The sequence below is a fragment of the Vipera berus genome (genome assembly GCF_964194415.1).
Source record: "Vipera berus genome assembly, chromosome: 1".
Lineage (NCBI taxonomy): Eukaryota > Metazoa > Chordata > Lepidosauria > Squamata > Viperidae > Vipera > Vipera berus.
In genome coordinates this window covers 12835104-12937682 of record NC_138202.1, presented here as the reverse complement: position 1 = coordinate 12937682, position 102579 = coordinate 12835104, and the positions used below count along the sequence as shown (strand labels likewise).

General features: G+C 43.1%; 1 protein-coding gene across 1 annotated transcript; it reads right to left on the bottom strand.

Moving 5' to 3' along the window:
- Positions 1-8728: 8728 nt before the first annotated feature.
- ADAMTS10 (ADAM metallopeptidase with thrombospondin type 1 motif 10) lies at positions 8729-78544 on the bottom strand. The gene is made up of 25 exons (XM_081314438.1): positions 77704-78544; positions 72256-72574; positions 69665-70029; positions 64550-64709; positions 61400-61617; positions 60201-60284; positions 58804-58949; positions 54729-54772; positions 52706-52811; positions 52413-52559; positions 51605-51746; positions 48512-48619; positions 47357-47502; positions 47202-47265; positions 44397-44499; positions 32449-32582; positions 30720-30843; positions 29103-29183; positions 26881-27044; positions 24836-24962; positions 22871-23000; positions 19059-19263; positions 14403-14579; positions 12391-12547; positions 8729-10797 (listed from the first exon to the last, which is right to left on the bottom strand). Exons 2-25 carry the CDS (start codon positions 72341-72343, stop codon positions 10688-10690), a joined length of 3330 nt encoding a protein of 1109 aa, XP_081170564.1. The 5' UTR covers positions 72344-72574; positions 77704-78544; the 3' UTR covers positions 8729-10687.
- Between the last annotated feature and the right edge of the window lie 24035 nt (positions 78545-102579).

Genomic DNA, 102579 nt, shown 5'->3' with positions numbered 1-102579 from the left:
GGTTCAGCCCATTCCCCTCCCCCACTACCACTTCTCTAGGATAGTCGCGTACCACCTGCCAGGTGCCAGTGTACCACAGGTGGTACCCGTACCACTGGTTGAAAAGCCCTGCATGAAAGCAGTGCATAAAAGTATCTGGACATTTCAATGCAATTATTTTGTAATACAAGATTCCTCCCCCTCCACCCCCCTGAATTGCATCCATTCTCTTGCAAGATTCTGTTAATGTAGGTTTACAATAAAGTTCGAGCTGGAATTTGTTGTTTGTGCTTCTTTGCTGGACTATCTATCTATTTATTTTATTTATTTATTTATTTGATTTGTATACCGCCCTTCTCCCTAAGGACTCAGGGCGGTGAACAGTGATATAAATAATAGAATGCACAAATACAGATATTGAAAACAAATTAAACCCTAGTTTTGCCTAAATGTAGAAGATAGTTACCTTAAAACAATAATTACAACCGAACTCGTCAGACCAGACCAGATTGCTTAAACAGATGTGTTTTTAGGTCGCGTCGGAAGGAGCGAAGGTCGGGAGCCATCCGGAGCTCGACCGGTAAACGGTTCCATAGGTCAGGCGCGCCCACAGAGAACGCCCTCCCTCTGGGAGTCACCAGACGGCATTCTTCGAACGGTGGAACCCTTAGGAGGCCCTCTCTGTGGGAGCGCACTGGACGGAGGGACGTTGACGCTGGCAGCAGGTGCTTCCCAAGGTACTCCGGACCCATGCCATGTAGGGCTTTGAAAACCATTACCAGCACCTTGAATCTTACCCGGAGGACAACTGGGAGCCAATGCAGCTCACGGAGTAGAGGTGTAACATGGGAGTATCGGGAGACTCCCAACACAACTCTCGCGGCTGCATTCTGTACCAGTTGGAGCCTCCGAGTGGTCCTCAAGGGCAGCCCCATGTAAAGAGCATTGCAGTAGTCTAAACGAGAGGTCACGAGTGCATGAGTGACCGTACGTAGGGCATCTCGGTCTAGATAGGGCCGTAATTGGCGCACCAGGCGAACCTGGGCAAAGGCTCCCCTAGTCACAGCTGTTATGTGGTCTTCCAAGGAAAGCTGTGAATCTAGGAGGACTCCCAAGTTGCGAGCCCTATCTGTGGGGGGTAATAACTTACCCCCTATAGAAAGAGATGGAATGTTCTGAATATCCCGAGATGCCGGTACGTACAGCCACTCAGTCTTGTCAGGGTTGAGTTGAAGCTTGTTCTTCCCCATCCAGACCCGAACTGCTTCCAGGCAACGGGACATCACATCAAGGGCATCACTGAGGTGGTTTGGGGTCGAAATAAAAAGCTGGGTATCATCAGCATACTGGTGATACCTGACTCCAAAACCACGAATGATCTCACCTAGCGGTTTCATGTATATGTTGAATAGGAGAGGCGAGAGGACCGATCCTATAAGGGCAAGCATCAACCTTGCAAGTCTGAAAGCTCTTCTCACCCCCTTCTTTATGAGAGGGGCCCTCCCGAACTGCTTCTTACACCTCCCTTCCTAAGGTACCTTTTATATGATGGTTGTCCAGTGTCTGGTTCTGCCTCCTACCTCCCAAAGGCATTTGCACATATCACTACAGGTTCAAACTCTGTTGTCTGAAGAGAAAGAAAACATGTTGTACCAAGAGGTTAACTAACCTTCAATCATGGCTTTCATGACCTTTTCTCTAGGCCAGTGGTGGTGAACCTATGGCATGTGTGCCAGAGGCGGCACTCAGAGCCCTCTCTGTGGGCACGTCCACTGCCACTAGCAGCTCGCACAGGTCCCTTAGGGCGCCGCTGCCACTGCCCGGAGCAGCAACCCCACCCACCACAAAGCAGGCAAAATGGCCGGCTGGCAAGCTCAAGTAGAGGTGTTAGAGCATCGAGATGGCCATGCCGCCACACCCACCCAGTCTGCTGTGACCACCCTGGCCACGCCCACCCAGTGGGCCACACCCCCGCCCTCCCAGAGGGCACCACAATGCTGACGTGGCCCTGGCACTTTGCAATAAATAAGTGGGTTTTTTGTTTTTTTGTTTTAATCCCATTTATATCCCGCCCTTCTCCGAAGACTCAGGGCGGCTTGCAATCTAAAGTACAATGTGCTTAGCAATAGCCTTCATTCTATGTATATACCTGCTTATTAGGGCTTTTGCCCACCCACCCCAAGCGGCATTTTTACAAAGTCAGCTTATTGCCCCCAACAATCTGGGTCCTCATTTTACCTACCTCGGAAGGATGGAAGGCTGAGTCAACCTTGAGCCTGGTGGGATGCGAACCTGCACTAATTGCAGGCAGCTGGTGTTACTTAAGGAGGCATTAGCCCACTGCTCCACCAAGGTTTTGGGTTGCGGTTTAGGCACTCGGTCTCTAAAAGATTTGCCATCACTGCTCTAGGCTAATAATCCAACTAATTAATCTTAGCTTGCTTCCAAACTACTGTACACAATAACGATCCCTTTCTGGATGTGTTCCAAAACTGGACACTATTTAATATTCATCCAGGTAGGGTGCCTATTAGGGAATATGAGAATCTGCAAGAGGGTGGGCAATCAAAAAAACCTCCTCTTTCCAAATCAGCAAAATATTTACTGAGCCCAACATTTAGGTTGCTAAGCAAGACAGTCGTTAAGTGAGTTCTCAACGAACTTTACGACCTTTCTTGTCACAGTTTTATTTATTTATTTCATTTATTTGTTTTTATAAACCGCCCTTCTCCCGAGGGACTCGGGGCGGTGTACAGAGTAAGGTAGGCAAACATAATGAAACAGTACTGAAAAACAATAATCAAAACAAACTGGGACCCCAATTAGAGCTATCAGGCCAGGCCGGACTGCTGGAACAGGTAAGTCTTTAAGTCGCGCCGGAAGGTGCGGAGGTCGGGGGCCATCCGGATTTCAGTTGGTAAGCAGTTCCAGAGGGCTGGCGCACCCACTGAGAATGCCCTCCCCCTGGGGGCCACCAGCCGACATTCCTTGAGCGGTGGCACCCTGAGGAGGCCCTCTCTGTGGAAGCGCACAGGGCGGTGGGGTGTTGACATTGGCAGAAGGTGCTCCCGTAGGTAGTCCGGACCCATGCCATGTAGGGCTTTGTATGTCATTGTTAGTACCTTGAACTTCACTCGGAAGGCAACCGGAAGCCAGTGCAGCGCACGGAGGAGAGGTGTGATATGGGAGTATCGGGAGGCTCCCAAAAGTGTCCGTGCCGCTGCACTTTGCACCAGTTGAAGCTTCCGAGTGGATCTCAAGGGCAGCCCCATGTAGAGAGCGTTACAGTAGTCTAGGCGAGAGGTCACAAGGGCATGGGTGACTGTACGTAAGGCATCCAGGTCCAGATAAGGCCGTAGTTGGCGCACCAGTCGAACCCGGGAGAAGGCCCCCTTGGTCACAGCTCCTATGTGGTCTTCCAGGGAAAGCTGTGAGTCTAGGAGGACACCCAGGTTGCGGGCCCTATCAACAGGGGGTAGTAACTCATCCCCGATGTTAAGGGGTGGGATGCTCTGAGTATCCTGGCTTGCCGGTACGTACAGCCATTCAGTCTTGTCCGGGTTCAGTTGAAGCCTGTTCCTCCCCATCCATTCCCGGACCGCTTTCAGGCAGCGGGACATCACGTCGAGGGCATCACTGATGCTGTTTGGAGTTGAGATGAAAAGCTGGGTGTCATCAGCATACTGATGGTACCCTACTCCAAAGCTACGAATGATCTCCCCCAGCGGTTTCATGTAGATGTTGAACAGGAGAGGCGAGAGGACCGACCCCTGAGGGACTCCGCAAACGAGAGGCCTCGGGGTCGACCTCAGTCCCCCTGCCAGCACCGACTGCAAGCGACCCTGGAGAAAGGAGGAGAACCAACGCAGAACCGTGCCTCCCACTCCCAGTCCCCTGAGGCGCCACAGCAAGATACCATGGTCGATGGTATCGAAAGCCGCCGAAAGGTCTAATAAGACTAGGACAGAGGAATGGCCCCTGTCCCGGGCTCTCCAGAGATCATTCATCAGAGCGACCAATGCCGTCTCCGTGCTGTAGCCCGGCCTGAAGCCCGATTGGCACGGGCCTAGATAAATCGCTTCATCCAGGACCTGAGGAAGTTGGTGCGCCACCACGCTCTCAACAACCTTCGCAAGGAAGCGAAGATTGGAGACTGGACGAAAGTTATTCAATGAGGATGGGTCCAACGTCGGCTTCTTGAGGAGAGGTCTCACCACCGCCTCCTTCAAGGCGGTGGGGAAGTGACCCTCACTCAGAGAAGCAGAGATGACCGCCAGGAACCAGCCTCGTGTCCCCTCTCGAGCCGCATAAGCTAGCCAGGAAGGGCACGGGTCCAGTAAGCATGTGGAGGAGCTCAACTTCCTCATAATCCTGTCCACTTCCTTAGGAGTCACAGGATCAAATTCCTCCCAGATGACGTCGACAAGACTGTCCATGTCTTGTTCTTAAAACTCTGCCCAGTTGGAGTCCAGGCCGGTTCGAATCTGAGCAATTTTATCCAACAGATATTGACCGAATTCCTCGGCTCGACCCTGCAAGGGTTCCTCCCTCACCTCTTGGTTCAGTAGGGAGCGAGTCACCCTGAACAAGGCAGCTGTTAAGTGAATCATTGCATATCCCCATAGATTTTTCTTATCAGAAAGTTGCAAAAGGGGATCACATGACCCCAGGACAGTGAAACAGTTATAAATATGAGCCAGTTCACTTAACAACCGTGGTAAGAAAAGTCATAAAATGGGGCAAAACTCACTTAACAAGTGTCTCACTTAGCAACAAAAATTTGGGGCTCAATTGTGGTCCTAAGTCAAGGCTTACCTATAGTGTACTTTCTATAAGGACTCGTGGACCCACTTCATAACCAACCACCCCGAACCAACCCAGTGATGCCCTCGATGTGATGTCCCGTTGCCTGGAAGCGGTACAGATTTGGATGGGAGAAAACAGGCTTCGACTCAACCCGGCCAAGACTGAGTGGCTGTACATACCGTCATCTCGTTTAGTCCAAGAGGTTCCATCTCTGACTATAGGAGGAGAGATGTTACCTCCCATTGATAGAGCACGCAATCTGGGCGTCCTCCTAGATTCACGACTCAGTTTTGAAGATCATATTGGAGCCGTGGCTAGGGGGGCATTTGCACAGATTCGTCTTATATACCAATTGCGCCCCTTTTTGGACCGAGATGCCCTACGTACAGTCACCCACGCACTCGTTACCTCCCGTATTGACTACTGTAATGCTCTCTACATGGGGCTGCCCTTGAAGACCACCCGGAGGCTTCAGCTGGTGCAGAATGCAGCTGCACGGGTTGTGATGGGAGCTCCCCGATACTCCCATATTACACCCCTCCTGCGTGAGCTGCATTGGCTACCAGTTGCCCTCCGGGTGAGATTTAAGGTGCTGGTACTTACCTTTAAAGCCCTACATGGCTTAGGTCCGGGATACTTGCAGGACCATCTGCTGCCGGGAACAAATTCCCATCGTCCAGTACGCTCACACAGAGAAGGCCTCCTCAGGGTACCGTCAGCTAGGCAATGTCGGCTGGCGACCCCCAGGGGGAGGGCCTTCTCTGTGGGAGCGCCAGCCCTATGGAATCAGCTCCCCCCTGACCTTCGGATGGCCCAAAACCTCCAATCCTTTCGCCGCGGCCTCAAAACACTCCTGTTCCACCAGGCTGACCTAGACTGACAGGCATTTTAATTAATTTATATTTAGTATTTTTAATTTATTTTTTAAATTCTCTAATTTTAATTTATTGCACTGATGTTCTCAATTTTATTTTTATCTTGATTTCTGTACTTATTATATGTTTTGTTGTTAGCCGCCCTGAGTCCTTCGGGAGATAGGGCGGGATATAAATCCCATCAATAAATAAATAAATAAATAAATAACACCTCACCTGATAAAATACCTGGGAAACATTGAGCTTTTCTATGTACAATTGCTGTTATCAGATCAGTACAGTCATTTCTTTAAATGTAGCTACATTTTAGTATACTGCCTGCAAAATTAGGCATTTTGTCTGTCCAATGACACCAATAATTGTAATATATTGTCTTTTAAACGTTTCTTATCTGTAATAAAAATTATTATTATTACTACTACAAGAGGGTGGGTACAGTACTATAATCCAAATCCCACCCCATTTTTTGCGTGTATGAGATGTCAAAAAATGCACAAAAGAGGTGGAGCTTGGAACAATATGACTTGCCCGCCATCTTGTAGATTTTGATCTCCATCTGGATGCCACTATGTTTAACCCTATATTTCCTTTACTGTAATTTATTTGTTAGTTGCTTTGACCCTTTAACCTTAACCCTACAGCCTAATATTTATTTTAATCTTACATCTTAGTGTTAAGTGAAGTTTTCCAAATCTGCCCTTTTCTGTTTTGGAAATTGTAACGTTTGTCTTTTCCGCAGTTGAATGAAGGATTCCTAAAAGTCACTATGGATGGGCGGTTCTAGAAATCAGAATTCAGAATAAGTAAATAAACTCAAACTTGGGTTGGTAGGTAGCCCTTTATTATAAAACTCATGCTGTAATTTCTCTTGCCTTTCAAATGCTTTCGCCCTGGAAATAAGATTTTAAACAATTTTTATAATAATTATAATAATACATCTGTGTATATTTATATATGAAATTACAAAAAACTTTGTTGCAAGCATCAGAACAGAATTCCCTATTTGAGCAGACATAAAATCACAAATTTCATTTAAAACCTCTCTTGTGAATCAGGCAGAATGATTACAGGTAGTCCTCACGTACCGAGCATAACTGGGATTGGCAGCAAAATTGCTAAGTGCTGGGGTGGCTAAATGTAATTTCATGTAACTGCACCAGAGTGTGTCGTTTTTGTTTCCATCGTTAAGCAAATCACTGTGGTTGTTAAGTGAGACATCACATGACTGCGACTAGCAATTTCACTTCCACGTTTCCATTAATTCTGCTTGACTTTAGTCAGTTGTGAAGCTCGCAAATGGTGGTCACAAAGCGGGGGGGGGGGGAGGGCGCTGCAACGGATGTGATTGTGAAGATTAGTGCAAAGCTGTTTTTCCCCAGCGGTTGTAACTTTGAACAGTCACTAAACAAGGGCATCAGTAAGCGAAAACTACCTGTATATTGGGAGAATATATACTGCTCAAAAAAATAAAGGCAACACTTAAACAACACAATGTACTGTATTTAATAGTAGGATGTCTTATCTTGTGTTCCCTTTATTTTTTTTGAGTAGTATATATTTGCTTGTACAGGAATGACCTGAGAACGGGAACAATTTTCTTATATTGCAGTGCAATCCCAAACCGAACATTAAAGATTTGTCCTCAGGCAGGTTAACACTTCTGAAAAGTCGAAGAATTTTTTTTTATAACAATTGAAAATATTTTGATGTGTATGTATATGTCTTTTTACCCATTTCTAGTCAATCTAACCTTTGAACTGGATCCGGATTTTTTTTTTTTAACTTCAGGTGAAATGCTAAGGGGGAGACAAAAACAAATAGAACAAGATGGGTGAAATTTCACATAAGCCTTGCACAATAAACCGCTTTCCCAACATATCTGGAAGGTACAAACTCAGGGTGATTTGTTATGCTAATTCTTAGGGTCAGGGGAGTTTGACTTCAACACAAAGAGAAGAGACCCATTAAGGGTTGTCCTCCTTAGATCAGGAGTCTTCAAACTTGGCCCTTATATGAGTTGTGGACTTCAACTTCCAGAATTCCTCAGCCAGGCAGGCTGGCTGAGGAATTCTGGGAGTTGAAGTCCACAACTCATAAAAGGGCCAGGTTTGAAGACCCTTGCCTTAGATTATGAGCAGGTGAATGCTAGAGACTTCCATGGGTTCCTTTTCATGGATGATGCAGGTATAGGGACAAGTAAACCCCCTTTCCTTTGTTGTGCTTTCATCTGAATCCTCCTCTTTCAGGATGCTCTCTGGAAGCATTTCTAAAACAGGAGAGAAGTGGTTAAAGCAGCTTTCTGCTTTTCTATCTCTACACCTAGAATACAGGTAGGTAGTCCTTGATTTATGACCACACTTGGGACCGGAACTTCCACGCTAAGTTGAAGTTGCTTAGTGAGTTGGGCCCAATTTTAGAAGCTTCTTTGTTAAGTGAATCTGGCTTTCCTCACTGACTTTGCTTGTTGGAAGCTGGCTGGGAAAGTTTGCAAATGGCGACCACATGACCCCAGGAAATTGCAACCATCATAAATACATGCCAGTTGCCAGTTGTGACTGGGGTGACACTGCAATGGTCATAAGTGGGAGGACCTACCTATACATGATGCAAGCAGGATGGAATTCCCTGCAGCAGAATCAACGCTATAGGACTGGCTTACCATCTTTAAAATATGTGATCTAATAAATACTCATTATTATCTAAAGAGGTTTTTTTTGCCCCTAAGACCATTCAGTACAAGGTCAACAATTAAAAATGTGCAGATGTATGGATTGATAAAACGTGCACGCACACACAAACACATTTGCACACACGCGATCCGAGTCGTGATTAGGGATGGAAAAGAAGTTCAAGAGCTAATTCCCGGTTGTGAAAACTGTATTTTTTCTGAGCCATGCAGCTTGATGATCATCGAAAATACTGGAAAAATATTTCATTCAGAATGCATCTCTGGAAAGTAATATAGAAAAATGCAATAGGGGAAATTGCTTGCAAAACTTTATACTTTATACATTTGCAAACAAATGTAGATGTTCAAAGAAATTTATCAAATGTTACTGTATTTTTTTTAAAAAAACCTCAACATTGTTTGGAAGTAGTAAAGTTTACAAATAAAAATAACAGAAAAATGAAAGACAGAAAATGAGTCAAATAAAATTGACCGAATTATAAAAATAAGCATCAGAGAAACTGAAAATTACAGTCTATTTTGATTTTGTCTTATGTATCCTAGCAATATATAATTATCTGCATGTATACAGTTTTAAAAAATGAAGATTGCTGCTCTATGTATATCATGATTCTATTTGTGTAGTATTTGGAAATGCTACAATGGATTGGCAAAACACTACACAAACATAATCAATATAGCGGCACATGACATATTATTTCTTTTTTTAAAAAAGCATTTTATTTTATGTCCATATATAGTAGGAAGATTGATAATAGGGAGGAAAGGTGGATGAATGAAAGCATTTGAAACTATGGTTTATAAATGATTTTTTTTTTAAAAAATTGGAAATTAAAGTGGAATGTGACTCAGAATTCTATTTGAGCAGTATTTGCCTTGAACATTTTTCAAATAATAATAAAACATAATAAAACATACAGGGCTTTCATACATACACACTCCACGTCACATAAAGAAGCCATTCCTGCAACTAAAACAAAATTTAAAAAAAAACCCATGGATAATAGTGTTACATCTGAATCCGTGGCAGAAAAAAAATGACCACCCTATTACTTAGAATAAAAATAAGCTAAAGTGATGTTACAATGAAATCATAGCACCAATTATTGTTACTCTCAGTTGCAAAGCTAGGGATTAAAGTGAGTGATAAGGGGATGGAAAAATCACAACAAATATCATTGAGACGTGCACCTTAGAAAGAAATCTACATTTGGCATAGATTCAAGGTATTAGCAAACAAATTAAAAACCAGATGAACAATTACCGTAGGATCTTCCTTTCCCCATATATGTAATTTGGCTGCTAAAATTCACTTTGTGATATTAAAAGATGGCGACTGAACTTTTTATATTTGAAAAAAAAACAAACACTAGAATTCCTCGCGCACGTTCCAATGCACGTAAGGAAATTGGGAATACAGAATAACAAGAGTTGGAAGAGACCTCGGAGGTCATTCGTTTGTTTTTCCCCCTTCTTTTACAAAGCTAAAACAAGATCAAACTCACAAACCAAGTGGATTTTATGGGATTTCTTGTGTTATGTAGAAGAAAAAATATCAATGATTTCTGTTCTACAGGATTTTTCAACCTTGGGAATTTGAAGGCGTGCGGACTTCAACGCCCAGAATTCTCCAGCTGGCCATGCCAGCCAGCCAAGTACTGGGATTGCATGCTGGCTGGAGAATTCTGGGAATTGAAGTCCAGGCATCTTACAAGTTCCCAAGGCTGAGAAACATTTTCCCCTGCCATTTGGTTATCGGTTTGTGATTCCATCCACTTCTCTCTTCGGTTTTTTTATCTACCTTAATCTGTAACCCTGCCAAAGGCTTGCCTGTAAGGCAGCGCTACATATGAGGAAATTTCAGGCACTGCTTTTGGGGGCAAAATCTAAAACATGTAGATGAGGTGCTGGTTGACTTGAATTTCCTTCCCTGTTAGGCAGTGGGGGGTTTATAGTTACGATAGTGCAGTTGGCCAGCAATCATGGTACCCAGCTGTGTAATAAAATAAATACAAATGTTTAGCATTTCAAGTAATGCGCTTAAATGTGCTCCCCCACCCATTCTGACTCCTTCCTGCCTCTGTGTAGTACATCCTAGCCTGATTTGCCACTGTCTGCCTCAGTGCACGTTTCAGCAGTGGTTTAATAGCGGTCCTCAACCAATGGGGAAGATAGATATTTTCTTTGGCTTCTGGAAGCACCAAAGCCTACGGGGCTGGCTTTTTCACCGATGATCTTGGGGGAAAGAGCAGGTGGAGGTGGGGAAAGGGTGCAGCTGACTCCTCCCCCTCCTGGCCCTTTCCAGTTTTCCTGCAGTTCCGAATGGACACATATCCGTTTAATGGCCCTGGCAGGTTTTGCAACACATCTGTCGGAAGTATGACCGACTACAGAACTTAGCTTTCAGCACCAAAGGGCAATAGGCAACCTTGTTGACATCTTTGCATTCTGGAGAAGAAAAGGGAGAGAAGGAAAGAGAGAGACAGAGAGAAACAATGAATGAGTCATTCTGATAGAAGAGAATATTTGTAGCACGGGGTTGAACTGTGGAGTCCTGGGTGCTTTCTGTGGTTGTTTGCTTGCAGACATTTTATTACCCAACAAGATGATTTCATCAGTGTGAGTGAGAGTGGGAATTGCTGTCTCTTTATATATGTAGCTGGATAATTTTCCTCAATAAATGAGCAAATATAATGTTTCTAACGTATTTAATTGGGCTCTTTTATCTAGTTTTAGTACTTGGGTAGAAAAGAACACATTTTAATTAATATTTATGCAGGGATTTTGAAAATTCACAGAGTTTCACAAACTTTTAAGCACCACTGTAGTTACTTGCTCTGCCAGTTGTGGTGGGGTGTGGTTTCCTCCTTGGTGGTTCCTTGTTTAGAGTATTATTTTCTGCCTGATTGTTTGTCTGGTGTTCTACTCTTTTATCTTATAGAGATACACCACGTTTACACACCATTCAAAAGGGATACTAAAAAGTCTAGGAAGGAAACGAAAAGATCAGAACAGCAGTCAACGTACAGATAAGCAGGGACTAAAACCAGATAAACAATAAGCCAGAAGATGATATATTAATCAAGGATCCACCAAGGAAGAAACCACACCCTAACAAAACTGCAGGGCAAGCTGCAATATATAAAGAGGCACAAACTCCACAATCCCTCACACTGATGATGTTACCTAGATGGGTAATGAAAGGCCTGCAAGTAAACAACCAAGCTTTAACAGCATCAAGAACTCCACAAAACTAATCATTGGTGTCCATATAACATGCTAAACTTGAGTATAGTTTAATCATAGCTTGGTGACTGAACCATAAGGGCAAAGTTCAGATAGAATGCTAAACTGCACATCAAGGATGAATCACCCATGGTCCTCCAATGCCCTTTTATTACTGGCTTTTAGATGCTTCGGATGCTACTTATATGATACTACTTATATTACCTGAAACTCTGTGCCTCAGAAAATGAAAAAGGCCAAATATTCTAACTCTCCTTTGTCTGATAATATCATCATGTCACACACACACACACACACACACACACAGCGCCTCCATTCCTGCAGCCCTTAAATCCTGGGGTGGGGCCTGGGGTGGGGAGGCGAACCCAACAACTAAAGCAGGGGTATCTAACCTTGGCAGCTTATGTTGTGTAAACGTAAACTCCCAGAATCCATGCTGGCTGGGGAATTCTGGGAGCTGAAGTCCACATGTCTTAAAGTTGCCAAGGTTGGACACCTCTAAATTGAAGTGTGCTTTTGGTATGCAAAAAAAGCCTTCATCTCACTGTAATGCTCTGTGGTTAAAAAAAGATCCCCAACATGGCTGGATTTTTGGGAACTGCTTGGTAGATCTCCCACTACGCGTTCCCTTCGCCAACAGTTCCCCAGGCCAAATCCACATTTGGCGGTCTGTGGTTTCAGGCTTCTGAGCCACATTGCAGTCCAGAATCCGAACAACAGACTTGAGCCATTCAGCCATTTCAAAGGGTAAGTTCTTTGCTCCACTTGCAAATCATTCCATGACATATAGGGTACCTTCAGGGTTTTCTGTCAGTCCAGAATCACACTTGCTTTCACACTGTTGCATGGCTGAGGGCTTCAGGGCTTCCACACATTCACTGGATGGTTGTCCTGTGTAGGTCATGCACTGGACAGAACGCCTTTGCTGGCCAAAACTGCACTGCCCAGAGCACTGCAGGAAAGATAAGGTAGATGCAAGTAAGGTAAAGGTAAAGGTTCCCCCGCACATGCGTGCTAGTCGTTTCCGACTATAGGGGCCGGTGCTCATCTCCGTTTCAAAGCCGAAGAGCCAGCGCTTGTCTGAGGACGTCTCCGTGGTCATGTGGCCGGCATGACTAGACGCCAAAGGCGCACGGAACGCTGTTACCTTCCCACCGTAGTGGTCCCTATTTTTCTACTTGCATTTTTACGTGCTTTCGAACTGCAGAAATCGGGCTAAACCAAAATAACAGATCTATTAACTTGAGTTTGAAGCACAGCCTTTTGCTGTGCCTTGAGCAGTGTTTCTCAACCTTCACAACATTGCAAATGTGTGTCTGTGGAGATTCTCAGTCATCCAGGTCATGGTTGTCTCAAAGGGGCTTTCCCCCCACCCCCAAAAGGCAACTGGACTATGTTACAGTATTTCCTTGAGGAAGAAGACCTTTTGCTTCTCATCCAAGAAGCTTCATCAGTTCTGACTGGATGGTGGTGGTGGGGAATGGAAGGGTTAGTTCTGAGCTAATTCAGTTACTTTTGAGGGGGAAAAATGGATCTCAAAGGATTTCATCTTAGATTAAAATCGATCAGTATGGCAAATGAGCTTTAGATCAGCTGAGTCCTTAACACTTTCATCACCCTCCCTCTCCCTGGCCCTTCCGATTCAGACATTATTAATCTCTGGATGCATAAAAGGCTGATTTGGTGAACTTGCCTTGACTTGTTTACCTGAATACATAACTGTTCTTCAGTTACGTTTGACAAAAATGGACCTCAAAGGATATCATCTTATATTAAAACCAATCAGTGTGGCAGATCAGCTTTTGATAGCTACTTCTCCCGGCTTACTGTCTTGGATTCAGGGTCCCCAGCATGCTGTACTTATTATTATTATTATTAATTTTATTTGTATACCGCCCTTCTCCCGAAGGACTCAGGGCGGTGAACAGGGCAATACATATTAAAAAACAAGATACAAAAATTAAAAACGATTAAACAAATGCCCATGAATAAGTTAGAACACATTAAAAAATAGATTAAAACAGATTAATAAAACCCAACCCCATCCCATCAGGCCAGGCCAGCTTGTTCAAAAAGGTAGGTTTTGAGATCGCGCCGGAAGGAGCGGAGGTCAGGCGCCATCCGGAGCTCGACCGGAAGATGGTTCCATAAATCCGGCGCGCCCACAGAGAACGCCCTCCCCCTGGGGGCCACCAGTTGACATTCTTTGACCGGTGGCACCCTGAGGCCCTCTCTGTGGGAGCGCACTGGGCGGAGGGAAGTTGACGCCGGCCGCAGGTGCTCCCCAAGGTACTTATGCCTCTTGAACGTTCCAAAGGTGCTTTTCCATGAGGCAACGGGACTTTTTTCCTTTCTTTTTGAAGACGTTTCGCTTCTCATCCCAGAAGCTTCTTCAGCTCTGACTGGAATGGAAAGATTTATACTCCTTGCAGACAGCTGGTCATTTGCATTCTTTGAGAGAGTCATTGAGGCCACCGGGAGGTTTGTCTGTGTCGTTGGGGTCACCTGAGTGGTGCAATTGGGTGTGGAGCCTTCTTGGAACTGTTGAAAGGACTGTGTTGTAGACCGGAGATACAACACAGGAGTATAAATCCTTCCGTTCCCCACCATCCAGTCAGAGCTGAAGAAGCTTCTTGGATGAGAAGCAAAACAACTTCAAAGAGAAAAATAGAAAGCCCAGTTGCCTCGTGAAAAAGCACCTTTGGGACAACCATGACCTGGATGGCTGAGAATCTCCATAGACATGCCTCTTGAGCAATTATTGACTAATGCTTTAAAACTGTAGGAGAAAAATAAACTTTGTGTACCTCTCCCCATTCACCAGTGACCCACCGCGGGGGTGGACAGCGCCGAAGACTACATCTTATGGTGTTTGGGGGTCTAGAGCTTTCACGACACTGGGAGGTAGACAGTGTGGCACGATGGTCACCACTTTTGCAAAGGACAACACGATGACGGAAACCAGGTCCACAATTTGGAGTGCACTACACAAGGAAGGAAAAATGCATTTACTGGTTGTGATTTGTTGCATTTCCCATGCTGTTTTACAACCTCTGGAGTAGTGGAAAATAAATCACTTAAATTGTCTTGGGTGTGGATGTTGTGACTTTACACCAAGTTTGGCAGAAAGTGGAATCTAACACATTGTTTGTTTCCTGCTGGAGCCAGCAAAATTATTTTATAACACAAACAGGGGTAGACATGAACCTAACATCTAATACACATGGCACTTGAGGACAACTCAGAGGCTTTCCTGGAAGTTATTTATTATTTATTCATTAGATTTATAGCTTGTGTGTCTTCCAAGACCTCAAAGTAATGTACAATTTCTCCCTCCTCCTCTTCGCAACAACCCTCTGAGATAATTTGGGCTGGGAGACAGAATGGTTGGGCCAAAGTCATCTGAAGAACTGTATGGACTTGAACAAGGGTCAACACAATTTTGGTCAAATATCTTATGTCAGTGGTTCTCAACCTTTTCTTCACCATGGACCCACTTTAAATACCTTTTGTGGCCACAGACCATGCTCACTGACCCCCAAGACTTAAGATTTAAATCATAACACTTCTTCAAGACTTCATGGACCCTCTGTGATGACATTGCCCTCCCCTCCAACCGTGGACCACAGGTTGAGAACCATTGTCTTATGTACAGCATCTACTTCAATCCAAAGCACCTTAGCTATTATGGATGGTAACCACGGTGTTTGCCATTAGGCTCAAATAATTATTAGAAGACCATATAGCAAATGTGACTAGGGGGGCCTTCGCCCAGGTTCGCCTGGTGCGCCAGTTGCGGCCCTATCTAGACCGGGAGGCCTTGCGCACGGTCACTCATGCGCTCGTGACCTCTCGTTTGGACTACTGCAACGCTCTCTACATGGGGCTGCCCTTGAGGACCACTCGGAGGCTCCAACTGGTGCAGAATGCAGCCGCGCGAGTTGTGTTGGGAGTCTCCCGATACTCCCATGTTACACCTTTGCTCCGCGAGCTGCATTGGCTGCCGGTTGCCCTCCGGGTGAGATTCAAGGTGCTGGTAATGACCTACAAAGCCCTACATGGCTTGGGTCCGGATTACCTACGGCAGCACCTGTGGCCGGCGTCAACTTCCCTCCGTCCAGTGCGCTCCCACAGAGAGGGCCTCCTCAGGGTGCCTCCGATCAGAGAATGTCGACTGGTGGCCCCCAGGGGGAGGGCGTTCTCTGTGGGCGCGCCAGACCTGTGGAACCGCTTGCCAGTTGAGCTCCGGATGGCCCCCGACCTTCGCTCCTTCCGGCGGGATCTAAAAACTTATTTATTTGAGCAATCCGGCCTGGTCTGATGGGTTTGGGGTTGGGTTTTTAATATGGTTTTAACTATTGTATAGATCGGGCATAAATTATTTAATTGTTTTTTAACTTTTGTACTTTGCTTTTTAATATTTATTGCCCTGTACACCGCCCTGAGTCCTTCGGGAGAAGGGCGGTATAAAATTTTTATAAATAAATAAATAAATAAATAAATAAACAAACAAACAAATAAATAAATAAATAAATAAATAAATAAATAAATAAATAAATAAATAAATAAATAAATAAATAAATAAAATAGCTGGAAGCTATTCCTGAGATGATCAGATCTCAGTAGCCTAGCTTCTTCTCATCCTAACTAGTCTAGTGTGCAAGATAGAACTGCCCTTGAAATATGTCCAGGAACTGTTAGTGCACAAAACAAGACCAGTGTTTTTCGGTCTTAGCAGTTTTAAGTATGCTGACTGAAGGAATGAGTTGCTCTACACCTCTTAAGGGTTCTAAGGTTAAGAAACGTGGGGCAGTTAGCCACTACAAGGTACAGATATATTAGAATGCCTAGTGCAAGTAGTCCTTGACTTACAACCATTTATTTACCAACCACCTGCAGTTACAACAGCACTGAGAAAAGTGACTTATGATCAGTCTGCATTTATGACCATCGTTGCAATCCCCATGGTCACGGGATCAAAATTTGAGCACATAATTTTACAACAGTTGTGTATCCCAGGGTCACGTGATCACCATTTGCATCTTTTCCAGTCAGCTTCCGAAAAGCAAAATCAATGGGGGAAGCCAGATTCATTTAACAGCTGCAGTGATTCACTGTAGAACTTTGGCAAAAAAGGCTGTAAAATCAGGCACAACCCACTTAACAAACTGCCTTGCCTAGCACTGGAGATTCTGGTTCCAATTGTGGTTGTAAGTCGAGGACTACCTGCACTGGAATTCTCTCCTGGTTGTCAATTAGGGGGCACAACTGAAGGGAACAACAACAACAATAAAGTTGGAAGGGACCTTGGAGGTCATCTAGTCCAACCCCCTGCTCAGGCAGGAAACCTATACCATTTCAGACAAATGGTTGTCCAATCTCTTCTTAAAAACTTCCAGTGTTGGAGCATTCACAACTTCTGGAGGCAGGTTATTCCACTGGTTAATTGTTCTAACTGTCAGGAAGTTTCTCCTTAGTTCTAGGTTGCTTCTCTCCTTGACTAGTTTCCATCTGTTGCTTCTTGTCCTGCCCTCAGGTGCTTCGGAGAATAGCTTGACTCCCTCTTCTTTATGGCAACCCCTGAGATATTGGAACACTGCTATTCTGTCCCCCCTCATCCTTCTCTTCATTAAACTGGATATACCCAATTCCAGCAACCATTCCTTGTTTTAGCCTCCAGTCCCCTGATCATCTTTGTTGCTCTTCTCTGTACTCTTTCTAGAGTCTCAACATCTTTTTTACACCACTGAATTTCATTTTGTTAGATAGCGCCCAATGTTCAAGTCTGTCAAGCTCCTTCTGTATCTTAAGCCTATTTTGGTGTCGTCTGCAAATTTGATGAGTTCTCTATCTATCCCCTCATCCAGGTCACTGATGAAGATGTGGAAGAGTACTGGGCCTAGAACAGAGCTCTGGGGCACCCCACTACACATTTCCCTCCATGTAGATGCAGTTCCATTGAGGACCACATGCTGAGTACGGCCGGTCAGCCAGCTACAAATTCATCTGCGGGTGATGCTATCTAACCCACATTTTCCTATCTTATCAAGTAGTAGGTTGTGGTCTACTTTATCAAATGCCTCTGGTCTACTAATTTTGTCACCTGGTCAAAGAATACAATAAGATTTGTCTGGCATGATCTCTCGACCTTTAAAGTCCTAAAGTGCTTAGGAGTGACTATCCAAGAGACAGAATTCCCTTGTCACGAACCTGTTCAACTGAAGAGGCTTTTCTGCTCTCTAGGAACCATCTTTCTGGCCCACATGGGAGAGGATTCTGCACTGCTCCCAAACTGTGTAACATTCCCTTAGGAAAAGTCAGGTAGTCCTTGACCTCTGATAATTGAGCCCCAAATTTCTGTTGCTAAGCTATTGTGATTCAGGGTCAGCCTGTAGGTTCGGCAGTTGGGTCGGACGATTCAGAGGAGGAGGAGGGGGGTGTTGGAGAGCTTGCTGAGGATAGTATTGAGGCTCCGCAGAGCCCTCAGCCAGGCCCCTCCCATCTGGTCACGACGCAGACCCAGCTGTGTGAGCCTGACAGCGTGGATGAAGATGACCCACAGCTGGCCCTGTTCAAGGACGCCCGATGCAGGAGGCAGTCAATCAGGAGTAAACAGAGGAAGGCAATGGGGCACCTCGGAAGGAGGCAGAGAGAAGCCACGCCCTGAACTGTTTAAAAGGGGAATGTGTGGGAGGGCTGGTTTGCTGAAGGCAACCGTTTGAATAGCTCCTGTTTCATGGTTCGTGTCTTGTTTTGCTGTTTTACGTTAATAAATTTGGCAGGCTTAGTTCCAGCCTCTTGCCGTTTGTAAAGGGGTTGTCCCTGCCTTTTCTGCAGGGCCGGTAGTAGGCTGGTACAGAACATAAGCAAGACAGTTCTTAAGTGAGTTGTGCCTCCTTTTACACCCTTTTTTTTGCCATAGCTGTTAGCCGAATCACTGCAGTTGTTAAGTGAATCATTTGGTTGTTAAGCAAAACTGGCTTCCTCCATTGACTTTGCTGGTCAGAAGCCACTGGGAATGGTGATCACATGATTCCCCGGGACATTGCAATTGTCATAAATACATACCCGTCGCCAAGCAACCAAATCTTGGTCATGTGACCATGAGGATGCTGCAACCCTCATTAGTGTGAAAACTGGCCATCGGTTACTTTTTTCAGTGCTGTTGTAACTTTGAGCGGTCATAAACAAATGGTTGTAAGTCAAGGATTACCTGACAGTAACTCCCTACACTTGCTGCCTATTGGGTATTTGTGAAGATGCAGCCCTTATTCCAGGCTTTTGTTACTTCCCTTAGTATTAATAGCATTCAGTTTTTCTCTTTCGTGTTCTACTTTTTATTTCTGTAAGCTGCCATTGAGCAGAAACGTAGAGAAAAGCTAAATTGATTGACAGATGGACTGACTGATGACTGAACGAATAAAATTGGAAGATAAGAGGATGAGGAAGAGGAGGGCCATTACCTCAGACCAATCGAGGGCTACCCATTCTGGAGGACAGGTGTGATTATTACAGGGTTCCAGCACATGAGGCCGTGGCAGGTTGCAAGAGGAATCATCCAGAGTTTTCTCCTCTGTAGTGGAGATTTTGCGCTGACAGATCACGCTTCGGGTCCGCACTCCCTGATTACAGCTGCGACTGCATTCGGACCAGTTCCCGACCACCCAACTAGTTGAGAATGGGAAACAGAAAGCAAAATAAGGGCTTCGTTAAAATTAATCCCGCCTAAATTTGAAACTCATTGCACTTTTAGATAATGTAACGGGAGATGGTATGTGATGGGCACTCCAAAAAAAATGTATTAATTGACCTGACCAGCTATCTTCCACAGCCTTAAATTCAGCTTTAAATAATCTAATCTTCATTTAATTCATTTAATTTCCCTGACTATCTGATGTAATGGATTCTTCTCACTGTAAGGGTACACAACATATCCTTGTCTCCAGATTCACTTGGTACAATCTACGTATGACCGCAACAGAGCCAAAAGTTTCTGTTGCGAAGTGAGATATTTGCTAAGTGAGTTTTGCTCCATTTTATCATCTTCCTTGCCACAGTTGTTAAGTGAATCACTGTAGTTGTTAAGTTATTAACATGGTTGTTAAGTGAATCTGGCTTTCCCATTGACTGCTTGTCAGAAGGATGCAAAGGGTAATCACGTCACCCCGGGACACTGCAACTGTCATAAATACATGCCAGTTTCCAAGTGCCCGAATTTTGATCACATGACCACGGGGAAGCTGCAACTGTCCTAAGGGTGAAAAACGGCTGTAAGTCACTTTTTTCAGTGCCATTGTAAGTTTGAACAGTCACTAAATGAACTGTTGTAAGTTGAGGACTACCCGTACTTTGCAGAAATAGGTAAGAGGCAGATATGGGTCCTCTGAGTCTATATGGATTTATGTGGATATCAAATGCACACAGTGGAGTCCCCCCCCCTTAATGATCTATTCTGTAGTTCAGAAATAAGAGGAAAAGGATGTAGGGAAGGAACTGATAGTCTCTGGGTCTCCTTTTTAGGGGCTGGAGAATGAAAAAGATGGATGCCAACACACATGCACAAACACACAAACGCATGCACAAGCACACACACAAAGAGAAAGAGAGAGCGAGAGAACCATTATGTGCTTCTGTTACATAATGATGTGTTTGCTATCTGGATGGGGGGGGGCAGTGGTGAGATTCAGCCGGTTCGCATCCACACAGAGAACCGGTGGTTTGCATATTTGAATCCCACCACTGTGTGTGTGTGTGTGCGTGGGAGAATAATCCCTAAGTCCTCTATTAGCCCCTTTGAATCGATATTTTATTTCTCCCAGTTCCTCTGGCTGCTCACAAACAAGACATGGAGAAATGCTATTCTCCTGCAATTAGGCTTGGAGGCAATTTATCCCCAGTGCACAGGTAACATTGACTCCAGGGCTAACACATCTGGATGAACCTGTCCTCCTTGAATTTATCCAAGCTTCTTTTAAAACTATTCAAATTACTGGCCATCTCCACATCTTGTGCTAATGAATTCCATAGGTGACCAGTGCATTGTGTGAATAACAACTTTGGTTTGTTTATTCCAGACATGTCAAACACAAGGCCCGGGGGCCGGATCCGGCCCGCGAAGTGGTTTCATGTGGCCCGCAAAGCCATCCTGGAAACAGTGAGGGAACGGCCCCCACTGCCTTGGCCCTGGCCCAGAGACCATCAGATCTGTCCCACTCCTGCCCAGGCCCCCATAGGCACCCTTGATGCAAACGATGTAGAGCTGGCCACGCCCACCCAGTAGACCATATGCACTCTAGCCACGCCCACCCAGTAGTCCACGCCCACCCTGGCCTTGCCCACCCAGCCCCCTGAGGGCAACTGCAATGCTGATGCGGCCCTCAATGAAATTGAGTTTGACACCCCTGGTTTATTCTAAACGCCCTTCCAGTCAGCTTAGTGGAATGAATAAACCTCAGTCCTGGAGTGATAGCGAGAGAAAAACCCCTCCCTATCCACACCACACATTGTTTTATATTCCTTAATCATGCCCTCTCTTGTTTTTCTCAGCATCCCTAAAATCCACAGCATTTTAGTTTTTTCTGGCATGCTTTTCAAGCCCCTCGATCCTTTTGGATTTCTCCACGTTTTCCTTCATATCGTCTTTTTTAAAATGTAGCAATTTGAACTGTGCACAATGCTTCAGATGCAAATGCAACATAGATGTGTATGTAAAGTACTTGTAGTCCTTGACCTACAAATGTTTGTTTAGTGACCGTTCAAATTACAACAACACTGAAAAAAGTGACTTAGGACTATTGTTCACATTTGTGACTATTACGGCATCCCCCGAACAAAATTCGGGCACTTGGCAACTGGCTCATATTTATGATGGTTACAGTGCCCCGGAGTCATGCAATCCCCTTTTGCGACCTTCTAACATGCAAAAATCAATGAGGAATCCAGATTCACTTAACAGCTGCAGTGATTCACTTAACAACTGTGACAAGAAAGATCAGAAAATGGGACAGAAGTTGGTTAGCAATGGAAATTTTGGACTCCATTGTGGTCGTAAGTTGAGCACTACCTGTAATCTAAATATCCTGTTTCAAGTCTCTGCTTTGATCCCAGCCACTGTAATTTATAAACTATAGTTTAAAGCCAAATATGTGTGAATTTAGATTATTGTGGTTTATTCAATAAACCATGGTTAACAAATAATGGCTTAGTATGGTATAGATGGCCAATCAACTTGCCCTTTTCCCATTTTCTGGGTTGTTGTTTGACCCTTCCTTTTTTGTACATGCAAATTCAACATATAATAATAATAATAATAAAGTTGGAAGGGACCTTGGAAGTCATCTAGTCCAATCCCCTGCTCAGGCAGGAAATCTATATCATTTCAGACAAATGGCTGCCCAGTCTCTTCTTAAAAACTTCCAGTGTTGGAGCATTCACAGCTTCTGGAGGCAGGTTGTTCCACTGATTAATTGTTCTAACTGTCAGAAAATTTCTTCTTAGTTCTAGGTTGCTTCTCTCCTTGATTAGTTTCCATCCGTTGCTTCTTGTCCTGCCTTCAGGTGCTTTGGAAAATAGCTTGACTCCCTCTTCTTTATGGCAACCCCTGAGATACTGGAACACTGCTATCACATCACCCCCTCATCCTTCTCTTCACTAAACTGGAAATACCCAATTCCAGTCCCCTAATCATCTTTGTCGCTCTTCTCTGTGCTCTTTCTAGAATCTCAGCATCTTTTTTACATCGTGGTGACCAAAACTGGATGCAGTATTCCAAGTGTGGCCTTACCAAGGCATTGTAAAGTGGTATTAACACTTCACATGATCTTGATTCTATACCTCTGTTAATGTGTTGGCTTTTTTTTGGCAGCTACAGCACACTGCTAGCTCATATTTAAGTTTATTGTCCGCTAGGACTCCAAGATCCCTCTCACAGTTGCTATTATTGAGCAAAGTACCACCATCCTATACTATACCTGTGCATTTGGTTTTTCTTGCCTAAATGTAGAGTCTTACTTTTTTCACCATTGAATTTCATTTCGTTAGATTCTCCTCCCCTTGCTGCTTTGTCCTGTACAGCAATAATAATAATAATAATAATAATTTTATTTATATACCGCCCTTCTCCCGAAGGACTCAGGGCGGTGTCCTGAGCAGGGGTCCTCAACCTTAGGAACTTTTAAGACTTGTGGACTTCAACTCCCAGAATTCCTCAGCCAGCAAAGCCAGCACATCCCCCTTTAGATGCAGCCCTCCAAATTCGGGAAAGAATTAAACTCACGTTGGTGGGCACGGCTCAGTGTTACATGACCGCGGCCTCTCTGGTAGCTTGGTTTCAGGGTTGCAGAAATGATTAAGCACCGTGGAGCTGTCAGCTTGATTCCTGCATACAACAGGTTGAACTTGACTGCCTGTGGGATGATGGGGAAGGCTTCAACGTTAGAAAAGGGTAGTAGGCTTTTTCTTCCTTTCTTTCAATGTCCAGAAGATTTCCTAATCAAATGATATGCCTTTGAAGACCAGAAAGCACTTTGCCCAACCCCAGAATATTATTTTTAAAGGTCTGCAGACAGTGAGTACTGTGCTATAAAGGAGGCACAAATACATTCAGTTGGGTAAGATCTAAAGTTTTGGAGAAACTGATATTAATTCAAGTTTCTAGATTTCTGGAAGAAACTTAAGACTGCCCCACTTGATTTACTTTACAAGAGGGGAAAAGGATTTTTGCAAGATTATGAAGATTCTGTTATTATACCTGCTAACAATAAAGTAGAATTACTACTTTAAAGCAGTGACAAAAAGAGACTGGCCGTGGTTGAGCATGGTTTAATTGGCCTTCCTGTCCATTGCAACATTTGGATCCTTATAGTTCCTTACATATCTGATTCTGTGATTCTAAGTATTGGGTGTCTTCCAACAACTCATCAGAATATTCTTAATATAGACATAGAACTTGTAATACATGCTATAAGAAACACTGAGAATAAAACTGAAAGCTGAACTGGTTAAAATGGAAATAGGAATTATTTAGTGTACCAAGATGCAACTGACTGAGTTCATTCCATGGTTACAGTTCAACAGAAAGAGGAAAGGCTGATCATTTGCTTGGACCTCAAAGAATTAAATAAATGGAAGACACCATGATGACATTCCAAGAAAAATGTGATAGACATGAAGATATTTTCCAAGCCTGAGGCACCAGAGTTTTCGCACGTACTATTGAAACATGTTTAATACATCATATGATTAATATAGTTTGCATGCTCTTTGGGCTGCATTTTGCTTCTGGAATGTTCTATTATATTATGCAATAACTAATGGAAATACATGGAGTACATGAACATTTGCGTGGGGTATCACAGAGAAAGAACATGATCATTGATTAGCACTAGCACTTAGGCTTATATACGGCTTCACAGTGCTTTACAGCCGTCTCTAAGCGGTTACAGAGTCAGCATATTCCCCCCCCCCTCAACAATCTGGGTCCTCATTTTATTGATCTCAGAAGGATGGAAAGCTGAGTCAACCTTGAGCTGGTCAGGATTGAACTCCTGGCAGTGGGCAGAGTCAGCCTGCAACACTGCATTCTAACCACTGTGCCATCCCGGCTTTGGCATTGGAAAAGGTTACGTCCCCATGTACCAATTGAATAAAAGCAAATCTTGTTTTTAACATTAAATATATAGTATCTGGGAGAAATACTAACAAAAAAGCATTAACCAGACTTGGTTAGGGTAAAGCCCATTGTAGATATGCCAGAAAGAGGTTCAGAGAATCATATGAATGGTAAATTATGCCTTGAATTCATTCTGAGACTAGTTGCACACATCACAAAATTGAGGGCATTACTTTGTGAAGATTTGACACATTTGACTTCTGCACAGGACACAGGATATCCAGATGCTATTGGAGAAGTTATACAAAGTGTACATGTAATCAAGAAGCTGAACAGTGATGAATGTTATGTGATACTTAACATATGGTCTTTAATTGTGGTAGGTTGATTGCTTGTTTGTTGCCTGATGGCAGTTGCCATCATTAGACTACATTGTTATACAAAAAGTGTGAGCTACTACTTTGTAAAAAAAAACTGTCCTTTTTTTCAAGGTGAAAATATGAGAAGGAGGAAATTGTAAAACATTTTAAGAATTTTTTTTTGCAATCTTTAACTCTCAGTAACCACCAACTGTCAATATTCTACTTGTTATTTTTCCTTCTTACTTTCTCGGGATCATTAAACTCTTACCTCCAGCACAAATGGCAGAGCACTTTGTCCATGAGACATACTGCCATAAATATTGGGTCATGGAATTGCGAACAATGGGTGCGTTGAACTTGTATCGGATCCTCTGCAGTTCTTCTCGCACAAGAACCTATAACAACAGACAGTCAACAGTATCACAGAACTGTTGAAAGAAAAGGATCATACACATCCATTTATTGCAGGAGGAAATGAGATGGCAGAGATGTTAATTTTCATTGTTTCTTCTATTCACTGTACATCTGAGGTCTCGACAACTATGCTATTACAAATCTCTAGTGACCCCATTCAAAGAAATATTGCCGTCTGGGTGTGAAAACATACACACAGCCAAACACATTTTGCTAGATGACAGCAACTATGAGATGATATTATTAAATACAGTAATTATGTGTGTATCTAGATCAGGGATGTTCAAACTTGGCAGCTTTAAGACTTATGGACTTCAACTCCCAGGATTCCTCATGATGGCTGAGGAATTCTGGGAGTTGAAGTCCACAAGTCTTAAAGCTGCCAAGTTTGAACATCCCTGATCTAGATCAGGGCTTTTCAACCAGTGGCAGGTGGTACACGACAATCCTAGAAAAGTGGTAGCGGGGGAGGGGAATGAGCTGAACCGGTGGCAGCACCGCACAAGCCTAAGCGAGAGATGGCTGGAGCTAGGCGACTGGTGGTACTCGGATGTTGCCATATCCTAAAAGTGGTACAATGGGTGAAAAGGTTGAAAAGCCCTGATCTAGATGAACACTCATTACATTTCTGGTCTGTGAGCTGCACTGGCTACTAGTTTGCTGCCAAGTTATAGTCAAGGTGCAAGGTGATGCATGGCATATGGGCTGGGATATTTGAGGGATTGCCTCACCCCAATCACATCTGTCCCATCAGGTCTGGCATCAAGCGCATGTTGCAGGCCCCAACCGTGAAGAAATGTCATCTGAAGGGACCCAGGAGCTTTCTCTGTTGCCTCACCTGCTCTTTGAAAGATAACAGCCCTCAGGTCAGGTTGGCCCTGCCCTTATTAGCTGTAATGGTGTGTAGAAATGACCTTGGGGGACAGGGGGAAGAGTTGATGATTAGGTATGGCCAGATAAATGAGGGTATAGCCCACAGCTGCATAATGGGCAGAGAAAGGGGTTCAGAAGGGACCCTCCCCGCCCCTCAAGCTCTCAGGTTGCAAAGGAGATGGTGGGAGAATTGTACTTTTACACTTATAAGGTTCAAGTCAGCCTTCCCAGGCAGACTAGACAGAAAAAAATGACCAGATGACTTAATTCTACTTTACTGTAAGACTGCAGTATTGGAATTTTGCAAGTCTGAACATACAAATCTCCCACTCTCTCCTTTACAGCCTGTGAACTTTTTTTTGGGGGGGGGGGCTTCTGAGCTTCTTTCTGTGCCCATTATGCAATTGCAGGCAATGCCCTCTCTTGTCTGACCATTCCCCCCTCTTCCCCCCTCCTTGTAAGGTCATTCCCACATATTATTACATCGGCCTTCTGATACGAGGCTGAAGATCTGGCTTTGCCGTTCGGCCTGGGGATCCAGTGATGTTGGGGGAGAGCCTGTTAGGAAAATGAACGGCGCTCTCTCACAAGAGTTTACAGTTTTGAAAGTTTTTATTGTTTTTTTATGTTTTAATAACTTTCACACTTATAATTTTGATTTGTTTTTTTTAAATTTATAACTTTGTAAGCCACCCAAAGTCACAGAAGTAAGATAGGTGGCTCTGTGAATATAAACAAAGAAACGAATAGATTAGCAGCTACAGATGGGAAATATATTGCATACTAATCACAAGGTCATCTTATCTCCTCAGTGATCTTTATAAAAAGCTGCTCTGAAACAAATTTAGGTCCCTTGAGTAATTCTAGCCTGTGGAAAAAAAGGATCACGTCAATGAACAGCCCCTCATCTCTTTCACAATTTAAATTCATCAAGTGAGGCCCTCTTGCTCAAACTGAATAAAGCTTTCTGTCAAATTAATATTTCCTCTGCCCATCGTTTGTTTTTGGCCCAACATCATAACTAACCATAACAATCAGGGTGATGTTAGTTGGGCCCAGGGCCTCGAGCGACTCTGGTTCATCCTGAGAGCGCCCGTAGTGGAACGTGGTTCCAGCAATGTCAAAGCGCCGAGGTGGGTCGATCGAAAGTTTCCCGTTGACAAAATACTCGTCGTTTTCTCCTCTCAGAGCTGGAAGAAGAAGACGAAAAACAATGTTTCAAGCTGACGGGCTGTCTGCTAAAAATGAAGCAAGGCCATGGCATGCACTTGAAAGAAAACCAGGAAGCCTGTAATGGTGGCATCTGTCTGGCAAGAACAAAGAATGCTTATTCTGAGAGCATATACAGCTGTGGCTTTTGTATCAGTTCTAGGTGGTTAGGGGACTGACAACAGTGTCAAAGGGTTAGACATCCTGTATACGTCAGCTAGAAGTTAGGAATAGGGATGGCCTGGAGCAAATAGAATGTGTATTGGATAACTCCTGGAGGATTCATTAGCCAAGGCTTAGGCCTTAGGAATAGGCACGGCTAGAAAACAACAGGACAACTGTTAGATCATTACTAAAATGTTTATTAGATGATTTGCTTACCTTATCCCACCTCCTGCTTTAGTGAAAAATGCTTAAAGCTTTCTTAACTCTATTGTTCGAGGCTCCTTGGCATTTTCTAGCCAGGACCCCTTTTCCTGGAGCACTTCAATAAAAGGAAACAAAACCTGCACCTCATGTCTGGTGTTCGCTATCGGCTTCGGCACCAGGCTCAGATCCGAATTGGGGAGAACAAAGCCAAGCCTAAGGCCAACCAAACCAGATGGAACACCCACCTCCCTCCTTGCAATATTACTAATCAGTTCAAGTGCTTAGAGCCTACATTTGGGGAAGCAGACCTCTCCTGATGCCTAAGGCTTGTGCAGGCAAGGAATCTGCAGGGAAGAACAGCAGCAGCGGTGGTTCAGGAACTGGCAGGTTGTACTGTATCTGTGTTAGGACTCTTGAGATTTAGGGTGCAGGAATATCAATAACCACTAATGGCAGCAAAGAATTACAGTATTCTGAATATCTTTGCTACCCTCTAGTGGTTGCCTAGGTGGCATGCACTGAAGTTGGCAGCTGCCTTACTTCATAGTCTCTTCTGCTCTGTCCACCCCCATAGTGCCAACTGAAGAAAATTCTTAGGTCCTTTATGAGCATGCCTCAGTAAGCTACAGCCAGGTTTACTTTCTGAAGACCTGACCAGGGTTAGGGCTAGGGTTAGACATTAAAAATTATAATACAGTGTCAAACTGAGGATAGAAGTTCATTCTCCAAGCTTGTGGGTTGGTTTCTGAATGTTTCGTTGCCAGGCTAGTTAACATCTTCAGCAGAACGTAGGGAATGTTCTTCTGCTTATAAGGGCTTCATTTGGTCAGTGGGTCTTGTGATGGTAAGGTCATGTCAGGTGAGGGTCATATCAGGTCAGGGTCTTGTCAGGGTCAGGTGTGGGATGTCTCGAGGGTCTTGTGATGGGTCTTGTGATGGGTCAGATGTGGGTCACAAGTGAGGTGTGGTGTGAGAGACCCATACCTGACCCATTACGGGACCCATCACAAGACCCTCACATGACACGTCCCACACTTGACCCATCACAAGACCCTGACCTGACGTAACCTTGCTATCACAAGACCTACTGACCACATGAGTCCTTATAAGCAGAAGAACATCGACACTGAATTCTGCTGAAGATGTTACCTAGCCTAGTAATGAAACATTCGGAAACTAACCCTCGGATTACGAACCTCCACCATCATCCTATACCCGAGCTACAGATATTTGCCACTATTGCAAACAATGTCGATTTTCTGAAGAAGAAGAAGAAAAAAGAGGCCCTACTGTGACCCTTCAGATTGCTTCCTTCTATTTTTGACTATTTCTTACTTACTTTGAAAGACTGACAAATTAAGCTAGTGGGCAAAATAACCTTCAGAGAAGCAAAAGTTTCTCCTTAGTACATTTGGAAGTATAGCAAAGCTGGTAGAGACAGAAAAGAACCGCTGAGGAACATCTACAGCAGGGGTCTTGAAACCTGGCCCTTTTATGACTTGTGGACTTCAACTCCCAGAATTCCTCAGCTGGGCACGCTGGCTGAGGAATTCTGGGAGTTGAAGTCCACAAGACATAAAAAGGGCCAGGTTTGAAGACCCCTGATCTACAGAAAGTCATTTCAAGAACATCAGACCTAAAACATTTCCCGGATAATACAAACGTCTCACCAAGATAATTCAGAGAATGATTAAGTTCCCGGATATCAATGTGGACAGATCCTTTGGGAATCAGTATCACCTCCTCATAGCCTGAAAAACAATTTGAGAAATGGAGTGGGGAATTTATAACCAAGTACTTACTTACTGTAGTTGCATTAAGTATGCAGATTTTACACAGGGTCATCTTACGTAAACTTGCAGATAGGTACGGTGGGATCGTGATTCCCAGAATATATAGCAATTGTGGTCTGAGGAACTGAAATTCGTTCTCTGTATCTTAGTGACATTGCTTAGGCAACTGTGAAGGTTTCTTCAACCTAGTGCCCTCCAATTAGATTGGAACAGCAGCTTCCAGAATTACCTTTGTCTTGGCTTTGCATTTTAAGCACATCTGGAGGGCACCAGGTTGGATAAATATATTTTATTCTAACTGGCCATGATTTACTAAAAACTTTCCATTCTCTATTGATTTTTTTAAAAAACTGGAAGCTAGGTCTGGCACTTTATGCATGTAAACTGCCAACATCATCACTGACCGTGTTCACGCAATATGCCAGGCTAGACTAAAAAGAGGTCGATATCTATGGAGATTCTCAATCATCCAGGTCATGGGTGTCCCAAAGATGTTTTTCCAAAAGGCAACTGGATTTCCTTGGTTGTTGTTTTTTTCCCTCCAAAACATTTCACTTGTTACCCAAGGAGCTTTTTCAGTTCTAATTGAATGGTGGGGGGATTGAAGAATTTATATTCTTTGCAGTCATCTGATCGTTAGCACTCTGAGTCATTGAAGTCACTTAGGGATTTATCTGTACCCTCAGGGCCACCTGAGGGCAAATGGATGTGGGACCTTCTTGGTGCTGAGATAGGTGGTCCCTCACCCTCTGTTGAGAGAGAGCTATTCAATTTTAACCTAGATGGCCTCTTTTACCCCTCTAAAAAGAGGCTGGGTAGTTGGGATTAAATGTACTGTGGGAATGCAACCACAGTGTTAATACATTGTGTTGATCTGGCCAAGATACTAAACTGTAATATGGCTTAATGGTGGGGGCAACAACATGTTATTTGAATACAGAAAGTGTTTTGTTAATCCTAATTTAGGATACTGTATAAATTCAGAAGGGGACAGATGGGGCTGGCCAAAACATATTTTCCTTCCTCTCATTTCGAAATGACAGTCTTATAACTGTTAAGATTTTTCAAGATGAAAATAGAATCTAAAATATATTAATTTAAATTTGTACATCTACAGTAGTGATTACAACACATGAGTATGTTGAACATCAGTTTAGCCAACCAAGCTTTGTCTTTCTCCAGGTTTTCAGAGGAATAGACAAAAATATTTTTAAATGCAGTCTCTATGTTTATGTTGTTGTTCATTTGGCAATTTCTGCTTTATTACTGTAATCATCCTTGAAGAACACCACTTGTGACAAAGGGCATGTGACATTCCAGATACATCTGGTGTTATTTACAAGCAAAACATCCCAATTCAAACCAGTGGGTGTTCATTTTTTTGAAAACAAGATTTTCTCAAAATAGAAGTACTTCTGTGGGAAATGGCGCCAACTCTCTGCTGCTACAGCTCTCTTTATTTTTAAATCTGTAGAGTCACAAAGTCATCCTCACCTCCATCAGGCAGTGAATGGTTGAAGACCCCTTCAATAGTTTCACAGCTGCTTCCATCTCCTCCACAGACCCGGCATTTGTCCTCTTTAGTATCTGAGCCTAAGACGCGGTCACAGCCCACATGCTTATGAGAAATAAATGGAAAATGCTTGTGGATCTGGTGCTTTCAGGCTCTCATTTTTAATAGCTCTCCTGCTAGTGCCTCTAAAAACTTAAAATGCTCCTTGATTGACTCAAGGTTGCTCAGGGTTGACTCAGCCTTCCATCCTTCCGAGGTCGGTAAAATGAGGACCCAGATTGTTGGGGACAATAGGCTGACTCTGTAAACCGCTTAGAGAGGGCTGTAAAGCACTGTGAAGTGGTATGTAAGTCTAAGTGATATTGCTATTGATCAGATTAAAAAAAAACCCCTCTTATTTCCCACAGTGGCCATACAGATGCTGCCAGGAAGTCTACATAAAAGTACAACCATTCTTCGTTGTTTGATACTAAAAAATGCCTCTTGAAAAGAATTTTCCTGAATTGTATCAAAGGTCTGTAAACGGCATCTTCAAAAGTTCACAGGCATTGGGTAAAGGCAACTGTTTTTCTCAACAGGTACTATCAAGAATCTTGCTGCTTTTAATAAGATCAATAGTTAATGGCAGATTTCTCATCAATTTGCCTCATCATCTTTTATAGCCATCTGAACAAACACCATGAATATATCTTGTGCCAGTGAATTTCATTGGTTAATTCTCCAGTGGAGAAAGTATTAATGCCTCTAATTGTATATTCTTTCATTTGCCTCCAAATTAAATCTAGAAGTACCATACAGGAAGTCCTTGACTTATGACCGGTTGCTTAGTAATTGTTCGAAGTTATGGCAGACTAACTGGGGGGGGACTTTAACCTGGATTCAAAGTTCCAATGGTTACCATCCTGCAGTCACATGACTGGATGTCAGCCATTCAGCAATGGGGCCACATTTATGACTAATTGCAACATCCCTATTAGTCACCCAGAATTTACCTACAGTTTTCAGCAAAACTGGCCACACGGCAAACCATTGGTTTGCTTAATGATTGCAGAGTTAACAACCCCTGCAAAAAAGATTGTAAAAGCAGGTCGGTCATGTGGGTGACCTGATTTGCAACTGTCATGACTTACAATTATGATTGGCATGCTCCATTTATGGTCGTAAGTCGAGGACTATCTGTATTGCGCTGGAGCAATAAGCAGACAGTACTGTTTGGCAGGGGCCCCCAACGGGCCACATAAACGGTGGGAGAGCAACTGTGCACACACAGCTCCATTTTTTTTATTTTTTGTATTCTTAATTTGATCTATGGGGTTTTATAATTGTATATTAATTGTTTTAACTTGGGCAATCATTTAATCTCTTTTTAATGTTTGTATTTTGCATTTTACTTTTGCCCTGTGAACCGCCCTGAGTCCTCAGGGAGAAGGGCGGTATAGAAATATTATTAAATTAAATTAAATTAAATTAAATTTGTGCAAGCAGCGGGGGCTCGCATTTGCATGCAAATCTCCCTTAGTGCGAGCGGCAGGCGCGTATGCCGGCTACTCGCCCAAATGGAGCTGTGCATGCTTGCGCATGCACCTGCCACTCATACAGAACTATTCCTTCTCCTCCTCCCCCTCCCCTGCCGGGCCGCCAAGCCAGAAAGCTTTGGGACTGCTGCTGTATAGGCAGGAAAGACCAACGGCTTGACTAACACACAGTCACCTTGCATTCTCCGCTGACGCAGATGTCGTGGGAGTCCTGGCGGCAAGGTGTCCCATCGATCACAGCTGCAGCCCTCTCTGTGTAGAAGTTAAAACCTTCCGCCAAACAGTTGAGTGAGCAGGACTTGACGCCACCTGCAAAGCCGGGAATTAATTCACACAAGTTCACCAGAGGCTGGATTGCAGAACAGCATCTTTACTGAAGGCTGAATTCATTTTTACCTAACTAAGCAAAAAAAAAAGTGCATTTGTGATGGCCATGGCTCCCGAGCCTCTTCCTCTGCCACAGCCACTGCATGTGTGATAAGGAAGCTGCACGTTTTGTAACCAATCTCACACGGCTCATATTTAAGTGATTGTCCACTAGGACTCCAAGATCCCTCTCACAATTAAGTGCCATAATAAGTTATACTATGAGCATTTCCAAATAGTGTTTTTTTTCTGCCCTGTGCAGCATGTTCCCTACAGATAACATACTATTGATAATGTCACATGATAGCAGACTTCCAATATCTAAGGAGCTGCCACAAAGAAGAGGGGGTCAAAGCACCAGAAGGCAGAACAAGAAGTAATGGATGGAAATTAATCAAGGAAAGATCCAACTTAAAACTAAGGAGAAATTTCCAGACAGGGAGAACAATTAATCAATTGTCTGCAGAAGGATGATCCATCACTGGAGGTTTTCAAGAAAAGATTGGACAACCATTTGCCCGAAATGTTATAGGCTATTAATGTGAACAAGCCTTGATATTTTGGTTGCTTCAGAAAACCCATTTGAATTTTTTCTTCCTTGTTTTAGAAAAGAGTGAAAACGTGTGATCTAGTCATTTGATCTAGTCATTTGACCCTAACCTAAAGCAACTATTTGCTTCACTAAATATATACTCTGAAAATTGCTAGGGAAAAGCCTCTTAAGTCTTTCCCCCCCAAAACTTTACTTTCTCTTGATCCTTTGGAATGCAGCCCTTCCCTCTTGAGAATCCACCATAACTTTGCAAAGTATTGCAAATTAATTGGCAAATAGGTAAAAGGAGAGATTTTTGTGACTGGCTTCCTGCAATTAGGAAAAAAGTAACTGGTGCATTTAGACTAAGATAAAATGGGGATGGGGAATTTGTTGTTCAACATATTGAGACAACCCAGCCATTGTCTTACCAAGTTATATAAACTAGGCTATCATGTTAAGCCATCACATGGTTTATTTGTGGAGCTTAGTGTGGAAAGTTCTATATCAAAATATATTTTATTATTTATAATGTCTCCATCTTCCCTTAAACATTAACAGAATCTATAACGGACTGAGAATCAGCATCTCCACTAGATAATTGACAGTCAAGTTAAAACTAAGTTAATCAAATAAAAATAGCAAACGGGGAAAATATTTTATTCAAACTTCCTTAAACCCCCAAATAAGTTACCCAGACCTAACCTACACATTAAAGGAAGAGTTATGTAAACACAGAGTTAATTAAAATGGTCACCACACAGAACTGCATGTTCACAAGAATACACATCATTGATGAACAGGTACCTACACACACCTATGCTCCTCAATTGTCACCCTGGAATCAGCATGTACACACTTCCATACCCAGGATACGCTCCCCTATAAAACAATGTCTCTGTACCCCATTTTTTCTGCAGCTGCCCCCAAATCAAACCTCCATGCTTTTGGGAATAAATAATTCTCCTTTCCTCACAGCTGTCTGGTTTTCATTTTCATTTATTCTTGCGCAACCCCAGCTCGAGGTGAAATCCTAAACTATTCTTCTGACATTAGCATGTTACAAAACCAAGGTTACAAGGAACGGGAGCTTTTAGAAATCTGCAGTTACAAAAGTTTGTGTGTTTGTTGAACAATGTTTATAACCCGCAACAAAGTAGAATTTAAAATCATTTCAAGTAGGTCAATAATTGACTACTTATGATAGATATCCAGATATAACTAGATTTGAAAAGCATGATGCACTACTTTAACCTGCTGACTAAATGCAAGGATGATTGGAGTCTCCACTGAGAATATCTATCATCTTGTTGAACTCCATATAGCCTGCTAGAAGAAGCACCATTAAGAGGGCCTGCTTAGATTTTTCTAGTGGATGGGAAAATTTTATTTTGGCAAGCTTCCTGATGTGCTTTACATATAGGGCTTTTAAAGGCAATGATTAGCCTTTAGAATTGGATCCAGAAGCCTACTGTGTAGTATCTTCAACAACAGGGTTGCTGTACACTGAGGAGATTGCCCTAGTACAGGAGTCGGTAACCTTAAACACTCAAAGAGCCACTTGAACCCATTTCTCAGAGAAAAGAAAACACTGGGAGCCGCAAAACTTGTGCTTGCGGGTGGGGGAGCTTGATTGAAGTTTAATTAAAAAGAAATAGAGGCTGCTGTGCATGAGTTCTCTCTCCCTCCCTCCCTCTCTTTTTCTCTCCCTCCCTCTCTCTCCCTCTCCAATCTTTTGTTCACCTGGCAAGCTGGCTTCACGCTGTTCTCCAACAAGTTGACACATATTCTTATTGAGCTGGCTCAATAAGAGAGAGATGCTTTCTGCTGCTTCCTGTGGAGACACAGCAAAGGCAGGAGCCCCACCCAATAAGCTTGTCAGCTTATCCGAGAACAGCATGAGGCCACTCTCTTTTTTACACACAGAGAGAGAGAGAGAGAGAGAGAGAGAGAGAGAGAGGGAGAGAGAGAGAGAGAGAGAGAGAAAGAGAGAGAGAGAGAGAGAGAGAGAGAGAGAGAAAAAAGAGAGAGAGATGCTTTCTGCTGCTTCCTGCGGAGACACAGCAAAGGCAGGAGCCCCACCCAATAAGCTTGTCAGTTTGTTGGAGAACAGCATGAGGCCACTCTCTTTTTTACACACAGAGAGAGAGAGAGAGAGAGAGGGAGGGAGGGAGGGAGGGAGGGAGGGAGGGAGGGAGGGAGGAGAGAGAGAGAGAGAGAGAGAGAGAGAGAGAGAGAGAGAGAGAGAGAGAGAGAAAAGCACAAGTGTCTCTGTCTCTCTGCAAATGGCGGAGGACGACTGGGAGAAGGAGGAAAGAGCTGCATGAGGCTCCAGAACCACGGGTTGCCAATCTGTGCCCTAGTAGTAGTTTGGCTGTCACATTTTGTACCAGCTGTATTTTCAAGGTCATCTCTAAAGGGAGCCTCATTCATCTAGTAACCAGCCATAGCTGGTAGATGTAGTAGCCAACAATCAGATTAACCAAGTCAAGTAATATCACCCTTGCTCGCTTCCTCTGAACCTTTGTGCCAAGACGGTAACTGCCAGGCAAATAGCCTGTTCTCATTGGACAGCCGGGCTGCAGCTAATCTATGTTTGAGGGATGTATTGTTTTGCATTGCCTGGACCTGAAAACAAATTTTGGGATGAAGTGCCATGTTTCTGCAGTTGCTTTAGCGTCTCTGTCATTTCTTTCTGTGACTGATTGGTTGAGCCAATCACTATGCCATACTGGTAGTCTTCAACTTACAACCATTCATATGGTGACCGTTTGAAATTATAACAGCACGAAAAAAGTGACTGACTGTTGCAGCATCCCCCACGGTCACATTATCAGAATTTGGGTGCTTGGCAATGGTCTCACATTTATGAAGGTTGCAGTGCCCCAGGGTTATGTGATCGCCATTTGTAACCTTCTGACAAGCAAAGTGAATGGAGAAGCCAGATTTGCTTAACAACCATGTTGCTAATTCATCAGCTGCAGTGATTCACGTAACAACTGTGGGCAAGAAAGGTCATAAAATGGGGCAAAACTCACTTGGCAACTGTTGCGGTGATCGTAAGTTGAGGACTACCTGTAGTTGATTAGGATCCTGGATTTGCACAAAATAGCTGATTGGAGGATTCACAAGTTCCCTGATATTATTTGGGGTTAAAAGTGCCCCCTCCCCTTTACCAACAGGGTAAGCAGGTTAGTGCTATCCTCTGGCCCCTGAACTGAGTTGCTTAAGTGTGTTGTGTGAACCCAGGCTATTGGATTGGCAAGTGGAAGAGGAACCTCTTTAGACTAGGAGAGTTAAAATTTGAAGTCATGCCTACACATCTGAACAAAGAAAATTGATTGCATATCCTTCTGTCCCCTTATATTTTAAATTCATTTCAGCTCTGGCTCCCTGGAGTTCAACACTGCTCAGCTCCTTCAGAGGGTTAGCAGCTGAGAAACCTGGAGCTTATTAACAGATGTCTCAGAGGTGGTTTGGCTCGATGGCTGAGTCTGAGTGTTTAGCAAAAACAGATGGAAGGAACCTCAGTTCGAAGGATATAAGCCAGGATATGCAGCTTTGGTCTTTTTTCATTTTTCTTTTGGCCAAGGGCCACACTTGATCTTTGAGCCATTATGCCAAAGGGCTGGGACTATGTTTAAGGAGCTGAGGATGTTTAAGGGAAAGTGACGAGAATGGCGGTAAATCAAGAAACCAAGCCCTACAAAGAATATTTTTTAAAAAACAAACTAGAAAGGTTAGCCTGAAAGACAGAAAATTAAAGGAAAGTTCAATCTTGTTTTTTTCAATTATTGCACCTTACTAGTTATAAGAGGGACAATAGCATGAACCTGCTTTCTATGATTCCATGGAAGAACTAATGGGAAGAACTGGGAGGGCAGCCATTGGGCTAAACCTAAAGAGAACCTTCCTATTAACTGTTTGCTGCTGGAACAAACTTCCTTGAGAAATGATGGCTTCTTCTCTGCAGGAGTTTGAAGCAGAGGCTGCAAATTTGTCTGCCAAGAATGCTGAAGTTGCAAGACTTCGGCATAGAGCAGGGAATTGGATGGCCTTCAAAATGCTTTCTAACATAAAAATCCTACACAGTGTGTTATGTATTGGGCTTGTGGTGTTATACCACGTGCGTTGCTGGATCAGCTAACGGCTCTCCAGCAACCCAGACAAGCCGTCTCCGGTCCTGCAATTGGTTAGCCCCTGGCGGCAAGAGTGGGTTCAAACCTATTGGCTGCTGCCTAGGGGCTAGACTATATATTGTGGCCGGTCACGGACCAAGTTCCAGTACAGTTCTAGCAAGAATAAAGCATGTGTCATCTTGTACTCAGCCTCGTGTCTTCCTTCCTGCACCAAGAGCCCACGGCATAATAGTGGCGACGAGGATGGGATCCTGCTTCGCTGATTAAGAGCTAAAGTCAACGAGGGGTTGGCATTTCACACCGGAGGGAAGAGGCATTCCCCCCCCAAGCTGACTGTAAACCACTAGCGGCCTCATGCTCAGTGGACGCATTCCCTGAGCCTAGAAGCAGGATCTGAAGATCGCAGGAATCTGAAGGAAGAATGTCGAAGGTCGGCAAATTAAGAGAGTTTGATGTGAAGCATCCGGAAGAATGGCTCTTACCTCTCAGAAGTAGAGAACTATCTGAGAGCAAATCAAATTGCGGAGGAAGGCCTGAAGGCCACCATGTTGCTTTGCGTGTGCGGCCCAGCAACTTTCGACCTAGCAGAGAATCTTTTCGCGCCAATGCCCATAGAAGCAGTATCATACGCAGACCTTAAGTTGAAGCTAACCAGGCACTTCCAGCCCAAGATGTCGGAGATGGCGTGGTGATTTAAATTCTACCAAAGAGTGCAGCTACCTGGGGAGACAGCTTCGGAGTTTATTGCAGACCTAAGACAGGCCACACGCCTTTGCAAGTTCTCAAACTTAGAAGAACGACTAAGAGACCAGCTCGTCTGTGGCCTTCGGGATAGAACGCTCCAGCAGAGACTGTTTGCTAGACCCAACTTAATGTTCTCCGAGGCACAGGATGAGGTGATGGCCGACGAAGCTGCTGACAGTTCAGCCCACCAAACCTTTTAACATCGAAGAATCGGTCCATCTAGAGGTCGCCAAAGCCGCCAGATAATTGTCAGAAGAAGAACCCCAGATCAACCAACTTCAAAGGCAATCCAATGCACAAAACCGCAACAACCACCAGCGAGAGGACGCTTACAAGGCAGTTCTCTTACCTAGATGAAAGGGGTGCGGAGGCAACCATCTTTGCGCCAGTTGCAGATTTCGCTCGGCCACGTGTAGAGCTTGCAGAAGGACAGGCTACATCACGGTGGTTTGCAGAGCCCGCCAGAGACCGGCCACCCAAACACCAGTCGGAGGAACCGACTAGGAGAGGTACTGGGGCCCAGGGTCCAGTTAGTGTGGGATTCTTCAGAAGCCGGAGAAGCGTTTGCCACACTGGGGCTTGACGCCCCCTCAAGCCTAAACTTAAGCTCTTAGTAGAGCTACAAGGAGTTCCATGCAAAATGGAGTTGGACTCCTGCTCTGCTGTCTCAATCATTTTGTAAGACACATTCAACTTTGTGTGTAGGCGCAGTAACAAGTGGGCCAAACTAAGACTCTCAGATATCATTTTAACGGACTTTCAAAATGCTCATGTTAAAGTTAAGGGTGAAGCCACCGTATTGGTAAATTTTAAAGGGTTTTTGGGGCACCTAGATGTAATAGTAGTAGAAGGCCAGAGAACAAGTCTCATTGGACTTGATTGGTTTGATGCCTTAGGTATTCAGATTACTGGCATAAACTGGACACAAATGGCAGACCTCATGTCAGTGTGCGAGGAATACGCAGATGTTTTTGATTCAACCCTAGGGACATACACAGGCCCGCCAATTTCTTTCAAGTTAGATCCCAACGTTGTCCCAATCAGGGTTAAACCTCGCAGGGTCCCCTTTGCCTTAAAACATAAAATTGATTGTGAAATTGATAAGCTTGTAGAACAGGGCGTGTTACAGCCTGTCAATGGGGGGCAGTGGGAAACTCCTATTGTCACCCCACTGAAGTCCAACGGGGAAGTTCGCATTTGCACTGATTATAAATGCACATTAAATAAGGCCCTCAAGCAACACGCTTACCCGGTTCCTGTAGTCAACCATATTTTAGCCTCCTTGCAAGGGGGAACCATTTTTGCTAAACTTGATTTAGCACAGGCCTATCAGCAATTGCCGGTTGACGAGGCCACAGCCGTGGCTCAAACGATCGTAACTCACAGAGGGGCATTCAAAGTCAAACGATTACAGTTTGGAGTCAGTGTTGCACTGGGTATTTTCCAAGGGATTATGGAACGTACACTTAAGGGTATTCAGGGCATCTGCCCTTATTTTGATGATGTTATTATTGCTGGGGAATCCCCAGAAGTGTTGGCCAGAAGGCTCAGGGCTGTTTTGCAGAGGCTTCGCAAAGCAGGCCTCAAATTAAAAAAGAACAAGTGTAGTATTGGGGTCTCATCAACAGAATTCTTGGGGTTCCACATTGATGCAAATGGTATTTACCCCGCTGATTCTAAAGTGAAGGCCATTAAAATGGCTCCTAGGCCCAAATCAAAAGGAGAGCTGCAAGCATTTTTGGGTCTCTTAAATTTTTATCACACATTCCTACCTCATAAGGCAGCAATAGCAGAGCCCCTCCACAAGCTGCTTGACAAAAAAGCCCCTGCTGCTAGAATATTGTCCATACAGGACATACCTAAGTTTCCCCTCCATGCAGGGGATATTGCTGCTGAAACTGCCACAGATAAAATTCTAAGTAGAGTGTTGTCATGGGTATACACGGGCTGGTTGGAAAAAAGTCCAGGATCTGAATTTCAAAGTTATTTTGTCAGGAGGCATGAATTGTCTGCACATAAAGGGTGCATCTTAAGGGGGAAGAGAGTCATAATTCCCACTTCCCTAAGGGACAGGGTCTTACACTCCTTACATGAAGGCCATCTAGGCATTGTCAGAATGAAAGCTTTAGCTAGAAGCCATCTTTGGTGGCCTTGATAAGGCTATCGAGGGTCAAGTCCATGGTTGTTATATATGCCAGCAATCTAGGCCTGAAATGCCTCAGGCCCCAGTTCACAGGTGGGAGGAAACACACACTCCCTGGTCTAGGATTCACATAGACTATGCTGGGCCTTTTCAGGGGCAGCTTTTCCTGATAGTAGTGGATAGCCACTCAAAATGGCTGGAAGTAATTCCAGTTCCTAACATGACTACTGCTAGGACCATCCAGGTGCTGAGAAAACTCTTTGTAACACATGGGTTGCCTGATGTTTTGGTTTCTGATAATGGGGCCCAATTCACTGCTGCTGAATTTCAGGCTTTCCTTAGAGCTAATCTCATCAGACATGCAACGTCTGCACCGTTTCATCCTTCTTTTAATGGACAAGCCGAACGCATGGTGAGGACAACAAAGGAGGCACTCAAGCGTATTGTCACAGGTGACTGGCATCACAGATTGGCAGATTTCTTACTCTGCCAGCATTCTATACCCTGCACTGCAACCGGTAAAAGTCCTGCAGAACTACGTTGGAGGAGACGTTTAATTACTAAACTGGACAGGTTGCATCCAGACAGAGTGGCAACAGAAGCCTCTCGACCAAAACCCCCAAGGGGGATGCACATGGGCGATTGGGTTTGGGCCAGGAACTATGGTCAAAGGAATTTATGGGCTCCTGGTTAAATAACCAAGGCATCCGGACCCCTATCTTATGAAGTGGGGTTGGAGGGAGGACGATTGGTCAGAAGACACATTGAACAACTCAGGAAAAGGTTTCCAGAATGGTCACTAAGTGAGGACTGTGGCATAAGTCCCTCCCAAGGTCCTCAGACTTGCAGCCAAGTCAGCCCCCACTGGAACCACCAGGGTTTTTCTTTCTCAGTGGAGGGGGAGTCTGAGGTAGAATCAGGAAGCACGGAAGTGCAACATGGAACCCCTGACCAAGCGAGCCAGCTGAACCTCAGCAACCGCTGTGTATACTCTGCAAAACAGACTGACTCTGGGGTGGGCCAACCTGGTGAGGCCAGCCAGAGCGTTCCGATTCCCCTTGACACTGGAGCACAAAGAGACATGGGTCTACCCAGCCCACTGGGTAAGCTGGTAGACCACCAAGTGATGGGAACTCCAAGACATTCCTCTAGGCCACAGAAGCCTCCTGCATATCTCTCAGATTATATCGTAAAATAAAGTGATGTATAGTGTTGTGAAACTTGTACCACTAACTACAGAAACTTGTGCATTGTGGAACTGCCTTTACTGTAATGTAAGCCTGCTCATGAGACATTGGTTAATCTCATTGTAGCCACTACTGCATTGGCAAGCCTGTTCAGACGTTGTTTAATCTCATTGTAGCCACAGTGAATTTATGATTTATTATTTTATTATTATTATTTTATTATTATCACTACAGTTGTTTGGAGTTGATTAATAAGTCTTGACAGCTGTTAAGATTATTCAAGGGTGTAATAGTCTGATCTAAGAGGGGAGGGGTGTTATGTATTGGGCTTGTGGTGTTATACCACGTGTGTTGCTGGAGCAGCTAACGGCTCTCCAGCAACCCAGACAAGCCGTCTCCGGTCCTGCAATTGGTTAGCCCCTGGCGGCAAGAGTGGGTTCAAACCTATTGGCTGCCGCCTAGGGGCTAGACTATATATTGTGGCCAGTCACGGACCAAGTTCCAGTACAATTCTAGCAAGAATAAAGCATGTGTCATCTTGTACTCAGCCTCGTGTCTTCCTTCCTGCACCAAGAGCCCACGACATAATACAGTGTATCTGGGTGGGCAAGCCTTCGGCAGCTGGATGCTGCACTTTTTTTTTTGAACTTTTCCTTAGGGGGGAATGAAAGCTGCAATATGCTAGCCAGAATGTCCTTCCCTAGACATGTCTAAGATTATCATTAGACAGCAAAAGGTTTCTGCCTCCTTCTTACCTTCCACTTGTTTTCCCTTTACCTGGAGAATTCTAAATGCCTATTGCCTGGGTGAAACAGTATTTCCTCAGAAGAAACATCACGGTGTTTCTCAATCTTGGTGGCTTTAAGATGCACGGACTTCAACTGCAACGGCAGCTAGGGAATTCTGGGAGTTGAAGTCCACCCATCTTAAAAGTTGCCAAGGCTGAGAAACGCTGCTCTAGGATTTCAAAATATGTTTCCATTAGTCTTGTTTTTTTTTTGCTTCTCCATCCCACAGTTATTACCCCAAAGAAAGTAGCTGCAATAATCATTCAGAGTGCGCTCTCACAGGGAGGGTCTGCTCAGGGTTCCGCCGGTGAGAGATTGCCGGCGGGTGACACCCAGGGATAGGGCCTTCTCAGTGGGAGCGCCTGCCCTCTGGAACCAGCTGCCGGTAGAGTTGAGGACTGCTCCCGACCTCCGATCATTCCGCCGGGGCCTGAAGACCTGGCTCTTTGAGCTCTCGGGCCCAGGCTGAGGAGAAAATTTTAACTGGGGTTTTAATGTACAGGGTGAATTTAATGCTTTTTAATTGGTTTTAACTTTTGTATGTTTTGATTTTTAATTCCCTGTAAACCGCCCTGAGTCCTCAGGGAAAGGGCGGTATACAAATGCAAATATTAAATTAAATTATTAATTAATTAATAATTATTAATTAAATTATTAATAATTATTAATTAAAAACCACCAGTTCTTTTGACAATCTTCCCTCTCCACAGCCTTTGTCTTCTCTCCTTTGTTTCTGTCTGCTGCCTTGCAGTTATGTCTATACTGAGAGTGGGGTGGGTGGGGAATGTGAAATTCCACACAATCTCTGAAAATGGCTGAGCTGCACACTCCTGTTGTGCCTCCTTCTTGCAGTTGTAAATCAGGGTGGAAAAACAGCTGCCTGGAAAAGCACCTGCCTTTCCTTCTTTCTTTCTTGTCTATCAATATCTCATTTTCTCTGCTATTTGCACAGATGGATTAAGGCCAGCCGATGCCTTAAGCAATAGTAACATTGGTACTCCTCGGTACTCCATTGCTTAACACAAAATATTAAGATTCAGTGTGGTAACGGTGAAATAGGTTATTAAGAATCTGGTTTTCTTCTAGGCTATTTTCCAGGTTGGACCTCGCACTTATATTAAATATAGCCTTTTTTACAAACCCCCACCCCCCCCCCCACTAAATCGCAATAAACACATGCCAATTATTTACTTATAAAGAGGGCAATAGAGAAAAGGCAAATTTTCAACCATCTTAAAAGCATTTTTAAACAACATTATGCCCTTCAAAAATTAGGAGGAGACTGCAGGACAAAGTAGAATCCCAAAGCAATAAACGGGTGAGTGAAAATTGATTTAACACTGCTAATAATTTTGTGTTTTTTATTACTTCAATGCAATTGTACCTTGGAGGGCCACAAACACGTCTCAACTGGTCCAAATGAGCTAGCTCATTTGTCAGTTAGACCGGCCTGTAAGAACACAATATTCTACAGTCGGCAGAAGTGAAACAGGATAAGGCAGGGGTAGGCAACCTTGGCTCTTTTATGACTCGTGGACTTCAACTCCCAGAATTCCTGAGCCAGCCATGCTGAGGGGAAAGGGAGAGGTTTCCGAGCTGAGCCGTGCTGGCTCAGGAATTCTGGGAGTTGAAGTCCACGAGTCATAAAAGAGCCAAGGTTGCCTACCCCTGGGATAATAAGGCATTCTTAGTTTAGAGACCATGACAGAAGCCAGCCAGTAGGTGTTAGATATGCTAATAAAAGAAAAGGCAAAGCTTTCCCTTGTCCAGTTGAGTCCAACTCTAGGGGGTGGTGCTCATCTCCATTTCTTAGCCAAGGGAGCCCGTGTTGTCCGAAGACATTTCTGTGGTCATGTGACCAGTGTGACTATACGCTGAGGCACACAGAACGCGGTTATCAGCTTTCCAGCTTGCCCACACGCTAATAGCAGTGTCAATTCTCTGAGTGCGAAGCTTTACATGTCATGCACAAAAACCCAACCCAATTCAAAACCTTCCTAGGAAAAACACTTTAGGCCTTTAGGATTCAATATGCATGGAATTCCTATTTACTGTTGTAGAGAAAAATGGAAAAGCACAGGATAGGATTGCAATAGGGTGCCTGGGAAACAAAACGTAATTTGCCAGTTGGGCAAAAACATCCCACTCTGCAAACTTTTGTTAACTTGCACATCTTACGACCATGTGGATGTTGAAGCTGTCTGTTAGGAAATGCTGCACTTACCCCCTCGGTACGTCTTCCAAGTATAATATTTGCCCCGAAAGGGGATGTGATCAAATTCAGCACATTGAAGCTCTCGGAAGTCTTTTGACCCAGGAGGACAATCCTGAAGCAGGATAAGAATCAAGGAAGAAAGGAAGATCCCAGAATTATTATCAACAGCTGGATGTGGTTATGTCCACCAATGCATGGATGGTAAAACTACTTCTGGCTTCTGATCAAAAACACCAGGGTGGTGAAATAAAAATATTTGGTTGTTAAGGTAAAGGCAAAGGTTTCCCCGCACATGCGTGCTAGTCGTTTCCGACTCTAGGGGCCGGTGCTCATCTCCGTTTCAAAGCCGAAGAGCCAGCGCTTGTCCGAGGATGTCTCCGTGGTCATGTGGCCGGCATGACTAGATGCCAAAGGCGCACGGAACGCTGTTACCTTCCCACCGTAGTGGTCCCTATTTTTCTACTTGCATTTTTTACGTGCTTTCGAACTGCTAGGTTGGCAGAAGCTGGGACGAGTAACAGGCGCTCACTCTGCTACGTGGCACTCGGGATTCGACCCGCCAAACTGCCGACCTTGGATGGAGCTTAATCTTGAAATGTAAGGTCTCCAGGAAAAAGTTTGGGGTTGGTTTTTTTTTTTGCACTGAGATATATTCAAATAGAAAGTGAATCTATTTGTGACTCTTAACTATTATAGATTAAAAAAATGTGACATACAGACAGACACAGCCCACGATTTACAACCATTTGTTTAGCAACCATTCAGAAGTACAACAGAACTGAAAAAAGTGACTTGCGACCAGTCTTTGCATTTACAACTGTTGTCGCATCCCCATGATCAAAATTTGGGAGCTTGGCAACCAACACGTATTTATAACAGTAGCAGGATGCCAGGGTCATGTGAGCATCATTTGTGACTTTCCCAGATAGCTTCAATGTGGGGGAAGCCAGATTCACTTAATAACCCCACGATTCACTTAACAACTTTAGTGATTCACTTAACATCCATGGCAAAAAGGTCACAAAGTGAGGCACAACTCACTTTACAACCACCTTACTTGGCAACAGAAATTCTGGACCCTATTGTGGTTGTAAGTTAAAGTTTACCTGTACAAGGAATTCAGTGGCTGAGTATGCAGACAATTTTATGGGTTCACATAAGACAGGGGTCCTCAAACCTGGCCACTTTAAGACTTGTGGACTTCAACTCCCAGAATTCCCCAGCCAGCTGTTGAAGTCCACAAGTCTTAAAGTGGCCAAGTTTGAGGACCCCTGACCTAAGAGATTGAACCATAGATTAGTCAAGTGGTCTAAATCCACACAACGCAATGCCCCCAAACAAAAAGATAAACACAGAACTAAAACTCCATGCCATGAACTAAGGTCAAAACTGACCACACTTAGCATTTTGAATGAATGCGGATGTGATGTTTTTAACTGTCCTGATTAAGCATTTGTGAACACAGGAATCTTTGATGAATGTATCCTGGGAGTATACAACATAGGAAAACTGGTGTCTCTCCCAGCTCTGTAAAGGGATAATTTTGATTATCATGCCTCCCAAAGACTATCTGAAACTGATTTTTAATTTCAAAATATTGTCAGGGGAGGGAGAGGAAGCCATTGGGTGCAATTTTGAGAACACTTGTAGCAAGCGTAGAGGGAGGTGCAAATGGGATAAATTCTCAAGTCCACATTATTAAGCAACAATCGGAGCAAGGATTAATATGTTGACTTATCTTTCAACCCAAATGACTCATGAGGTTGGAAAAACATTCTATGAATTCCCACCAGCTGGCCAACCCAAAATTCCTTACAGTTAAATGCAATTTCAGGCAGCATCGAAGAAGTGCAGTTTGCAAGTAGGAAAAGTGTTAGTGGTTCAGATGCCAGTTTCAATATTGTGTCCGGTTCTGAGCACCCACTTTAAGAAGGATTCAGAAAAGACCAGAAGTGTTTCAGAGAAGAGCAAAATATGTTTAGCCTAGACTAGAGCAATGTTTCTCAACCTAGGCAATGTGATGATGTATGGACTACATCTCCCAGAATTACCTAGCCAGCACGCTGACTGGGGAATTCTGAGAAATGTAGTCCACACATCTTCATGTTGCCAAGGTTGAGAAACACTAGCCTAAAGAAGAGAAGACCAAAGAGGATCTATCTATCTTCCTTCCTTCCTTCCTTCCTTCCTTCCTTCCTTCCTTCCTTCCTTCCTTCCTTCCTTCCTTCCTTCTCTCCCTCTTTCTTTCTTTCTTTCTCCCTCTTTCTTTCTTTCTTTCTTTCTTTCTTTCTTTCTTTCTTTCTTTCTTTCTTTCTTTCTTTCTTTCTTTCTTTCTTTCTTTCTTTCTTCTTTCTTTTTCTTTCTTTCTCTCTCTCTCTCTCTCTCTCTCTCTCTCTCTTTCTTTCTTTCTTTCTTTCTTTCTTTCTTTCTTTCTTTCTTTCTTTCTTTCTTTCTTTCTTTCTATTTCTATACCTGAAACAATGTCAAAGAATAGGCCCAAACTATTCTGCATCACATGGCATAATGTGCAGAGCATGGAACAATGGTTTTAAAATACAAGAAGGCTGATCCACTTGAGTATTGGGGGTGGGGGGTGGCGGAAAGAGAAGCTCAAAAGAGAAGCTTAATTTCCCAGGAAAGAGGTGGGCCCTCCTCTTCCAGATGTGTCTGACAGACACTACACATCATTGTCTGGGGATGATTTAATATGAATTCCTGCACTGAAAAGAGGGTTGGACTTGATGTCCTAAACAGCTTTTCCGGCTCTAAATTTCTAGGATGGTGCACAGTGTGTTTGTGGTTAGTGTTACTCACATCAATGTTACATGACCGGTAGCGCTTCCGTTCTCCTAGGCAATACCTTCCTCCAATGGTTGGCCTTTTGAAAAAAAATGGTAAAGAATGTGTGATTATAGGCCCACAGTGCTATGCCCAGAGGCTGCATCAGATGCTGACAGCAATCTGCTTACCTTGGACTGTCGCAATAGCGAATAGATGAGGAAACGCCTCCCCCACAGGTCCGGCTGCACTCTCCCCAGGCTGACCAGCTGCCCCATGCTCCATCCACCCCTTCTGGCCGCATGCCGAAAGGTACGCATTCCCGCTTGTAGCACCACTGAGTAGGGTGGAAGCAAGGGGGACAGAGAGAAAAACACAGGCAATATTGCAGAAAGCCAAAGTGGATGATATTCATAACCCCGTTGGTTTGCCTATACAGGTAGCTCTTGAGTTACAACCAGAATTGAGACCAGATTACTAGGCGTTGTTGAGTCACGCCCAATTTTTTCACCATTTTTGTCCTGGTTGTTAAGTGAACAACTGCAGTTAAGTGACTCATGGGGTCATTAAATGAATCTGGCTTCCCCTGCTGACTTTGCTTGTTGGAAACCAGCTGGGAAAAGATGATCATATGACTCCAGGTGCTGAAATTGTCATAAATATATGCTGGTTGCCAAGCACGCAAATTTTGATCGTACAATTGAGGGGACGTTTGGTGGTCATAAGTTCTAAGCCATTTTTTGAGTGCTGTTGTAACTTCAGTCACAAAACAAATGATTGTAAATGGAGGACTATCTATACCAGGGGTCTTCAAACTTGGCCCTTTTATGACTTGTGGACTTCAAATGCCAGAATTCCTCAGCCAGGCACGCTGGCTGAGGAATTCTGAGAGTTGAAGCCGACAAGTCATAAAAGGGCCAAGTTTGAAGACCCATGGCTTATACCCTTGAATATGCCACCATTGTTTTACCCCCAACTCCTTGAGGCTCCCAAATCCTCATGGTTTTGAATAAAGATCTGATTTATCAAAAAACACAGGAAGCCACCTCATACTGGTTGAGACTGTTTGGTACAGGGGCTCACAGTATTAGATGGAAGTATTTCCGCGGTCCTACCTTAGGTGAAATTGGAATCTTCTGCACGCAAAAACCAGATGCCCTGTTACTGAGCAATGAGCTTTTACTATACTAGTTAGATCAGCGTTTTTTCAGACTTGGCAATTGGAAGATGTATGGACTTCATGCTGGCTGGGAATTCTGGGAGTTGAAGTCCACACATCTTCCAGTGGTCAGGTTTGAAAACCCCTGAGAACTTTATCTATTTCTGATATTGTGGTTTTTCCTTACCCCCTTTTCAATGGTGTTAGTCTGGCATATCGTCCCTTCTGCAGCTGGAATACTGTTGGTGATACACCGGTTGGTCTTGCTAAGACACCATAGCTCACTGCAAACTTCCTGGATGACAAACAAAATAACAGTTGGTGGATTGTAGGAATAGGAAGAGAGATAGTGCCAAGAAGAGTAATAGAATGGGATATGGAGCTGAGTGAATACAGTTTTGGTTTAGCTGACTTTTTCATTTTTTCAGCCATAAGTAGTTTTGAATCAATTGTTTCAGCCTTGATTTATGCATGTTTTTAATTTTTTTCCTGGAAACTCACATGATTTTTTGCAGTTTGTCCAGGGATCATTTTATAGGCAATTTCTGCATATTTCTACATTAATTTTTCTAATCCACTGTCTTTTATAATCTGTATTTTTCCTTATAAGCACATATTAGAATGCAATTCTTGAATTCACAAAATTTGGAAAAGTAGAGTTTTTAGTTTGTGTCTTCTTCAGAAACAACAAACTGCATAAATTTGCATCAAAATAAACTCAAGCTAATTGCTTCCCTAGCTATTTGTAAATCTGTATTAAGAATGGGAGAACTAATACAGTCTTTCAGTTATCTGAAATAAGCAGAAAAATGGTCTACCAAACTGCCACAAATAAACATGAACTTATCCATAAAAACAAATTTGTATTAGAGTGTAGGGGTTATAGGAATAAATAAAAATGGGTTTGTTTTCATTTTCTCATATGTGAATACCTTCATTCAATACAATTACTCTGCCAACATGAATATAATTATATATATACATATATACATATATATATACATATACATATACATATACATATACATACATACATACATACATACATACATACATACATACATACATACATACATACATACATATATATATATATATATATATATATATATATATATATATATATATATATATATATATAAGGTAAAGGTTCCCCCGCACATGCGTGCTAGTCGTTTCCAACTCTGGGGGCCGGTGCTCATCTCCGTTTCAAAGCCGAAGAGCCAGCGCTTGTCTGAGGACATCTCCGTGGTCATGTGGCCGGCATGACTAGACGCCAAAAGCGCATGGAACGCTGTTACCTTCCCACCGTAGTGGTCCCTATTTTTCTACTTGCATTTTTACGTGCTTTCGAACTGCTAGGTTGGCAGAAGCTGGGATGAGTAACAGGTGCTCACTCTGTTACACGGCACTCGGGATTTGACCCGCCAAACTGCCGACCTTCTGATCGGCAGTTTGGCGGGTCAAATCCCGAGTGCCGTGTAACAGAGTGAGCACCTGTTAAAAAAGAAAGAAATAGTATGCAATACAGGTAATCTTTGACTTACAACCACAATTGGGACCAGAATTTCCTTTGCAATTCAATGCAGTTGTCATGCCCAATTTTACTACAGTTTTTGCCATGGTTGTTAAGGGAATCACTGCAGTTAAGTAAATCATGAAGTCATTAAGTGAATCTAGTTTCCCCCATTGAGTTTGCCCATCAGAAACTGGCTTTGAAGTTTGCAAATGATGATCACATGACCCCGGGAAACTGCAACCTTCATAAATATGAACCAGTTTCCATGCATCTAAATTTGGCGACTTTGGGGATGCTGCAGTGTGACTATGGGGACGCTGCATGGGCATTTGAAAATGGTCATTTTTCAATGCCTTTGTAACTTTGAATGGTCACTAAATGACTAAATGATTGTAAGTCGAGAACTACCTGTACTGAAGTAAGATGAGAATCAACAAATGGAAGCTTTATAGCTGGAGAGCCAAAGTTGAAACAAGGAGACTTTTCTTGACTATGAGAGCTACTAAGAAATGGAACAGCCTGCCTTCTGAAATAGTAGTAATGGCTCCATTACTAGAGGTTTTCAAGCAAAGGTTGGGCAGCTCTCTGCCTGGGATGCTCTAAAGCAGGGGTCCTCAACCTTGGCAACTTTACGACTTGTGGACTTCAACTCCCAGAATTCCTCAGCCAGCAAAGCTGGCTAAGGAATTCTGGGAATTGAAGTCCAGAAGTCTTAAAGTTGCCAAGGTTGAGGACCCCTGCTCTAAAGCAGGAGTGTCAAACTGCCAGCCCAGGGGCTGGATGCGTCACACAAAAGCTGTGCCTACCCCAGTTCCGGCAAGGGGAAAAAGTCATGATACATTGTGATACATCACGTGACGCGGCGGGTTTGACACCCCTGCTCTAACGATTCCTGCCCTGGGCAGGGGATTGGACCAGAAGAGATTCTATGATCCTACAGCTTATGTAACCGAGTCTCTCTGTATTTTCTTTCTGCTACAGATACTATACAAAAAAACCCACAACATTTTCAGATTTGCTCTTCATTGGGGACACTGAAACCAGTAGAAGAAATATGAAGTTTTGGCTTCAAGAAATGCATCATCTTCTGTGATTCCTTATAAGCTGACAATCTGATAGATATAACAGCACATTACTATGACTGATCAGAAATAACCAACCACAGGGGCACCTCAACACAGGAAAAAGTTAGACATGACTAATAACAGCACAAAAAGATGCTGCCGACAGTTGTGGTTGATGCACAGAAAGCTTATCTTACAAAGACTACACGTAGTCCTCGACATATGACCGTAATTGAGCCTGCAATTTCAGTCATTAATCATGATTGTCGTAAAATGGGTGATGACAGCTGATTTTAAAACCTTTGTTGTGGTGCTTGTTTGAGTAAACACAATGTTTGTTAAGTGAACGCCATGGTTGTTAAGTGAACCCATTGTTCATTATGGGCAGTTTTTTGCTGAAAACCAGAAGCACTGGTTTTCAGTAAAAACATCATAAATTCTGGTCATGTGACCACGGGACGCTGCAAACAACCCTAAATATTGCCAAGCATCCAAAATGTGGTCACGTGACCAGACGGGCTGGGGCTGGATATCAGAATCTGGATCATAAATAGCTTTATGAGGGTCCATCACTACTTTGATTGTTGCTAAGCAACTGGTCGTAAATCGAGGACTACCTCCAATGTTCTTGCCTAACTAAAATTCCTTCCTTCCAACCCCTTGGGAATCAAGAGGAAAAGCAGGAAGGCTTCTCTACCCCATATTTACACTGGCGAGATTTTGTCCCGTACTGAAGCCGGCATTGCTCGTCTGCATCGTAGGCTTGTCCTGGAGCCACAGTGGGGTAGATGAAGTCTTGCTTGGGGGGAGCATTATTCAGGCAGAGCCCCATTCCAGAGCTAGAGGTAGAGTGAAAGAGCACAAGTTATTAATACTGGGTTTCCCTGTAAATAAGACCTGGTCTTATTTTATTTTATTTTAGCCTCCAAAACTGGCACTGGGTCTTATTTTGAGGGAGTATCTTTCCCACGGTCTTAGCTCATGGAAGCAGCATCGACAGCCCCACCCAGCCGGCCCACTTCTTCTGCAGAAGTTGAGGACCCCTGCTCCAGAAGGCCTCTGACAGCAAAATGCAGCCTGGGGGTTGCCGCAGAAGAAGTGGGCCAGCAAGGTGAGGCAGGTGTCGATTCATGGGAGGCCTGCCTGCAACGGTAAGCGGGTGCAGGTGTGTGGGGCAGCTCGACACCCCCCCACTCCCACCCTAGCTTGATTTTTAGGCGTGTGTCTCACCCCAAAACCAGGGCTTATTTTCGGGGTAGGTCCAGTGGTAGGATTCAAATATGTGAACAACCGGTTCTCTGTGTGGATGCCGCTTCCGGAAGTCCATTCTGGGCCTGAGCAACAAAAAATTAGGTACCGGTTCTGCCAAAGTGGTGCGAACCGGCTGAATCCCACCACTGGGTAGGTCTTACTTTCGGGGAAACACGGTAGCAAGGATTTGGGAGAAAAGAATCCTATTTTAGGGGGATGAAGAACATTAGATAATGAAGTGAGTCAAATCTTACTCCAGGAAGCTGGTTATATAATCTCTACTGCATGCTGACCAGACAAAGGGGTTGGTCTTCATGGTAATATGAGCTGCCATGAGTTTAGCTGTTTCCCGTCCCCGGGATCCACAGCTATTTCCAACGCCATCATGGTTCATGCCAAACCTGGAAAAGGGGAGAAATATTATGTTTTTGTTTTAGTTCTGGAAGGGCCTTCCCCATCCAAGGAAGATGGAAACCCAAAATGGGTGTGTGAGTAGCGTGAAAGTTGCTTGCATATTGCACAAACGCAACAGTGGCAAGAGACTCACGTGTGACCTATCTCGTGAGCAATGGTGAAAGCTGTGGCCAAGCCAAGGTCTTCATTGATGCTGCAGCTCCTTTCACGTTCACACATGCCACCCACGGGGGCCAATCCTGGGAAAGGGAAAACGTTACTGTGGGGGGCAGAAGCGAAGTCTACCCACTGTGTGGCTCTAGCCCCCTTCCCAATTCAATTTTTAGGGATGTTTATGATTTCAAAATGTTCATTAATTAGCTCATCTGTTAGAGCAGGAGTGGGCAACTATGGCCCCCTTTAGGACCTGTGGACTTCACTCCCAGAATTCCTGAGCCAGCATGGCTGGCTCAGGAATTCTGGGAATTGAAGTCCATAGATCGTAAAGGGGCCATAGTTGCCTACCTCTTTGTGAAAGTCAAATTAATAGGCATCAGCTTAAAAACAATACATTTTCCGTATTATTAATTATATGAAGGCCATTATATTGCTGCCCTCCAGTCTACCTACCTGAGAGTCTGTTACAGATTTCATCTACCTCAAATTGCCACAATGGGCAATCCCACTTCACTATTTCAAACTTTTTGAGAGACTAAATGTTTTCATTCAGCCATTCTTTGCAAGCAGTGTGCGAGGATGATTGTAGCTCTACAACTGTGCTTAACTACAACTCCCAGAAGCCTTAGCCAATGCAGCCCTGCATAATTCTCCTTCTTAGCCCATGCTACTACTATGTAAACCTACTCCCAGGCCAACTGTATTCGGTAAAGAAACCAGAATTAAAAATATCAGTAAGAGGAAGACTAGGTTACTAACTAATTGGTTGCATTCACCCCAAGATGCTAAACCTTAAACCAGATAAGCAAAATATAACTGCTGTTGTGTAGCCGGTTCTTTGCAGGCAATAAGCGAGATGGAAGGTTGCAAACAGGAACATGCTCTATTTAGGCAAACAGGAACAGAACTGAAACAGAGGCTGCTGCGCAGCTACTTATATGGTTGGCCACTAGGTGGCAGCCAATAGGATTAAAGGAACCCATTCCCGCCCCAAATCATGCAATGATCTTCTTGGAGACAGCAAGTCTGGCTTAGTCAGTGACTTACACAGACACACCATTGAGCAACCTTAAGCAGCATTCAAACAGACACATGAAACAGTTCAAGTAAAAATCCCAATACATTACAACTGCCTTACCCATATAATGAGCTATGCCTTAACTAACATACACCTTCAGGTAGTCCTTGACTTATGACCAGAATGGGGTAAAGTGACTGCTGTGGTCATTAATCAAACATAGCAGTCATTAAGTAAACTGATTGTCCCATGGAAGTAAATCCCAGTTTGGGGCCAAAATCTCATTAATCATGGTCACATGACTGTGAGATGCTGCAAACAGCTGTAAATGTGGGATAGATGAGTGCCCTGAAATGCAGTCACATGACCACAGGGCTGTTCTAGCCATCTGAACTTTAGAACCAGTTGTAAGTACCTTTTTTTTGGGGGGGGTGTCCCTTGTAACTTCAAACAGTCACTAAGCATCAGGTTATAACTCAAGCACTACCTAATAGCTTAACACAATATTTTGCATCAAACAACACATTAAAAAATAGTTGAGGATTCTAATGACACACTGGATCAGGCTCTACCTATCTCTACGGGATTGGGCAGAGACAAAGGATGAAAATGATGCAATTTATATGCAGGACAACACAACTGCTGAGTTTTCATAATGACATCACGAGGCATATGTTGTTGTGTTGACCGCAGTATTTGTTATAGACCAAGGCTCTCCAAAGCTGGCAACTTTAAGAGTTGTGAACGTCAACTTCCTTAGCATGGCTCACTAAGGAATTCTGGGAGTTAAGTCCACAAGTCTTAAAGCTATCAAGTTTGGAGACCCCTGTTATAGACACTACTGCAAACCCCATTTTGGTCTAGTTACTGGGTGGTACGATCCCAGCCCAAGTAAATTTTTTCCACTTCAAAAAAAAAATCAGCATAAAAATTAGTATAGGCTATAATGATGAACATTTGATGGCACATTTTTTTTACCTACCTAAAGTTCCACAGGGTTTGTTTTTGTAAATGCAAATATCGTATCTAGAAGGAGGGGAAGAGAGAAGAAACAAAGAAAAATGCCATGTTAGATCAGATTCCATTGCACTGATTAAACTAGCTGTGGTTTCTGCACGATTACTGCCCGGAAAATAATCACCAAATGAAAACACCATAGAGTGGGTGGGGTATGTAAGGCTAAATTTTGACACCAGTCTTTGCATTTTGATCAGTGGCATGTTTACAACCATCTCCTGAATATAATGACTGAATAAAAATAAATTGGGCCCTGAAATTCACCGTTGAAAGCCAGATGGGTAACTTTGGGCCAGTCTCAGCCCAACCCACCTCACAGGGTTGTTGTTGGGAAAATAGGAGAAGGAAGGAGTATCAGGTACGTTTGCCACCTGGAGTTATTTATAAAAATAACAAAGTCGGGATATAAATGAGTCAATAAAAATAAATTGGACTGCTGGGATGGATGAAAGCAACTTGATTTCAATTGTTGGAAACCACCCAATGTCATGTTAAGAATTCTGATCAAAAGATCCATCAAATTCAACATCCCACCTTCTTCTGTGACTAATCAGAAACTTCAGGGAGAAAAACACACAGAACACGAAAGCAAGAGATTTTCCTAGCATAGGTAGTGTTAAGTCGTGGGCTCTTGGGAGCAGGAATGATGACACGAGGCTGAGTACAGAATAACTCATGCTTTTATTCTTGCTGAAACTGTACTGAAGGCTTGGGCCGCAACCAGCCACAATATATAGACTAGCCCCTAGGTGGCAGCCAATAGGGTTAAACCCACTCTTGCCGCCTGGGCTAACCAATTGCAGGACTGGAGACAGCTTGTCTGGGTTGCATGGTGTAACACCACAAGCCCAATACATAACAGGTAGTCCTCACTTTACGGCCACAATTGAGAACAGAATTTCCATTACTAAGCAAGGTGTTTGTTCAGTGAGTTGCACTTGATTTTACAAGCTTTATTCCCATAGTTGTTAAGGAAATCCCTGCAGTTGCTGTGAATCACACGGTCATTAAGTGAAAATCCCCCTCCCCCCTTGATTTTGCTTGTTGGAAGCTGGCTGGGAACATTGCAAATGGTGATCATAAGAGACCGGGGCACTGCAACCATTGTAAATGCATTCTAGTTGCCAAGTGCCCACCTTTTGATCACGTGACCACAGGCGTGCTGTGACAATTGCTATGAATGAGGACTGGTTGTAAATCATTATATTTTCCAGTGCTGTTGAAACTTTGAAAGGTTGCTAAATGAAGTTCAGGGCCTACCTGTACTTTGCTAAATGGCTTTTAGAGGCACAGGATTGAAAACTAGGTCTTGGAGTTATGCATTCCCTGGGAATTTGATAAACTTTGTGACGGCACAGTCTCAGCTCAAGGTGATGGTAAGTTGAAATTAAGACTTCCCCCCTCGGCTCAGTTAAGGCTCTCCCCCAACCTCTGAGCATCAGCAAAAAAAAAAAGATACAGGCAGTCCTCGACTTACAACCATTCGTTTAGTGACCATTTAAAGGTACAACAGCACTGAAAAAAGTGACCTAGTGCGGTTTTTCACACTTTTGACCGTTGTAGCATCTCCATGGTCACATGATCAAAATTCGGACACTTTTGATCAGTGACCATTCATAGTTGTAATGGCACTGGAAAAAAGAGACATATGATCATTTTTCACACTTACGCCCATTACAGCAACCCCATGGTCACATGTTCAAAATTTGGAGGCTTGATAACTGACTCCTATTTATGACGGTTGCAGTGTCCTGCGGGGGGGGGGGTGTCATGTCATCACCTTTTGCGACCTTCTGAAAAGCAAAGTTAATGGGGAAGCCACATTCTCTTAACAGCCATCTTACTTATTTAACAACTGCAACGATTCACTTAACAACTGTGGCAAGAAATGGGGCACAATTAGCTGAACAACTTTCGCGCTTAGCAACAGAAGTGTTGGGCTCAATTGGTCGTAAGTCGAGAACTAACTATACTGGCACAAAAGCTGCCGTCCTTATTGCTGCTTTCTCTCTAACCTCAACTGCCTCTCTTCTTAGTCATTGTCAGCCCACTGATTTTCCTCCAAAGTAATAGGGAAGAGATTTTAACAGATTTTACATATCCTGAGACTGTCGTTAGACAATGTAGGAGGAAAGGGGAAAAAGCATTTCAGCCAAGGATGACTTAAGCCCGTCTTACTCATGGGTTAGGGATAAGAGTAAGCCAATGCTATGGGGCTACCACATGTTTGTGCCTTGGTTGGAGCAAGGAGGAAAAGGCCCTGTTGAAGACCAATGATAGACAGACATGAGATGGTACGTCAGGGATACACAACAGAAGCAAGGAAACTGTGAATACATTTTCCTCCCTTGCGCTGAGCCAGACAGAGAGGGAGAAGCTGGCAGCCATGTCTTTAAAGACAGAAACGCACCCAAATAACTGTAAAAGGAGGCATACTATTCCAAAACTTGTTTGATTTTAACATTTTCACTAACTGGAAGGGTAAAGATTTGCCACCAAATTGTTCTCTTTATCTGGGGCTTTTTTGTTTTTGCCAGCATGAGATTCAGGTGAGTTTTCTCTTTGTTGCAAATTTCAAATTCATTACTTCTTATTTGATTTCACCATGTTTTTTTTAAAGTCTGCTTGAAAATATATAGGTCTTAACTATGTGCACTTCTCCAAAACAGATCTCCTGGGTAGGTCTCCTTGTACCCTGTTTTGAAAAGAAACCCATGTTACAAACATCAGAAAGGCAGATTCTACTTCAGTTCATGTAATATTTTGGGAAATTCAAATTAAGCAGGTTTCCTCTGAAAGCAACTTGGGCAGTTGCTATCCACCTGACCACTGCAATGTCATGGTTGTCAAGCATCCTTCTAATTGCCTATAAATCCTTGCAAACAACCCGGTCAGACTTAGCATCCTTAGTAGCTGTCACTCAAGATGTTGGTTCTTCCTTTTTGCCTGAAACTTCACCCCATTTGATACCGCCCACTGCTGCAAAAAAATGGCCTCCTAATTTGTGTGGCCTACAAATGGGATATGAATCTGGACAGATGGGCTAAACCTTACTTTTGTAAATTTTCTGGTGCTTCATCTCTTACTGAAGTCTGCGCCTTTTGCAAAAACCAAACCAATGAACTCTTTCACCCTTCAAAAAACCCCAAATGCCAAAACACAGCAGGATGTTATCTAGAGATGCGGAATTTATGAGACACAGAGAAGTTTTACAAAGGCGTTTGGGGTTTTGTCCAAGGTTTGGTTCTGTAAATATGCCCCAGGGACTCTGTGGGAAGGCCCACAAGCAATTGCTCAAGCAGTTGTGTTGAAAGACAAGACATTCCAAGTTAGCATACTTTTTCTTCCTTTCCTTATCTTGCACATCTAGAATGAAGGGAGGCAAAAGATATAGTTCCTCAGACAGACGTAGTTCCCCAGAGAAACAGTGGTTATCTTGCAGGATTTCAGAGCTGAGTCAGGCAGAGGAATATTCCAGCAAACAGAAGGAAAGAAATATGAAGGTTTTATTTCATGAAAGTAAACTACAGAGATGAACAGAAACTGTATTTCAACATAAGCCCGATAGATAGTCCTTGACGTATGACCACATTTGTGACCAGAACCTCTGTTACTAAGCAAGCTGGTCATTAAGTGAGTTGGGCCTGATTTTATGACCTTTTTTGCTGCGGTGAATTACTGCAGTTGTTAAGTGAATCATGCAATTGTTAAGCAAACCCAGGTTCCCTCATTAACTTGGCTTGTCTGAAACTGGCTGGAAATGTTGCAAATGGTGATCACATAACTTCAGGACGCTGCAACCTCTGTGAATACATGTTGATTGCCAAGCACCCAAATTCTGCTCATGTGACCAGGTGGTTGCTGCAACAGTCATAAGTGCAGGGACTGCACTTTTTCATCATCATCATCATCATCATCATCATCATCATCATCATCATCATCATCATGTCGAATAGTCACTAAGCAAATGGTCGTAACTCGAGGGCTGTCTGTAACAGCTTTTCATCTCCAACCCTACCTCCCCAAAATGAGAGGCTTACCTGGTGATCAAAACCGCAGTATCATGGTTCGCGATGCCGTTGTCAGGAATGGCGTTCCCATCACCGCTGAGGCTCACAATAGCCTTCTGCCACTTGCAAAAGCTGTCAAGGGACTTCCCAGCGTGATGGTTGATTTCCAGGGTAGGCTGGAGAAAACAACAGAACGATGTCATGAGGAACTAGCCTGCTCATGGATGGTTTCTGGAGACCAGTAAAGGAGAATATTTGTAGCTCAGGGTTGTCACGAGGGGTCTGGGATGCTCTCTGAGCTCGGTTGTTTTCTTGTAGACATTTCATTACCCAGTTAGATAACATCATCCGTGCTATCATCACTAGCGCTGATGATGTTACCGAGTTTGGGTAATGAAACGTCTGCAAGAAAACAACCTAGCTCAGAGATCACCACGGGCCTCTCAATTTTTGGAGAATTTTCCTTGGCATCTTGATACACTCCTATTTGTCTGTTTTGGGACATAAGATGGGGCCTTCTTTGCAACTACTTTTTGTTATTGATCTCCCTTCACGTTGACAACCTCCTCTTATATTACTGCATTGCCTCCTCATCTTTTCTCACTTTATTTGGGGTAATTTCTAGAAAGGCTTTTCTGGGGGAATAATTTCCTGCATGGGAGAGGAAATCATACGTGCCTTTTCTTCTAGGAACCTCCTCGTTCTTTATTAGGATCTCATGTCATTGCATTTCTCCAGCTTTCTCTTTTTATTTAGTTCTAGATGGTCTCGAAAATGTTCAGTGGCACGATGGGGTGAAAACATTTTTCATATATAACTAGATTGCTTTCATCCATTCTCTCCAAGAATTAGCCCTGGGATTGGTGATGATTCTTCACAGTCTATTATGATCTTCCCTTAATATTCCAAGCTCGGTGCTAGAGACGATTCTTGGGACTCCCTTGGACCATAAGGAGATCAAACCAGTCGATCCTAAAGAAAACCAACCCAGACTGTTCTTTGGAAGGACAGAGACTGAAAATGAAGCTCAAATACTTTGGCCACCAAATGAGAAGAGAGGACTCGTTGGAAAAGGCCCTGATGTTGGGAAAGATGGAAAGCAAAAGGAGAAGGGGACGGCAGAGGATGAGATGGTTAGATGGTCTCATCGATGCATTGAACATAATTTTGGGCAAACTCCAGGAGACAATGGTGGACGGGGGTGGGGTGGGGGCTGGCGTGCTATAATCCATGGGATCACGAAAACTCGGGATACAACTTAGCAACTTAACAACTAGTCTTTCATTCCTAATGCTGAAGGAATGATCTGCCTGTAGTAGAGTAATTGAATCTTACTTTGTAGTATGTCCAGTCTTTACCAAAATAGATGATGATCTATATTTAAAATAATCTATTCCTCCTTCTTCCTTTGGGAATTCCCTCCTTACCTGGTCCTCTGTCAGTAGGATAAGGCGCGTGACGAGAATGTTCACGATATTGCCCAAACTTGAGTCTTGGAAAAGTTTAGCAACCTGACCTCCAGGAAACAAGGAAACACCAGTGTTAAAAAGAAGATGGATTCAACATCACGATTGATCAGAAATGGCATCTTTTGCAGGATTGCCAGAGTACGGAGGAACTTCTCAAGCTAAAATGAGAGGCTAGAGGAATAGGGCATGTTTAAGGGAGATTTTGTGGTTAACCATGTCTCACTTCCGCCAATCTGCCAGGATGTTTTCTGCCCGGGTGAACACAGGTGCAGCACAGCTCCACAACACAGTCCTTTCAGCAATTCCAAGAAGGCTCCACACCCATTTGAGCTACTCAGATGACCCTGAGGACATAGACCAACCCCCATGTGGCCTCAACAACTCTCTAAGGGAATGCAAATGACCACCTGCCTGCAAGGAATATAAATCCTCCCATTCCCCACCATCCAGTCAGAGCTGAAGAAGCTTCTTGGATGTGAAGTGAAACATCTTCAAAGAAAAACAAGAAAGTCCATTTGCCTCTTGAAAAAGCAGCTTTGGGACAACCGTGACCTGGGTGACTGAGAATCCAGATTAGTCAGCTATGGAGGCCACTATATCACAAAAATGGGAGCAGAAAATTATGGTAATACAGGGGGTCCTCTACTTACAGTCATTCATTTAGTGACCGTTCAAAGTTGCAACAGCACTAAAAAAAGGGACTTATGAAGGTTTTTCACACTTAGGACCATTGCAGCATCCCCTGGTCATGTGATCAAAATTCAGATGCTTGGCAACTGGCTCATATTTATGACAGTTGCAATGTCCCGGGGTCATCTTTTGCAACCTTCTTACAACAAAGTCAATGGGGAAGCCAGATTCACTTAATGACTGTGTTACTAACTTAACAACTGAAGTAATTCACTTATGTAACAACTATGGCAAGAAAGGTCATACAATGGGGCAAGATTCACTTAACAAGTGTCTTGCTTTGCAGCAGAAATTTTGGGCTCAATTGTCATAATTCGAGGACTATGTGTAGTGTACGATGGTAAGGTATGTGCGAACGACTTTGGGAGACAAATCTGCATCTAAAGTGTGGCTCTTCCTCCTGTCTCCGAAGGATCTTCCCACATAGCATCAGATAGTGGGGTAAAGGTCTTGGTTATAATACTTACAATATTCATGATAGCCAGGATGTATTCCTCTATGTCTCGCCGGCCATGGTAGCCCACCATCATCTTATCAGCCACCACAAGAGTCTCCACATAACGCTCAGTGCTGACTGACCTCTTCAGAGGCAGTTGCCCCCTTTGAGAAAAGTTGCCCAGGGTCTTCAAAGGGGAGGGTTTCAGTGTCCGCAACCACCAGGGTCTACCTTTCCATGGCTTCTCATCTGCAGGGAAATGACGATAAAGTTTTTAGCATTTTCTCTTCTCCCTCTCCCCTCGGACCCCCCAGTACTTCACAAAGCGAAACCAACTGACTTCTTACACCTAGAATTGCTTCCAACCACACATTTAGCAAATTCAACGATAAACCATCAGGGTGCTTGGTTTTAGCTTAATGCCAAAGGAATCCTGCAAAAGGAACCACCTCTTTCCTCTCAGCATAACTACCAGGGATCCATTAAATCAGGGCTTTTCAACCAGTGGTACATTGGCACCTGGCAGGTGGTACGCGACCATCCTAGAAAAGTGGTAGTGGGGGAGGGGAATGAGCTGAACTGGTGGCAGCACCGCACAAGCCTGAGTGAGAGACGGCTGGAGCTGCAGGGCTGTCAGGGCTCAGCGGAAGTGTCAGGATCAGCCCCCGGCTCCAGTTGGAGCTCGGCGCTGATTCTGGTGCTTCTGAGCCCAGAAGAAGCGCTGATCAGCTGGAATGTTACAGCATCTCCAGGGTCTTGTGATTTACATTCAGATGCTTGGCAACTGATTCATATTTATGACGATCACAGTGTCCCAGGGTCATGTGAAGTGACTAAAACCTGCTGCAACCACCCAGCAGAGGGGGGGAATAAAAACTCAACGCCCCCCACCCCATCTCCGCTGCCAATACTCAACAGAAATGCTCACAATGAAAACCTCGGATAGGAGGAAGAGCCCTGCCGGGTGGGCAGGCAGGTGTCTTCCTCGGCTGTGGCTTGGGGGGCACTTTTTTCAGTGCCGTTGTAACTTCGAACAGTCACTAAGCGAACTGTTGTAAGTCAAGGACTACCTGTACTTCATCACTTTTTTCCTTTTTTTTTGTTTGGTCATCAAGTTTTTGACACCATGCTAGGCGACTGGTGGTACTTTAGGATATGTTGCCATATCCTAAAAGTGGTACAATGGGTGAAAAGGTTGAAAAGCCCTGCATGAAAGTATGGTTGAAATTATTGGATGGGTCAATATCATTCGATAAAGGAAATTAAAGCAATCGGATAAAATGGAATTCAAAGGTTTTTTTAAAAAAAAAACACAATATTTTTTAAAGTTTCTCCAGACACTTTGCTAATAAGGAAAGGAAAGGAAAGGAAAGGAAAGGAAAGGAAAGGAAAGGAAAGGAAAGGAAAGGAAAGGAAAGGAAAGGAAAGGAAAGGAAAGGAAAGGAAAGGAAAGGAAAGGAAAGGAAAGGAAAGGGGAAGGGGAAGGGGAAGGGGAAGGGGAAGGTCTTGCAAGGAAACAGCTGTGGGTAACCTGGGGAAGAAAGTCTCATGCATCCAGCAGCTGCCTTGTGAAGAGACAGGGCAGAAATGTCTGTTCAGTAGTGGGGGCAAGAAGGTCAGTTAGGTCAGTTAGGGCAGCAAGGACTGTGAAATGCAGGGGGCCAAAAGAGCATAGATGGGCAGGGAAGCAGGTGGGTGGCTGTTGAAAGACCCCTGCGGTCATAATTGTGGGCAGGCTGCCAAGCAACCAAACCATGATCACATGATCGTGGGGGCATTGCAATGGCCATAACCTCATAGACTGGCCGTTAAGTCCCTTTCTTCAGTGCTGCCGTAATGGTCGCTGAACGAATGGTCATAAGTTGAGGACTACCTGTAATAGGCAGGAGTAGAGAGCTTCAAAAATGCATTCTGCCCTCAGGCCTCTCCAAAACTTAAGTGCTGGGCATTTCCAAGATATTAGTGTCTGAGAAAGCTGACCAGTGACACCTGTGGTCGTTTTATTTACCTAGAAATTCATGTATTGTCCAGAGTCCCTCTATAAAGTTTCCAAACCTGATAAGTATATAATAAATAAAAGGTACGTATAGCTATCGCTAAGAAGTTGTTACTGTAAATAATGAGGAATGGAATGATTAAATCTGGGGATAATGTACGTCACAAAAACTAAATGCTCCTTTCTCCAGATGCCACTAGAAGCCGAGTGGTTTGCTCTTAACCTTCAAAATCAGACTTCCTCAGGCCTATCTGGATTAGACATTATTATTTCAGAAACAGGCACACACGTTGGCTTTTGCATGAAACATCAACAGTCACACCACACGAATATGGAATGGGAGGGAGGCAAGGCGGTGTTTGATGGTAAGGACCTGAATGCGAAGCGCCCACTTCTTGTTCCAAGATTACATTTGTCCAGTAGTTCTTGTTTTCCAAGAAACAAATTGGAAACAGATTTCCCCCCTTTTTCAGCCGGGGAGTATAGCGCAGTATCAATACACAAAGGGTAAGCTTGGCAGCTTTAATGTGAAAAAAATGTCAGACATCCAAGGTCAGCTGGCTTGCTTTCCACTTCTCCTTCCGGAAACTGGGAATCTAATCCCATGAATTCCAGCATCACAATTTAGAGGTGGCATGTGTCTCTTTCCCTTCTCCCTGGCCACATTTCAAGTCCACAACTACATCCTTGTATCAAATGTCTGCTGGAGTAAAGCATTTTTAAACTAGCTGGATGGCTTTTAAAGTTCCTGCCTTAACGTGATTGACATTTGTGGTGTCTCCTACATTTAATCTAATCCAGTCTATTAACTGCCCTGAATTTAATGCAAATAATAATAATAAAAAAAAGTGTGGCTTTGTTTTTGCCAGTAGGAACTTCGCTAACAGTCTTACATGTTGATAATAACCTTCTGTTGCCCCCAGCCCCTCTCACTTTGCGTAATTTTTGTGTGTTTTGTTAATCACAGGAAGGGTAGAAAATATAAGAATGTTCCAAGAACTTCCCCCCTCCCTTAAGTCTTATTTCTCTCTCTATATATATAAAACGTCAGATAATAAGCATCCAAATGTCCTTTAAAGGACATTTTTTTAAAAAAAATGAGGGCTAGAAACTTGAATATAAAAATATAGTAGAAAATCACAATAAGACGTTTCTTCAACAAACACAGTCAAACAGAGCTCCTACCTAACACACCACAAGCTGTATCCATATGTGGGTGCTGGAGGGACGATCGTTTGTAGATCACGTGGGGGCTTCCTTCTCGTCCTTGTTCCCCACTGATATTGACCCCAAGTGTCAGGGGTTCAATAAAATATTCATCATCTTCTGCAATTATCACACCATGCTGGAATCAAGAGAGGAAATTGCCCGTTTGCATTCAGTAAAAAGAACACAGCTAATATCGATGGAGATTCCCAGTTATCCAGTTCCTGGTTGTCCCAAAAGTACTTTTTCAAGAGGCAACTGGATTTTCTTTGTTGTTTTTTTCCTTGAAGACATTTTGCTTCTCATCCATGAAGCTTCTTCAGTTCTGACTGAAGAACTGGCTCTTAGTCAGAACTGAAGAAGCTTCTTGGATGAGAAGCGAAACGTCTTCAAGAAATTCAGTCTGATGTCTCTGTTCTCCCACTTTATTTAAATGGGGTGATTACCAGATGCAGACTTGGTTATTTTTTTAGATCAACGTCTTGCCTATTCTTCAGGTGCTCAAGGCAGGATACGTATCTATGTAGAACTCCTTTAGCTTATTTCCCCCACAACAACACCCCTTTGAAATAGGTTGGAGAGAGAAGTGACTGTCCAGGATCACCAAATAAGCTTCCACAGCAGATAGGGGATTTGAACCACCCAGTGCCAGTCCCACACCCAGTTCCCAGGGTAGGAAACTGACAGGATAGCAAAAATCTACAGAGAGAAAAGGGTCGTGGATTATATACCAGACATATTGGCAAAGAATTAGTTCATTGAGATCTTACAACTTAGATGGCTTTCTCAACTGCAGCCTGATTTCGGGGGAGGGGGTGGATATTATAAGAAAAGCATCTGGAAAGGCTTAAAGGCCTGAATAGGGACATAAGTAAGATTCCATTTTTTAAAAATACCATTCTACATTAACCACACATTTTTAAAAAGGGTTAGTTCAAAGTACCACTTTCTTCCCAGTTAAAAAAAGCCAGTTTCATTAGCGATTACAGAATCAAACTAGAAACCAGGAGACAGTGAGTTCTAGTCCTGCCTTAGGCATGAAAAGCTGACTGGACGATTTTGGTCCAATCTCTCTCTCTCAGTCCAACCCACTTCACAGGGTTGTTGTTGTGGGGAAAATAGGAGGAGAAAGGAGTATTATGTATGTACGAGTTACTTGTAAAGGCGGGATAAAAATCTAGTACATAAATAAAATAAAAAAGCAACTGAGGTAGAGGATAATGTGTTTTTCTCATGGGCAAGTATGAGTAAATTCTTTCTTCTCACATAAACAGCTACAAACAATTTGCAACCCTGGTGGTATGACAAGATTAAAGCAAACAAAGTATATAAAATTAAAATAAGATTAAAGAAACAAACAATGAGCATCCTGAGCACCTATGGCAGGGGTAGGCAACTTTGGCTCTTTTATGACTCGTGGACTTCAACTCCCAGAATTCCTAAGCCACCATGGCTCAGCTTGGAAACCTCTCCCTTTCCTCCTCAGCATGGCTGGCTCAGGAATTCTGGGAGTTGAAGTCCACGAGTCACAAAAGAGCCAAGGTTGCCTAGCCCTGACCTACGGAATTACAGAACCTAACTAAAAGATGAATGCACTTGGAATAAATCTGTATCCCATATCAGGCTATGGGACCGGGTACAGTAATTTGAGGGAGCACCTTGCCCTGATTTCATCCACCTGTCCCACCAGATCCAACAGTCTGAGCAGGGTCTGGGACAACTCACCTCAGCCAACTCTCCGTAGCCAATTCACCTTGGCCAACGTGCCGTGGGACAATTCAATGCTGCATTAATAATTTCATTCCATTGCTTTTATTATTAGTGATCACATTTTCATCGAAATTATTGTAACTTTTGCATCTCTGGATTGGCTTTCTTTATTTTATTACTATTGACCACAGTTCTGTCAAAATTAATTTAACTTGTTGAACTGTCCCGAAGTGAATTATCCTGCGGTGAGTTGGCCGTGGCGAATTGTTCCTATGCGGAGTGGGCATGCTATGGGTTCTCTTGTCCAAGGAGCTCCTTCTGGCAGGCCCTAGGTGGCAGGCCTTTTCTGTTGTGGAATCCTCTCCCCTCCCAAGTGAGGATGGCCTCTTTGCTTCTGAGTTGGCGAAGGTCCCTCAAGACCTGGTTATGACAGCAGGCCTGGGAACCCCAGGGGGTGGGTGACCAAGTTTACTACTAGCATCCCTTCATCGATTATTTCTATTTTAGCTGAAAAACAGAACCAGAATTTCCACTGCTAAACAAGGACGTTATGAAGCAAGTCGCACCTGACTTCAGAACCTTTTTTTGCCTTGGTTGTTAAGCAAACCACTGCAGTTGTTAAGCAAGTCTGGCTTTCTTCATCGACTTTGCTGCTTGAAAGCCAGCTGGGAAGGTCGCAGATGGCAACCACGTGACCCCAATGCAAATACATGCTGGTTGTCAAACGCCCAAATTTTGATCAGGTGACCGTGGAGGTTGCTGTAACTATTGTAAGTAGGAGGATTGGGCGCAAGTCACTTTTTCAGGGCCACTGTAACTTTGAACAGTCGCTAAAACGAATGGACGTAAGTCAAGGACGGCCTGTATCGTCAAGAGCTCTTATAACAATCTGAGGATCCAGAATTGTTGGGGGCAATATGCTGACTCTGTAAATAACTTAGAGGAGGCTGTAAAAGCACTGTGAAGCAGTATATAAGTCTAAGTGCTATTGCTATATCAAAGGCTCTTCTTATACATTCCTCGTCTCTTAGAAATTTCCATAGCTTCGGCTTAACTTGAGATAATTGCAGAAAAACAAAAAACTGCAACAACAAAGTATAAGAGAATAGCAGGGGTGTTATTTCCCCCCTCAAAAAGCAGTTCTTGAGAAATTTAGCAAATTTAAATAGCGGCCACTCTTTTCAAACCCCCAGCTTCTGCCAACCTCACCACAACAAACCCTGAATCGCTCTTGTGTGCCTGCAGCTAAGCGTTCAACTTCAGCCGCCCTGCGAGGGGGTGTGATGGGCCAGCAGTGGTTTCTCGCTTCCTATGAAAGCCTTGTAGCTCTTGGCCGGGGGCCACCATTCCAAACACAAGCGAGGTGGTATGAGGATAGTTTGGCGGGAAGTTGCCAGAAACTCAAGGATCAGTCGAAGGCAGCTGAGAAGGGGGGGGGGAGAAAACTCTTGGCGTGGAGTGCAGCAGTTGGGGCATGTGTGTTTGTGGTCCGGTAGGGATGGGGTGTGGGGTGTGTGTGGAAATGTAAAGAACAGAGGCTCCGAGGGACGCTTATAAAATTCTCTTCAAATTACCTGGCCTCATTTCCGAAATGGAACCACTGCATTAGGAATTTAAACAAATGGGTGGGATTTGGCAATCAAGTGCATTTTAGCTAAACATGAGAAGAAACTTCCTAATGGTAGAAGTTGTTTGGCAACGAAGCAGTTTGAGCAATGTTAAAACGAGGACTCGGCAGGCATTGGCTCTGATGGTGCAGCAACTGAGCAGCCTGAAGTCTAGGAGGGAGGAGAGGTCACTGTTGTTACCAGATCTAGGGTGGCAAAAATAGGGATTGCGTCCAGAGGGCAGCAAAGAAATGGAGAAAACTAACTCTTTGCTGTCATCTTTTAATGAAAAGGACGAGGAGTGACATGATAGCAGTGTTCTAGTGTCTCAGGGACGCGGTGGCTCAGTGGGTTAGGACGCTGAGCTTGTCGATCAGAAGGTCGGCAGTTTGGCGGGTCGAATCCCGAGTGCCGCGTAGCAGAGTGAGCGCCTGTTACTCGTCCCAGCTTCTGCCAACCTAGCAGTTCGAAAGCACGTCAAAATGCAAGTAGAAAAATAGGGACCACTACGGTGGGAAGGTAACAGCGTTCCGTGCGCCTTTGGCGTCTAGTCATGCCAGCCACATGACCACGGAGACGTCCTCGGACAAGCGCTGGCTCTTCGGCTTTGAAACGGAGATGAACACCGGCCCCTAGAGTCGGAAACGACTAGCACGCATGTGCGGGGGAACCTTTACCTTTACCTTTAGTGTCTCAGGGGCTGCCACAAAGAAGAGGGAGTCAAGCTATTCTCCAAAGCGCCTGAAGGCAGGACAAGAAGCAACGGATGGAAACTAAGCAAGGAGAGAAGCAACCTAGAACTAAGGAGAAACTTCCCGACAGTTAGAACAATTAACCAGTGGAACAGCCTGCCTCCAGAAGTTGTGAATGCTCCAACACTAGTGGTGGGATTCAAATATGTGAACAACTGGTTCTCTATTGGATGCTGTTTCCGGAAGTCCATTCTGGGCCTGGGCAACAAAAAAGTAACTACCGGTTCTACTGAACTGGTGCGAACTGGCTATCCAACACTGGAAGTTTTTAAGAAGAGATTGGACAACCATTTGTCTGAAATGGTATAGTTTCCTGCCTGAGCAGGGGCTGGACTAAATGACCTCCAAGGTCCCTTCCAACCCTGTTATTCTGCCATCTGGTGATCAGCTGGATTTTTGCAGAAGGAATCTGGTGGTTTTATCTTTGACCCTTTTCTTCTGGCAAAGGTTTTGCCTTCCCAGCTGCTATTTCTTGCCCTACTTGTGGTTCTTGGGGTTTGCAAATAGCCATCACAATTGCAGGTTGCTTGTAGATGTTTTGGGGAGAAGAAAGAATTTAATCACACACACACACACACACACCCTCCCCATAGGCAAATCACGTTTTTACAGGTAGCCCTTGACTTATGCCCCCAAAGCAAGACAGTTAAGTGAGTTTTGCCCCACTTTACAACCTTTCTTGCAACAGTTGTTAAGTGAATAGATGCTGGTTATCGAGTACCTAAACTTTGATCGCATGCACATGGGGATGTTGTGACGGTTGTTCAATGTGAGGATTGGTTGTAAGTCACTTTATTCAGTGCTGTTGTAACTAAGAACAATTGCTCAGTGAATCAATGCAAGTCAAGGACTACCTGTAAGGTTATGTTTGTAATGAACTACAATTTCTTCCATTTGATCAGACCCAGCTGCTTTGAAGGGATTCAGCATGTCTTTTGCGGCCTGGCAAAAATGTTACACAAAAGGACCAGCGAGTTGTTGTTTTGTTAATCCCACCAGAGTTAGGAAGAAAACAAGACACTTACCAGACCGTTACAATTACTGATAGCAACTTTTGAGTTCAGATACTCATCTTGTAAATGACCGGCATAGTGGCAGTCTTCATGGAACTCATGTTGATAGTCTACTCCACCTCTTTTCCAATACTCCACTCGAAAGCGCCTTGCCAACAAGTTAGTATGCAATGTCAAGTTGAGGAGGAACTGGGTCCGGTGGGCAGAGACCTTGTAGAACACATGCTGTTCAGGCATGTCATAGGAGGGGTGACCTGCACTCCGGCGGGACCTCCATTTCCGATGGCTTTTTATGTCAAAACTGAGGAAGTCACCATTCTGATCCACCTGGATGGGGAAGGCTATCTCGTAGTGGTTGAGGTTGGAGAGAAATTCTTCTGTGAAGGCAGAAGAGGACATGCAAGAGTAACTAAGGAGGGTGGTCTTTAAATCAGGGTTTTTAACCTTTTAGTGCCTTGGACCCTTTTGAGAGTTTGATAAGAGCTATGTATCTGATCTCAGAAAAAATGTGTTTAGATGTGTAAAATAAAAAAAAATACAGTAGTTATACATTGGATTTCAGAGAAAACTAGTTATACAGGCAGTCCTTGGCTTATGACAATTGAGCCCATGTTTCTGTTGCTAGGCGGAACAGTTGTTAAGTGAATTTTGCCCCATCTTTCGACCCATCTTGCCACAGCTGTTAAGTGAATCACTGCAGCTATTAAGTTAGTAACATGGTTGTTAAGTGCATCTGGCTTCCCCGTTGACTTCGCTTGTCCGAAGGTCACAAAAGGTGATCACATGACCCTGGGACAGTGCAACCATCATGAATACGTGCCAGTTGCCAAATGTCTGAATTTTGATCACACGGCCATGGGGATGCTGCAATGTTCATAAGCGTGAGAAATGATCACAAGCCACTTTTTCCAGTATCGTTGTAACTTTGAACAGTCACTAAATGAACTGTTGTAAGTCAAGGTGTATCTGTACTCAAGTTTGAATTATGGTGGTGGTATAAATTATTGTGTATACCATGGACAGCCAGAGCAACTAACAGAGAGGTGCTGAATTATATAAAGCCAGTCACTTCACTAGAAGCCAAAGTCACAAAACTACATCTGATTTACTTGGGTCATGTTACGCATGCAAATTCATTGGAGAAGTCAGTGGTGTTAGGAATGGCTAATGCAGGGGTCAGCAACCTGAAACAGTGAAAGAGCCACTCAGAACCGGTTCCCTCACAAAAGGAAAAACTGGAGCCACAAAAAAATGTGTGCGCATGCACATACATACGCGCATGTGCAGAACAGGGTTTGACTGAAGAGTGGAGCCAAGGCGAGATATGCACCTACCCTGCATATTTGAATTGATTGGTTGAACTTTTTTAGTCCCACTTTTTTTTTTTTGGACTGCACATGGCAGAGGACTGGGAGCTGAAAGAGCCGCATGCGGCTCCGGAGGGGCAAGCAAAGAATATGCCGGCTTGATAACATCAAAACTGATACAAAGATCAACATCCAGCAACTGAAACATGCTATGGTTGACAGGGTAGCATGGAGACCACTTGCCTATAACGTCGCCAAGAGTCGGACACGACTGAACAGTTATAAGAACAACTCAACTTTATTTTTCAGAAAGATTTTAAAATAACAAATAGATAATATAGGAATATATATGCTTCTTTATTAATCCAAGAGCTCAATAACAAGGCAATAAATAAATTTAAAAGATGGACAAGTTAGTGAAAATAAAGTAATTTTTTTCCCATCCCAGTTTTTTTGACTGTTTGTGTGCATAGAAGCATAACAGTATTTTATTTTTTATCAGACATTTGGTGATAGTGTTCTGTTAATAAAGATGTGTACCTTGATTAAGGGAAAGGTTAAAATGATCTGATAGATTGCACAGTATTTCTCCTTTTCTGCCCTATCGCTCCGGATAATTCCTTTGGAACGCTCACCTACCTGTCCTATTGTAGGATTTATTTTCACAGAATAATGGCGAAACATTGCACTACCAATGCAGTGTTAACGGCTAGCAGCTGAATGTTAGCAGGGTGATCTTGCCAGAAACAAGACTCAAGGTCCTGTACGCTCCCACAGAGAGGGCCTCCTCAGGGTACCACCAGTCAGAGAATGTCGACTGGTGACCCCCAGGGGGAGAGCATTCTCGGTGGGCACACCAGTCCTTTGGAACCGCTTACTGGCTGAACTACGGATGGCCCCCGACCTTCGCTCCTTCCGGCGTGATCTAAAAACTTATCTATTCAAACAAGCCAGCCTGGTCTGATGGGTTTGGGGTTTTAACATTATTTTTAACTAACTTACTACATTGGGCACAATCATTTAACTTTAAATCTTGTATCCTGTATTCTTATTTTTATTGCCCTGTACACCGCCCTGAGTCCTTCGGGAGAAGGGTGGTATATAAATCAAATAAATAAATAAATAAATAAATAAATAAATAAATAAATAAATAAATAAATAAATAAATAAATAAGGTCCTGTGGGGCAGTGAGCCATGTACTGTCCACCCTGTCTTGGCTTAACGATTAGAAATACAAGATTTCAAAGATCACAAACCATGATAGTACTTTGTGCTTTGGGCCAGTAACACTGTACCTTGCGACTGAAAAGTGTAACCAGGAAGGTTGCCTGCAGACATGGTAGAGACGAGTGTCCAGGTGAGAAATCTCCAGACTGTTGCCATCTTGGGTGGTAGTGCTCTTTATAGTGTCAGCTAGGTTGGACCAAGTTGACCGACTCTGCCCCAACATTTCTTTCTTTGAGCCACCACTTAAGCCACGGCAAGAGAGGTTCCAGGGTCCTTCGTGGTCATCCTCAGCCACTCTCTGGAAGGCAGTGAGGATGGGGGGATGTTTAAGGCGTGTTGAAGCAGCTTCTTGTCCTTCAGCATATGCCAGTTCTCTGCAGCATTGCACTGGAGGAAGTGGGGACCACAGTAGCAAAGGAGGAGAAGGACAGAGTTGGGGGGGGGGAGGAGGGGAAAAACAACAGGGAATATTAAAATAACATTTTAGCCAGAAAGAGCTGAGTGATGGAAAAACAGAGCCGAAACGTATCTCACTCTTTCATAGGTAATTAACTCAGCTTTACTATGTTCAGACACCAGGCTAGAAACTGGGAGTCTGTGAGTTCTAGCCCTTCTTGGGCACAGAGCCAATTGGGTGAGCTTGAGCCAGACATTCTGTCTCAGCCCTAGGAAGGAGGCAATGGCAAACCACTTCTAAACAAAACTGCCAAGAAAGCTGCAGGGACTTGTCCAGGCAGTCTCTGAGAATTGGACATGACTGAACAAAACGGGGAAAAGGCATGTGTGCAGAGCATAAAAAGAAGCATGGCGCTTCAACAAAATTATAATAATAATAAGTTGGAAGGGACCTTGGAGGTCATCTAGTCCAACCCCCTGCTCAGGCAGGAAACCCTATACCATTTCAGGCAAATGGCTGTCCAGTCTCCTCTTAACTGGATACAAAAGCACTAAATGGGCCAATGCTTTAATGGGAAAACATGTTAAAATTTCTGCCTTCCGGTGTTTTTTCCCCCTCTTGAAACCAATGGAGAAAAGATGGAGAAGAGAATGAAGGCCGAAAAGCAAAAAGCGATTCAGAGATATTAAATGGATGTTGTGCAGAAAGAAAAAAATATTAGCAGAGGAGAAAAAGAAAGAGAAGGGAAGAAGGAACGAGAATAGATTTGAGCAGACTGGTGGGAAACAGAAGGTTGGCCAAGTAATGGATGGAAGAGCAAAGCAGAACGGGTTAATGGATCACAGGAAGGAAAAGCAATGAGACAGGGGAAAAAAAAAAGAAAGTCAGCTGATAATGTGGCTGGTGGTAGAGAAGAAAAGGAAAGAAAAAGGAATAGCAAGAAAGGAATTCAGCTCAGAGCATGCCTGTCTGAAGTCAGCATTTTTCTTTTGTCACCGTTCCAGGATTTCCAGGCTGAGGCCTGGTTTACCTCAGCCTCATAATTGCCTCGCATTTCAGTGTGTGAAGCAGCTTCCCTTGGGCGCTTATGAGTAATTACTTCTCATTACCCTTCAGTAACTCCCAGTCCCAGCTGATGGACACCCAACCCAATGCCTCCCCCCCACCAGCCTGTCTTAACCGCATCCCCACCTCCAAGCCTCTTGTTCTGTTGTATTTTTCGTCTCATGCTTTAAATTTCTGCAGATTCAGGAAATAGCTGGCTCAGCCTTCCTACTTGGTGTCCTCCAGATGTGCTGGAACTTGTAGCAACATTTCCACTCGGCCTATTTGGACTTGTCTGGTGGCATCTGGGAAGCGCCAGGTTGGAGAAGGTTGTCTTAAACAGGGACTGTCATATCAGAGCTACAAAATCACAAACATTAGAGGACAGCAAAGAGCTGGAGTAAGCTCTCTTTGCTGCCCTCTAGTGCATGTCTGAATTTTGGCGACTCAGATACAGTTACTCTGTTGTGGACCTTTTCTTCCCCCCCCCCGCGCCCCCCGCCTCCCTCTTCTTCTTCCTCCAAACATATTGTTGTGGAGGAGAGGAAGGAAGGGCAGCTATTTTCTTCCTTTCGCCATTGGAGCTGGAGAGAATTTAGCCATTTGGCTCAGTCTCCAGTTTGAGAAGATGTTAATGGAAAGCAGATGAGGGTTGATTTTGTCTCTTTTGTGCTACGAAGCAAATCAGGACATTTTCTGCAGGGCTGTCCATCTTGTAGTTCATGTTTGTAGAATGGAACCTGTGATTTATTTAATATTTTGAAGATCTCAAACAGAATGAAGAAAATCCTGAGGGAACCCACTACCTCAGTTTCTCCTTTTCTCCGGGTTTTCCCCTAAATCTTCTCCTTTATGGTAGTCGGAAAGTTGGTTAAGGAAAATCCACGTACCCTCTGGTGCCATCACCACAGCACCTCCAGAGCAGATGTACAGGGGAAGAACCTTCTTGGATTAAACCGAGATAAAGAGATAAACCGAGATAAAGAGGCTTGGTGGAGCAGTGGGCTAATGCCTCCTTAAGTAACACCAGCTGCCTGCAATTAGTGCAGGTTCGAGTCCCACCAGGCTCCAGGTTGACTCAGCCTTCCATCATTCCCAGGTAGGTAAAATGAGGACCCAGATTGTTGGGGGCAATTAAGCTGACTTTGTAATAATGCCGCTTGGGTGTGTGTGTGAAAGCCCTAATAAGCAGGCATATACATAGAATGAAGGCTACTGCTAAGCTTGTAAGCCGCCCTGAGTCTTCGGAGAAGGGCGGGATATAAATGGAATTAAAATAAAAATAAATAAATAAAAATAATCTCAGTTTATCTCAGCCTGATACTGTACTTTCTATAAATGTTGGGACTACATTTCCCAGAATTCTACCTGCTACATATTTGGAAGACAGATGCAACTGGGAAGCTTACAAACAAAACTGGAATCATTCCAGTTCTTTTTTGCTTGTTCTCCAACAATTGTGACTTGAGATACTGCACAGTACAGGAACAAAATAATTTAACCATCTGCTATGAATTCACTTTAGGAAGTACCTACAGGTAGTCCCGGAGTAATGACTGTAATGGCCCATTACAGTCATAATGGTTGTAAAACAGTACAGTCTCACAACTTGATTCTACAACCTTTTTTGTGACAGTCATTAAGCAAACATAGCAGTCACAAAATGAACACCACGGTTGTTAAGCAAATGCTGTGGTTGTTAAGTGAACCTCTGGGTGCAGTTTTCTTGAAAACTAGAAGTTAGTACTGCTTTCCGGCAAAACTGTTATAAAACGTGGACATGTAACCATGAGACACTGCAATGTCCATAAATGCAGCCATGTTGCCAAGCACTAGAAGTCATGTGACTGCAAGGAGGGGCACTGTTGGAATTTTGGATCCAGGTCCTAAGTCCCCTTTTTGGGTCAGTCATAACAAAGCATTTCTCACAATATCAGCCTCTCCATCTGCAGTGCTACAATTTGGCCATATGTAGGTGGGTGGGTGGCAGAAAGGAAGGAAGGAAATATATTTGAACAAATGGAAAGAGTGAGTAGAAAGAAAGTAGATTTGAACTGATGCAATATAGTGGAAGAAGAAAAAAAAGAAAGGGTAGGACATAAATCTAATTAATAAAACAATAAATAAATTGAATTTACTCTCTGTCATTCCAGAGGACAAGACTAGGAAGGAAGCAATGTGTCCTATAATTTTCTATCAGTGTATTGTTTTCCTTTCCTAAAATAACTGCATTAGTTCACATTTTAATATTCTGCATAACAATGACACATTTTTCTGTATATATTTTTCACATATACAAATACATCCACATATATACACATACATACACTGGACAGCATTTCTGGCATGATATATTTGAGATACAGAAGCTCGGAACACATTTTTTTCATTTCCATGCTTTTCTGTCCACACTGTCATCTCATACCAGACTCTTTTTATACTTGTTGTTTTGAAAAGCTTCATGTCAAAATTTAGCAAAATGTAAAGGCAGAAATTGTAATTCCACCCTGGTTGAAGTATTTATCTTGGATGTGCAGATTAGGTACAATCCAAAGGAAGTAAATTCTTCTCCCTGCGTGGATAGGGCCCAAATTGATGGGTTCAATTAATTAAAAGGGATTTTAGTTATGTTTTAAGGATTTTTTGATGATACGAGTGGCTCACTGGTAGAAAGCCTGCTTTAGAAGGCGGTGGGCTTGTTTTCATAGAAAGGTTTAAGCAGAAAGAGGTAATCTATTTATTTACTGGATTTATGTGCAGCACAAAGGGATTTTAGTTACATTTTAAGAAGGATTGGTGGATGGTTCATCGGTTAAAAAAACTGCTTTAAAAAGTGGTGGACTTGCCTTCATAGAAAGGTTTAAGTAGAAAGAGGTCATCTAGCAGGATACCTATTTGTTTGTTTGATTGATTGATTGATGTGCTGCTCATTTTGTCCTGAGGTGACTTTGGGCAGCTTACAAACATTAAAAGCTAAAACAGTAATAAGAATAATCGAAATATAATATTGAAAGATTAAAAGATGGGGTGGGGGGGAGAAAGAGCACGAAGACAAGAGGTGGAGTTTCCCTTAATCTACTAAGCAGCTCTAGAGTGATAACCCAGCCCACTTCAAGCCCTTATGGAAGGTCAGAAGACACCGCATAGGTGGTAGCCCCCCCCCAACTTTATAATTCTAGTTTCACTTCCACTTTTGCCTATCTATTCAAGGAGCAGAATGTATGCAGATTTCCCCGAAGCATGAGTTCCCAAACATCTGGATTCTAATCTTGACCCAACTCCAACTTTTTGAATGCTAAACCTCTTCTATTAAGCTCTTGTTATTTGCACTTCTAAGCCATGAGATGTAAACTCTGGCTTTTCATCTTGACAAATGTTTACTTGAATGATTAAAAGAATATGTTCCAAGGAGTTAATTAAATGGGTGGTGGTAGTGGTGCTGGTGGTTGGGTTTTTTTTATTTTATTTTGGATGGGGGTGGGTGGGGGGTGGGAAGGCAGATGTTTCCCAGGGTCTAATCTGAGGAACATATGATTGGTAGATGCCCTGCCAGCTATCCAGCAGCTCTGGCAAAATTAGCACCACCGTTAATTTTGTTGTTCCAGGAGGGGTATTTTGGAAAGCCATCAAGAAAAAACGGAGAGATTGCGGTATAAACCGAAAATTTTTTTAAAAAGCGAAGAGATAAGAGATATACAGAGAAGCGAGCTTTTTAGTCAGAGGGCAGGGCAGGGCAAAGAAAAGGCAGACATATAATTCCACACCGCCTGACAGGCTGCCACAGAAGACAGGTAATTAAAAGCAGACCAAAAAGAGAAAGAAAAAAAAGAAAAGTCAAAGCAAATGTCTTGAGAGAGATGGAAATTTGCAACTTTGCAACCAGATGGTGGAGGCTAGGCTTCCGCGAGAGGAGCAGCAGCCCAATCTGCTGGCTCGCGAGAAACAAGGACAGGCCGTTTTCTGCATACGTGTGAAGCTTTGGGAACATCTGGCAAGCATTGCCCCCCCCCAGCCCTCCCCATGCTTCCCCACCCGCCCATAAGGTGAGGAATCCTGCCCGATTTCAGGATCTTACCGCTCTCCAACTCCAAAGGAAGTGGGGGAATCTCAGCTGGAGCAACCTTGGCGGCCGTGCTGAGCACCACACCAGCTCGATAGCCTGGCAGTCCCGATCCTGGTGCGGGATTTTGAGCCTTGCTGGGATGGCAAACTCCAAGGGGCCGGGGCTGGAGAGGGGTGAGGGGGCTGGAGCAGAGAGAAAGAATAATTTTGCTTACCCTTTGTGAAAATGGGCTGTATTTTTTTTTCTCTCTCTCTCTTGGCTGCCCCAAACTCGTTTTTTTTCTCTCCTCTTGCCAGAAAGTGCTCCAGACTTGAGGGCAAGGTTTTTTTTCCCTAAGCCACAGCTGGAGGAGGTGGGGAAGAAAAAAAAGAAAGAGAGAAGAAAGAAAGAAAGAGATTTGGAAAAAAAGAAAGAAAAGAAAAGAAAAGAAAGGCAGGCAGGCAGCTCTCAAGCTAACGGATTACAGGGAATGAGGAAGGCTCTTTTCCAAATACAAAAGGTCTATGAGAGAGAGGTTAGGAAGTAGTGTGGAGTGCAATAGGTTGCTTAAAAAAAAGAGGAAACTCTTGCCAGGCTAAATTAAAAAAAAAAGAAAGAAAGAAATCCACTCTGCCTTTCACCAAAAATAACTCCTCCTTCTCCACTGACGCCATCTAAAGGCAGGTCTTTTTTTGCTGTGATAGGATCAAGTCACCGTGAAAAGAAGGATCAGGACAAGTTACTTCAATTGCCCCTGCAAAGAAAGACTGGGTTTTTTTCCAAAAAAAGAGGCAATTTTCAAAATATTTAAAAACAAATTTCACAACTAGCTGTAACAAGCCCAGTATTGCTTAGCCTTTGAAAGTGGAGTTTATCTGACATTATAAATCGAAGCTCAGTTTTAAGAAGCTGCAAGATTCTTGGTGCTTCTTTGCTTCAACAGGGCCAGTTCTGCTAAAAAAAATTCCATGAAAAGGTTAAGAGCAGGGGTCTTCAAACTTGGCCCTTTTATGACTTGTAGACTTCAACTCCCAGAATTCCTATGCTGGCTGAGGAATTCTGGGAGTTGAAGTCCACAAGTCATAAAAGGGCCAGGTTTGCAGACCTCTGGTTAAGAGCATAAACAGTAGCCTGTTTAGTAAAGGAAGCCCAGCAAATATTCCTTTTCCCTGCACTGTTCCCACTTTTGTACAAAGTTGTTATTTTAATGTCACCTCTTGTGGCAGTGAGTTCCATCTGCCCTATTATTTGGCATGGGTTGCTGCAGTACATACGTAAATTAAGTATTTTTTTTTAAATAGTAATGTAGGTAAATGTTTAATATTTTTAATGTTTTTATTATTTTAATTATAAGCCGCACAGAGTTACTTTGCAGATGGGCAGCATATAAATTTAATGAATGAATAAATGACAGGAAGAGTGGAAAAAAGACACTCTTCTTTCCCACCCAAATTGAGATAATTACAAATTCACGTAAAAGTTATCACAGGAAAAAATTTTTTGTGGGGAAAGGATGTTTTACTTAGTGGAATAAAAGGTAGGTGGGGACTTTGGTCTCATGATCTGATACAAAACCATAGAATTTAGTGACATTTCTAGTTTTTTTTAATGGCTGCTTTATATTAAAGTTCCAACTAAGAATAAGAATTCTTAATAAAACTGATAAATCTGTGTCTCCAACGGAGCCTCCAAGTTTAGAAGTATATGTGCAATTCCTGAACATATTCATGACTTGATTGGGTGCAGGAGCTGGCCTTTTTGTTTATTTGTTTGTTTAAATCCCATCTTCATTATTTTTTCTGAATAACTCCAGGTGGTGAAGGTATTCAGCACAACCTTTCCCCACAACAACAACCCTGTGCGGTGGGTTAGGCTGAGACAGGGTGACTGGCCCAGGATTTGAACTCAGTCTCATGGTAATTGATCCAAAGTCACTCAGCCACCTTTCATTCAGGGGTGTCAAACTCGCCACGTCACGTGATGTGTCGCGACATACCTTGACTTTTTTCCCCTTGCCAGAGCTGGGGTAGGTGCGGATTCCACGTGACGCATCCGGCCCACAGGCTGGCAGATTGACAACCCTATGCTAGAGGGATCTTTGAGTCCTAATGGACAATCACTTAAATATCAGCCAGCAGTGTGCTGCAGGTACCAAAAAAGCCAATGCAATCCTAAGCTGTATTAAAACAAAGGGATAGAATCAAGATCATGTGAAGTATTAATACTGCTTTACAATGCCTTGGCAAGGTCACACTTGGAATACTGCATCCAGTTTTGGTCACCACGATGTAAAAAAGATGTTGAGACTGGAAAGAGTGCAGAGAAGAGCATCAACTATGATTAGAGAACTGGAGGCTAAAACATATGAAGAACAGCTGCAGGAATTGGTTATGTCTAGTCTAGTGAAAAGAAGGAGTAGGGGGTGACACGATAGCAGTTTTCCAATAGTTGAGGGGCTGCCACAATGAAGAAGGGGTCTGGTGGTCTCTGTGTTGACAGGCTCCTGCGGCCTTCCTGAGACTGCTCCGAGTGCGTGAGGCCTTCAGTCTTGAAGCAGCTTCCAAGCACAGGTAATCCTCAACTTACAACCACAACTGAGCCCAAAATTTATGTTGCTAAGCAAGACAAGTGAATTTTGCCCCATTTTGTGATCTTTCCTGCCACAGTTTGTTAAGTGAATGGCTGCAGATGTTAAGTTAGCAAAATGGTTGTTAAGTGAATCTGGTTTCCCCATTGACTTTGCTTGCTGAAAGGTCGCAAAAGATGATCACATGACACTTCACATAAATATGAATTAGTTGCCAAGGGTCTGAATTTTGATCATGCGACTATAGGGAAGCCGCAACGGTTGTGTGGGGAAAATGGTCGTAAGTCACTTTTTTCAGTGCCGTGGTAACTTTGAACTGACCCTAAATGAACTGTTGTAGGTCGAGGACTGCCTGTATTATTATTTATTAAATTTACTCATGGCTGCAAAATTTGGACTCTGAAAAAAGCAGATAAGAAAAGGGTGGACGCCTTCTAGTTGTGGTACTGGAGATGACTGCTACTCATTGTTCACAAACAGGGCGTGCTTTTGAGAATAGTTGTTATGGGTGTTGGTGAATGCTGGCGGGTCACCCAAAATGTTGGGGTGTGTTACCTTTGGCACGTGTGTCATAGATTTGTCATCATTGCAGGAGTGTCTAGTCCAGTGCCTCTTGACCTTGGCAACTTTTAACATCCCCCATGTTGGCTGGGGAATTCTGGGAGTTGAAGTTCCTACCTCTTAAAAGTTGCCATGGTTGAGAAACAGCGGTCTAGTATTTGTAGCAGTGAGTTTTGGAGAAATGAAAGTCTAATTAAGATAGCCAAGAACAACACCCTGAGGAGCCTGTTCACCTTTTGACAAATGGGAGCAAGGCAGCAAGTCTCCCATGGCAGTCATTTTGTGAGTGTGCCTACCATATGTTCTGAAATCCCCCATGTGCCTCTGGCTCAGCTTCCTTGTGGTCTGTGAAAATCACGTGGAGCTTGCAGGGGAAAAAGCAACCTATATCTGAATTCCAGATTTTGGAGGCAACAATGGGCAGCTAGACAATGCCCACTATTGCTTTTGTGTTTTTTGCTTTTTGCTTGGACTCATTCAGTGCCCAGCATGGAAGGCAGAATTGCTGAATGATGTATTTGCAGTTGAAAATGTTTGTTAGAGGAGGAGGCAAGTTAAAAGGCCAGTAAGCCTAGGATGATTTGGCAATTCTAATGAAGGGGTTGTGTACACAGTTTTGAAACAGTCCCACCAGTCTATACTGGGAACCATACCTTTTGTGCAAGGAGGATTAGCATATATGCACAGGCTCAAACCTAGGTTCTTGGAGGATCCAAACATTTCAAACATTTTCAAGAAGGAATAAATTGCAGAGTTTTGTAGCATTCAGATTCCACCTCTTTTTTGACTGTATTAACACAATGTATTACACCCAAAGCTGGATAACAAAACAAACCAGTATTGTTGTGTTCATCACTGAACATGTTAAGCCCATGTTTTTATCCTTACAATAGCCTAATTCCTTCCTTCCTTCCTTCCTTCCTTCCTTCCTTCCTTCCTTCCTTCCTTCCTTCCTTCCTTCCTTCCTTCTTCCCTTCCCTTCCCTTCCCTTCCCTTCCCTTCTCCCTCCATCTTCCTTCCTCCCTCCCTCCCTCACTTCACTTCACTTCACTTCACTTCACTTCACTTCACTTCACTTCACTTCACTTCACTTCACTTCCCTCCATCTTCCTTCCTTCCTTTCCTGGGAACTGTGTTTGGTCTTCCATAGTTTCAAAGATCGTATGAACATGGGCCTTGAGATGAAAACAAGTTAGAGAAGCATGTGAAGAGTGGAGTGGTGCCCCAGGAGCTGGATCATAAAAATCAAGAAGTCCTTCTTGGCGAGTTAACCAAATCTCTACTCTTTAGTATGGGCACACAGTGTGGATGCATGGACAAAAAGGGTGGGGCTTTAATAACACTGCTATCATCTTAACCTTTTTGACCACCCCTGTAGATGCTGTTAACTTCTAGAATTCTTCCCAACCCATTTATGGGCGGTGGCCTTAGAAGGATCTCTATTCGAACAAGCTGGCCTGGCCTGATGGGGGAATGTTAGGGTTTTAATGTTTTTATATTTTGATTGTTTTAACTTGGGCAACAATTTAATCCTTTTTAACTTTTGTACTTCTATTTATAGGCCCTGTTCACCGCCCTGAGTCCTTCGGGAGAAGGGCGGTATAGAAATTCAATAAATAAATAAATAAATAAATAAATAAATAAATAAATAAATAAATAAATAAATAAATAAATACAGGAAGTCCTCAATTTATGAAACCTCTCAAAATTTGGTTTTGGATTATATACTGTATTTTGTATCGTTATTGTGAAGTACTATGGACCTAGGTTTGCAACATTGTACAAGAAGTAGCAACTAAAACCATCCCAAAGAAAAAGAAATGCAAGAAAGCAAAATGGCTGTCTGAGGAAGCTTTGCAAATAGCTGAGGACAGGAGGGAAGCGAAAAGCAAGGGAGAAAAAGAAAGATACACCCAATTGAATGCAGAATTCCAGAGAATAGCTAGAAGAGATAAGAATGCCTTTTTAAATGAACAGTGCAAAGAAATAGAAGAAAACAATAGAATACGGAGGACTAGAGATCTCTTCAAGAAAATTGGAGAGCTGAAAAGAACGTTTCATGCAAAAATGGGCATGATAAAGGACTAAAATGGCAGGGACCTAACAGAGGCAGAAGAGATTAAGAAGAGGTGGCAAAATTATTCAGAAGAACTATACAAGAACGAGCTTAACGTCCCTGATAACCACGATGAGGTGGTCACTGACCTCGAGCCAGACATCCTAGAATGTGAAGTGAAATGGGCCTTAGGAAAGCTGAGCAACAACAAAGCTAGTGGAGGTGACAGTATTCACCCTGCCTATTCACTGTCGCCCTGCCTATTTAACCTATATGCGGAGTACATTATGAGAAAGGCAGGGCTAGATGAATCAAAAGTTGGAGTTAAAATTGCTGGGAGAAATATTAACAACCTAAGATATGCAGATGATACCACTCTAATGGCAGAAAGTGAAGAAGAACTAAAGAGCCTCTTGTTGCGAGTGAAGAAGGAGAATGCAAAAGTTGGGTTGAAACTAAACATTAAGAAAACCAAGATCATGGCATCCGGCCCTCTCAATTTCTGGCAAATAGATGGGGAAGAAATGGAGGTAGTGACAGATTTTATTTTCCTGGGCTCCAAGATCACCGCAGACAGGGACTGCAGCCAAGAAATTAAGATGCTTGCTCCTCGGGAGAAAAGCCATGGCAAATCTAGACAGCACACTAAAAAGCAGAGACATCACCCTGCCAACAAAAGTGCGTATGGTCAAGGCTATGGTCTTCCCAGTTGCAATGTATGGCAGTGAAAGTTGGACCATAAGAAAGGCTGAGCGCCAAAGAATTGAAGTCTTTGAACTATGGTGCTGGAGAAGACTCCTGCAAGTCCCATGGACTGCAAGGTGATCAAACCGGTCAGTCCTAGAGGAGATCAACCCTGACTGCTCTTTAGAAGGCCAGATCCTGAAGTTGAAACTCAAATACTTTGGCCACCTAATGAGAAGGAAGGACTCACTGGAGAAGAGCCTAATGCTGGGAAAGGTTGAGGGCAAGAGAAGAAGGGGACGACAGAGAATGAGGTGGCTGGATGGAGTCACTGAAGCAGTAGGCGTGAGCCTAAATGGACTCCAGAAGATGGTAGAGGACAGGAAGGCCTGGAGGAACGTTGTCCATGGGGTCACGATGGGTCGGACACGACTTTGCAACTAACAACAACAATTGTTTTGTAATGTGATATCCTGTAATGCATCCAGAGTTATGTAGATTAGTATGGCTAATAAATGAAATGAAATTAAAACAAAAAATAAATAAATGCTCAGTTCCATTCAATCACCCTGATGCCACCCTGAATAAAGGGATTAAAGGGGCGTAAAAGAGGGGGGAAAGTATGGCTGATAAATTAAAGCAATTATAGGTAGTCCTCAATTTATGACCACAGTTGGGACCAGAATTTCCATTGCAAAGGCAAAGCCATTGTTAAATGTGTTGGGCCCACTTTTATACCCCCCCTTTTTTTACCACGGTTGTTAAGTAAATCGCTGCAGTTGTTAAGTGAATCACACAGTTGAGCAAATCTGGCTTCCCCTGACTTTGCTTGTTGGAAGCTGGCTGGGAAGGTCGCAAATAGTGATCACATGACCCTGGGATGCTACAAATGTTCTAAATGCAACTGTCACCAAGTGCCCAGATTTTGATCACATGACCGAGGGGATGCTGCAATGGTTGTAAGCACGAGTACTGGTCATAAGTCACTTTTTTCAGTGCCACTATAATTTTGGTCACTAAACAAGTGTTTCTACCTGTATTTTCTTCTGCGTAATTTGGCACAATTTCAGAGAGTAAAACCAAAATTTGGAGAGACACAGCTTTTGAAAGATGTATTATTTATTAAATTTATATGCCACCCATCTCCCTGATGGAAATACTCTAAAAGTGGTGTTACTATTAGAGTAGGTGCTGGGGGGAGAAAAAGAACGTTGAAAATCTCTACCTGCTACAGGGATGCTGTTACAACTCAGTGGTAGGAGGAATAAAGAAGAACAAAGTCTTTGGTTCATCCTCTAAATCAGTGTTTCTCAACCTTGGCCACTTAAAGACGTGTGGACTTCAGTTCCCAGAATTCCCCAGCCCACCAAAGTTGGCTGGCTGGGGAATTCTGGGAATTGAAGTCCACATGTCTTCAAGTGACCAAGGTTGAAAAACACTGCTCTAAACAAAATTGCTCTAAATCTCCACTGGCCTTAAAATGAAAAATCCCCAAACCCACTAAATTTGCTACCCCAGGACTGGAGGGAAGGGGCAATTGTAACTCAGTGAGAGTTCATCTAAATGTAGTTCAGGAAAGGAAACCCATGGGCGTGAGGTTCCGTTTCCTTCGGATGAATACATAAAGTTCGAATTGCCAGGCCCTGTGCCAGAATTCTATTCCAGCAGACAAGAACCTTCCTGGGCCAAACCTTAGGTCGGGTTCTGTGGTGAAAAGCTGGGTGCTTGGGTTCAATGTCTTTTTATGTTTGTGCACTGGAGGAGCCAGCAGTCAGGCCAACACAGCATGAATGGTATGAAAGGAAGGAAACAAATATTCCCTCCCTGCATGGGTGGTGGCCAAGATTCCCACCCACTCATCAAATTCTCTTTGAACAGTTGCTACGCGTAGCAAGATGCGAATCTGGGCCTCACCTAACACTGCTGTGCTTCCAGCTTTTTTCATCAAAAGCTGGTTTTGTACTTGCAAATCCTCTTGATTTTGAAGCATGCCATGGACCACTGTGCCCATCCTGCTGTGTTGGACGCAAGGATTCTGGGGCATACTGTATAGGTAGAGATGTGTGAGGCTCGGCTTGGTATATGAATAAACAAACTATCCCAGTGGTTCTCAACCTTTCCTTCACCACGGACCCCCTTTAAATACCTTTTATGGCCACGGACCCCCAAGACTTAACTCAAGATTTAAATCCTAACATTTTTTTTCAAGCCTTTGCGGACCCCCTGTGATGACATCGTGGCCTCCCCAGGGCTCTGTGGATCACAGGCTGAGAACCACTGGGCTATCCTGCATTTCTCAGAGTAAGGCGTGAGGCAGAATGCCATTGTAATGACTTGCTCTGAGAATCTCCAAATATGGGCTGTCTATCAGAACAGAACAGAACAGAACAGAACAGAACAGAATAGAATAGAATTTGGAATGAAAGAATAGAATAGAATAGAATAGAATAGAATAGAATAGAATAGAATAGAATAGAATAGAATAGAATAGAATAGAATAGAATAGAATAGAATAGAATAGAATAGAATAGAATAGAATAGAATAGAATAGAATAGAATAGAATTTGGAATGAAAGAATAGAATAGAATAGAATAGAATAGAATAGAATAGAATAGAATAGAATAGAATAGAATAGAATAGAATAGAATATCTTTATTGTCACCGTGTAACTCACAAGGAAATTAAGTGCTGTCCACAGTGCATGCTACACACAAGTAAAAACCACAAATAAAAACATACATTACATACACACATCCTTCACATTCTATTCACCATTGCGCTGCCCCTAATATTGCACTTCAATATTGCACTATACAGTAGTATTTAATACGGTTACAGCTCTGGGATTAAAAACTATTTTTCAGCCTGTTTGTTTTTATTATCCTGTACCATCTGCCAAATGGTAATAGTTCAAAAAAAAAAAAAAGAATGTCCGGGTTGGCTATTATAAAATAGGTTAAAACAAAAAAGGAAAAGGTTTCCCCTGTCCAGTTGTGTCCAACTCTAGGGGGCAGTTTTCATCTCCGTTTCCTAGCCAAGGGAGCCAGCGCTGTCTATAGACGCTTCCGTGGTCATGTGGCAGGCATGACTATATGCCAAGGTGTAGAGAACACTGTTGCCTTCCTACTGAAGTGGTACCTATTTATCTACTTGCATCTGCATGCTTTCGAACTGCTGGGTGGGCAGGAGCTGGGTCAAGGACGGGAGCTGAACCTGTCACACGGTGCTTGGATCTCAAGCTGTTGACCTTCTGGTCAATTACTTTATCATCTTAGCTGCTAGGCCACCGCACCCCTATATTAAAATAGGCTCACCAAAATTCACGTGTCAGGTTAAAAAATGGCTTGTGAAGATTTCTACATGCAGGAAAACGTGAGTATAAAAATGTGTAGATAAAAAGAAATGGCTTGCAACTTGCAGGCTGGATTAAGATCAATTGATGCACCATTCATGACCTAACAATGCTGCTCCTTAGCTCTTCCATTGTTCAACTGACAAGACATAAAGTGCTGAAAACTAAGTTGATTGTGGCACTGAAAGAGTTAAGGCCATGGTAGCTTTAAAGAAAAACCCTTTGTGGTGCCTGCCCTCCCCTTGGTGCCTTAAGCATGTGCTTATTTTGCTTAATGGTTAATCCAGGGATGCAGACTTGTATGCAATAAGAGATAAGTATACAAAAATAACCACAAACTTTTATGCTGAGGACAAAGTAAATGAATGTTTATGCAAATGTTTAAAAAAATATTTACAGGCAGATGCAGAAACGGAATGTAATAAATGTTCACTTGGAAGAGAAAATTGGCGGACATGCCCTTTCCCAGTTGTGTTCTGGGAATTATTCTGGACTCAGAGGCATCCAAAGGGAGAGACAAAAAATAATCTAGATAAGTGGCCATGATGTTCCGATATTTGTTCCAATATTTGAAGGGCTGTCACAGACAGAAGGGGATCAATCTATTTTCCAAAGCACCTGAAGGCCAGACAAGGAATAACGGATAAAAATTGATCAAGGAGAGATTCAACCTAGAAATATGGAGAAATTTTCTGACAGAAGAATCAACCAATGGAACAGATTGCCTTCCGAAGTTGTGGGAGCTTCGTCACTGGAAAGTTTCAAGAAGAGACTGGACTGCCTGCATCTGTCAGAAATGGTGTAGGGCAGAGGTCACCAACCTTTTGGGCACCAGGGACCAGTTCCATGGAAAAGGTTTTTCCACAGACTGGAAAGTGCATGGTTTTGTGTCCTGCCTGCACTCCACGGATGGGTCTTTGCTTGTTTGTGCGGACCAGTTGCTGGCATGCCACAGATTGGTACCGGTCCATGGACCAGGGATTGGGGACCCCTGGTGTAGGGTCTCCTCCTTGGTCAGGGGGTTGGACTAGAAGACCTCCAAGGTCCCTTCCAACTATTCTATTCTATTCTGTTCTGTTCCGTTCCATTCCATTCCATTCCATTCCATTCCATTCCATTCCATTCCATTCCATTCCATTCCATTCCATTCCATTCCATTCTATTCTATTCTATTCTATTCTATTCTATTCTATTCTATTCTATTCTATTCTATTCTATTCTATTCTATTCTATTCTATTCTATTCAACAGAACAACAAAATAACAGAGTTGGAACGACCTTGGAGGTCTCCTAGTCCAATCCCCCTGCTCAAACAGGAAACCCTATATAAGGGGTCGCCAACCCCCGGGTCATTGCCCAGTACTGGGCCATGGCCTGTTCAGAACCGGACCACGGAAGCAGTGGGTGAGCATGCATGCATGCACAGCTCCAGTTGTGTGGGAAGTGGGCGAGCACGCCTGTGCGCATAGCCCCATTTCTGCAAATGGTGGGTACGCATGCCCCCTCATTGTGCAACTGGAGCCGCATGTGTGTGCGCTTGCCTGCAGCTTGTGCAGAACCATCCTCTCTCACCAGTCCAGAAAGGTTGGGGACTGCTGCCCTATATCATTTCGGACAAATGGCTGTCCAATCTCTTCTTAAAAGCCTCCAGTGATGGATCACCCACAACTTCTGAAGGCAAGCTGTTCCACTGGTTAATTGTTCAGTCAGGAAATGTCTTTAGTTCTAGGTTGCTTCTCTCCTTGATTAGTTTCCATCCATTGTTTCTTGTCTTGTTTTCTGGTGCTTTGTGGCAGCCCCTCCAATACTGGAACATGTCTCCCCTAGTGGCTCTTTTCACTAGACTAGACAAACCCAATTCCTGCAAATGCAGCTCTTCATATCTTTTAGCCTTCAGCCCCTTAATCATCTGTGTTGCTCTTCTCTACATTTTTCCAGAGTTTCAACATCTTTTTTATATTGTGGTGACCAAACCTATATGCAGTATTCCAAGCATGGTCTTACCAAGGCCTTATAAAGTGGTACTAACACTTCATGTGATCCTGATTCTATCCCTCTGTTAACGCAGCTTAGGATTGTATTTTGTGGCATACTTAAAAAGGGATCGGGCTTCACTTGTGTACTTAGGGCTGCCATCTTGACTTTTTTTACCCCATTGGATGCCCAATTCATCCTGTTTCTAATATATTCTTACCACTCCACTATCAGTCATTATGGTTCCGTGCTTGAATTATTAAACCAGCCATAAAGCTAGGGGTGTCTCTGAAATATTTTTACTCTGTTTTGCCTTAAGTTGGGGTGGGTCTCTTTATGATTTTTGTTTCTAATTTAAAATAATTTATGAGTCAGCCAATCTCTCAGAAAAGATTCCCTTCTCAGTGTTTGTATCTCTTATGGAACATTTGTCATCACAGATAAGAATTTCATCTTTAATCAGTTTCCACTCATCACTTAAGCAAGTAAAAAAAAAGTGTGGCTTTAGGGGAATACATTGGTGCATGCATTTGTGCATGCTAGATTTTGATTTCTACCACTTTTGTTATAATATATATTGTTATTGTTGCATTATTTTTAATTCTCCATTTTTTTTTTGCTGTTTGCTGTTTTGAGACTGGTGAGAAACAGAAAAGCAGTTTAGCTAATTAATTTATTGGCTACTATAACCTGTTCAATTCTGGACAGATTACAGCAGGGGTGTCAAACTCAATTTCATTGAGGGCCGCATCAGCATTGCGGCTACCCTCAGGGGGCCGGGTGGGTGTGGCCAGGGTGGGTGTGGCCTACTGGGTGGGCGTGGTTAGAGTGCGTATGGCCTACTGGGTGGGCATGGCCAGCTCTACATCGTTCGCATCAAGGGTGCCTATGGGGGCCTGGGCAGGAGTGGGACAGACCTGAGGGTCTCTGGGCCAGGGCCAAGGCAGTGGGGACCATTCCCTCACTGTTTCCAGGTTGGCTTCGTGGGCCGCATGAAACCACTTCACGGGCCGGATCTGGCCCCCGGGCCTTGTGTTTGACATGTCTGGATTACAGGATATCACAACAAAAAACAATAGAGACACAAAATACATAGAGGCAGTCCTTGATTTATGTCAACTGAGCTCAACATTTAAGTAGGGCAGTTGTTCAGTGTTATGCCCCATTTCTAATGTTAAATAGGGCAGTTGTTCAGTGTTATGCCCCATTTTACGACCTTTTTGCCATAGTTGTTAAGTGAATTGCTGCTCTCCCCCCTCCGCCCCCCGCCCATCCAAAAGCTGGAAACCTTGGGGATCTCTGCTTTTAAAGCATTATATGGGCAGTTTACAATGTAGAAGCATATTTGCATATTGCCCCCAACAATCTGGGTCTTCATTTTACTGACCTCAGAAGGATGGAAGTCAACCTTGAGCCCTGTCAGGAGTGAACTCTAACATGCCTGCGATACTGCACTTAAACACTGTGCCACTAGTTTAACCACTAGTATAGAGTCTCCTGCTTGAGCTGGGAGTTGGACTACTAGAAGACCTGCAAGGTCCCTTCCACCTCTGTTATTCTGTTACTCTGAGTGATTGTTTCGAGGGCCTCTGGGAAATAAATAATTAAATTAAATTAAAAAAAACACTTTCAGGGTGTATAACATTTTATGACAGCTCTGTAGGAAATTAGTCAACCATGCTTTATATATTAACGTGGTTATGTTCATTAGTGACCATGGTTATGTTCACTGCTGACCACTAGGAGGCACTATAGCATTGGTTTCATTAATGTCAGAGATCTGAGAAGCAAAGGTTCAAGACCTGTCAGTTCAAATCTCAGGAAAGGTTTGGACATACACTACATTTAGGACCTAACCTATGGGGGCTGCCTACTGTTAAATAATGGTTCAACACCAAAAACATACCCCTCTTCTGGGGAAGGATTTTGAGGTTTCTAATATGAGGCTCAGACAAATTAACACCTACCACTCTACTCGGAGAATGCAAATAAGAAAGGAACAAACAACATTCAGAGAATCACACCCTGGCTTTGTGTTGTGGTTACTTTATGTTTAAGCTCAGGTGAACGAATTAAGGCTTAATGTGTGTTGGAAAACACATTTGCACACACAGGCAAATGTTATTTATAATACTTTTATTTAGTATTCAAGCTTTGCACAACTTGAATACTAAGTAAATTCGCTTCTTGGGTTTGCATAGTACATTCGATCAAATTTTAAACTAACAAGGCTCACCATACCTTATCAAAATAATTAACTATAGTTAACACAAAGAAAGTTTGCACATCGTACGAATGTAGCTTCTAGAGCTGAAGAAGCTTCTTGGATGAGAAGCAAAACTTCTTCAAAGAAAAACAAGGAGGTTCAGTTGCCCTGTGAAAAAGCATCTTTGGGGTAGCTTCTAGATTGTTTTTCTTAATTGTTGCACAAATCTAACCTCTCTGAACATAGCTAATGGTTTCCATTTAATGTAACATTAACAATTTACAGTCTGGTGGCCAACCTTTGGATGGTTTGGAGAGTGGTAGGCTTGCCTGTTCTCTTAAATTAATATAGTACATCTACAACTTTCTGCACAGCAAGCTTCTTTAAGCCAAACAAATAAATCTACTTTCTGTTTCAAAGTGAAGAAGACTAAAAACGTTACTACAGGTGGTCCTGGGGTTAAGAACATTTGTTCAGCAACCACTCAGAGTTGCAAAAGTGCTGAATGAGGGGGACTTATGGGTTCTGGCTGTCTCAACCTCCCTGTGGTTAGGTGATTATGATCAAGGTCCCCAGCATTCAACTTGCAATTAAAGCATTACAGCGAGCCGTGGTCACACGATTGCTATTTCCCTACCAACTTCCCACAAGCAAAGTCAATGGGGAAGCCAGCAGGAAGTCAAAAGTTGTGGCCAAGTGAAGTCCTCACCTAACAACCCACACAGTCCTTACTTAACAATGGCAACTGAAAATGCCAGAACTGCTGTTGCTATCTGACACATTGACACGACATTATTCTTCACAACATCACTTGGCATGTGTCACTTATCATGGCAATTCTTGTCCCAATTGCTGTTGTAACCTGAGGACCACCTGTAGTATTTTTGAAAGGGAGGTGTATAGCATTTATACTATACTTAATATTAGGTCAAAAAGAAGCAGCATACTCCCTCTAGTGGCCTAAAGCAGGTTTTTTAAAATCTAAATCCTGACTTCTAAAACCAAACAGCACTTTCCTTCCTTCCTTCCTTCCTTCCTTCCTTCCTTCCTTCCTTCCTTCCTTCCTTCCTTCCTTCCTTCCTTCCTTCCTTCCTTCCTTCCTTCCTTCCTTCCTTCCTTCCTTCCTTCCTTCCTTCCTTCCTTCCTTCCTTCCTTCCTTGTGATTTACATTCAGATGCTTGGCAACTGATTCATATTTACGATGGTCACAGTGTCCCAGGGTCATGTGAAGTGACCAAAACCTGCTGCAACCACCCAGCAGAGGGGGGGAAATAAAAACCAAACACCCCCCCCACCCCACCCCCGCTGCCAATCCTCAACAGAAATGCTCACAACAATGAAAACCACCAGGCGGGCAGGCAGGTCTCTTGCTCGGCTGTGGCTTGGGGGGCTCTTTTTTCAGTGCCATTGTAACTTTGAACAGTCACTAAGCGAACTGTTGTAAGTCGAGGACTACCTGTACTTCATCACTTTTTTCCTTTTTTTTTTGGTCATCAGGTTTTTGACACCTTGCTAGGCGACTGGTGGTACTCGGATGTTGCCATATCCTAAAAGTGGTACAATGGGTGAAAAGGTTAAAAAGCCCTGCTCTATGGAAGTGAAGGTTGGACTTTAAAGAAGCAGGATAGAAAGCGTACTGGCACTTTTGAATATTGGAATAAGAGAAGATGCCTGCAAACACCATGACCCACAAAGAAAACAAACAATGGGGGATCAAAAGACTAACCTGAAATTCTTACTCAAGACACAGATGAACAGACTTAAATTGTCTTAACTTTGGACACATTGTGCAAATATTTAACTCTCTGGAGAAAGCTCTATTGCTGGGAAAGGTAGAAGGAAGGGAAGGACAGCAGCTAGAGTGATAGACAGTGTTGATAACAGTAGATTGTGATGGAGAAAATCTATTTATGTGATCACTAAGAATTGACAATGACTTGATGGCACATATTCAATAAAATTCAGGATTCCCATCTGTGTTGATGTTCAGTAAAGGTAAAGGTAAAGGTTCCCCCGCACATGCGTGCTAGTCGTTTCCGACTCTAGGGGCCGGTGCTCATCTCCGTTTCAAAGCCGAAGAGCCAGAGCTTGTCTGAGGACTTCTCCGTGGTCATGTGGCCGGCATGACTGGATGCCAAAGGCGCATGGAACGCTGTTACCTTCCCACCGTAGTGGTCCCTATTTTTCTACTTGTGCTTTCGAACTGCTAGGTTGGCAGAAGCTGGGACGAGTAACAGGCGCTCACTCTGCTACGCGGCACTCGGGATTCGACCCACCAAACTGCCGACCATCTGATCGACAAGCTCAGCGTCCTAACCACTGAGCCACCGCGTCCCTTTATATATATATATATAAAATAAAGGGAACACTTAAACAACAATAGATAGTAGGATGTCTTATCTTGTGTTCCCTTTATTTTTTTGAGCAATATGTGTATATATATATATGTGTGTATATATATATATGTGTATATATATATATATATATATATATATATATATATATATATATATATGTGTGTGTGTGTGTGTGTGTGTATATATATGTGTATATATATATATATATGTGTATATATGTATATATGTATATATACATATATGTGTATATATACACATATATGTTTTCTGAGGTTTTCACATGCTTCACCCAGAAGAAGGAAGCAGAAGCCACTAGCCTGATGATGACGGATGGGATTCCGTCGAAACGTCGCCCCTACACCTTCAGTTCTACGCGGGAAAAAACCCGAATAACCAAAGATCCATATATATAGATATATATATATATATATATAGATATATATATAGATATAGATATAGATATAGATATAGATATAGATATATAGATATAGATATATGTCTGTGTGTGTGTGTGTGTGTCAAATGTTTGTTAACTATTTTAGATTACCTTGCTAGGCCCCAAACATGGGACAAATCTTTATTTCCTGTTTCAGCCTAACCGGAAGGCCATCGACAGGCAGTAGTCACACCGGTGACAGCTCATATTTGTGTAAATTTTAAATTGCTAACAAAGAATTAAGGGATATATATATATATCCAGATCACTATGGAAGGCCCAACATATCTATCTATCTATCTATCTATCTATCTATCTATCTATCTATCTATCTATCTATCTATCTATCTATCTATCTATCTATCTATCTATCTATCTATATATATCTGTTGGGCCTTCCATAGTGATCTGGCAGTCAGGAACAAACAGAGCAGGCAGGATAAAAATGGTTCCACCAATTAAATTTCAGTCTGCTGAGCAGCTCTGACAGAGTACACATACCCTGCTGGTATAGGAAATGACAAATGTATTTTAAGGTGACAGTTATATTCCTCAGAGCATCATGAATTCCGTTTGCATTCATTTAAATGTGCTTCTTTCAAACTTTCCTGCCTTAGTCAGGAGGAAATCAGGTTTTCACTTCAAAGTGAAGCCTTGCAGCAACGTCACAGGTGCCATCGCCTTTTTGAGGGCAAACAGCTCTGTTCTGCCCACATGGTCACCCGAATGCCTGCTGTTTTGCCGTATGTGTCTCTAACTGCGTGTTCTTTTATTTATTGGTTTCGTGAAAAGAATAGAAGATCTGAAGGAAGGCCAACGTCGTCTACCCATTTTTTTTTTGAAATCAGGTAAGATTATCTGGAGATGAAACCAAAGTGTAGTGGCTGCTAAACTTCCATTCCATTTCTCATTCAAGATCAGACTCTGAATTCTGGGTTCTTGTTTGAAATACATTGACAAGGGAGCATGTAGTAATCAAGGACCATTTTTCACTTACTCCAAGCCGTGGTTTATTCACGGTGTAGTGGTCTTTTTTCTTTTTCTTTTTGCATTCTTAGGAGAATGCCACAAGGCTTAAAAATTGGGGGGGGGGAGGGGGTATGCATATTCTTAAAATCATCTCATTTTAGGTGTTAATTTTTCCTAGGTATCAAATGTCATAGTTTATTCAACTATTTGTCAATGGATGAGGAAGAATTTGATTTCCAACAGTGGGCTGTAGACTATTTGGCTGTCAGCAAAGTAGTCAACTTATATAGTTTCTTAAACTTAACCCTGAACAGATTGACAACAAACTTAATTTTACTTTTGCTACAAATAGTTTGGAGTTAAATACAGTTAATTATTTCATGTATCTTTTCCCAAAAGACTTTTATTTTGGAGCATTCCCACCAAAGATATAAATAAGTTCCTTTTTGTCCATCGCTTTTCAAAACATGGGATTTGATTTGATTTGATTTGATTAAATTTATATGCCGCCCTTCTCCCTGAGGACTCAGGGCAGCTCACAACCATAAAAACTAAAAAACATAAACTAAAAAATTTAAAAAAGAATTAAACAATAGATGCAATAAATACAAGACAATTTAACCCACTAAAAAGCCTAATTAAAAAACGTAGTCAGTCCAGGCCCGCTTGTTGGAACAACGAGGTCTTCAGGTCACGGTGGAAGGACTGAAGGTCAGGGGCCATCCGCAGCTCCGGGGGTAGTTCATTCCAGAGGGTCGGCGGTCCCACAGAGAAGGCTCTCCCCCTGGGGGTCGCCAGCTGGCATTGCTTAGCCGACGGCACCCTGAGGAGGACGACTCTGTGCGACCGAACCGGGCGATGGGAGGTTGACAATGGCAGCAGGTGGTCTCGCAAGCATGTGATTTTTTTATAAACTTTTCTGAGCCAGAGTGTAGTGCCATTTATAAGTGAGGAATCCTCCTTAACAGATGTAGGAATAGCTCAGAAAAGTTTTTCCCCCCTGTTCTACTATTTCCAGAATTGGCTGATCTATAGTTTATGCCTCCCAAATTTCTTTCCAGATTTGTTTTATATGCTATATAAAGTGTAAATTTGAGAAACTGCTCTATTCAAATTATCTAAATTTTTAAATATGTTTTTTTTTAAAAAATGTTTTTTCCCCTAAAGGTTGAATTTTCAGGTAGCTATTTTCACCTTTCTTAGGAAAAGCAATCCCTTTTCTTCCCTATATTTCTATGATCTTTATCTACTTCATGAATATGATCATCCTCAGCTGCACCCCGGTGATAAAGATGTCTTTTCTCATTTCTTCACTGTCTAAGGATGTTCTCAGGTTGAATAGGTTTGGTTAGGTTTGGCTACCTGTTAGCTTGGAGGGAAGTTGGGGATACAATGATGGAAAATAAACCATAAAGTCAGGAAACAGATTGGCAACAGGGGCAGCATGTTTTATGTCTGTCTAGTTTTTTGCTGATTCAAGGAGGAGCAGAGAGAACTGTAACTTAATAGTTGAGAAAGTCCCTACAATGAATCATTGGTCTGATCCAGCATAGCAATTATTATTTTGTGGAGAACTATGGCAGGGCCCTACAAAATCACCTAGTTCAGAATTCAGGAAGTTGCTAATAACAAGTTGGATTCTTGATCAGGCATATAGTTTTGTCTGCGTACATAGTAACTCACTATAGTTTCAAACCAAGAGGTTATGTGCTACTTTTGAACCGTAGCAGCTCTCAAGTTAGTGTCAACTTCTGAAATAAACCTGGCTGATGCCATCTTTGTCATTCTCAGTTGCCACAAAGGTTGGGAGGAAGGGGGGGGGGAGAAACCGAAAGGATTGCTAGACTAAATACAGAGTGATCCCGTGGGAACCAAGGTCATTCTCACAGGTGCTGGAAGGTGGAAAGAAAAAGTGTCACAGAGCCTGTCAATTGCCCTTATTGGATAGTGTGATCAATAGCATAGTAGCGGGAAGGAAGTATATACTGAAATTTAGTTACATTGAATTCCTGGGGGGGGGGGAATGTTTAGAGTTGGTTTCACTTTTGACAGTGCTGATATTATGTATCTAATAAACATGTTCTTTGAGGAAACCTGTAGAATAGAATAGAATAGAATAGAATAGAATAGAATAGAATAGAATAGAATAGAATAGAATAGAATAGAATAGAATAGAATAGAATAGAATAGAATAGAATAGAATAGAGCTGGAAGGGACCTTGGAGGTCTTCTAGTCCAGCCCCCTGGTCAAGCAGGAGGATCTATACCAGGGGTAGGCAACGTTGGCTCTTTTATGACTCGTGGACTTCAACTCCCAGAATTCCTGAGCCAGCCATGCTGAGGGGAAAGGAAGAGCTTTCCAAGCTGAGCCATGTTGGCTCAGGAATTCTGGGAGTTGAAGTCCATGAGTCATAAAAGAGCCAAGGTTGCCTACCCTTGACCTATACCATCATCTCAGACAGGTGATTGTCCAGTCTCTTTTTAAAAACTTCCAGCAATGAGTGCCCACAGTTTCTGGGGGTAAGTTGTTCCACTGGTTGATTGTCCTCACTGTCAGGAAGTCTCTCCTTAATTCCAGGTTGCTTCTCTCTTTGATGAGCTTCCAACCATTGTTTCTCATCCTTCCCTTTGGTGCTCTGGTGAACAACCTGGCCCCCTCTGCCTTGTGGCAGCCCCTCAGATACTGGAACACTGCTATCATGTCTCCCCTATTTCTTCTTTTCTTTAGACTAGCCAAACCCAAGTCCTGCAGCCATTCTTCGTATGTTTTAGCCTCCAGGCCTCGAAGTTCTGATTTATTTGGGTCCATTAGTTGGAACCATGACATTTAGATCCTTTGCAACAGGGCAAATTCACAATTGAAGGGAGCTGATGTAAACAGGGGAGACCATACCACTTTCCAGATTTTTTTCCAGCTTTATTTATTTAAAGGTCAGTTAAGAAACTATAGCCAACGCTATGATTTTCCCAGTAGTAATGTATGGCTATGAAAGATGGAAGGCTGAATGCCAAAGAATGGATATTTTTGAATTGTGATGTTGGAGAAGACTCTTGAGAGTCCCTGGGACTGCAAGGAGATCAGTCAATCCTAAAAGAAATCAACCCTGGCTGTTCTTTGGAAGGACAGATAACTGAAGCTGAAGCTCAAATACTTTGGCCACCAAATGAGAAGAGAGGACTCGTTGGAAAATGATGTGGGAAAGATGGGAGGCAAAAGGAGAAGGGGACGTCAGAAGATAAGGTTGTTAGATGGTGTCATTGATGCAGTGGGCATGGATTTGGGTGAACTCCAGGAGACAGTGAAGGATGAGGGTGGGGTGGGCTGGCATGCTGCAGTGCCTGGGGGTGCTAAAAGTCAGACACGACTTAGTGACTGAACAACAATAAACAACATTTAAGAAGCAATTCAAGAAAACCTTTTCAGAACAGTCAAATGATTCACGTTCCTAGCTTCAAGGCTTTAGTAATGCCTGCCTGCCTGCCTGCCTATCCGTCCGTCCGTCCGTCCGTCCGTCCGTCCGTCCGTCCGTCCGTCCGTCTGTCTGTCTGTCTGTCTGTCTGTCTCTCTCTCTCTCTCTCTCTCTCTCTCTCTCTCTCTCTCTCTCTCTCTCTCTATCTATCTATCTCTATCTATCTATCTATCTATCTATCTATCTATCTATCTATCTATCTATCTATCTATCTATCTATCTATCTATCTATCTATCTATCTATCTATCATATTTAGGAACCACCCATCTTTCTCACAGAGAGATTCTGGCAATATTTTAATATTTTATTTTACAAATAAAATATTAAAGACGTAAAACAGTATATAAAATTTAAAATTAAAAGAGACAAGCACAAATTAATTAAAAGAGGAGGGGAGGGCTTTTAGGTAGCTGGCCAGCCCCATGGCTGCGTGGTCCTGTGTGTGCTCCAGGCAAGGCTGCAGAGCCATGTTTGCACCCTTTTCCAGAAGGCCAGGAGAGTGGGGACCTGCCTCACCTCTAGAGGATGGGGGCCACGGCAGAGAAGGGTCTCTTCCTGGATCTCACCAGTCAGAATTCTTTGGCTGACGGGGTCTGCAGCATACCTTCCCTGCCTAACTGGGTAAAACAGACTGATGTAATGGGATGAAGACAGTTCTGTAGATAACCTGGCTTCTGCCATGTAGGGCTTTAAAGATCATAACCAATACCTTGAATTAGATCCATAAGAAGACTGGCACCCAGTGCAACTCATGCAGCAGAAGAGTTCCATGTGCCATTCTTTGGATGCCCAAGACTGTTTGCATGACTGCATTTTGTACCAGCTGAAGCTTCTGGATACTTTTCAAGGACAGCTGCATGTCAAGTGGAGATGGGAGGTGACTGGGCATGACTGACTGAGTGGAGAATATCCCCATCCAGGAAAGGGCATAATGGATGAAAAACGTAAATATTACAACTATTTTTGTCTAGAGTTAAGAAAGGGTTTGATGTTATACTGGCCAGTATCGCTTCATCAATGAGACGGGCAGTTCATTGTCTGCTTGGTTTTCTTTCTGAGTAAATCCTTGATCCTCTTCTTTTCTGTCATCTTCAGCTCTATGGAGAGCTTTCTGCCTTGAATAGAAAGGTCCCTCAGTGGCACCTCTTCTTAAGCGTTCTTTTTCAAGTAGTGTCCAAACCATTTTTTGTGTGTTGGGGGGAGCAAACCTCCCAAAAAATGCTCACAAAGAAATACAGCTCAGGTTTACTAGCCCATGTTGAGTTTTTATTAAAACTGATGAGCCAGGTTAATTAATCCGTGGAATGTCTCACCTCCTGAAGTTCATCGCTGGAGGTTTTCAAGAAGAGATTGGACAACCATTTGTCCGGAATGTCATATGGTCTCCTGCTCGAATGGGGGTTGGACTAGAAGACCTTCAAGGTCCTTTCCAACCCTATGGTTCTATGATTCTATACCTATCTCTCTCAATTATTTTATTTTAGCTGCTAGTCATTGCAATTTCTCCTTAACTTCAAATCAGAGTCCTGATGGGGTTTAAAACTCCCTAATTCCAGCATGGGTTCTGAGAGACAACATCCTGTGAGATCAGTCCTAATTTTATAATTAGCAAAGTGAGGATAAACCTTTAATGTTTTTATGTTTTAATTGCAGGCTGCCCAGAATTTCTCTGTGAGTGAGATGGTCAGTTTCTAAATTTGATATACAAACAAACAAACAAACAAACAAACAAATAAAAACTGGTTTGTTTGGGTATTGTGTTGAATGCTTGAATACATGAAGAACTATTGGGACGCCCACCATAGTGGAGAATAGGTTCATTCTATACTTCATCCCTATAATTCAGAATTGTCCATGCCAATGTGCAATAATAACTCTCCAGGAAGGAAGGAAGGAAGGAAGGAAGGAAGGAAGGAAGGAAGGAAGGAAGGAAGGAAGGAAGGAAGGAAGGAAGGAAGGAAGGAAGGAAGGAAGTCTTACAAAAGTAGTTACCAGGGTATATCTGAGCAATAGGATGTGGGATTTGAGGATGAAGCCAGAAAGATGTTTGCTGAAGAGTTTTAATTTGAAAAGATGAATGAATTAATGAAGAGAAGGATGAGGGGGGACTTGATAGCAGTGTTCCAATATCTCAGGGGTTGCCACAAAGAAGAGGAAGTCAAGCTATTCTCCAAAGCTCCTGAAGGCAGGGCAAGAAGCAACGGATGGAAACTGACCAAAGAGAGAAGCAACCTAGAACTAAGGAGAAATTTCCTGATAGTTAGAACAATTATCAGTGGAACAACCTTCCTCCAGAAGCTGTGGGTGCTCCAACATTGGAAGTTTTTAAGAAGAGGCTGGACAGCCATGAAATGGTATAGGGTTTCCTGCCTAAGCTGGGGGTTGGACTAGAAGACCTCCAAGGTCCCTTCCAACATCATCATCATCATCATCATCATCATCATCATCATCATTATTAATCATCGCACAGTCAGCCAGATGTTCAGACTGGATTTGGCATTTTTATCTACCTATCAAGTCCTTACCAAGGACCTGGGATAGGCAGATGTGGATGTTTGATGGTATTATAGATATTGTCGCAGGATGGAAGCAGTTCCTATAATAATAATAATAATAATAATAATAATAATAATAATAATAATAATAATAATAATAATAATAATAATAATAATAATAATAATAATAATAATAATAATAATAATAATTCCCTGTGCTTTCAACTATTTCTCCATAACTGTTGTTGTTCAACTACAGCTTTGTTACAACTGACAACATTGCTTCTTTAAGCCATCATAGATAGGATATTTTGGATAGAGTTTCTGGGAAATAATGGAGTAGGTAGAATGTAAGTAAAATATAAGCAAGTAAATTGAGGAAGATTCTGTTTGTGGCTGGGGAAACAAAATTGCTTGCCCAGTACAGTAAGTTGCAAAACAATCTGAGAGATGCACAAAACTTTTTCTTCTCTGTGTTAACTGAGTAGAACCTGCAGTGTCTACTGGCATTTAGAATAAAACAGGAGGGAATTTTTGCCTTCAATAATTTATGAAATTCCAAAGAGCATTATGGGTTGCCCACTGCTGGGAAAAAGAAATTTAGGATTGCACGGATACTTGTGCCAACACAGCAGAAATTTATTTATGTGTAGGGCTTTTATGCAAGATGGCTGCATCTGCTACTTCACACAGATTTAAATAGATGGAAGATATCTATCCAGCAGTTTCAACATGGAACCTCCATGTACCGAGCAGTCTAAATATAAGAGACTGGGCATAAAAGAGGGAAGATATTATTGTTGTTCTTGTTCTGTGCTTTGCCTGCTGTTACACCTGGGGTGTTTTAATCTCATTTCATAAGATGGTCATTTTTGATGGTCATCAAAAAAAAAGTTTTACCATCCAGATCAATATAAATTGTTACTGAGATTGTAAAGTATCTTTACATCTTTGCTTTTGCCTGAGGATTCCTTCACCCCAACAAATAACTTTTTTCAATATATTTTTGGTAAATAGAATGTATGAAATATTTTTCTTTCGGGGGCAAAATCCAGACAGCCACCAAGACACTATCTACTGTTCTACTTACTTGCAGCCATCACTGGCTGGTTTCCTGCCACAATTTCCTGCTCACGAATGTCACAAATGGTTGTTTTGACTTTGAAAAGAAGAAGAAAAGATTACTCTGGTAATGAGGGGAGAGTGTGCAGGTCCCAACAAACGGGTTATGCTTAAACCAGTTTCTTTAAAGTCTTTCGGTGGTTTAGGAGCTTGAGTCTGTCCACCATTTTCTCATTGAACAGTAAGACTTCTTCTTCTTCTTCTTCTTCTTCTTCTTCTTCTTCTTCTTCTTCTTCTTCTTCTTCTTCTTCTTCTTCTTCTTCTTCTTCTTCTTCTTCTTCTTCTTCTTCTTCTTCTCCTCCTCCTCCTCCTCCTCCTCCTCCTCCTCCTCCTCCTCCTCCTCCTCCTAAATAACTCTAATCTTACATTTTTTACTCCAACCCCCCCTAAAGTTCTTACCCCTCAAAATTGCCATGTGCATCTAATAGTCAGCCTTCAAAGGTTTACATGGACAACTGCTCTCTGACATACAATATTTTTCAAATAATGAGTAAAGAATGGAAGAATGATAGATAAGGGCAGACTTATTTTACTACTGCAAGTGAATCTGTTTCTGGATGGAGCAAAGGAACTGGATGAGGCTGTTGGCAGGCCCAGAGGAAGGGAGAGAGGCTTTTGGAAGAGTTGGAGGAGGTGGC

Bases quoted from the DNA above. Each gene is read 5' to 3' on its own strand.
- ADAMTS10 (XM_081314438.1), bottom strand. From the start codon at position 72,343: ATGGCAACAGTCTGGAGATTTCTCACCTGGACACTCGTCTCTACCATG. The intron at 51,747-52,412 runs GTAAGATTTGAC...CTCTACCTCTAG, and splicing joins TATATAACCAGCTTCCTGGA to CTCTGGAATGGGGCTCTGCC. The intron at 30,844-32,448 runs GTGACTGTGTGT...ATTTCTCATAAG, and splicing joins GCGTCAGCGGAGAATGCAAG to CATGTGGGCTGTGACCGCGT.